Source organism: Mauremys mutica, chromosome 9 (assembly GCF_020497125.1).
Source record: "Mauremys mutica isolate MM-2020 ecotype Southern chromosome 9, ASM2049712v1, whole genome shotgun sequence".
Classification (NCBI taxonomy): domain Eukaryota; kingdom Metazoa; phylum Chordata; order Testudines; family Geoemydidae; genus Mauremys; species Mauremys mutica.
Genome location: NC_059080.1, coordinates 25,701,640 through 25,836,865, shown reverse-complemented (window position 1 = coordinate 25,836,865; position 135,226 = coordinate 25,701,640). Strand labels below are relative to the sequence as shown.

Here is a 135,226-nt window from a genome sequence, read left to right as displayed (position 1 = left end):
ATCAAAGGCCATGCTGGAAAGGGGCCATGACCGGGACACGCTGCAGTGCAGGGTTAAAGTGAAGGCGCTGTGGAGTGCCTATTGCAAAGCCTGCGAGGGAAGCCGCCGCTCCGGTGCTGCCCCCACGACCTGCCGTTTTTACAAAGAGCTGGATGCGATAATTGGGGGTGACCCCACTGCCAATCCGAGGACCACGATGGACACTTCAGAGCCGGGGGGGGGGAGGAGGAAACCGAGCGTGAGAGTACTGGGGTGGGGGGAGACACCCCGGAGTCCCTGGAGGCATGCAGAGCTCTTCTCAAGTCAGGAGGAAGGTAGCCAGTCGCAGCAGCCAGTACTTGGTGGAGGACAAACAGAGGAGCGGGTTCCCGGTAAGCGGCTTTTTATTTTCAGGATGGAAATTTTTCGGGAGACGAGGGAGGGTTCTGCATGCATGCATGAATGCCTAGGTGTGGAATAGCGCATTGATGTGGTCTATCACGTCGTGGTAATCGGCTTCGGTAATCTCGTCAAAAGTTTCAGTCAGAGCGTGGGCAATTTCACTTGCGCAAGTTTATTGGGAAAGCCACCATGGTCCTTGTCCCAGTCAGGCTAACGTGTCCGCGCCACTGTGCCGCGAGGGGTGGAGGGAACCATTGCTGCACACAGGCAAGCTGCATAGGGGCCAGGGCGGAATCCGCATTGCTGTAGAAGACCCTCTTGCTCTTCCCAGGTGACCCGCAGCAGCGAGATATCTTCCAGGATCAACTCCTGTGGAAAATGTTGGGAGAGTGTTCAGTGTAGGTGCCCCCTGCAGCTGTTTGCTTTCCCCAACGCACAGAAACCCCAGTACAGCCCTGAAGCAATCAGTCCCCCTTACTCACCATTTTGGGTCTCCTGTGGGTTATGTGCACTCTCTTTGGGATGGGAAAATTATGCTGTTGTGAAGAATGTTACTCCTTCACTGTGTGGGACTAACTGTCTGAGATATAAACAATGCTGCCTCTGTTAAGTGTTGCCTTTTTTGCCTTTCCACAAGCAACCTTGAGTTCTCGCCTGCCTGTGTTATCAACAGCTCAAAGACTCCAAAACCACCGGAAGAAGCCGCGAAAAAGCAAAGACGACCTGCTGCAAGCAGTTATGGATCACTCTGCCAGAGAGAATCAAAAAGTGCAGGACTGGAGGGAAAGGGAAAGCAGGATCTGCCAGAGAAACACAGCGGCCAGGAAGAAAAGCACAAAGCAGCTGATAAGCATCCTATCCAAGCATCCTATCCAAGACTCTATCCAGGCGCTCGTAGCCATGCAGACAGAGCACTACCATGCCGGCCCCTTCCCCCCCCCATCCCAAAGCTCTTTCCCTTATGCCCCAATGTCATCTCAAAACCCCCTTCCCCAGCATCCAGGTTCTTACCACCACCAGCTGCCTCCAACACCTGTACGTTCACCAACCAGCCCTGAGAGCTACGACCCTTACCCTCTGCACTCAACCCCCATCACCATGCAGTATAGGCATCCTGAAGTGCAGCAGTCATTGCACAGCACTCCAGACAGGACATATTCAAACCTGTGACTGCACAGTTCCTCACCCCACCCCCCTGCCCTTTTAGGTTCCCAAAATGTTGTGTGTCTGTCAATAAAGTTATTTTCTTGTCAATAAATGAATTCTTAGCTTTGAAAACAGTCTTTATTATTGCAGAAAGTCAAAGATACCTTAGCCCAGGAAAGAAACAGGCACTGCAAATCAGCTTAGGAAAAACAGATTCCTACTAACATTGTAACCACTGCACTTCACTCCCGTGCAAGGCACCAAACATTACTGTTGGTTTTCAGCCTCAAATTCCTCCCTCCAGGGATCCCTAATCCTTGAAGCCCTTTGCTGGGCCTCTCTAGTAGCCCTGCTCTCTGGCTGTGCAAATTCAGCCTCCAGGCGTTGAACCTCGGAGGTCCATGCCTGACTGAATCTTTCACCCTTCCCTTCACAAATATTATGGAGGGTACAGCACGCGGATATAACCACGGGGATGCTGCTTTCCCCCAAGTCTAGCTTCCCATACAGAGATCGCCAGTACCCCTTTAAACGGCCAAAAGCACACTCCACAGTCATTCGGCACCGGCTCAGCCTGTAGTTGAACCGGTCCTTGCTCCTGTCAAGCTTCCCTGTATACGGTTTCATGAGCCACGGCATTAACGGGTAAGCGGGGTCTCCAAGGATCACAATGGGCATTTCAACGTCCCCTACTGTGATCTTCCGGTCTGGGAAAAAAGTCCCTGCCTGCAGCTTCCTGAACAGGCCAGTGTTCCGAAAGATGCGTGCATCATGCACCTTTCCAGGCCAGCCTGTGTTAATGTCAATGAAACGCCCACGGTGATCCACAAGCGCCTGGAGAACCATAGAAAAATACCCCTTCCGATTAACGTACTCGGATGCTAGGTGGGGTGGTGCCAGAATAGGAATATGCGTCCCATCTATCGCCCCTCCACAGTTAGGGAAACCCATTTGTGCAAAGCCATCCACAATGTCCTGCACGTTCCCCAGAGTCACGGTTCTTCTTAGCAGGATGTGATTAATGGCCCTGCAAACTTGCATCAACACGATTCCAACGGTCGATTTTCCCACTCCAAACTGGTTCCCAACCGATCGGTAGCTGTCTGGAGTTGCCAGCTTCCAGATTGCAATAGCCACCCGCTTCTCCACTGTCAGGGCAGCTCTCAATCTCATGTCCTTGCGCCGCAGGGTGCGGGGCGAGCTCAGCACACAGTCCCATGAAAGTGGCTTTTCTCATCCGAAAGTTCTGCAGCCACTGCTCGTCATCACAGACTTCCATGACAATGTGATCCCACCACTCAGTGCTTGTTTCCCGAGCCCAAAAGCGGCGTTCCATGGTGCTGAGCATTTCCGTGAATGCCAGAAGCAATTTAGTGTCATACGCGTCAGGTGACTCGCTATCATCGTCAGACTCCTCATCACTTTGGATCTTAAGGAACAGCTCAACTGCCAAACGTGATGTGCTGGTGAGACTCATCAGCATACTCCTCAGCAGTTCGGGCTCCATTTCCCACAGAAATCACGCTGCACAGAAACCGTTGAGAGAGTCAAGATGGCGCCAAACGTGGACGGAAAAACAGGGATTGCTGGGATGTGAAGCGATGCATCACGAGATGTTGGGACAGGAAGCAGAATGACCCGCACCCTCCGCCCCCTTCCCACAACCCACGGCGCCAAAATGGTGCCAAAATGGGACAAGGAGCTCTGTGGGATAGCTGCCCATAATGCACCACTCCCAACACTGCTGCAAATGTGGCCACACTGCAGCACTGGTAGCTGTCAGTGTGGCCACACTCCAGCGCTTTCCCTACACAGCTGTACGAAGACAGCTTTAACTCCCAGCGCTGCACACCTGCAAGTGTAGCCAAGCCCTTCGTCTAAGGCTTCTTTGCTACTTTGCATGCTCCTGTGGTGCTTCTGCCTGCTATCACAAACACACAGATGCAATCAATTCAATCCCCTGTCCCGTACTTACCTTCAGCCCCTAGTGAAACTCCTCTGCCCACACAGTTAGTTCAGAGTCTTGAATGGCCTTAAAATTAAATGCAACCTGTCCTTTAGGCACCGGCAACTATTGTTTCAACTATCTCTAAACTAAAGGGTATTTAATTGTTCCCCCATTTAGCCTGAAAGGAAGGAAGCTGCCCACTATCTTCTACAAGCGTCTCCTTCCTTCCACAGAATAACAATGTGTTTTTAAAAATATAAGTAATTCCATCCTTGTTTGCACAATGTTCTTCCAGCTCGCAGTCCTTTCATAGTAATGCTGGTGTCAGAGTTCTGGGACGCAGATAGAGGGGTTAATGGAGTTTGACCCACAGGCACTGGTAACCCGCTCAAGATGGTGGTGAAACTTGGTCCATAGTTCCCTACTGAATCAGGCACAGAAGCAAAAATGTGCAAGTGCCCTAAACAGTCTCAATCCTGTAAACATGTTTCACTTTGCAAGTGTGAGTGGTTCCACTGAAGTCAACAAGACTACTCTTGTGCATAAACTTATGCATATGTGTAAGTATTTGGTGGATCAGTACCTAAGGTAAGTGAATCCACACAAGCCTACACACATCAAGTTGCAAGATTTGGACCTAAAAAGAGAAAGCCAAAAGGCAATGGATAGAGATACACCATATACACAGAGTGATCAGGGTGGTGGCAGACATCTCATGTTAGCTCAATATTGTTTTTTATTTGTCTTAATTTTCTAAACAATTGCCCTTGCTGATAGGAATACATTTTTTAAAAAATCACTTTTTGCCTAATTTCTAATTTTTCAAGTCAACACTTATTAATTGCCCTTGCCTGGTCCATATTTAACATTTTCCCAATTTCTCTTTTAGAATTTCATTCATCACTGTTGTCTGTTCCATTTTATGATACTTTTGCCTACTTTCTAGCAAATTTGCCAGAAACTGGGAATGGGCGACAGGGGATGGATCACTTATGATTATCTGTTCTGTTCATTTGGCATCTGGCATTGGCCACTGTCGGACTAGATGGACCTTTGGTCTGACCCAGTATGGCCATTCTTATGTCAATATATTTGCCTTTTGCATGTGTGGGAGAGAAGAATGAAGGAAAGCAGGCATTTATTTGTGGTTTTATTTATTTTGCAGACCTCTGCTCAGTTTTATTTTCTCCCATAACAGGCTGTACAAGCGTCTGTGCTTGGTAGGAATCCTGCCTCTCCTCTAGCTCCCCCAAACTCATGTCATCCAGCACTGCCAACTCTTGTGCTTTTATCACAAATCATGTGATTGTTGATATAGCTCCTGGAGGCATGTGGTTAGGTGAGGATCTCAGCTTTCCTTAGAGGAAAACGTTGAATCTGTGACACGAGAGCAGGCCAAAGGCTCAGCCACCATTAGGCAAATCAAATGAACCTTTCCTTTACTAATTTTAAGTACGACTTGGAGGGCCCCACTCCTTATTTTTATACACTTGGGGTCGCCAACACTAGCGACCAACCGCAGCAATACAAAAGTCACGAGTCAGGCGACCGGAAACCACGAGACCGGCTTTACAACCAGCCACCAGGCTCTTCCCAAAGCCGAGCACCCGGGGCTCCCCGCCTGCGCCCTCAGCCCGCCCTGGGGCACCCCCCGCGCCGAGCCCGGCGCGCCACCAGGGCTGGCCCCTCGCGTTCCGAGCGGCAGCGGGAGTGCCCGCGCTCGCGCTGCCCCTGCCTGACGCGCCCACAGAGCCCCGGCCTCGCGGCTGCTCGCACCCACCCCCAGCGCTCCCCCGAAAGGCAGGTTCTACTGCCCCACGACGCTCCACGGCGCATGCGCAACAGGAACGTGCCGGGGGCGGTTCTTCACAGGGCAGCCCCGGAAATAAGCAGGTCAGCTGACCGGAAGCTATGGAGCAAAGCAAAATGGCGTCTCCTAAGAGCGCGCCTAAGGATGCTCAGGTAGCGGGGGGCTCCTAGTGGGGGCGTCGCGGGCCGGGCTGGGTGGAGGGGCGGCTCCGGGGTGTGCTCGGCTGCTGCTCAGGCGAAGGAGCGCGGAGAAGCTGGGGGCGCCAGCCCCAAAGCGGTGTGTGCCCAGCCCCTGGCGCCCTCGGCAGCGGGGTGTTAGCGCCGGGTCTGATGGACTCACGCTGTGTTTCTCTTCCCGAACGCAGGTTATGGCCCAGATCCTGAAGGACATGGGGATCACGGAGTATGAACCCCGGGTGATCAATCAGATGTTGGAATTCGCGTACAGTAAGTTGTGAACGTGCTACCTACAGAGCACACTGCGCTGCCTTCCAGGTGTGACCTCCCCTAGCCGGTACTGGGCACCTCTCTCGCACAGGCTATTGCAGAAGCGGAGGAGCTTCGGAGAAAGTCAGTTAGGATGATCAAAGTCCTGGGAAAACTGGAGACCAATAAGAGGGACTGTTAGTATAGTAAACTTTGTTTCAGGGTTTAAACCAATTTCTGATTAGCAGAGATCAGGATGATCTTATGTCATTGTCTGAAGCATCTGGTTCTGGACACTTGTAGACAAAATACTGGGCTAGGTGGACTGCTGGTCTGATCCAGTGTGGCAGTTTCCGTGTTTCTAATTCTCCAATGTATGGAACAGAAAAAAAATTGGATGTTTAGAAGGTTTGTGGCGCAGTGTGTTGCTGCTGTAGAGTTTCACCTGTGGAATTTTTGGCTCCAATCTTAGCATGAGAACAAAAGTAAAAATGAGTCCATTGCCATTTAAAAAAATATATATATTAAAAACCCACCACATTATTTGGCACAATTTCAGATGTTGCTGATGAGATGCCCTGGACTGTGGCACAAGTGGGAGCGATATTGCATGCTAGGCTTCATGTACATAAACAAATGCCTGATAGAAAAACTTGTACTGTCTTGCACAAGCCATTGCTGTTAGCTTTTCAGTAAGCACAATTGTTTAAAAAAATGTTTTGAAGGAAAAGAGGAACTGTTGGAAATAAAACTAGATGGGTATTTAAGGATTTATTTTTGTCACACTTAATAAATGTATTGTTGATTGTGACGAGACAAATTGATCTTTTGTTTCATGGAATGTGTATCAGGAAATAATATTCTTGCATAGTTTCTGGAAAACGTGTAGAGTACATAAACTTTTACTAAATTTTTGTGAAAAGAGGTTGTTATTTTTTTAGACATGTTCAGGGGGAGATATTCTGTTTTGTTCTTCAAAGGGTATGTGACTACTATATTGGAAGATGCAAAAATTTACTCAAGTCATGCTAAGAAGTCCAGTGTTGATGCAGATGATGTGAGACTAGCAATCCAGTGTCGAACAGACCAGTCATTTACCTCTCCTCCCCCAAGAGATGTAAGTAAAGCTTATTCAGAGAATCATAATATAACAAAAGAATGTGTGTATTGATAACTATTTCCCCTTTCCTCCCCCTAGTTTTTGCTAGATATTGCAAGACAAAAGAATCAGACCCCACTGCCATTGATAAAGCCGTATTCTGGACCCAGACTGCCACCTGATAGATACTGTTTAACAGCTCCAAATTACAGACTTAAGTCCTTGCAAAAAAAGGTAAGAGTTTTATGAGCCAAATGGGATTTTTGTTTGATAATGACATTTTATTAAACATGATGCTCAAATTATTCAGTTTTTCTCAAGGTACAAACGTAGGTGCACATACTAGTAGAGATTTCTGGGTGCTAAAGTATATTGAAATTAATTCTGGCAATTGTCTAAAATTACCTACTGCGTACAGATATTCTTTCCACCAATTACCTTTTAATAGTGTGTGTAAAAGAGGCTGTGTTGTTTAATGGTTATCACAAAGGATTTCAGGTTAGGTGTATCCTGGTGGACCATTCAGTCAGCTCAGCTGGAATATTGGGTAAAAGGCAGAAAGTCATCTTTGTTCAGACACAGAATCTGAACAAAGCTTTTCTGGATAAACAAATTGCTAAAGTGAAGACTTATCCTTTGGTTAGATTCTTTTTGCATAGGCCAAAGCAATGGCTTACTGTACTGAAAAAGCAAATAAAAATAAATTGTATTGCTTCTTATTAATGTAGTAATAGTATTTGTTGGTCACATATGTGACGGGTTGGATCACAGAAACCCTCCTGGGAGCTGCCAACTGATGTGCCAAGACTACCTCTGCTCCTGTTTTCCCTGCCAGTTCAGGACTCCAGCACCCTGTCTTGCTGAGCCAGACACTCCCATCTGCTCCAACAAAGACCCAGAGTCTGAATTACTTGCCCCAAAACTACAGGTTTACCTGAAAGCAGCTCACAGAAGTGTGCTTGTCTTTGATACCCAGAAGCCCAACTCCCAATGGTGTCTAAACCCAAATAAATCCCCTGTGTAGAATCCAGTCACAAAATGGAGATTCGGAATCACATGGGCAAGTCACATGCCCATGCATGACTCAGGACTTGCAGGTAGCAGCCATTACCCACATGCTACCTTGAACGTCCTCAGGTAGACTTCTTATGTGGAGTCTTCCAAGCTCTTTTGTCTGTTAAGTGCTTCCAGATTGAGCACTTAACTTGCACATTCGTGTCCCAAGAAGTGACCAAATGTCCTACAAAGGCTACTTAAAAATCAAGTATACAGCCAATGTTCACAACATTTGTAACTTTGAATACAAAAATGATACATGCATGCAAATAGGATTAATACATTCAGTAGATCATAACCTTTGAGATCTGTTACATGGCATATGTACCATAAAACACATTCTAAGCATATTTCCATAAAGCCTTATAGGAGGTACCGTCACAATGTATACAGTGAATAGTACAATAATTTTCAGTATTACTCAAAACTAGCAATGCAGTTCGGTATAAATGATTGGTTAGTAGTTGTAACTACAATATTAAAATTGGTTAGTGCTACCACAGTATTAAAACACTGCTATAAGTGTAGCAACACTTCCCTTGTAAACACTACCCGAGTAACAAATTTCATCCTGAGACAAAACAAAGGTTTAGATGGCCTTAGTCTGTAAGTGGTGTGTTTAAAATTAAATATTTAATATCAGAGGGGTAGCCGTGTTAGTCTGGTTCTGTAGAAGCAGCAAAGAATCCTGTGGCACCTTATAGACTAACAGACGTTTTGCAGCATGAGCTTTCGTGGGTGAATACCCACTTCTTCGGATGCAAGTCTTTGCTGCTTCTAAATATTTAATGTAATTTATTTTACACTTGTATAACTCAAACAGCTTAAGTTTTTAAAAGATAGTTTTTGAAAAGGCTAGGATTCTGCACTTTTGTGCATTTCTACTGGGATGTAGCTCACAGTGTGAGGAGTTTGAGAACCTCTGTCCCAGTGGGTAAATTCTGTGACATAAGTGTTGCATTGCAATAGGCTGTGCATGATCACATGTTCATATTTTGTTACTCTTCCATGTTGCAGAGCGTTCATATGCTATCATAGACATAATCAATGATTCTTAACACTGAAATGGTGATTCTAGTCTGAATGCATATATTCTGTCTCTACAGGTCTCTTCCTCTGCGGGAAGAATAACAGTACCCCGACTAAGTGTTGGTGCTGTAAGTAGTAGACCTAGCACGCCTACGTTAGGTAAGAGAGAGAGCTCAGTTATGGTTTGCCATATTGACCTTGCTTAGAAAAAACTTTAAACCTATGGAGCAGTTCTGAATTTTGAAGAATATTCTTACGTGTTAAAAACCTTCTTGGAGTATGTTTTTAAGGAACAGTAGATAACATCCAACTCACCATTTCAATGAACTAATGGGTTTTTAGAAAAGTGTAATGGAAGTTAAATGAAAATAAGTTTCTCTGTAAATTACCAAAGCTAGACCATTTGTATTTAGTATCTAGGATGATACCATTCTTGTCTTTCTGACCTGTTCTATAAAATGGAAACTAGCACTTTTTCAGGAGAGAAAAATGAACTAGTTGAATGACTTTTTTTAAAATACAAACTGCATTCTGAGGAGGGCTTACACCCTGAACTACATAGATTGAAACAGATTTTTACTGACTGAGCTATTTTGAACCAGATATATACATGTAACTGTGCATGTCTACCTCTGTGAGTGCATGTGCTTGTGGCCACCTGAGAGTTTCACTGTTAGTGTTCATACTCAAATGTATGCATGCTGCTGCACACAGCTTACTCTGCATATCTGGCCATCATTAGGATCTAGATCAAACCTAGCTATGAAATATCAATGTATATTGATATACCTCTACCTTGATATAATGCTGTCCTTGGGAGCCAAAAAATCTTACCGCGTTATAGGTGAAACCGTGTTATATTGAACTTGCTTTGATCCACCGGAGTGCGCAGCCCTGCCCCCGAGAGCACTGCTTTACCACGTTATATCCAAATTCGTGTTAGATCGGGTGGCATTATATCGAGATAGCGGTGTATCTCTTTTCTATATGAAAGTTGCAAGTTCAGTTTTTGAAGACATTTTATGTAATATAAAGAGTTGTATATTTACCTGCACTGAGTCCTCAAATGAAATCATTGTGTATTTCAGGAACTCCTTCAGCACAAACAGTAGCTGTTTCAACAAAAGTTGGCACTCCGGTATCGCTGACAGGTCAAAGGTTTACTGTACAAATCCCATCCTCTCAGACAACCGTCAAATCAGGTATAACATAAGATGTCTTGAGACCTACACCACTTCTTATTCTTATTCTTCTTATAAGACCACATATATTGGTTATTTTGGTTTACTTTTATTGAGGAGCAAGAGATCTGCATGGTGGATCTAGAGGTTCTAACCCTATTAATGACCCTGTGGTTAATGTGATGCCACAGGATGGAATTTTTTTCTTCCATTTGCTCTTTTAAAAACCTGGGGGGGTGGGCGGGGGAGAGAGAGAGACACACCCACCCACCCACCCACTCAGAAGGCATTAAGCTTGCCTTTTCAACTTTATTTTGGTCCTCAATTCTTTGGTCTTAATATAACCAGTACAAATGTATCAAAGCCATTGTTAGTTTTACTTGGCTATTGAAATAATTCACTTTCTGCTACTAAACAATTACAAATTCTCTTAATTATCTCTTTATCAGTAAAATCGTCATAGATCCTACTTCAACAAACATAAACAGCAAAAACGCCCTCTAAGGACTAAACCTATTTAAAAACAAGCAACCAGAGTACTAATACTAACAAAACCTGAAGGAAACAATATAGCAAATTTTCATTTAAGCTTTGCAACAAATCCACAATTATGTGATGGAAACTCCATTGAACATTATTGAAAATAAACAGGAATATTAGCATGCAGCACAATTTTCTACTTTGGGATATTACATGTTTTATAATTGGAAACTATATTTTTATTAGCTTGAAACACTAAATGCTCTTTCTGTACAGGACCTGAAGTTGTATACTTGTGTGGTGACGCTGGCAGCTAATAAACTTTCTTTTCTTTTCCTTTTAAATGCAGCAACGCCTACTACACCTACAGTTCAGAATGTTCTGATTAATCCTTCATTAATTGGATCAAAAAACATTCTGATTACTACAAATATGATATCACAGAATGCAGCCACTGAAGCAAATCCATTGAAAAGGAAGCATGAAGATGATGACGATTATGATAATTTATAAAGAGATACAGTCCAATCTCCATACTTTTTCAGAGGTGTGATTCATATTGAGTCTGATGCCGAGTTGGAACTTGCCAAAATGTTGTTCACAAATTGTGACAGAAAATGTGTAAATATTCAGAGTTAATGGAATCAGGAGAAGAATGATATTGCTAGAACGATGCTGCAATAAAAGCTGTTTTTTAACCTTGTCTGTGATTCAAAATCTCTTTTGGTGCTTGCTCACTATGATGTTCATTATTATTCAGGGTTACTGTCTTGTACCATAGTTATGTACGTCGTTCCCTCTCCTCTTGACTGTCTCTCTTGTAATTCAAATAGAAATGCTTGAAGGTTTGACGATTGCAATTTCTGCCAGATGCTTTTCTTACTATACTGTTTTTTAAGAGAATTTTAAAAAAGGATTCAGAGGTAGGTGTAGAATTTGAAAGGACTCGTTTTTTTTAAACTAGGTTTGAAGTTGGTGTCAATTTTTAAATAACCAGGAAAAAGTCTTGGTTTAGTTCTTAAGAACATTCTTTTTCTGCTCCTGAACTGCTACTCCTAGTCTGTCTCTTCAGATGAAGTGTTTTCATGCCACCCCAAATCTGGAACACCATAATTTACCTTGTTGCATATTGTTTTTAATGTATCCTCCCATTCAACTGCAGCTGCCTATTAAGCTTGTCTGCAGTGATCCCTAGCTTGAGTTGCTACAAAGAGTTTAGAACAATCATGGGTGGGGGAGGAGGGAAGTACATAATGGCAGTGGCTTTGATTTTTAACTACCTACTTTGTGCTGTTCACAGGATCCTAATGTACATAGGGATGAGAGAGAGACTAACAAATTTAGCCTCTGTTAAAACAGATGAGCAAATAGTTTTATTAAGTATCAATCCGTATTAACTTTCTTTGAAAAATATTCACTGTAGCCATTGAAAAACTGTTGGATTGTACTATTTTATGCAAAGAGGAGGTAGTATTTCAGATAAATTAACCCCTTTTTCCTGGAATATGGTCCAACCTTTGTTACTGTGCAACTGCTTACTCTTAAGCTATGTGCAGGGGTGTAGCTGTATTGGGTCTCAGGATAACTGAGCTCTTTTGTCTCATCAGCAGAAGTTGGTCATGTACCTTGTTACTCTTAAGCTAAAGTTAGTAGAGTAGATTTGTTTAAAGACAGTGAATGTGCAACTTGTACTGTTTGAATACTACTGGAAGTGGTGAGAATTAATATAGCAATACTGTGGTAGGACATATGACAGTCATTGGACACAGCCCTCTAGCTAAAGGTGACTAAGCCCTGTTTTCAAACTGGCTAAGCATTTGGGCTTTTACAAAATAGATTTCTGGTAGCTTCATTATTAAAATGATCGTTGCTTGCAGAGTCGCATTTTCTTTCAAGCCATCTCTTGTGAGAGCTGAAATAGTTGACATCTTGTCAGCTGTCTGAAATGGGCCATCTTGATTATCACAAAAGTTTTTTTTTCCCCTCCTGCTGACAATAGTTCATCTTAATTAATTAGCCTCTTAGAGTTGGTGGCAACTTCCACCTTTTCATGTAGTGTGTGTGTGTGTGTAGATATATATCTATCTTCTTGCTGTATGATCTATTCTATGCATCTGATGAAGTGGGCTGTTGCCCATGAAAGCTTATGCTCAAATAAATTTGTTAGTCTCTAAGGTGCCACAAGTACTCCTGTTCTTTTTGCGGATACAGACTAACATAGCTGCTACTCTGAAACCTATATAAAGAAACTTATCCTGCATCTTCAGTTGTGTATTTTTTGGCTGATACTCAATGGGAGGGATGTTCTTTCTAGTATACTGTCTAGTTTGGTGCAAGGCACACCATATGAAGTGGAGAGTCTCAGCATTGGAGCAATTAGATGCACAAGATAGCTATTAACAGTGCTTATGCAAGAAGCCACTTTGACCACTTTCAGTAGCAGTAGCCAGTAGCATAGCTGCAGCATGCAGCACTGGGAAATGCTGGAAGATCATTCAAATTGCTTTAGTTAATGTTATATCAGATCCTGACCCTGTTGCAGCAATAACTACCTAGCATTCCACAAGTCGGTGCTGTAAGCTAATCACCCCTAGAAAGTAGCTTCTAGATTGCAGTTGTAGTAACTGTAGTCAGCTGAAAAGCCACATACCAACCTAAGGAGTGTTCCAAAGTGGAAGAAGAGTAGGGCTGAAGTGTCAAGGTTTTCCCCACTCAAGGAAGACCCTGAGCATTTCAAAATGTACAAAGATGTGACTGGCAATTTGCGCAGATACCGGGGGAAAGAATTCTGTTAGGCCTGGTCTACACTAGGAGTTTGTCAAATTTAGCAGCGTTAATTCGACTTAACCGTGCACCCGTCCACACCAGGAAGCTAATTAGTTCAACCTAGAGGGCTCTTTAGTTTGAATTCTGTACTCCTCCCCGACGAGGGGAGTAGCACTAAATTCAACATGGCTATGTCGAATTAGGCTATGTGTGGATGGAAATCGACCTTAGTAGCTCCGGGAGCTATCCCAGAGTGCACCACTCTGTTGACGCTCTGGACAGCAGTCTGAGTTTGGATGTTCTGACCAGCCACACAGGAAATGCCCAGGGAAAATTTGACACGCTCTGGTGCCTTGTGGATGTTCTGCAGGACCACAGGCAGGAGGACAGAGCCCCCCCTGCACTGTATCTGCAACCGCCCTCCCCCCGCCACAAAGTCCCAAACCCCTCTCACCCAAAGTAACAAGAAGGAGGGGCGACGGGCCGTGAAAACTGTCACTGCACCCCTGCAGAGTGCACAAATACAAGAAGGCTCTCATTCCCTAAATGTTGAGAAGTCCTTCCCTTCCTGGCTCACCGAAACCCCAATCCCAGTTTCATCCCCTAACTGTGTAGTTGATTATTAAAAGTAGTTTGCTGTTAATTACTATTTCCGTCAAGTTTTTCTACAGAAGACTGTCTGTGAAGGGGGGGGGGGGAGGGGGTTGTTAATTGCATAGGACAGTCACCTTTACCAGGGTACAGACATGGGGGCAGGATCAACAGCAGGTCACACACACAGTGCAGTCAGTAGGCACCCTGGTCGGTCTGGGAGGTGTTTTCCATGTTCTGTGTGGGTGGGGGGTACGTGACTTTGTGGCATGGGAGGGCGGTTACAGAACTTATGCAGCAGTCCTTGTCCTGGACCACAGAGCCATGCAGCAGGGGAATCTGTAACCGTCCTCCCCCGCCACAAGGTCACGTAGCCCCTGCACACAGAGTCCCAAAAAGGAGGGATGGCAGGCTCCGTTGAAACAACCAGTCCAGCACTGCAGACCGCTCTAGGAGCAGGAGCCTGTCATTCCTTGAGTGTAGAAGCGGTGTTAACATCGCTGCACACCCTACCCACCACAGTCTGCATCCCTGTTTCAACCCTTTAATGCAAATTAATTAATAAAACATTGTTAATTAATGTTCCATTAACTTTATTTTTAAACGCGTGTTGGAAGGGGGGAAACGTGGTGAACGGGGTATGTAACCACAGAAGAAAGTCAACAGTAACTGAAGCAGGGGCAGGTTCAGCTTCTCTGTAAAGAAACTGAACAGTCACAGGTTACCCTGCTCCCTGAGGAACCTAGCTTTCAAAGCCTCCCGGATGCACAGCGCTTCCCGCTGGGCTCTTCTAATTGCACGGCTGTCTGGCTGAGCGTAATCAGCAGCCAGGCGATTTGCCTCAACCTCCCATCTCACCATAAAGGTCTCCCCCTTGCTGTCACAGAGATTGTGGAGCACACAGCAAGCTGCAATAACAATGGGGATATTGGTTTCCCTGAGATCCGAGCGAGTCAGTAAGCTCCTCCATCTCCCCTTGAGATGTCCGAAAGCACGTTGAATGATGACAGTTACCCAAGACCACCCTCGACACATTTTTCCCCCCAGCATGCATTGTAGGGAAATCCCAGAATTCAAATGGGCAGCGGGGACTGTGGGATAGCTTCCCACAGTCACCGCTTCCAATGTCCACGCTTGCCCCGTTAGTGTGGACTCACAAAGTCGAATTAGTGTCCTTAGTGTGGACACACAAATTCGACTTTGTAAGGCCAATTCCACAAATTCGAATTAAGTTAAATCAAACTAATCTGGTAGTGTAGACATACCCTTAGTAACTCAGAGTCCTCTCCAACAGTTGGGGATTTTTTGCTACTGTCTGTCACTGATGGTCACATGCCACATAGGCAGTCCCCCCTCCATAAAAACAAAAAACCACCCAAGAACAACTTACAAGCTCAGGCTTGAAGCCCGTTAGTGTTTTGTTGGGGATTTTTTGCTCACTGCTGCCCTCGGAAAGCTGTTCCAGAACTTCACTTCTCCTGTTTGTTCAGAGAAGTGAAATTACCACAGCAGAACTGCTAAGTACCTGCAGAAGAGGGGTTTTAGCTCATGAAGTTAACAGCCATCCATTCTTTTACAACCTTATCCCTTTGAGGTATATTCTCCCTAAAGGATAACTGCTTATTTGAGTCACCGTCATCCTGTGGCAAAGGAGCCATCTGTACATTAGATTAGCTAGAGCATGCTGCACTGCTTCAGCCTCAGCGGGCCCTGTAGTTTAGTTCCTGGCATGGACAATGTAAGAACCCAGGGTGCTGTAGTAAAACAGGAACAAGTACAGCTGGCAGTACTTTTTCCTTGTAGGTCAAGAGGAATAGAGTTAGACAATGCCATTTGTGTTCCCTGTTCTTTCAAAGTGTAGCTATTGAACACAATACTATTAGCTATTGAGCCCTGTACTTGGTTGGAGCAGTTGCTGGAAGTTTTATTAACTACAATTGGGCATGTAGTCAGAGAAGAATTTTGATAGTTGCAGTTATCCCACTGACATGATCAAATTCCATTGCCTAGTCAGATCAGCCTGGGTTAGGAAGTTACTGGGGCTCTGTAGAACAGGTGCTGTTAGAATCGCTCAGGAGATAATGCACTGAGAGCTTATACATTTTCATACTTCTTTATTAAAGCTACAAAAATTAAAATAGGTTAAAATTACTAATATTCACAAAACACAAGGGCTAGTGAGTCATTTTATTAATGAGGCACCAGTGGCCTAGAGGGAGCACACCAACTGACAAGTTTGTTGTGCTAGCTAGTTTTAAGACTACAAACAGTGCCTCACTGAGATAAAAGCACCATGAGGGCTCACATGGAAACTTGGGCAGAAATTCCTTTTTCTGCATTTGAAGAAAGGGCCAGTGACCAGTGCAATTCAAAATGATCTTCTAAGAACACTGCAGGTAAAACTGTTCACAGTTCAGGATGCAACTGGAATGCATGGGCTAGATGAGTCTACTCTGCTCATTTAATATTCCAAAGAGAAAGTAGCACTTCCCTCCATTGTTCTGGTACAGCGAACATCTGCTCAGGCAGATCTAGACAAACAACCCAGGGAGAGCTGCTGTGCCTTGACACCCATATCACAGCCAGCACCTGAGACTTGTTTCTTCTGAAGTTTTATTTTGTAGCAATAGATCCTGTTAATCATGTAAGAGTTAGTGTCTGAGGTGGAAAAGGAAGTGCAACATGGTAACATTAAAAGTCACAGGTAGTCTCTTTTGCCCTCAGTTGTCCTCCTCTTTGATGGGGGTACAGCCAGAGAAGAAGCTGGTGCTACTACTCAACATTCGCTTCTTCTTCTTCACTAGTGGCAGTTGGTTCTCCTGGGACTCTACATCTCCATTGATTAAGAGTGCAGCTGTGTTGGCCTTCTTGACAAACACATCTTGCTCAGTGATCTCTTTCAGGACCTGGTAAGAAAATGAGGCTATTAGCTTGAGTTGCCAGAGCACTCAAAGAAACCAGGCAATCCTCCCCCTGAGACTTGAAGACATCCACAATTGCCAGCTGCCTTTCCCCAGTCACTAATGGTAATCCACAAAAGCTACTCTATTTTCTTTACTTTACATATCAAAACCCAAGAGAAAAGTTGGATGGGAGGGAGCCGAATCCAGTGTACCTAGTTGGCATAAGGACACTGGGAATCAATTAGGGTGAGGTTGAGCCAGGTAAAGGGCCAACATGTCAATGGCTTATTTGAGAGCAAAAAAGGTCTAATTCTCCCAGGTTGCTCAGAAGGTTAGGGATAAGCAAGAGGCAGAGGCAGTGAAATTGTCTCAGTGAATTTTCTCCTGATTTAGTGCCCACTGCTAGCCAGGAACAAGATACGGCAGCCAGTGGCTGGAAATCAATTCCACCCAGGCTCCCCCATTTCTGATTTGTACCTTCTTGGTTGGAGTGATACATATTGGTTCAAAGAAGGTCTCCCCAGCAGTCACTTCAGTAGGATCTTCCAGTTTGAAGGATCCTTCAGAATCTCTTGTTTGGTCCTCACTCATAGGACCATCCTGAGGGACAGACAAGCAAATTAGCCTAGTCCAATGCTGCCCCATCAATAAATCTTATTTAGGAAATAGACTTATGGATCCTAGTATTTTACTTCCCCTTGCTGTGAACAGCAACTCTAGAGAAAGTGGCATGGGCACTAGAAGGCACATGTTATAAAGGCAACTGGTTCTTCAAGGCGATAAGGGATCAAAAAAAATCAGCTAATTTTGCTTTCTAGGTTACCGGGGGGGGAGGTTTGGAGCAGAAGCCTCCCAGTACCAGACTGCTAGTTAAATGCAAAAGGCAGATAGGGCTACTGTTTGGAATCTCAAATGTCCAGGATGGTTTGTGAGGTCGCTAAAACCAGTAAGTTCCTCATTGGATGTTTTTAAAAAGCCGTGAATAAATGGAGTGGAGTAAGTTTTTTGTACAGTTTGGACCAGAGGCACAAGTTCATGTCTGCCACCAGGCAGAAGGGACTACTATTACCTATCCTCTGAGAAACATCTTCCAGGTTGCAGCAAGTTAACCCAAAAGACTGGAGACCAGTAGGAAGACTCCCACATTCATATACTTTAATCCTGCAGGATGGCAAAGCAGGTGGAGCTACTAACATGGCAAGATACACCAGGTGGATTATACTCAGTGACATTTACAATTGTTTCCAACATAGGGATAGACCTTACGTTGCCAAGTTGTGTGCGTAGGCACCACTAGCTTGTGGATGCCCTTTCTGAATTAGATTATATGGAAGTTATCGGGTAGATGTTGGGTGCATCCAGCACCAAGGTCCAAGTGCCAAATGCAGTAGTACTCACCAGCAGGCCAGAATCACGGTTTCTACATTTTGTTGCATCACAGTTACAGCCTGCGGTACAGCCTAGCTTCTGCCTCCTGCAGCCACACTGCCTGTTTCCACATCGGCCCCGGCAGGAACACTTAAGAGAAGAGAGCTCAAGGTAATAACAGTTCCACTGCTGCAGGGCTGTCTCTAGATAGCCACAGCAGTCAGAGGATCTTTACCAGTGCTAGTACTGGACACCAAATTGCATAAGTTACCATGACCCTCACCTCATGCCACTCTATCCCCAGAAAAGAGATGCAAGTGATCATGTGACCCACTGAGCCATCTCCTGGGGTAGATGTTCATTCTGAATAGGAGTGTTTCAGCCCCATCACAATAACTTTCATCACCTCACCAGGCCAAATTCAAGCTTGAGACCTCTCCATGTCCCCATTACACATGCCAGCCTCACTCACAGGTCTAAGTGCATGAAACTAGAGTTTCTCCCAGATAAAGCTAATGCACATCCCAGTTCAGAAGTAAAAGGGCTACATTGGTTTTGTGGCACAGTTTTATATTCCAAGTGTGAAGTATCATCAGCCACTCTCACCCCTGGAGGTTCTGAAAGTGCCAAGTTTTTAAATGAGGTTTGAGCACAGCAGTTCAGAATTACAAACTCCCTTTGATGCCAAGCAGCAGTTTCAATGCAGATGGCCCCCACCCTTCAGATCAGTTGAGGAGCCTGACACATCTGCAAGCTACATGCAGAGTATAGATTTTACACAAGTGTATCTGTCAAAAAAAAGAAGATTTGAGGGAGAAGGCAGTCAACCTTCATAGGGGATCAGAGCTCTGGCTTTGGGGAAATTGAAGCTTAGAATGGCCCACTAGTTCTTACTGACTTAAGTGTTCAGCACATGCAAGCTCGGTCCACACTGCTTCTCCCTCAAAAATCTTAGTGGAGAGCAAGAGCCTGAACAAGGTATCACTACGGGAACCAGAAAGGAAGGGGAAGTTCCCACAAAGTTTAACATCTCTCTACCTCCCAAATGCCATTCTTTAATTGTATGCATGTGCTTCATTTGGTACCCATCACTGCTTGTGGAGAAAGCTGCATGGTACCAGTGTCATCAATATTTTTGCCTCTATCATCTCCCACTCTACCTCACTCATCTTCTATTCTGCCCCCCTTTCCCAATCTACATGTAGTGCTTAGTGTTCCATACCCATCTTCTCCCCACAGCTTCTTTGGCATCACACCATAGCTGGGACTGTCTGCAGAGGGACTTTGCAATCCTAGCCAGCTTCTCTCTGGAACAGCCACATGCACAAGCATAGCAGTTTAGAGAGTTACAAACTCCTTTGATGCGCAGGATGTACAGCTGCCCTGGAGCACTTGCTATTTTTGCTGCTATCTAAAGTGTTCAAGTGGGTGGCAGACAAACCATCCATCCAAAGTACTACTGGCCACAACTAAATGCCCTCTGGTGCTGCTGGAATGAGTGGCTTTTGCTTCAGAATGCCAGTGCAAACCCCACAGTTCAGCTGCGTTTCATTCTGCATGTGCCAAGCAGCATCATGACACATGTAAGTGGTTCCCTCAGTCAAAGCTAGTAACCCAAGCCGGAGGCAGAGAAAGGTAACCGGATCATACATACCCCTGATAGGCTTTTCTTGGATCCTTTGGCTGCTTTTATCGGCACCCACTCTGCATCATCCATCTCCCCTCCAGACTCCTCAGATTCAGAGAACAGCTCTTGCACATCCATTTCTGGTGTCTGTGCACGGGGTTTTGCAGTTGTCTGACGGCGAATCTTTGGCTACAGATGAAAATTAGATGGTTTGAGACCTCAAATGTGTCAGAATTTGAACTACTCCAGAGTCCCAGCAACATATCACACCCAGCTTACTTGAACAGCTAAGAGAACTGCAGGACCAGGGAGGTGCCAAGTCATCAGGTTGGCAGGGATTCTTAACAGTTCAAAGCAGCAGCTGGTTTAGCTTGTTATTTTTAATGGTGCACTGCCCCATGCTACACAGCTATAAAAAAAGTGATCCTAAATCACCACATGATTCCTTCCAATAGCTAGTGGTTAGCATATTGGCAGGCCATAGACTATACTTGATTTCTGGTTTCTTGCTCCCTGGCTCAGCAAACACTGGCAGTGCTGCAGAGGAAACAGCCTGCTTATGAGGGTGGGGACAAGGTAAACTGTATCAACATACAAGGTGTGCCAGCTTCCTTTAGACAGAAGAGGAGCAACAGTGCCAACCGGTTACAAAAGGATTCTAGTTCTTTTCTAAAGAGGAGGATAGGGAGAATCCTTGGGGCCTGCCTAGGGCAGATGATGCATCTACCCCAGTCTTCAGAACAAAGCAGCTTAATAAAGCAACTCAGGTGTAAGAAGGAAGTTTGAAAGATTTGTTAGCCAGTATCTTTATCCATACAGAGCCTGATCATCCACAGAGAAGTGTGGCAATTAGCACATGGCAGTTGTTTACCTTGGGTGGAATATAATCAAAGGGAGAATCTGGGGACTGAGTCGGCATTTGCTGAATGTGTCGCAGCTTCTGTCCGCTGGCAATTTGGTGGAGTATTAACTTCTGTTAGAAAAGAAGATGAATTTCATTGCATCATAAGTAGTCAAACCTAACAAATCGTGCCACCAATAAGCTGCCAGATGGCTATGCACACACCTTTCCCTACCTGTTTGAGGGACTCATTCTCCTGGAGAAGCTCTTGGTTCTTCTCACAAAGTTCCCTCATTTTCTCAAGTTCTTCATCCTGTTCACAAGAAAGGATGAAATCTGTAGGGTTATTTAGGGTCTGAGAGGTAGAAACTGCTTCCAAACTTCTAGCAGATTGTTTAAGTCAGGAGGAGATCTTGCTCAATGCCTAGGAGTGCTCTGCGTCTCCACATCCACAGAGGTGGCCTCTTCACCATTCTCCAACAGGAGACTGGGCCTTCAGTTTTGAGGTCAGGAAGAATACAAGCCTCACTGTCAATTAACTTCCTCTATCCTACCAAACAGGCCAACAGTTCCCTCTTCTCATGTTACAGTCTCCCAACTTTTAACACCTTCCCTACCCTTCAGGGACAATCTCTGAGCTAGGCTAGGAAAGCTCTGCTTCAGTAGCTCGGCCAGCTCTCTTCTTCCCTAGCAATTTGCTATACTAAAAACTCTAGTAGCTTTGAGGGAGAGGATAGTGTATTCCACTGCTGTTTGCTACTGTAGGGCCCACCCTGGAGCTGGTGCTTTCAACATTCCCACTGTGGGATCCCCCCGAAAGGCCCTTCATCACTGAAGGCTGCACTCAGCACGGAGCTAACACTATTCCTTTGGTTGGCCTGAGCATGCAGAAAAGCAGCTGATGTTGGTCTTGTGGAAACTGAACTGGTCTTTGAGGCAAGTCTGTTGTCACTTTGTCTTTGGAAGGAGCGTTTATGAACAAAGACTAGAGGCCTAATATTCCAGCCATCTACAGCAACTACTCCAAGAAGTCTAATCTACAAATGGAGAGCAGCATGAATAATTTCCATTGTTACTCAGCCACTCTGAAGCCAATGGCAAGGAGCTGGCATTGCTACAGCAGGGGCAACGGGGTGACACCCACATATAAAATGCTCCTGCACCAGGGGACCCCTCCATGAAGAGGGAACCTGCCACAGCTGAGTCCACCTCCAGCCAACCTACCTGGAACTTGAGCCGCTCAAGTAGCTGTTGCTCATGCTCAGTTAGAGAGTCCTCCAGCTTCTTCTCTGCTGCTTCTTTCTGCTGCAGTTGGCTAAGCAGGTACAGAACCTACAGGCAAATTAACACAGCATAGATGAAAAGGATGCAGACAGTGACAAAAAAGACGGTTACTCACCGTAGTAACTGTTGTTCTTCGAGATGTGTTGCTCCTATCCATTCCAGTTAGGTGTGCGCGCCGCGCGTGCACGGCTCTTCGGAAGATTTTTACCCTAGCAACTCTGGCGGGCCGGCTGGGCGCCCCCTGGAGTGGCGCCGCTATAGCGCAGGATATATACCCCAGCCGGCCCGTCTGCTCCTCAGTTCCTTCTTGCCGGCTACTCCGACAGTGGGGAAGGAGGGCGGGTCTGGAATGGATAGGAGCAACACATCTCGAAGAACAACAGTTACTACGGTGAGTAACCGTCTTTTCTTCTTCGAGTGATTGCTCCTATGCATTCCAGTTAGGTGATTCCCAAGCCTTACGTAGGCGGTGGGGTCGGAGTTAGATGTTGCAGAACGCAACCGCTAAGCCAGAGGCTGCAACAGCTCTGGACTCCCCGGACCAATGAGGCAAAGGTGTGGACCGAGGACCAGATAGGTGTACAACACATCCCCCGAAAGGGAATGTGAGCCAGGAAGGCAGCTGAGAAGCGTGAGCCCTGGCGGAATGTGCAGCAAGGTGGCTCTATGGCACATGGGCCGAAACAGAAGAGGTGCAGATGCACAACGTCATTGAAGATGAAATCCTCTAGGAGGAGACAGGTATGCCCTTCGTCCGGTATGCCGGTACGATGAAGGTTTTGGGGGCGTTACGAGAGGGCTCAGTCCGCTAGATATAGATTGCGGACGCCCTGCAGATGTCGAAGGAGGGCAACCGTTGCTCTCCTTGCACAGAGAGTGGCTTCGGAAAGAAGACCGGAAGGAAGATATCCTGGTGGATATAAAAGGCCGACACCTCCTTAGGGAGGCAGGTCAGAGGTGGTAATAACTGCCCTTGTCCTTGAGGAACACAGTATACCTTGGGCCTATTGTGAGAGTCTGAAGCTCGGAGACTCGTGTGGCCGCAGGAAAGACTACAGGAAACTGCCTTGCAGGACAGTTATATCAATGAGCATGTTGACATTGGCTCGAATAGGGCAGTCATAAAACTGGGTAGAACCAGATTGAAGAGCCAGGTTTATGGCGGGGCTCCACTGGGGGGGGGGGGGGGGGGGGGGGTGTATAAACGCTCCAAGCCCTGAGGAACCAGATGGAATGGAGCGGGATCTCGGCGGGAGAAACATTGCGCGTTTCGGAGCAGCATGAGAAACGCTTCCACTCGGCCAGATACTTTAACCGAATGGACGATTTTCTACCACCCCGGAGAATCCCGTAGAACCGAGGCTGAACAACGTAACTCGGATCGGTTTAGCCACGCAGGAGTCCTGCTGTGAGGTGCAGGGATTACAAGACCGGGTGGTGAAGGTTGTCGTGATTCCGCGTCATGGGGTCTGTGCCAAGAGGGTTGCTACCGACAGGTGTAGCAACATGGTGTGCCAGTGCTGCCCAGGTTACACTGGAGCGAACCCGATCAGGGGCGCTCTGTCCCTGCGGAGTTTGAGCAGGACCTTGTGAACCAGCGGGGACAGTGGACAGCGTACGGCAGATGGCTGATCCATGGCCTCAGGAAAATCCTCCAAGACCGAGCCTGGGGAGAGGCCTTGGAACGAGGAGAATTTCTCTCTCTCTTTCCGTTCTCGCGAAAGCGAGGAAGGCTATGCGGGGAAAGACCCACTTCTGGAAAACGGAATAGATAAAGACGGGAGGAAACCACCACTTGTGAGACAGGAAGGATCTGCTGAGACGATCCGCCAGCTGAATCGCCTGGTACACAAGGCAGACTGCTCTCAGCTCTCGGACATTGATGTGTAAGGCCAGCTCTTGCGCTGACCGAAGGCCTTGAGTGCGAAACTACACCAGGTGCGCACCCAGCCGAGAGATGGGCTGTCTGTCATGAGGGACCCCGAGGGGTGAATGAAACAGCATCCCCGGATACACCGGGGAGGACGCCGACTCCCGGTCGAGGGAGCCTAGGCTGCTCGGGGGAAACGAGACGACCACGAGTATGCCATCTCTGCCCAGGTGGCACCCCCAGGTGAGCCACGATTGGAGTGAACAGAGGCAAAGCCTAGTATGTTTAGTTGCAAACGTGTAGACAGCCATGTGACTCAGGAAACCGAGGCAAGAGCGAGCCCAAGTTGGCGGGAAGGTCCGTAGACCTTGTACAATTGTTACCCTCGCCTGAAACCAAGGCTGAGGAAAGCAGGCTCTGGCGAGTCTGGAGTCCAGGACGGCCCCAATGAATTCCCTTCCCTATATGGGAATCAGAGTGGATTTTACTATTGATCATCAGGCCTAGACACAGGAATAGGTTCGTGTCGATGCCCACATGACTGGTACTTTGGGCCCGGGGGTTCTTCGAATGAGCCACTCGTCTAGACACGGAGAACGTGTATCAGACGGTGGCGAAGAAAGGCGGCGACTACAGCCATGCACCTTGAATACCCCTGGGCTGTATAGAGGCCAACCGCGAGGGCCCTATACTGGGAATAACGATGGTAGGCCCCAAACCGAGGGTACCTTCTGTGTGGAAGAGAAATGGCAACGTGAAAAACACGCGCCCTTCATATCGAGGGCGGCGTACCAGTCTCCGGGATCCCAGGATGGGATGATGGTCGCCCTGGGTACCATGCGGAACTCATCTGCATCGTGACTTGTTGAGTTCCTGCAGGCCTAGGATAGGTCTGAGACCTCCCTTTGCTTAGGGGAATAGGCTTTGCCCTTAGGTACCTCCTGTATAGCTCCGATGAGGAGGAGCGTCCGCACCTCTTGGCAGAGGAATCGCTCGTGAGAGGGGTCCTTAGGAGGGGCGAGGATGGGTAGGCTTTTGCTCCATTGGTGGTCAGAAGGACCCTAATTCTGGCTCCTTTGGGGTGCGGATTGATGGCCACGACCGTGTAAGCCACGCCCGCTGGCCATGTCCTGACCTTGTCAAGGCGCAGGGTAAGAGCGGAGGTTGGGGACGGAAACGTCGGCGCTGAATTACCGGCATGTGTATGCCGAGAGAGAGAGAGAGAGAGAGAGAGAGAGAGAGAGAGAGAGAGAGCGCGAGAGAGCGCGCGCGCGCAAAGTGACCCTGCTGCCCTTTAGGTTCTGCAGCCTAGGGCCAGTGTTGTCAGAGAACAGGCCTGTGCCACTGAAGGGCAAGATCTGTATAGCGTGCCGCAGCTGCGAGGGAAGGCTCGATAAATGGAGCCCTGAAACGCGCCGCGTGGCAACACCCGAGGCCAGAGTCATGGCAGCGGAGTCAGCTGCGTCCAACGAGGCCTGGAGGGAAGCTCTCTCCAGCTCCGTCCTTTGCTGCAGGAGGGCATCGAACTCTTGACGGGAGTTCCGAAGAACCGACTCTGTAAATTTGCCCACCGCCACCCACAGTAGCAGATAAGCAGGGCTTGCTGGTTCGCTACACGAAGTTGCAGAGCCCCCTCCGGGTACATCTTATGGCCCAGTAAGACCACACGCCCAGCCTCTTTGGATTTAAGGGCTGGTCGCATTTTGATTAGAGGAGGGCCGAAGGTGTATGTTCCTGCCCTCGCCTCATCTGGGGAGGAGGAAGAAGAAAGGCCCGGGACAAGCGGGTCCTGTGTGGGCTCGAGCTCCTGGACAACCTCCTGATCCGGTGGGATCTGGGAGCCCGGTGCCGAACCGGGACGACTAATTGTCACCTCTGGCACCCAGAGCTCGGAGGGAACGGAGCGAGATGGGATCACCGGTACGCCTCTGGCGTAGTAGTACACCCACGGCGTCCAGAATGCCCACTGATAGGTCTCCTGGAAGACTCTGGAGGGCACATCGGAAAACAGAGTGCTACGCATATGAAGTGTCCGCACGGGACGACACTGATACGTGGCTGGATGGCCCTGGAGGAGCTGAAAGCTCTTGGTAGAGTCTCCGTCTGTAACTGACGTCGCTCGATGCGGCACCGGGGATCGGTACCGGTAGACAGACCGTTACCGAGAACGGGACCTGCCACCGAAGCTGTGCCGGGCGGTCGACCGAGGGTGCGAGGCTCGATGATCAGGAGTGGCTACGAGCGTCCCGGTGCCTGGGGCTTGATCGGAGCTGAGTGTCCCGGACCGGCGAACGGGATGCTGACCGGTGCCGCGAGCACTACTAGTACCAACATGGAGAACGGTGCCGAGACCTAGATTGGTGACGGGACCGAGAACATCTGCGGGACCGCGACTCTGAATGGTGCCGCTGTGCGGTGCCGAGGTAGGGTGGTCTGATCAAGGCAGGCTTGCCCATCGACTATGTAACCCCCACCGGCAGTGCCGGGGGCTGAGGCAGCGTAGATGCTGTCGTTGCAATCAGCCCCCTCGCTGTGGACACTGTCTCCGGCGTGGAGGGAATAGTGAGCTCGACCATAGCTGGCACCCTGGATGCAGCTTCATAGCGAGCTCGACGACGGTCCGTACCGGGGAGCTTTCCGGCACCGGACTCGACGGCTCTTGCCTGGCCGGAGCTAACGGTGTGGATACTGTCGGTGCCGCAGCAGACATCGGTGCCGGGCGATCCGACAGAGCATAGCGCTCGGCTGCGGAGCAGGCGGCTCAGACGCAGCTTCATAGTGAGCTCGACCACGGTCCGTACCGGGGAGCTTTCCGGCACCGGACTCGACGGCTCTTGCCTGGCCAGAGCTAACGGTGTGGATACTGTCGGTGCCGCGGCAGACATCGGTGCCGGGCGATCCGGCTGAACATCGCGCTCGACTGCGGAGCAGGCGGCTCGGGCGCAGCTTCATAGTGAGCTCGACCACGGTCCATACCGGGGAGCTTTCCGGCACCTGACTCGACGGCTCTTGCCTGGCCGGAGCTAACGGTGTGGATACTGTCGGTGCCGCGGCAGACATCGGTGCCGGGCAATCCGGCTGAACATCGCGCTCGACTGCGGAGCAGGCGGCTCGGGCGCAGCTTCATAGTGAGCTCGACCACGGTCCATACCGGGGAGCTTTCCGGCACCTGACTCGACGGCTGTTGCCTGGCCGGAGTGAAAGGTGCGGATATTGTCGGTGCCGCGGCAGACATCGGTGCCGGGCAATCCGACTGAGCATAGCGCTCGGCTGCGGAGCAGGCGGGTCGGACGCAGCTTCCGGGCGAGCTCGACCACGGTGCGTACCGGGGAGCTTTCCAGCACTGGACTCGACGGCTCTTGCCTGGCCGGAGTAACTCTTCATCCTCCAGGAGAGAGGTCCATGCCGAGGGTACGTCGGAGTCAGTGACGGTGGTGCCAGGAGGCCTTGGCGGCACCGGCGGTCCGGTGCCGAGGGAGCGCGCCGTGAAAACTAACTAGCGCTCGGCGCCGAGAGCGGAGGAGCAAGAGCTGCCTCCCTCAGGAGCTGTTTAAAACGAAAGCCCCGCTCCCCTTTGTTCACGGATTAAGGGCCTCACAAATGCGGCACTTATCTGTGAGGTAAGATCCCTCGAGGCACTTAGGAGAAGATCTCTTGTCGGCAGCGGCTTGTGGCCGGCCGAGCATTAGAAAACCCTGTGGACCGGGCATTGGACCCGGCCCCGGGTGAGGGGAAGGGGATAAACCCCAACCCCTGTAAAATAAATACACTATACTATTCTACAAACAAACAGAGTTAACTACAACTATAAACAGAACGAGAGAAAACTACAAGTAGCTAGGGAAGTGGAGGTCAGCTGAGCTGTGCTCCACTGTTCCAATGGCCGTCATGGGCGGAAAGAAGGAACTGAGGAGCGGACGGGCCGGCTGGGGTATATATCCTGCGCTATAGCGGCGCCACTCCAGGGGGCGCCCAGCCGGCCCGCCGGAGTTGCTAGGGTAAAAATCTTCCAAAGAGCCGTGCACGCACGGCACGCACACCTAACTGGAATGCATAGGAGCAATCACTCGAAGAAGAACATGCTTTTAAGGGATAAACCCCTAAAGGCATGCCTGGCAGTCTTAACATTCTCAGTAGAGCTGGAGGTTTGGGGGCAGGTGAAGAGATGGTGTGGTGGGCAATCTCTAGTAGGCAGACAGGTTAGAGAGACAAGTAAGCTAGTTCTTTGCCATCCACAGCATGAGAGTAGTCTGGACCCACCTGAAAACAACACCTTGTGTTCAGATGCAGCAAGTTTGTGCCTTTGAATGGAACTGAATAAAATGGTTCTGTTTTTACTTCAGCAAGATCATTTAGCACCATTAAAACTTTAGAAATGGAAATCAGAAGACAGATGAGGGAGACTTCCTAGGGGGTAATTATATCAGGTCTCCAGCCAGAGGCCAATAAAGCTTCATGAAAATAGGTTTGGGTTTGTTTTGGGATTTTTGTTTTTTTTTTTTGTTTTTTTTCACGACAGGTTGCAAACTGATTTTAATTTAACCCTTTTTCTCTTAAGGAAAGAGGCACTTGGATCTAGGATCATGCCCTTAACTCTTCTTCATGGGCAGACCTTTAGGAACCTTTTTGCAGAGCAGCTCCAAGGCTTATGTTTAACCCCAAGGAAGCAATGCAGTGTTAATCATGGTACTCCTTCACCCCTGGGTTTTACCTTTTCCTGATGTTGCTGCTCCTGCATCACCAACTGACTTTGGAGCTCAGCCTCTATATCTGCTACCTGGTTTCGCTCTTCAAGCAACATTTTCTGTAAGTCTGCGCAGTTAGCTTTGCTCTGTTCCAGGCTGCTGTGAAGTTTGCTTTCCTCCACTTTGGAGGAAACCAGCTGAAAGACATCAGTAAGGAGACCATTGAGGAAAATGGGTGCCACTCTCCACAGCCTATGAGTGGGACTGGACATTAGCAACAAGGGTCCTCGAGTCAAATTTAAAGCTAGACACACCTGAAATCCATCATCAAGTACCCCTTCACACACACACTTTACTATGGAAACAGACAGAATAGGCAGCACTGACAAGTTACTAGAATGACTCCATCATTGTCTATTACCTTTGTTTCTGCATTTTGGCATGCCATGGTCTCCCTGGTCTTCAGATCTCTCTTGATCCCACTTACCTCATTTGTCTCCAGTCTTCTTGGACTTGACATCTACTTTTCCTGCCTTGGAGTTTTTAACTCTCTCCTTGATCCTCTACAAGTCTGGTTTCCTCCTCCTCCACTCCATTTATGCTTCCTTTATGAGTGGCCTCTTCTGTTACCCCTCAAAGTTACCCACCACATAGAAAGACAATGATTCCTTGCCTAACCTTTACAGATTGCTTTTCATTGCTGACTACTCCTTCAGGGACTCTTTCTGCTGTTTTCCCTTCCTCCCTTGCACTCAGAGTACCCCCAGAGATTTGTCCTCTGCCCTCTCTGCCCCTAGACAAACTCATCTGCTCACAAAGATCTGATTAGTGTCTCCAGGCCAGTGCCTCCAAGATTTACGTGTGTGTGTGCACGCGCGCACCTACCTTTCCTCCTGGGTGTTTCGATGCCAATTTAAAGCCATCTTGTCAGAGACTGAACAAGTTCTTCCCCACCTCCCAACCGTAGACATTGCTAATAAATTCCTCTTTCTCCACAACCCATCCTTCCAGTTTCTGGAAGTCCCAATCAGCCTTTGATCGTATCATACCTTTACTAATCCAACTTGCTCCTTTCTGGCTCTCTTTACACACTTCGTCCCTCACTCTTAACCTTCCAAAACTCTGCAGCAGAAAGTTACATGGCTCACTTGTAGCTATGACCATGGTCAGCTCTTCCCTGAACACCATCATGGGCTCCCCCATACCTCCTGTGTCAGATTCAAGTTCTTACTTTTCAAGGATGGCATCTCCCTGCCAAGCTATTTGTCAAGGATGCATCCTGTGTGTCTTCCTGCCCCTGCCCCCCACACTTGCCTCCATGCTACTCCCCAGGCCAGGAATCTTATTCTGACCCGATCCAGCATGCCTCGTCCCTCTCTTTCGGCTGCCCAAACAACCCACTTCAAGGAGACCAACTATTGTTAAAACAACCATCTATGTAACCTTCAAAATGAATGCACTATTCACCCAATCAGCTATTGATCTTTTTATGACCCTGGTCACAACCCCTTCCCCTGTCACGTATCACCACATTTGTTACTTCCTTCTATTCTTGTCTAACCTGAGATTATGAGCTCTTTGAGGCAAATATGTTTATGGTTATAGCTAATAAATACAGTGCAGCAATCCTAAGCAGATGGGTGTGCCACAATGCAGAAAGAATGTACCTCTCCAATCAGGTATTTCAGGGCACACTTTGCCTCTAGAATAGTTGCAATAGTTTCCCAGCGTTGCTTCACCCGGTCTCCATTGTCGGCATCCAATAGCTTCTGCTGCAGATCTGCTATCTGGGCACTCCTTTGGAAAAAAACAAACAAACACGTATTTGAGCTCAGGGAAAAGAATTTGGAGTAGTTCTTGGATAACACTAATGTCATATTCCCAAAACATTACACTACGGAAAGCAGCGTCAGTAAGTTGATTGTTTGCACGGTGGTGGGGTCTGCTGCAAAGCTGCACTGGTGGCTCAGCTGCAAATTCATTCTCCTGAATCTGTACCAAGCCACTGCTTCAGCATCATGCAAGTAGGTGCTGTGCTACCATCTTTCAGATAAGCAAAATGGACACACATCTCTCTTGCATAAATAGTGTTCATAGCCCCAGTATCTTGGAAATTCTCACTTGATAGCTATACTCTCTCTGAAACTACACAGAACAGGTCAGCTGTATTTGCTATTCTTCATTTCTCCCAGGTCTCACAGAATGGCTGCAATGGTGAAAGCGTAGGGTACCTTGGGATGATGGCGCTATAGAAATGAGAGCTAATTCTGCCTGTTAGAAGCTTCATGACATTCTCTTACCTGAGCTCCATCTCTGTTTCCAGGCTTTCTATCTGCTTTGTGATAGAATGGTCTATTTCTGAAGCCTGCACGTCTGCGATTGAGTATGTACGTCTCTGAAGAGAATGCAGCAAGACACAATATGAAATAATTTGAGGTTGGGGAGGCAGGAGGGGAGTGAGAACAACCTAGTGCTTGAGCAGGGGTGGGCAAACTACGGCCCACAGGCCACGTCCAGACCATCAGAACTTTTAATTCGGCCCTCAAGCTCCTGCCGGGGAGCAGGGGTCGGGGGCTTTCTGCACGGCTCCCAGAAATAGCAGCATGTCCCCCCTCTGGCTCCTCCGTGTAGGAGCGGCCAGGGGGCTCCAAGCGCCACCCCCCTGCAACTCCCATTGGCCGGGAACTGCAGCCAATGGGAGCTGCAGAGGCAGTGCCCGCGTAGGAGCAGGGGAGAGGGGGGGAATGCCACTGCTTCCAGGAGCTGAGGGAGAGGCACCAGACGTGCCTCCGTGTAGGAGACAGAGGGGGGACATGCTGCTGCTTCAGGTAAGCGCCGTGCAGAGCCTGCACCCCTGAGCCTCTTCCCCAACCCCCTGCCCCAGCCTTGATCCCCCTCCCGCCCTCTAAACCCCTTGGTCTCAGCACAGAGCACCCTCCTGCACCCCAAGCCTCTTTCCCCAGGCCCACCCCAGAGGTCGCACCCCCAGCTAGAACTCCCTCCCTGGCCAGCCCAGAGCCCCACGCCCCCATCCCCTGAACTCATTTCTGGCCCCATCCCAGAGCCCACCCCCCCAGCTGGAGCCTCACCCCCTCCCGCACCTCAACTCCCAATTTCATGAGCATTCATGGCCCACCATACAATTTCTATACCAAATGTGGTCCTCAGGCCAAAAAAAAGTTTCCCCACCCCTGTGCTTGAGTCTGAGTTTTAGTTTAGACATCTAAACACTGAAGAGAGGGATTGCATTACCAGGAAAGATGTTTACAAGTAGTTTGAAACCCCACCCTCCTTCCCAATTGAACAAGGGGTTGTACACGAAACCTTTGATGGGGCTGTGGCCCACTCTCATGACACTGATGCCAGACTAATTGCTTTAGGGACTAGAACCATGAGGAACCAGATCCCCGCTACCTCTTGTGCTACAACCACCTCTTCATTGCTATTCCTTTCATCAGCCAGGGGACTGTGGAAACATTAATCTACTCTTCATAGGACTTCACAGACTCAAAATGGAGAACAAGTGTAGCTGTAAGGGGACAGAGTGAGTTTAGCTCTCAGCTATGTCTCCCTGTGTGTCACTCACCCGAAGTTTTGGAGGTGGAGTCTCCCCAGCTTCCCTCTTTTCTCTAAGCTGAAGGAGTTCCTGGGCCAAGATTTTTCTATCCTCCAGAAGGTCAGAGAGGTGGCGCCGGGCCTCTTCGGTACTAACCAGAACCTCCACTTCATTTGCAAGCCAGCTCTGGAGAAAGACAGGATAGAGATGATAAACCAGGAGTGGGCAAACTACGGCCCGCATCTGACCCACCCGCTGTTTTAATCTGGCTCTTGAGCTCCCACTGGGGAGCGGGGTCAGGGGCCACTCTGTGCAGCTCCCGGAAGCAGCAGCATGTGCCCCCTCTGTGTCCTATGCATTGGGCAGCCAGGGGGCTCCACTCCACGCCCCAAGCGCTGCCACCGCAGCTCCCATTGGCCGGGAACCACGGCCACTGGGAGTGGCAGGGGTAACACCTGCGGACAGGGCAGTGCGCAGCAGAGCTGCCTGGCCACACCTCCATGTAGGAGCTGGAGCAGGGACATGCTGCTGCTTCCGAAAGCTGCTTGAGGTAAGTGCCATCCCCCCCCACCCCAACCCCCCGCCCTGATCCCCCTCCCTCCGAACCCCTCGGTCCCAGCCCGGAGCCCCCTCCTACACCCCCAAACCCTTCATCACTAGCCCCACCCCAGAGCCTGCACCCCAAGCTGGAGCCCTCACCCCACCCTGCACTCCCTCCGCCCCAGCACAGAGCCCCCTCCCACACCCTTAATTCCTTATTTCTTGCCCCTCCCTGGAGCCTATACCCCCAGCCAGAGCCCTCACCCACTCCTGCACCCCAACCCCAATTTCGTTAGCATTCATGGCCCGCCATACACTTTCTATACCCAGATGTGGTCCTTGAGCCAAAAAGTTTGCCCACCCCTGTAATAAACTCTGCTGGACATCGCAACAGTGGGACTTCAGTCACCCACTTCCTCCTCTGAACTCTCCTCCATATCTAGGGGCAAATAAACTATGTTGCCTCTATTTACTCCTATACAGGACAGGAAATTCCATGGCCTTTCCCTGTTTTCCACCCATCTAACCCAGCCTCCATCAGTGAGCTAGTCAGGCAACCTTTGTGCTAGCTCACTATTCAAAGGGGTGCATCAGGCAGTGCACCACCATGCTGACACCCACTTTTACTCGAGCAGCAGCTCCTTCCATTCCGCGGTTTTGGCTCTCTTTCCGTTTATCCACTACTTCACGCTGTTTCTGTAGAGCATCTTTCAAGCGCTTGTTAGCAGCTGCTGCCTGCAAAAAACCCCACCACACATACAATTATTTCCCCTCCCTGCATCTCTAGCACAGTGGAAACTGTTGGGCTGCTTAGCTTAATGTGATTCACAGCTCTGGGTACAGGACTCCATGCTGCTGAAAGCCAGTCAGGAAGCATCTGCACAATGACATGCTAACCGAAAACACTGCTGCTTTTAGCTTTAGCTGTAGAGTAGTATATCTACATTTATAAGAATCCATTCTTCCTTCACTGAACACTTGTAGAGCAGATACAGATGGCATGTCCCTGCACGCAGGGCAGTATTAAGCATGAAGGAAACAGCTGCCTGATCTGCTTTTGGAATTATTGATGTCAATAGCCTCTGGAGGAGCATACCCTTTAACTAGGGTCTTAGCCATATTACAAGCCTCTTGGTTCACCTTTAGAATGCACTTTTACTATTGAGTCTATATGCTGAGTACATTATTTCCTGTGATTCTGCAGCTACGTTGTCTCCAGAATACACCCACTGCAGTTGTGTACCAGAACCGAAGCTCTCATTTTAAAAGCATTTTTGTGTCAAAGCATTTCTGCTTCTGGACCTTATGGTTGAAGAAAACCTTCAAGAAGTGGACCCAGAGTAAACTGATGCAGTGCTGTCTTCTCATGTCTGCAAACAGCCTGACACAAGCTCTGCACAGTGTTAACTGCACCCACTCATGCCAATGCGAAGTCTGAAGCCTAATGTCAATACTTTAAACACTAGCGATCTCATTGGTGATCATTTTAGCAGATACAGCTACTGTGCTTATCCATCATTGTTGGAACAGATGGTAGAATCGAGGGCAGGCAGTGCAATCAAGAGTTACTGGGTTTGGGAAGGAGACAGTGAGAATTAAGAGGCAGAGTCCCAAAATTTTTCCAAGGGGGAGAGAAAAAAAGGCACAATGCACCCCCTCTGAACTGACATCCTCAATTCATCTCCAAACCCCCAAACTATTCCCCTGAATATCAAGAGTTTGATCTGTCCCCTGCCAAAACTCCAGTCATGTCTTCCAGACCTTGGGGGAGTGATCAGGAGTCCCGAGCAGATGTTCGCTTCTTACCTCTTCTGTTTTGCGCCTGAGGATATTGGCCTGATTTTTGAAGTCTCGTTCTAGCTTAAGCAGCTCATATTGCCTCTTGCGATCCTGAAGAGAAACAAAGTAGGCAGGTCAAAAAGTTGCAAGTCATATAAAGACTTATTTTACAGTGCACTTGTTTAGTCCAGGGGGAGCTGAAACAAACATCCTATGTGCTCTATGACAAACACTGATCACTGTAAGCTTGAGCTGACTTAAAATTCAAGTGGCCCCTGTTGCTCTAGAATATGGTCTCCTACATCCTCCGGTGCTAGAACTATTCTGCTCACAACACTTTGAGACAAGGACACACGAAGACTCAAGAGGCACAGAAGCCCCATTAGACCTGAATGCCACAACCTGATTTGATTACATTAACTACTGCAATAGTAACAGCTTTAACACCCTTGAAAGGGCAGATGCCTCCTACTTCTATTTTGTGGTAAAGATACCCCTAGGTACTAATGTGGTGTTATTTTTTACTTCTGATTTAGATCTGAGTGGTGATCACTCTGCTGGCAGATCAAGGAACCTCAGACATAAGCAAATCGTCAATCTGTCCTTGACACACACAACTGGTGAAAGGTGGCAGCCTGCCACTCAGGTACATATGGAACAAGAAGCTTTTTGACCTATTGGTTTGTTATTTTCAAGGCACTGTAGAGATGTTATGTTTTCAGATGTTTATTTGTAAGTGGAGCCAGCCCCTTAGGTAAGTTAACTCATGACCAGCAGTGACTGTCCAGGTGATTAATGGCTCACTTACCCGTTCTTTCAGCTGGATCACTTCCTTGTCCTTCTGCTGCTTCCACTGTCTAAATTTCTCAGCATCCTCTTTCATTTGGCGCATCAGCTGTACCCGCTGATTTTTCATTTCCTGCAGGAAAAAGTTAATCCAATACTTACACTTCGGATAGTTTTTTCAAGTACTCTTGACAAGAGGACATATTACAAAAACTTTGCCCACCCGCAGCACCAGCCTTGTGAGGATGTCAGTGCTTGAGACTAATGATTTCATCCTGGTAACCCCCATTTAAAGGCGTAGGGAACCAACTCAATTTTACAGACACGGAAACTAAGTTACAACAAAGTCAAGTGACATGCCCAAGGCTTGGACTGAATGAGTAGTATGGCCAGATTTAACTCCCAGGCCTATGCTTATACCATAAGAGCCTCCTATCCACGCCATCATTAGCAGCACTAGTCACAGAACTACAATTACATGAGTCTTGTAATACAAGGTGATGCCAACCCAATAAAATGGAAGCTTTCACTGTCTTCTGGCTGGAAGTTGCTCCATTAGATGGAGCTCAGAGGCTGCATATGGCAGTGTTAATTACCCGAATCTCCTGGTTCAGTTTGGAGACTGTGTGCTCTGTAGATTCTTTCAGCTTCAAGAGTTTTGACTGTTCGTTCAATTTCTTCTTTAGCTCATTCATTTGCCCTTCCAACTCCTGGAGTCTTTTCCTCCGTCGTTCACTCAGCCTGCAAAGAATCACCCTATAAATATATGCCTAGTAGTGCTGTTCTCCAGGAATAGACTCCCCTTCTCCTTACTGTGAAAACAGACCCAGAATTGCTGTCTCTCACTCACCCCAGGGTCTGACCATTTTATACAGCAGTTCCCTTCAGGTGAATGAGAGCCCACATAACTTCTCAATTAACCTCTTAACACTAAGTAGTATTCAGCAATGAGTATAAGTCATGCTATACCAGTGCAACAATAAATCCACTCACAATCTGGTTCTATGGCTGCAGCATTGCACCCAGTTCAAAAGTGAAGCTTGTAACTAGTTATATCCATAGCAGCATCTCTAGTCAGCCCTCCTCTCCCATCATGGAGCCCTGCAGCCCAGGACACGACCCCTCTCAGTGACCATTAATGCAGGAATTTCACTGACACTGGAATCATCACTGAGGGGCTGTGTCCGGCCATAGCCCAGGGCAGGCAACTTGTGCAGGAGAGGGGCTGACACACACAGCTCACTGGCTCATAGCCCAGAATGACAACAGTAGACAATTGGGTAAAGCAGCTCCCCAGAGGGACTTCAGCCTGCAGTTCCCACTGTATCCAGACCTTTGCCTCCAAGCCCGAAGCTAGAACCCAGATCAAAATAGTACTTCTGTTTATCTGAATGCCTGGTTATCCAAAAGTTTCAGCTGTTCCCCAAGCCATTTGCAAAAACAGGAGTATACTCTAATTCTATTCTTATCACTAGCCTCTTTAATCAGCAGACGGCAAAGCGCTTTAAAAGATAGATAAGTCTGACAAGTCCTTCCCAACAAATCAAATCAAGTATGCATTATTCTTATTTTACTGATGGGAAACAGACACTGAAAAGGGAGAGAACTACCCAAGATCAGAGTCTGTAGCAGGGCTAAGAAGGATTCTTTGACTCCCTGTTCTGGGCGTTCAGTCTCAAGGGCCTCCCCTTCCTCATCTCAACTCCTAGCAGGATGCACTAGGTCAGAATAGAGTCTCTACAAGAGAAACTGAAAATTTACTCATTCAGAGTTGAGGGTATTTCCCCCTCACACTTTATGCCAGTCTGTAGGGTAAAAACCTGATACAGCTGGCCCCTTTCTAGTGCCAAACATGAACCCTCCCACAGCCTCAAAACATACTCATTGTCTCAATTAAGTAGTTACGGTCATGGGCAGCAGGTTTGTAGAAATTTTGGTAGTGCCCAGAACCCGCCCCCGCCCAAACTCTGCCCCCCACCTGCCCAAGGCTCTGAGAGGGATTTTGGGTGGGGCAGGAGGTCTGGGGTGCAAGAGGGGCGCAAGAGGGGCGCAGGGTGCAGGTGGTGGGAGGGAGTTTGGGAAAGGGAGGGAGTGTGGAGGGAAGGGGTGCAGGCTCTGGGAGGGAGTTTGGGAAAGGGAGGGGGTGCAGGGGTGGGGCTGGGTTTGGGGTGTGGGAGGGGGCTCAGGGCTATGGCAGAGCATTGGGGTGTGGGGGTGAGGATGAGGGGTTCATGCTGCAGAAGGGGGCTCAGGGTTGGGGCAGATGGTTAGGGTGTGGGGGGGGGGATGAGATCTCTGGCTGGGGCTGGAGATGAGGGGTCTGGGGTGCTGGAGGGGCTCAGGGCTAGGGTTGAGGGTGTGGTGAGGGGGTGAAAGCTCTGGCTGGGGTGGGGCAGGGCTGGGGATGAGTTTGGGGTGCAGGTAGGCTGCTCCAGGACAGGGGCCAGAGAGGAGGACGACGACTCTCCCCAGCCCTTTCCCTGCCAGCAGCAGCGAGCTCTGGGGAAGGAGCCCCCCTTTCCCGTCCCCCCAGCAGCACACTCACCCCCACCACTGTCACTGCAGGTGCTCCTAGGGCCTCTCTCAGGTCCAGGAATCTCCCTCACCTCCCCCGTGGTGGGTGCCAGGGGATGCTGCGTGTGCCTCCTCCCCTGCTGTTGCCCCTGACTGTAGCCTCACTGGGGGAATGGGGCTGCCTCCTTGCCCAGCATGGGGCAGGAGTGGTGACTGTGGGTGAGGGGGGGAGGCGGCTGTGCTGGTGGGAAGGGTCTGAGGTGGAAGGGCAGGCTCAGAGTCAGTCTGCCCTGGCAGTCGATTTGGGGGGGGGGCACTAGGACCCTGCGGCAGCAGTTGCTGCAGGGAGGCAGCACTGAGCTACACAGAAGAGGCAGGGACGCTCTGCTCCCTCCGGGGCCTGGGGACGTGCACAGGGCCAGCAAGGGGGGACCGGGGCAGACACTCAGGAGGCGTGTGGGGGCTGGGCCGGGCCCCTGGGCTCTGAATATTGCTGGTGCCCAGGCACCATGTGGGTATAAAGCTTGCCGCCCATGGTTAAGGCTGGACAAAAGATTCCCCAGAGCCCTCATTATCTGGCAAGGGTGTGAATGCAATTCCCTAGGTTGGTTCACTATGTAGTGTGGTGATAAAAACTACACCCAGCACCTGAAGTGTGCTGAGGTAGCAGATTTATCACCTGGGACATTAGTCATGGAGCAGACAAGCCCATTCATTGCAACAGTTTGGAATTTAGGATTTGATGTTTTATTCCAGTAGTCAGTATGTGCAGCAATGGCCAACAGGGCTTTACTTGCCAGGCCAAGTGCCACTGATTAGAGAAATGAGCATCTACTGGAACCAATCTACTTGGCCTTTCTAGCCAGCCTTACTTTGCTTGGTTAACATCCTTCTTTGCAGTGTGAAGTGCAAGGATCAGCTCTTCCTTTTCTTTTTGCAGGTTGCTCACCTCCAACTCCAGGCCCTTGATATTAGTCTAGAAAGGAGACAGGAGCAGAGAGCTTCAGGTTACAAGTCTTGAAATCCCAACAGCTAGGGACAAGGCTAAGTAAGGCCTTGGGGAGCCATGTTTCCTTTCGATAGGTTGGACAACTGCACTGTTGTCAGAGGGCTCAGAAGATCTCTCCATGCAGCAGTTGTAGGAGCCAGATCACTATATACCTGCAGTTAGCCTTTTAGTCTAGCAGTCATGTTTTGATCAATAAGTCAGGTGGGTTAAAAAATGATGGAATCCAGCACTTATAGGAGAGAGGAAGCCAGTTCAATGGCAGCAGTGACTGAGTTCTGATGTGGCACTGCTTAGCCTCCATGGAAGTGCAATTCTGAGGAGTGAGTTGGAAGACTGGGATTACATGGAACAGTCAGTGGCCAGTCTCCTGATCAGAAGAAGCAAGGACTGTCTGCTCAGTAGAACCACGTGCAGACATTTAGGCACCATAGTTCTGCCACCTGTGGGCACCTACAGCTAGACGACTACCATTCCAGAAATAGCCTCTGTCACAGGACTCGGCCCTCTCATACCACACCTCAAGGCAATATGAAGTTCTTACTATGAGAGCCATCAAGGGAATGCTCGTGTCCTGATGAATCCCTTCCCCCACTAGCGTTCCAAACCCACACATATGGGGTGAAGAGGAGGACAACACTGGACAGATATTTCCATGGGCCTTCCTGGAAAGGAGCGTTTACCTGGTATTGGGACTGAATGGGCTCCAGCTGGCTGTCATTCTGGGTCATTTTCTTGGCCAAGGCCTCTTTTAGAGCCAGGGCTTTATTTAATTCTATCAGTGCTTTGGACATCTCTGCCTGGCGGAGAGCATGCTGAGCGGTGAAAGCATCTGGGGATCTCTTGATGTCCTGGCTGGTTTCTGCTTGCTGGAATATAGTCACAATTATTAGCCAAAAGAAGCCAATTCAAAGAAGCTCTTCAGTGCTTGCACTGGCAGTTTGAACATAGTTAGCAGAACATTTGAATACTACTGAAGTAAGCAACAGTATTTATATAAAATGTTTAGAATTTTTTTTTTTAACATAACTTTATAATTTTAAAGGAGAAAATAAAAAAAAATAGGAAAGCGTACAGCAAAGGAGGAAGGATGGATAGTAAGAAGTAACTAAGTGCCAAACACATGGGATTAGGGACCAGGAAAGATCTCATTCACTCAGTAATTGTGAATATTTATATAGTCAAAATCTGCAGTATATCAGACCCCCCACTACTTACAGCATCAGATTCTTGCTCAGAGTTTGCCATCTCAGCAACAACTTCCATGGATGCTGCCATACAGGCAGCACTTTCATCCTGTGTAGGGCAAACAGAGCACTTCAATGTACAGCAGTGAAAAGAAGTGCAGTTAACAAGGGCTCCTTGCTGTCCATTTAGAGCAGCAAAGGCTTCTCTAGACTCTGTGCTCTGATATGAAAAAACTCCTCTTTCTCGGAAGAGAAGGCCACAGGCATCCCATTTTAACAGCAGCAGTGAATGCTTCTTCTGAACTGAGTCTCAATTGACTAGGAAAAGTTACTCCCTATCAGACATTTCCTGAACTACACAGAATTGGCAGCCAGTTCCTTATGGGGTGGTTGTAGCTTTGAGAGACATCTAGGAAGGGGAATATGGAAGAGTCATATTAGACAAGGACATGGAAATTTTCAGACAATTCCAGCTCCCTCCAATAGGACCATTTAATAGAAATATAGAAGCTAAATCCCTGAACTTACAAGAGTTGTTTTTGCGCCCTGCGTTACCCAGTCTTTGGACTGTAAATTTGTGCAATAGTCTCACTTCACAGCATTCTTCTGAGGATCCTCATTTACTCTGGCGTGAGCAGCTATCTGAGCATAAAATGGTCATTTTGTGGCTTTGAAGTTTCAACAGTAAGTCTATATTAAAGTAACTTGCCAAAAGCCATTTCACAGCCACACACCTGTGCAGAGAGCTTATTTAGCAGGGCTCTAAAGAAACAGCTACCTAGCAGACTGGCACCATACCACTGGGTTCCTCTCAGTAGGAAGCTCATTTGGCACAGGGATCTTCCCATTTTCTAGGTCAGTTCTTACCTGCAACTGGACTATCACTTGCTGCAGATTACGAATCACTTCTATGTTCTCTTTGAGCTCCTGATCCTCCAGAGTCTCTACCAGCTTCTGCAGATCAAGTTTGCACCTGAAAAATTCAGACATGCAACTGAGTCCACGGGTTTTGCTTGGCAATTGCATGTCTGACCCTCAATAGATAGGGTATTGCCAACATACTGTTCACCCTCCCTGCATACAGATGGACTTTGGAATAACAAATGCAGAGCCAATCAACAAAATGAGCAGTGTTGCAGGGCACTTCTGCAGCACATGAAACTGGATGGGACTTACGCAGCATGCTGCCGGAGTTCCTCGAGTTTGGCATTCATCTTATCATTTTCTTGTTCTGTCTAAGAAAAGAAAAAAGTCAATTAGATACTGAATTATAGAAGGAGAAACAAGAAACATTGCTATAAAGAAGATAGCTAGCTGCTTCATCATTCTGCCGTTAAGGTGACTTGCATAGTGATTCGATTCGGGTTTCTGCACAATCAGGGGAAGGTTAGTTCCCTTTAAATGAAAGTTTGGACTTTTCTCCAAAGCCCACAAAAGAGCAGGTCTTAGGTGGTTTTGGCATCCAAGACACGTTTTGACTTATTTAACCCTGGAATCGCAAAGTTTGGCAGTACAACCGCTGCGGGCAAATAGCCTCCAAACGGTCAAGACATACAGAGCTACAGTGACTGATGGGAGAACGAACAGGAATATAACACTGAATACCAACTTTGAGTGATGCATTTTCAGAGCAAAATATTCCAATTCTAGTACATTTGAGTTAAAACCTGCAGGCTTCAGAACCAGATGCATTCTATAGCCTAACATCATATTGCTACTGGACATTTTAATATGTTCCCTTCAAATTCAGCTTTAGTCCTCCAGAGTTAGATGCTCCTGAATAGCATTAGAACACTTAGTGGTCCGCTTCCAACAGGTAGGAAACAGTAAATGTGTAGCTAAAAGCTCTTCACATAGAAGTTTAGCCTTACCAGAATGATTCTCTCCAACATCTGGGCTGTCTGACCAGCTGCCTCACTCAGACCTCGGCTCAACTTTTCATTTTCCTCCGTCAGGGACTGGTTCTTCTCCATGAGGGACTGCAGATTCTCTGATGGCTTCATACTAATTAAGACAAGTATTTATTATTTTAATGGCAATGAGGTGTTTACTGTTACAGACTGACAATATCCTGAATGAACTTTATTGAATTAAATTAAACCTTATTGAATTGGGGTTAATACCTGTGGGATACATTGTATAGGAAATGAAAGTGTTTATGTATTATGAGAGATTTTATGGAACTTCTTTAGCAGGAAGACAAAGATTACTGCAATCTTTGGAAAGTATGAAGATGTTCAAAGGTCTCTGTGGAACAATATGTTTGAAATGGATTTTCTTAGGAAGTACTTGAGGTGAAGGGAATGCAAGTTCTACCCCTCTAGATCCAACCTTTGAAGACACGCTTCGGGGGGGGGGGGGGGGGGGGGGGGGGGGGCCCCCAAGAGAAAAGAGAGAGAGACCCCCCCACTGTATTCTAAATTACCTGCTTCTGAAAACTCCAGCTCAGAAACTCCTGGATTATAAAGGGTGGCCTAAACATGTCATGAGGGTACTTGTTCTCAGTTAAAGCAGTTATGAACTGGCAACTATAAGGAAGCCCCAGAGGGGTGTTGAAAGACTCTTCTTGCCAAAATACATGTTGGGCCTAGTCTACACAACACAGTTAGGTTGAGGCAAAGCAGTTTATGTCAACCTAGTTGTGCATGTGCCTACACTTAAAATTGGTCTCCCACCATTGTAAGAACCCCCAATAGGCCAACATAGTAACACCAGCTCCCTGACCAGCATAAAGCGACAATCAATGTGCTTAGATCAACACAGTGCAAGTGTAGACGCTGCATTATTTATGTCAAACACTAAAATGTCCTCTAGCAGCTGTCCCACAATGCTCCACACTGACTTCTTTAGTCATCGTGAACCCACTACCAAGGAGTCAGAGATCTGGAAGTCCCCAATCCCCTTTAAAGCCCTGTAAATTTTTGAAATTCCTTTTCCTGACTGCCGGGCTTGGCGATCACACCTAGCAGCTCTCCATTGTTGAGAGCAACTCTCCAGTTGACCATGTCGGCTACGTGCTCCAGATGCACTCGTGCCTGGAGTAGACAGGAGATATTGGATATCCTAGGCCTGTGGGAAGAAGAGGCTGTGCAAGCACAGTTATGGACTCAGGGGATGCAGGAGAAGAGGTATGACAGGAACCAGCAGGAGTGATGTGTGAGAAGCCAAGGAGCAGTGGCAGGCATACCAGAAGGCCAATGATCAATCTGGTGCCAAGCCACAGACCTGCTGCTTTTCTGAAAAGCTGCATGCCATATTGATGGAGACCACCACCACTCCCCACAGTACCGGAGATACCTCTGAGGGGCCCACGTCACAGGTCCCTGTCATGAACAATGAGGAGGTGGTGGATGAAGAGGAGTATGGGGGACAGGCCACCAGGGAACCCAGCTGCGCAGCAAGCCAGGATCTGGGTTTTTTGTTTTGATTCCACCACAGTCCAACATAGGCTAGCCTGATACAGGGGAAGGAACCATTATTTTCCAATTACAAGGCTGACACCCTCAAAGTAGCAGGACACAGTCTTTTCATGAATTTATTCATAGTAGAATAGGTAGTGGTACAACCAAAAAAAGGAGGTAGAGTTGCTATCTGCTTTTCATTCCCCTCCAGGATTATGCGGGGGCATGCAGAGCAGTTTATGTATGTACATAGGGATGGCCCTTGAATCTTCCTGAACGATCCTGATGAAACTTTCATGGGAGTACTCTGCCAAAGATTTCTAGGGAGAGCTGCCTTATTTCTTCCTCCACAATAGGACACTTTCCCAGGCCACTCAACGATAACTTCAGACAACACTACTGCATAGTATGTCGGTCTTGGCGGCTTCAGGACAGGAGCAGCAGCTGTGTTCTCTGCCTTTGTTACCCTCAGCAGTGAGATGCTAGCTAAAGTCACCATCTGTGGAAAATGGTGCCAGTATTCAGTGCCATTGCCCTATGCTACTAGAATCATGCAACAGAGCAATTCCCTCCTCATTTCCACATCCTCCGGCAGGCCATACTGACCATGGCTGGTGATAGGACTGGAACCATTCACAAGCAATCCCAAGCAGAAGTGAGAATGTAGTGCTTATAACTTTAGGGGAGCAAGGAGAGCGAGATCAACATTTTAAGTTTTGCTTTCTGTAGCAAACATGCTGATAATGGTACCTCTGTTTGCATCTTCAGCTGCTGCCATTGTGGCCTTCAAAGTTTCCCACTCCACACCTGTGGAATGCCTGAGCCAGATAAGGAGGAAAAAGAACAGGACTCAGGCTGACATGTTCAATGAGATCCTGCAAACTTGTGCTGCATCAGACTGTGAGCACAAAGCCTGGAAGATGAATGTTGTGGACATTCTGGAGAAGGAAAGAGCGGAGAGGAGAAAGGCCCAGGAGTCCCAGCAGGAAGAGAGGGAGATGCATCAGGACATACTAGGGTTTCTCAGGCAGAACACAGGTGCTGCACACTGGTGAACATACATGTTCAACAATTCTGTGCTTCCCTCCCTCTGCAGCCCATTGAGAACTCAATATGCACCCCTTCAATATTCCACCTAGCATCAGTGGTTGCTGCACTACTTCTTCCATTCCACCCCAGGGAACATTAATGACAATCACAGCTTCACATTCACCAACTGTGACTTTCATGGGTCGGTGTACATATGTAGCCGAAATGGACATGAACAGCCTTTCCCCTTCAAAAGTTCTGTTCTCTTAATTTATTAAGTTTTTAATGTACTTGTTTTTGTTACACAACTCATACGATCATTCACAAACAAAATTAATAGGTGCATTGTCAAGGTTATATTCCTAGATGAACAGCAACCATCACATGATTTTTACCAGGGCACAAAAGAACAGGGACAGCCCATAAAACCATACCCTACTCTGGCTCTCTGTTAAAAACAGTCTTCAAAACCTCTGAGTCATATAGCGTTGCAGTGAGCTCTTCTAATAGCCCATATATCTGGTTGCTCAAATTCAGCAGACAGCTGCTCCACCTCTTCGCTCCACCATAGCAGAAACTTTTCCGACTTTGCTTCACATATTATGCAGGACACAGCAGGACACTATTGGGATATTTCTCACTGAGGTCCAATCTTATGAGTAAACAATGCCTGTGACCCTTCAAATGACCAAAAGCCCATTCAACTGCTATTCTGCACCTTCTGAGCTGGTAGATTATTCATTCCTTAGTGCTGTCGAGATGGCCGGTGTATGACTTCATGAGCAAGGAGAGAACATTGAATTCGTTCTCACTATGTTCCACAGCAATCTGTCCTCCAAGGAAATGTCATGTTCCCTCACATTCAGTTTTTCTTGTGGCTCTGCAAATACTCCAAGATCACATACCCTGTTCTCGCAACACTCATGACAATAGTGCTGAGCTGTGCAGGTTCCATGTTTCTGTCAGAGATGGCAGACAGCGAGGAGGGTCACAGGTTTTTGACAAAAGTCACAAAAAGTATGGGATGCAGATAGTTGCAAACTGGTATGTTGACCCCATGCTCCCTGTCACTCCTGTGTGACTTGTTTCGGACCCATCATGCATCTTCCCAAAAGACATTGCGTTGAACGGTGGCAAGTTATGCAACAGGATACCTACCCATGGAGCACTGCACTCTGCATCAGTACACTTACCAGGTGTGCTTACGCACACCATTGACACAAGCAGCCAAGTAACCATGCACACAAGCAATGTAGTAACTGCAGCAGCTGTGTGAGTCAACATAAGTTTGTAATGTAGGCATGACCTTAAGCTTACCAAAACCTCTATTAGCATATGTAGTAGGTTCTTTTGTTTTTAAAATAGGTTCTCTCCCTAATGCTTTTTATCTTAAGAATAAAGTAGGCTTGCTTAAAAAGAATCTTGTAGTCACATATCTGTGGCAATCATTCTGGTATCAGTCGCTCAAGAGAAAGCAAGTAGGTCTGTTTAAGCAGACTGTCTTTGCTGGGAAATGAAGGCAGGAAACTGTACAACCTGGAAATACCCTAGTCAGAAGGGTGAGAGAGAGACACATCTCCACCTGAGAGAGGCAACAGCTGGAAGCCTGGCACCCCTGCTGAGATGCAGGTGCAGTCACCCTGAACTGTGACAGAAAATTGAAGAGAGATAAAATTCCTGTACTGAGAAACTTACAGTCTAGGAAAACGGCAAAGTAATCTTTGCTTACTTGTAATTTACAGTTTGGGTGATGGATTGAGAAACTATACGGCAGAAGTGTACTCTAGGAAGGAGGAAGTATAAGGAATTTTATCCTATGTCTGAGAAATACATGGTCAGTAAAATGCTACCCTTCAATTTAAAAAGCAGGGTCAGATGCCTGCTCAGGGAAGTTTTATGGGTAACCCCAGCAGCTGCCTGTCAAACAAGGCCAACTACAGCTCAACTGCAACTTTACTAAAGTTTTGGAGTGAGATTTAAGTTCTCTGTACATTTCAGAGCCACCCGGGGCGGGGGGAGAGAGTGGGGCAATTTGCCGCTGGGGCCCCCCACGAGAATTTTTCAGGGCCCCTGGAGCAGGGTCCTTCACTTGCTCCAGGGGCCCCAGAAAAAACTCTTGTGGGGCCCAGGCCCCCGGAGCTTCTTCCGCTCCAGGTCTTCGGCGGTGGCGGGGTCCTTCCGCTCCGGGGCAGAAGGACCCCCTGCCGCCGAATTACCGCTGAAGCGGGACCTGCCGCCGAAGTCCCGGGTCTTCAGCGGTAATTCGGCGGCGGGGGGCCCCCACGGCAGGGTCTTCGGGGCACTTCGGCGGCGGGTCTCGGAGCGGAAGGACCCCCTGCCACCAAATTACTGCCGAAGTGGGGGCCCCCCCACTGCCGAAGACCCCAGGCCCCCTGAATCCTCTGGGCAGCCCTGGCACATTTCTCAACAGAACTATGACAAACACGGGCTGGATCAGATTAAGAGAAGGAAATAACTGGAAAAACCCAAATCCTGAATTTAAGACCTTCAAGCGCTATAAAAGTTAAATAGTTACAGTATCACATAGACAAGCAGATACTATTTAGGCAGCATCACTGTGGCGGACGTTAAATTGAAAAATGGCACTTTCAATGCACTCTCTAAAACAGACCCATACATGCATCATTTCCTCCCTTGATTTGCTAGTGTTTGCTTTTTAAGCTAGAGAGGAAGTAAAGTCAGTTGCTCATGTTTGTTAGCAGCCTCTGGGAAGGCAGATATTTACACTTCTAAAATGTTACCATTATTGATCAAGTTCCTCCCCCTGCCTCCTCTACTACAGCTAGACCAGGGGTCGGCAACCTTTCAGAAGTGGTGTGCCGAGTCTTCATTTATTCACTCTGATTTAAGGTTTTGCGTGCCAGTAATACATTTTAACATTTTTAGAAGGTCTCTTTCTAGAAGTCTATAATATATAAAAGACGGTTACTCACCTGTAGTAACTGTTGTTCTTCGAGATGTGTTGCTCCAATCCATTCCAGTTAGGTGTGCGCGCCTCGAAAAAAGTTCCGAGATGCTGTGCACGCGCGGCGCGCACACCTAACTGGAATGCATTGGAGCAATCACTCGAAGAAGAACTAAACTATTGTTGTATGTAAAGTAAATAAGGTTTTTAAAATGTTTAAGAAGCTTCATTTAAAATTAAATTAAAATGCAGAGCCCCCGGGACCGGTGGCCAGGACTCGGGCAGTGTGAGTACCACTGAAATTCAGCTCGCATGCCGCCTTTGGCATGTGTGCCATAGGTTGCCTACCCCTGAGCTAGACTGTTGCATTCTTACAGAGGGTATTGCTGCACATGGAAGTGAAACATTGGTGCAATGAATTTAATGAGCGTGACAAAGGAGAGAGAAAAGAGACTTGACAGATACTTGAGTGGCAAATTAGTTCCTATCTTTGCACCAAGTGCAGTCTAGAGCCTCAGTACAAGAGATCTAGTCTCAGCTGGGGAGGTGGAGGTGTGGGGAAATCAAGGCCTCTAGTTACATTAAGCATTAGTCTATAGTTCTTACTTGATAGACACTGGGAGCGTCCCTCCATGGGCCTGCAACAACAAGACCTGCAGCTGTTGTACCTAAAGGGAAACAGAAAAAGTTACCCAACCTTGAATCTACCTCCTCTATAGTAATCAGCCAAGAGCACACTGATCTCTAAGAAAGAGCTGGAGCTGCAGGAATTAACATGAATGACAATTCCTCTTCATCAGTGCTGAACCAATGCTCCAAATGTTATTTGATGGCAGTGTTGCCTTTCACATGATAGACAAGATAGAGTTTATGAGCACATCTTCACTGAGGAGCTCCTGGTACTCTCATAGGGACAACAGGGGGAAGCATTATTCCTTATGTTTTAGGCAAACTAGAAATTGATTAACTAGATTTGCCTGCAATTGATCGCATATGAACCCTTCTACATTTCCTATCCTAAACTTGGGCAGTATAGCTGTGTAGTGTTTGGCTAGATGCCATACTTCACTCCAGAGATGGCTGCACTTTGGTAGGAGTGACATTTCTTATGGTGTGTCCAGTGCACAATTCATGTGAAATGTAAATTGTAGTTGACACCAACACTTGGCCATGACCAAAGCATGACCCTGAAGGCCCAATCTAACAGTGGAGAAATTGCAGCACACTTATAGTGGAGAATCTCAAGCAGCATGTGGCATTAGAGAAGAGGCCACTCCATACAGACAAAAACGTTTAAGGATTTTCTTTAAGGTGACCCATAGCTAAGTGAGTTCAGTGTATTTCAGGGATTCTCAAACTGGGAGTCGGGACCCCTCAGGGGGTCGTGAGGTTCTTTGCCTCGAGCATTTATAGTGGTATTAAATATATTAAAAAAAAAGTTTTTTTAATTCGAGGGAGGGGGTGGGGGTCGCACTCAGAGGCTTGCTGTGTGAAAGAGGTCACCAGTCAAAAAGTTTGAGAGCCACTGGTGTATTTCTCTTTCGTGAATTTGGTGCAATGAGGATTTTCTCATTTTTGCTATGCACAACACATGTTTCCCAGCCTCCAGCTGAAGGAGGGAAGTGTCCAGTACCTGTTGCTTTAGATGATTTAGCTCAGCTGCCTGAGGATCAATGTTGATTATCGGTTTGTTTTTTATTTTTCTCGCCCTGTCAGCATAGCGCAAAGTATTTAAGGTTTCTTCTAGGTTGGAATCTGCTGGGCTCACACACGCAATCATGAGAGTGTGGCTGTTACCACCCAAGGAATCTGAATAGAAACAGAATGGGACAGAGCATTATTGAGACAGTGAAAATGGCAAAGTGGATTAGTGATGGAAAACCCAGAGCTGTAAGAGTGCACCATGTCCATAAAACACAACAGCCAACACAGACAAGAGGTTTTGACCAACGTGCTATTCATGTAATACCCAATAGCTGATTTCTCCCATTACAAGAAACACCGGTAAGAAAAGCAACTTTCCAGGTTACAACTAGTAAGAACCCCACAGAAATATTTCACCTCCACCTCCTTCTTACTCCCCCCCCCAAGAAGTTAAAGAACATTTTCCACATATGCTATTTTGCCTCCTGTTTCTACTCCAAATGCTGGTGGTTTGACATCACACACCCCTGATGGGATTCTCATGTGAAGCAGCTACACAATTCCCCATGTCAATGGTTCAAGTACTCTTACTTCTGCTGGCATCAGCTCCCCTGGAAGATGAAATTTCATGGATACTCTGGACAGCCAAACATCAGATCATACTTCATTCTCCTTCAATTTAAGGAAACATTTGATGATCTGAACAAATATACTCCCCCTGGCAATGAGCTGCCCAGCATGGCTTATTACTTTTGCACCCAGAGTATACGTTATCCAGCTTTGTGCCATAAGTCTCCTGAGAAGGGCACAAATGGCCCTGCTCAAGTTCAACTCACTCAACTGGGTTTCTTACTAAGAAGATTATGGCACCTTACAGTCCATGTTTTTAAAGATATAAAATACCATGAAAAATGGTTTTATGTAGCAAGTTCTGTACTGTGAAAAGGAAGACTGAAAAACTAATTTAGTAAATTGAGCTATTTCCTTTTTATTCCCAGACTAAAGTGTCATTAAGATGAAGACAAGATTTAAGATTCCAGATCAGGAATTTAGGGTAAATGACAACATTCTTGTAATGTGTTTATCACAAAAAGAAGCATTATCAACTCAGAAAATTCAGAGTTAAGTTTAACCTTAAGAAAGCCAAAAAACACATTAAGGTGTAAATGTACTGTTAAGGGACACAGCATCTTAGCTCTGCCCTGTAGTGACGTGGTGCAGTAACCATTCAGTTATGATTTGTTGATATTAGTGATTGTGCCTCCAGATTAATGCATTTTAAAAAGGCAGTTTAGAATTTCCCATGTTTTTTTCCTTATGGTGTCACTGCAGGATAGAGTTAGAGTTGTTTGTGCCCCTACCCCAAAGTAATTGCAGTCGAAGACAAGACAACAAAAACAGAGGGCTTAAGGATCATAGGTATGTGGAATAAAACACAAATAATACATTCATATCTGGGTCAGCAGGAACGTAACACTTGGCCTGAGGGTTACACAGCTCTTGATGTATTATTTTGTTACATATTTATTTTTAACTATAGAACAGAACTATACTAGGTATGGCTCTTACCTTGCAACAGCCGTGTTAACTTGGAGTCTCTGTAAGGGACAAAACCACCCTTCTTATTTTCATCGCCAAGAGCACTGATTACATTCCCCAGGCATAGGAGGCCTCTGTTAATGTTGATTCCTGCACACAAAAACAAAATCCAAAGTGAGTAGGAGCTAAACCAAATAGAGGAGGTTTGCTTTATTACTGTTTATGTCCTATACCTGCCAACAAAGGCCACAAAATGTAGAAAATGGAGAGGTTTAGTCCTCATAGAAAAGCTCCAGTTCCCAGAAGGAAATCCCTCCTTATGCCTTCTTCCCACAGGTTTGCAGAAGAGGTTTAATGAAGAAGGATATGATCATGACTACAGAACAGATGTGCTATGTGGAGCCTTATGAAGCACAGCAGGTTAATAACCTTTGGTGTTGTCCTAGTCAGAATGGCTGGGGAACTCTTCTTTAAAGACCTGCTCTTTGCTCCAACTGAATATGTCCAAATAGGGAAAGAACAGGGTTAATGTACATTAAGATAAGTTAGATGTATTCTAGTCAGCAAGGCCTAATGAAATTCATCCTAGGGTACTAGTTGACACTCTCTAAACCATTAGCAATTATCTTTGGGAATTCATGGAGGATGGGTAAGGTCCCAGAGGACTGAAGAAGGGCAAACATAGTATGAATCTTTAAAGTGGGGAACAAAGACGACCTAGGGAATTATAGAGCAGTCAGCCTAAATTGGATACTTGGGAAGATACTGGAACATATTATTAAACAATAAATTTGGAAGTATCTACATGGTAACAGGCTTACAAGGAATAGCCAGCATGGATTTGTCAAGAACAAATCAGGCCAAATCAACCTCATTTCCTTCTTTGACAGAGTAAATGGCCTAGGGGATTGTGGGGAATGGAAGCAGTAGATGTTTATTTTAATGAGGCTTTTTGACAGTCCCACAAGACACTCTCATAAGCAAACTGGGGAAATGTGGTCTAGATGAAATTACTATAAGATGGGTGCACAGGTGGTTGGAAGACCATACTCAAAGAGTTATCAAGGATTTGCTATCACAGTGGGAGGGAATATCTAGTGAGGTCCTGCAGGGGTCAGTCCTGGATCTGGTACTGTTCAGTATTCTCATTAACGACTTGGGTACTAGAGGGGAGATCATGCTTATTAAATCTGCAGATGACAGGTGGTAGGGATGCAAGCACTTTGGAAGACAGGATTAAAATTTAAAATGGCCATGACAAATTGGAGAATTGGTCTGAAATCAACAAGATGAAATTCAATAAAGACAAGTGCAAAGTACTGCACTTAGGAATGGGGTTAAAAATCCACAGCTACAAAAGGAGGAATAACTGGCTAGGCAGTAGCACTGCAGAGAAGCATCTTAAAGTTATAGGGGAAATCACAAATTGAATATGAATTAGCAACGTGATGCAGTTGCAAAAAAGATCAATATAATTCTGAAGTGTATTAATAGCTGTGTCATATTAAGACACGGGCAGTTGTTGTTCTGCTCTCCTCGGCACTGGTGAGGCTTCAACTGTGTTCAATTCTGGGTGCAAAACTTTATGAAAGATGTGGACAAACTGGAAAGAGTCAGGGGTGTGTGTGTGTGTGGGAAAATGATACAAGGTTTAGGAAATCTGACTGAGAATGGTTAAACTGGTTATGTTAATCTTGAAAAAGAAAACTTAAGAGGGACCTGATGGTAGTCTTCAGATACATTAAAGACTGTTATAAAGTGGATGGTGATCAATTGTTCTCCATGTCCACTAAGGTAGGACAAAAAATAATGGGCTTAAACTGCAGCAAGAGAGATTTAGGTCAGGTATTAGGAAACTAACTATAAGGCTAATTAAATTCCAGAATAGGTTTCCAAAGGAAGTTGTGGAATTCCCCTCACTGAAGGTTAAGAACAGTTTGGACAAATACCTGTCTCGGTTTAGTTGGTCCTGCCTCAGTACAGGGGGCTGGACTTGATGACTCACTGAAGTCTCTTTCAGCCCTATATTTCTGACTCAATGAACATCAGTCTCATCCTACTAGATTTAGATTTTTTTTTTTAAAACCAGAGCCAAGGATGAACAGTATCTGCCCTTCTCACCTCCTACTCCATTAGCAGAGTGCAGCAGATGGCTTATTTTGGTATAGTCAAAGGTTCATAAAGAGCGTAGCAGGCAGTGATGTTTTAGCATGTTGGATCTCTACCCTTATATCTTAGATCCATTCCACCCAGAAAAGTCAATGCTGACATCAGCTACAGTGTGATGGTGAGAGTGGAAGACAAGGCACATTTTCCTTCCCCATACTTTGCTAGTTGAACACGGGAATGTAGTAACTGACAATATGCCTCATCTAGTCCAGTACCCATCTCTGACCGTGATCAACACCAGCAGCCTAAGAAGAAACCCTACAGTGGGTAGTTATGGAATAACTTGCTCCAGAGAAAGTTTGATCGTAATTCCCACTAGAGGTTGTCTTATGCCCCAAAGTTGAGGATTTATATTTCTTCCATAGCTCTTGTTTATTTTTAGCTTTTACTATGCGTCTGATGAAGTGGGTATTCACCCACAAAAGCTTATGCTTCAATGCGTCTGTTAGTCTCTAAGGTACCACAAGGACTCCTCATTGGTTTTGCTGATACCGACTAACACGGCTACCCCTCTGAAACCTGACAAGATATTCTGTTATCCAAGTAAAATGTCTAATGCTTTTTGGAATCCTGCTAAGCTAATGACCTCAGCAATATCTTGTGGCAGTAATATCTTCTGCCTTGTGTGAAAAGCTATGTATCAGTTTTGAATTAGCTGCCTTTGGAGCTCATTGAATGTATTTATGATCAAAGGCAAATAGAATTTTCAAATCTACTTAGAGCCCTACTCCTCTTCAGTGGCTAGCATGAGTTACTCCAAGTTTCCCCTTCTTCTGCACCAACCCTAGGAATCTTGTTCTGATTTTAAAAGGTGACTACAGAGAAAGAACTGGATGAGTCCTCTAATGCAGCAGCTCTCAGACTATGGGGCAGGCCTCCCCAGCGAGGCTCAGGAATGTGTGGATTTTTTTTTTTAATTTAATTTTATTTTTTTTAAAAGAGCTCTGGCTGTCAGCCCCAGGTGACCAGGACTCAGGCAGAAGGGCCTGCATGCCTGGGATGCGGGGATAAAGGGGACAGCCGGAGCCTTGGCACTTGGGCTCTCCTTCCCCACACCACATCCAGTCCCTCACTGGGAGGCAGCAGGGCTCTCGCTATCAGCCATAGGGGGGCAGAAGCAAGGGTGGTCATGGGATGCTACGTCTGCTGTGAAAAGTTATATTGACAAATATCACTTTTTACATTGCCACCCTTATTTCTGTGCTGCTGCATGCTCTCCACTCTGCCTTCAGAGCTGAGTGGTGGTATATGTAGTTGGGGGGGGCGGTAAAAGCAGGCGCACAAAGAACTACAGACACAAGTTTGAGAACCACTGCTCTAGTGGATAAAAAGTTGTTTTTGTTTTTTTTTAATTTGTGTTTGTTTTTGCTGGATTCCTTGGAGATTTGCAATGGAAGATCAACCCTCAACTGAAGGTATATGAATCTTTCAGGGAGCTTTTCTTCAAAAGCATCTCATGCACTTGAGCTAAATAACTGAATAACACGGTGTTTGATAATCAGACCAAAAAGCTTTGCCCTCAATGGCATGTTTCAGTCACTTAGGACGCCATGCTCCAGCTAGTCCTTCAGCCCTCAAAGTCCAGAAGACAAAGCTGGATATATTCCTGACATAAAAGCTAAACAGAACATTTAACTAGAGACCTTTCAAGCTCTCCTTATACCTCAAAACCCAGCAAAAACAAGAATTTTTCCCCTTTGTGTGTCACCTTTAAGGTCAAGATTTCAGAGTGGTGTGCTATATTTTGTCCTTTCCAGGAATGCCAGATGTGAAGAGCACAAGCGTGCATTACTGAAGCTGTTTGAAATTATTGTGCTTCCTTACCTTCCTTTAGTCGGTCTCCCTCAGCCTTGGTTTTCTTTTGCCTTTCGGAGCCAGCAAGATCTACAAGGTGTAGCTTGCAGCGAAAGCTGTTGTTCCTACAGAAGACCGAAAAGTTACATTCCTGAGCTAACATGTAGTTAGAACGTGAGCAACAAGCAGGATGGAGGGGATTTCACATCAGAGCTGATGGAATGGGTTTAAGAATGCATTTCACATCAAAGTGCTGCCACTAGCTTTTGAAATTAGGAGAGTCCAGTGACTGTATATCTTCCATGCAGCTTTTTCTAGAGAGAGTCAACCATTACTGGTTAAAAAGGTTACCTTTTGATAGGCAAGTACAAAATCTCAGACTGACAAGAGACAGGGTTGAATCAGAACTGTTACTTAAGGAGTTATTGCTTTCTTACTTGTCACTTTTCTTTCTCTGTTCGATTGAAATGGTGAAGATTGCATGGGACCGCGAGGACTGAGAATTCATAGCTGTAGAGGCCACGGTTCTGGAATTGTTTCCCTGCTCCAGACAGAGGATGGTATCTCGGGCACACGCCACACCCCGTTCCGTTAATCCTACAATCTGTGCCAAGAATGAAGAATCTGGTTTCATTTTCTTCCCCCTGCCTCCCAATATTCAGCCTTCATTTACTACATCACAGACGTGTACTTTATGTCTCCGACCAAGTCCCTGCTTCTATGCCACTGTGACCATAACTAGCAAAGCAAAGGAGTAAGGAAAAAACACATTTGCACTCTAATGTAGTCTAACAGACTTTACCAGAAAGATTAATGCTCACCAAGAGGTCCAAACTTGTGCCAACTAAGAGCTGCATTAACAGCTTATGAGTAAGCACATCTAATTTCCAGCTATGAGTCCAGAATGCTGCCATTAACTGGAGTCATGCCTCATCTAAAATACAGAAGCAAATCCTCTGAGGGTGTCAGCATGCAAAGCTGCATATGACATCCATTGTTCCATTCCAGGCATCCATCTAGAACACAGATACTACATATGGTCAAGGTTTTTGGATGCATGAAACTCAGCAACCCACTCACCATTTGGAAATGGAGTTTCATGTTAATGAAGTATGATTGACAAGCCCTGGAGACAAAAGCTAAATTTATCCATAGATCAGATGCAGGATGAAACAGCAGCACAAGCTTTCCCTACACTGTACCCCAAACCCATCTATGGGCTTCAGGCCTACTCTGGGGGACTTAGAGACATAGGTTAGTTTCATATCTATGGCCAGTACCTGACATGGCCATTTTGCTGTAGCTTTCATCTTTTTGAGTTTGGGAGAAGGCATGCAGCAAGGAAGTTTGGCTACGGGAACTGCAGTAATGTGTTAGTTACTTACCATTAACTCAAACCCTGATTTTATTTAATCAGTTCACTAAGAGCTTTAACTAGCTGTGGTCTGAAATCTAGATCCTAATGAAGTTACCACAGAGTAGGTTTGAGAATCACCAGACATTTACGGTAATTTAGAAAAGAGTTGGAAGTCAGCATGCTTTTGTATCAGAGACTAGAGTGAAGCACAAGAGAGTCTGAGACAGCAAAATTATGAACTGCAAAAGCGTGTCTGGGTTTGATTGAAACACTGGACTCTGATCTCCGCCCCTCCTCCAACATGCCCTCTGTGGAAACAACGCACCTTTATGCCTTCTTTGGGGTCCTCCCGTATGCTGATTTGAGATCGTTCTCTAGATGGGGACAGCAGGTCTAGAATATCCTCATTGTAGATCTGAAGGTATTTGAACAGAAACTCAGAATAAGTGGTCCAGGCAGAAGTGGGCATGGAGCATAAGGGACAATACAGGGTTAGGCTGAACCAGACTAACTTTGCAAGACATTGCACACATCTTACTCACTAAGACATGCAGACTTAACTCGGCCCCAGTCCTGGGAGTTGGATTTGTGTTATCATTAAATTCTATTTCTACATATGTGCCCCTCTGTCCATCCCCATGGTCTCCTCAATGACAGAAGTTCCACAAGCCCGAGCAGCCCAATTCCCAAAAGAGAAGAGTGTGATGCTGGAGATGCTCCTTGCTCATCTGAGGCAAAATTCTCTAGGACAGCGGTTCTCAAACCAGGGGGTGGGACTCCCAAGGGATGCATGGGAATGTGTCAAGGGAGGAGAGAGCGGTGTGCTTTTTTGGGGGCAGGGAAGAGCTCTGGCTGTCAGCCCTGGGTGGCTGGGGCTCATGCAAAAGGGCTGTTCACACCTGGGAGGCAGGGATACAGGGGACAGCCAGAGCTGCACCACCCAGGCTCACCTTCCCTAGTCTCCCCCTCAATCCCTCACTAGGAGGTGGGCAGGCTCTGGCTGTCAGCCCTGCAGTGGCAGAAGCAAGGGTGGCAATGGGGCGCTAAGTCTACTGTGAAAAGTGATATTGACAAATCTCACTTTTTACATTGCCACCCTTATTTCTGTGGTGCTGCTGGCATGCACTACCTTCAGAGCTGGGTGCCCAGCCAGCAGCCGCTGCTGCTCTCCACTCTGCCTTCAGAGCTGTGTGGTGGTATATGTACTCCTTGCGTAAACGACTACAGACACAAAGAAGGGGGAGGGGGAGGGCAATTGATCAAATCAAGTTTGAGAACCACTGCTCTAGGAAGAAGTGCAGCAGTCCTATCCCCATTATAGATTGTGACAGAATATTCTAGGTGCCGTGTCCCAGGTAGCACGCATATAAGGTTAGACTTAGCAGCCAGATATGCACACTGATGAGGAAAGGATGCAGTCCCATTTGCTACATAAGCTTTCATTCATGGAAAGTTATAGGTCCCTTTCTAAAGTCCTTTAGATTCCCCTTTACACCAGCTCTCCTGGTTCAGCTGCCACAACCCTACTCACTGGAGTGTTACAAGAGAGAAAAAAAACCCACACCAGACTATTTAACAGCCACAAGAAAGAGGCTTTATGATTGGAGGGGGGGGGGGGGGAAGGGACTAAGAGCCTGCTGGAATCTGGTTCCAGTCCCAACCAAGCCTCCAACATAATGTGTGACCTGAGGCTTGGATTTTAATAAGCCTGGTTGCCTGAAGAATTTGCCCTATTTAAGCCTCACCTTATTACAAAGTTTGCTTTTAATTCCAGATATTTTGAAACTGTAAATAGCTTTTACCTCCAAATAAGAGACTTTCAGGGTGAATTCCCATTCCAGCCTCTGTTCTTTTTCCTGAAAGAGCAGTTTGATAACACGAGGAATGACCCCAACAGTAGGTTCATGCTCTTGATCAGCAGTGTAAGTCCCTCCCATAGAATATGTTTTTCCAGAGCCTGTCTGTCCATACGCCAAGACAGTAGCATTATACCCTGAAGAAGTAGAGAATGCCTGGCATCAGGAGGAGGATGGGATCTTTTAAGAAGAGACCGTATCAGATTGGAGTATCCTAGTATGCTTCAGTGTGAGGTGTCCTCAGAAGCTAGAATCTCCAATTCAGAGAAGCATTGCCACTCATCCTCTCAGTTTACACAAAGCATAAATGCACAAATCAAGAACAAAAAGCTGAACAGAACCAGATGCCTTATCTGGACTATGAAATATGAGGTGAGATTTATTAATTAAACCTAATTTTATGGCAACTAAATATGCCAGAAACCTTCCCCTCCCCACCAACATCTTAGGTAACCAATCTCAAAGTTGAAGTATATAACATTAAAGTGTCACACTGCAGATCAAACAATCAAATGGATCTTAACATAGAACATTACGTTCTATGGACTTTTAAGTCAGTCAGTCTATTTTTGCTTTCCTTGAAGCTCAGTGAGACTGCACAAGTCATCTTGGTGGCCAAGTGGAATATCACACTAGCAGTAAATAGGAAGGATTTAGCACTCACCACTGCAGCCTGGGATTGATTTCTAATCAGAGAAGCATTTTGGAAAGGTATGGTGGGCGTGGGGGGTGGGGGGGGGAGATCAGAGCGGATAACCAAGTGATCTTTCCTGGCTGCTTTTGCTGTTTCACTTGACTTTGTGATGCCACCCTAAACCCAAGAGATTTCACTTAGTTACTATGAACAACGCAATAGGCTCTCACCTTTGAAGATGCCCCGTATCAGAGGGGCAACAGATGTATTGAAGACTTCCTCCTGCTCAGCAGATGGGTCAAACACAAAATCATATGTGAAGGATTTGTCATTGCCTACAATCACCTGTGAGAAAGATGAGAAAGCAGGTAATGACACACACATTGCAGTTTATGGGTTCATTTACTTGATACTAAATTCAAGTAATTTACAATGGCGCAAGTCTACAGAAACACCACTGACTCAATAGAGTGATTCTAGTATAAGTGAAAAATGTTGACCCTTCATAGTCAAGACATCATTTACTTACCTGTTGCTCTTCAGGCACGAAGGATAGACACATCTGGCATCCCTCACTGATCTCTTTGGGGACCAAGGGGCGGCAGCGGAGTACCACACGCACAGGAATGACTTTCTCATCCTCTTTCACCATTTCAGATTACAATAGCTTCCCTAAAAAAACCAAAAAGACATAAAATTAAGTGCAAGTATCGTCAGCTGAATTTCCTTTATTAGGCTTGACAGCCGCTCTGGGCATTAAGACACATTCAGCTTCCACACAGTTTGCACTGGCACAAGTTGGACAGAGTCTAGGATTCCATTATATCACATTCACTGCACAAAGAAAGTTTACCCATATAAGTGAGAAACCCAAAGCTAGCAGTTTCTGCATAATTTAACATTTCACTTAAAACAATAAATAAATTAGATTTTAGGACACTTGGGGCTCACTTACACTAGAAGTACTACAGTTGCGTAGTACATCTAGTCAAGATACTCTATGCCAGGGGTTGGCAACCTTTCAGAAGTGGTGTGCCGAGTCTTCATTTATTCACTCTAATTTAAGGTTTCACGTGCCAGTAATACATTAACGTTTTTAAACGGTCTCTTTCTATAACTCTATAACATATAACTGAACTATTGTTGTATGTAAAGTAAATAAGGTTTATAAAATGTTTAAGAAGCTTCATTTAAAATTAAATTAAAATGCAGAGCCTCCTGGACTGGTGGCCAGGACCCAGGCAGTGTGAGTGCCACTGAAAATCAGCTTGTGTGTCACCTATGGCACACGTGCCATAGGTTGCCTACCCCTGCTCTATGCTGACAGGAGAGAGTTCTCCCATCAGCATAATAAAACCACCTCCATGAGAGGTGGTAGCTATGTTGGGGTGAGAAGCTCTCCCACTGACATTGTGCTGTCCACACTAGTGCTTAGATCAGCATAATGCTGACATAACCTGTAGTGTAGGCAAGCCCTCAGAATTCTACAGCAGGTTTTCTTTACGTGAGCTGAAGCAGCATCACCTACCTAAGCACATAAACATACCTCCAAGGCCTCTGCTGCTCAAAGCTTTTCCAAGGACCAGAGTAACTAATGACAACCTGACTGGTTTTAGGACTGCTACTTAGATTTCGGTGCTAGCCTTGAAACTAACCAGAATCAGGTAATTTCACTCTGACAAATGTATGGGAAAAGGATGAACAGCAACAGAAAGTGCTATACATTAGAAAGAAAGATCAAAAACACTAAGGCTAGGGAACATGTGGAGTAGTAAAGACCCCATTCTCTCTCCTCAGCAGCAGGTGGTGGCTACACTTCTGGTCAAGGATTGCTGTAGGTTTCGCTGCAATCTCTCATCAATATTCTGCTATTAGGTGTCTGAAGCAGATTGCTATTTAGTTGGAAAGGAGGTTTTTGTTTCTCAGAAAAAAATAGTACAGATGGTAAAAAAAAAAAATCAGTTTTAACAGGAGGAAAGAAGCATTTTTGTCACCTGAGGCTCTGGAGAGAGATGGCCAGCTTTTCACCTCCCTATTCCCAAAATGATGTACAACCTTCACTTCCTTGAGCCTCAGTTTCTGTGTCCAGTCACCATAGTAACCGAGCCCCTTCTGTAAGAGAGCATCATCATGCCATACCATCAACAGACACGGCTCTGCCCGCCCAGAGCTTCCCACGGGAGGAACCGTGACAAACCGACCACGAAGAAAGCTCAATAACGTTCATGAAACGCTCCTTGGAGAGAAGCCAACAGAGCCCAGGCTTGGGCTGACTCAGGCAGCACCAGCGCCTGGGGGGAGGCGGGCCCAGGGCTCCACTCGCCCCAGCCGTGTCGCGGGGAACAAGGGCGGGAGGAGGTGGCGAGCGGGCCGTGGTGCTGGCAGGGGCCTCGCGGCCCAGAGCCGGTTCCGCTCCTACCACGGGGGGCGGGGGGAGACGGGGGCTCAGCCCGGCCGGGGAGGCGGACGCTGCTCCGAGCTGTACCCCGGTTTCTCTAACCCCGGGGGGCTGAGGCGGGGCCCCGTGGGGAAGCCGGCGGGGGACACGGCCGAGCTCTGGACCTGCCCAGCTCCGCCCGCCCCGCGCTCAGAGGGTCGCGGGGACGCCACAGGGGCAGCCCAGGCCCCCGAGCCAACAACCGGGGGAGCTCGGATCCCGCCAGCCGCGGGCCTGAGCGGCTCCGGAGAACGGGCCGGGCCGCAGAGCCCCCGGGCCCCTCGGGGAAGCGATACCTGCCCTCGCAGAGGCCCCGTGACAACGAACAGGCGCCAGCAGCCCGGGGCCGCGGAAAAGAACCGTCGCCTGCCTGAACCTTCGGCCGCCACTTACCGGTACTTACCCTTCTCCTGCTCCCGGAGCTTTAACCGCCAACATTCAAACCTGCCCCGCCTGCCAATGGCAGGGCCGCGACGTGATACGTCACCACGTACGGGAAGAGACGTGCTCCCTACATGTAACCAGGGGCAGCACGTAGGGACGGCGTCATCGACTCGCGCTTGGTCACATGATCTAGGTCGGTCTCGGTCACGTGATCGTGCTGTGGGGGCGGTGCGAGGAAGCCGGACGGTGAGGGGGGTATCGGGGCGGGCTCCCTCTGGCGGAGCCACGGGCCTGGGCGCTGTAGGACGGGGCTTCTCCGCCACCGGTGCGGCGGGACGGGCCCCGTCCGCTGGGACCGCGGGGCAGCCAGTAGCCTGCTCTCGCCCCGCCGCAGCTGGGAGCGCCGAGGGGTGCGGGTGGCTCCGGGGTTCAGTGGTCCAGGCGCTCACGGAACGCCGCACTGTCTCCCTGCAGAGCCGCTCCCGCGATGGACAGCAGGATCCCCTATGACGATTACCCTGTCGTCTTCCTGCCGGCCTATGAGAACCCGCCGGCCTGGATCCCTCCCCACGAGGTCAGTGCTTGGCTTCCGGCGCTCTGAAAAGTGGGGTGCTGGGCCCTGGGGAAACTGGTTACAGCGATTTCTGCTGGGCTCGCTCGAGCTGGAATGATGGTTCCTCTGAGAGCTCGGTTCTGGGTGAGCTGCCTTGGCTTCACCTGGGGGCAGTCTTCAGAAATCTCTTTTAAACCTTTACAGCGGTAGGTGGTGCCAGTGATTCTCTTAAAATGAGCTAAGCATTTACAGTCCCTTTGTCAGGTTCGGTAGATTGAGATGAAAATTGGATGGAGAATAGCTATTATAATTGTCTGTAACCTTTTTTAAACATAAACATCAACTATTTTTGTTAAATATTAATTCATTTTACACCAACAGCTTGCTCTGCCCCACAGATGGCTAAGACCACCAGTGCTCTGCCCCAGGAGCATGTAATTCAAAGTCCTCATCCTACAACTGCAGATGGACTTCTGCATGGAACTCCATTAAAAACAATGGGGGTTCATATTAGTACAGAGATCCACCCATATTCATTGCAGGACAGGGACCTAAATAAGAGATAAACCTGCTATAAATCAGAAAGCTGAACTAGAACTTACAAGCCACAACTTGATGTTGCTAGAAACTTCTATGAAATAAAATAGTTAGTGAAAGCCATGTTTTAAATCTTGTTTTGCAGTGCTCACAGTACTGAGCCTAGTACAGGAGAACTCAAAGGTGAAATTCACTAATACCTCAAACTGCTTAATCTGATCTTTCCATCAAATATCAAGAAGCACAAAAAGTAAACAAGGTTATAAAATTTATTTTTGCTAGTTATCTCAGGCTTAATTAGTGACAGAAGAAATCTGTTTTAAAAGGATACATTTTACCCCTCCAAATAATCTTTTGAAACTTGCCCCTGTGTGTGTTCCTGGTGTCCTCTTCCCTTCTGTTTTAATACAGGGGTTGCAGTCCCCTTTATTACCATGGAGTTCCTATTTGTAGCAGCTGCTGGGGCTTTTTGGCATTGATTTGCTCAGATTTCCGACCAGCTCCAGCTATCACAGGAGCATCCCTTGAGTAAAAATGGCAGTCCTCTGCCTTGCTTGGGGCCACCACACCCAGTGTCCTTGACTAATGCACGGAACCTGTTCCACCCATAGCCATTTCTTTCAAACTTGACCAAAGCATTTCCTGACTGCTGGGCCAATTAAGAACCAAACATTTCAGAGTGCAGGAAGTGATGCTGTGCCAAGGTGTTCTAGAGGAAAAAGAAACCACGTGACCCTACTGTCCTTCCAGGTCCCCCATCTAGACTGCATTGATCTACAGCAATTGTGCCATATCCCGTGAAGTTTTGTTGTATGCATTAAAGGAGGTACTGAGGTTACAACTTTATTTGGCCCTGGCCCTCTGAGCTAGACAGTGGGGTCTTTGGGTTTCTTGGGTGGACCAGAAAGCCTAATTTTTGGGGTAGGGATGATGCCTTTTATAAGAAACTGGCTGAGAATTAATGTGGTCTGCTTAGGGCGCAGTCAAAGCCCTGAAGAATTAGGGTCTAACCCAGGGGTGGGCAAACTTTTTGGCCTGAGGGCCACATTGGGGAATAGAAATTGTATGGTGGGTGATGAATGCTCACAAAATTGGGGTTGGGGTCGGGGGGGGAGTGAGGGCTCTGGGAGAGGGATGACGAGTTTAGGGTGCAGAAGGGTACTCTGGGCTGGGATCGAGGGGTTTGGAGAGCAGGAGGAGGATCAGGGCTAGGGCGGTGGCTTGGGGAGAGGCTCAGGGGTGCAGGCTCTGAATGGCACTTACCTCAAGCGGCTCCTGGAAGCAGTGGCATGTCCCTTGTCCAGTTCCTGCGCAGAGGCATGGCCAGGCAGCTCTGCAGGCACTGCCCTTGCAGCTCCCATTGGAGCATGTAGGAGCCACAGCAGGACCAAGCTGCAGCTTCCAGGAGCTGTGTGGTGCAGCCCCAACCCTGCGCCCCATCTAGAGTGCCGGAGTGGGGCTGAGCCACGTGCTGCGGCCCTAACCCTGCGCCTCAGCCAGAGTAGGGCCAAGCCGCATGGTCTGGCCCCGAACCCAGCGTCTTGGGCAGAGTGGGGGCCCGCTTAAAATGGCCCACAGTTTGCCCACCCCTGGTCTAACCACCTGATTCAACACATCCTTTAATATTGAATTATAGTGGTTTAACACGTGATGCTGAGTTCTGGCTAGTACTGCCCTCCCCTCACAGCCTGCATCCGACAGCAGAGATCCTTGCTTGTCCCCAATGGAATAAGGCTGTCACACTAGTTGTAGTGTGGTAGTGCACACAAGCTCTATCAGGGTCAGGTCTCCATTGTGTTGGGTGCTGTACAAAAACCATAGGACAAGACAGACCTTTCCAGGAAAGGGTACTTAACAACACAAGTCGGGGTAACAAGCAAATGGTGGTGTGTGTTTTTTGGGGAGGAAGGGAAGGGTGATGGTAATAGGGATGAGATCATGCTGTAATGTAGCCTTGCTGAGTGTCAGCTGGTTTTGTGATGGATCTCCTATAGCTGTACATAAGCACTTGATATCAATGACGTGAGGAATCCCTGCTGGCCACCAGCCTCACCACTTTTACTTGGCAGCATACCATAGGTGTCAAAAGTGCATCTTGAGCAGTGATAGCATGGAATTCCTGTCTGGGGTGCAGAAAACTCCTTGAGGGGATTATGTTCCCTGCTGATTTCAGGTCTCTTACAGCGGTTGTTGCATTTTGCAGAGAATTTGCCATCCTGACTACAATAATGAGTTGACCCAGTACCTGCCTCGCACTATTGTGCTGAAGAAGCCTCCTGGGGCTCAGGTGAGAACTCTGAGGGCATGGCCCTAGCCATTTCTACAGGCCCAGGTAGGGTTGACTGCTGGTTGGGGCCTGACATCAATGTGTGCAGTCTGGGGCTTTAGTATGTTTTTGTTTTGCTGTGGCAAGTTTGCTTCACTCCAAGGCACAATATGCCCCATGGTGTGACTATCCCATGGCCTCAGGGGATGGGAGATATGGGTCATACACAAATACTGTCTTCATCTACCGCTTCCAAGGGAAGCTGTTAGCAGTGAAGGATCAGTTCAGGCTCACCTCTCCAGCCCCCTGTCATGCAACAGTCTCATTCCACTGAGAGGTGAAAAATCCTGCTTGGAGACCAGTCCACAGAGAGAGATGTTGGTGGGAGGAGGTAATCCCACTCTGAGAAGGATATCATCCTTCTGCACATGCTAAGGAAGACATTTTGGAGGCAGTGGTGGCGAGTTGTATGGGCCTGTGGTGCCTGTGCTCCAGGAATATTCAGAGCACGGGCTCAGCTCCACCAACGTTCAGAGGCTGGTCTCTCCCCTGGTCTTGCCTGCCATCCCTACACACCTCCCCCAGAGCATCTCCTAGCCCCACCAGCTGCCCTGAGCGATTTTAAAAGGGCCTCAGGAGCCGCTGCCACCACCACCACCAGCAGCACAGCAAGGCTGAAGCGGCTTCCTGCCTGCCCTCACTCCGTGCAGCACACCACTCCTGGAAGCGGCTGGCACATCCCTGCAGCCCCAGGGAGTGCAGGGGTGTGTCTGCGTGCTGCCCCCGCCTCAACTCTGCCATTGGAACTGTGGGGGTGGTGCCTGCAGGCAGCAGCATGGGGAGACCCCTTCCCAAGAGTCACAGTGCATCCCTCATCCCCCTCCCAACCCACTGCCCGAGCTGAGAGCCTGCATCCAACCTCCCTCCCAGAACCATAGGCAGTTGCAGGGGGAGACTTGGACCCATTTTGGGCATCATCAAAAATTATACAAACCTGCCGGGAATGGGGCTCCTGTTACCAGGGTGACTCCCTCTCCTACTTTTGTAAAAGCAACAAAGAATCCTGTGGCACCTTATAGACTAACAGACGTTTTGCAGCATGAGCTTTCGTGGGTGAATACCCACTTCTTCAGATGCAAGACTGACTAACACGGCTACCCCTCTGATACTCTCCTACTTTTATCACTTGTTAAAATGTTTCCTAGATAATAAACTGAAATTGGGGGCCAGGGCATGAGAGTTCTGCTGGCATATTCTTGGGGGATGGCTGACACTTATCCCCCCAGGCAGTGGATGTCTTGTAGTTGAAGCACAGGGTTGGGACTGAGAAAAGCTTGGGGTTAAATTCCCAACTGGGCCACTAACCTCTACTGCCACTCCCCAGCTGTAAAATGGGGATGATGCTTCACAGGGTGGGTGCAAGGATTGCCATAGAGGTGCCAGTAGAGATGCCAGGGTGTTGTCTGAAGCCATGGGTAACAGCTGCAGGTTCTGAAGGCCTTTCCCTGCTGCCACTGGAGCAGAAGTCCCTGTAGCTGGCAGTTGTTCACATTCCACTTAACTACTAATCCTATTTTCTTCTCACAGCTGGGCTTCAACATTCGAGGAGGAAAGGCCTCCCAGCTGGGGATCTTCATCTCCAAGGTACATCAGTCCCTTTGCCATTCTCTCTGCCATTTTGTCTAGTGCTTTTTGGACAAGCTAAACCAGCATAGTTTACCTATTTGGGGCTGATTTAGACACTGCCTGGAGCTCTAGAACCCATTGCTGTGAAATACCAACTGCCAAAGGATCAGCAATTGGGGACAACCTGGACTATACCACATCTGATTCCAACCCCTTATCCCTCTAGCTCTAATAAATCTCAGTTCTGACCCAAACCCCACACCCTGCTGTTTTGAGTGGAGCAGAGGTGGACACCACAAAGGGGAAATACAGAGGCTGAGTGGTACTACAGAGCTCTGGGGGTCTAACTTGACCTGTTTGGGGAGGGAACTGTGGACTGGTGGCTCTGCATAGTCTGATATGTTGGTTTGACTGACTTGGCATCTCTTCTCTTCCATTTCCAGGTGATTCCTGACTCAGATGCACACAGAGCAGGGCTGCAGGAGGGAGACCAGGTCCTGGCAGTTAATGATGTCGATTTCCAGGACATTGAGCACAGCAAGGTGAGAGCTCCCCCTGCTGCTGCTAGGGGATCATATAGTGTTTGTATCCATTTGAAATACATAGAGAGAAGGGGGTTTAAGGGAAGTGAGGCAGGAGGTATATGCAGTGAGAACTGATCCTGCCCCATCACAGCATCACCCCAGCCTGCACTAACCTGTAGCGTGGCATTTACTTTATAGCTTTGTCCATTAGCTAGAGCAAGTCTAGGAGGCATGCTCCTAGACCTCTATTCTAGGACCCCTGCTCCTAGACCTCTATTCTAGGACCCCCTAGACCTGTGGGCAGCTCCCATCTTCCCCCTGCCCCTATAAAATAAGAGAATGATCCTTGTCTACTGTGAGATTCTTCAGTAAGAGCTCACTCGTGATTTAAAGAAGTGAGCAACCCTAAAATGAGAAAAGCACAGAATTGGTCATCACAAGCCTGCTATAGGATGAGTAGAGGAGAAGCCCACTATCCCTTCCTTAATGTGTTATGGTTCAGGCCTGACCCCCTAGAAGTTGATTGGATGCTAAAGCATTACACTTAGAGCAGCAGCAGTAATCAGTGCAAGTTGTGTACTGGGGGTTGGAACCTCCAGCTGGGTTGGAGGGGTGCATTGGGGCAGGCCCCTTAGAACTAATTTCTGCCAGACCCCTCTGTTCACGTACTGACTCCCTTGCTGCTGCTTCCAGGCTGTCGAGATCCTCAAGACTGCCCGGGAGATCATCATGCGAGTGCGTTACTTCCCCTACAGTAAGTTCCTGTTAATTCTCTCTCCCATGACTCAGCTGCTTCTGAAATCCTGATTGTGAAGCCTGATGCCCTGCATCCTAGCAAGGGACTGTGCTAACTCCAGCGGAACAAATACTAAAAATTTAGAGTCAAACATAGGATTAGAGTAGCAGGCTGCTGATCAAAAACAATTGTTGCTTTGATCTCTCAAGATTTTACACTAGTCAAATACAACAGTAAATGAGTGACATCAAGTACCTGCATATAAACTGGTCACGTCCTAGCAAGACAAGGTTTAAACAAACAACTGACCAGCTTAAACAGGTTCTTGGAACAACAAGTTCTAGAGCACACAAGCAGCAATTTTAGTCTAAACTCAGGAATTGGTTCAGTAGATATAATTTGAATAACTAACAGTGGATGCAATTGTTAAACTTTCTCAGGGGAGGAAAGATGCCAAATAGTGGTGGCTCTTTAGAATGGAGAGTCTTTTTAAAAAGGAGACTGAGCAACATGAGCAAGTTTTTAAAGCCTTAGGAGTCCACATGCTAAGCAACCAAGGTACAAAGATGCAAGAAAACCCAGGTGGTAAAATGACATGTTCAAGGTTCTTTGAGCCAAACAAGTATCTTTCAAAAAGTGGAAACCCAACCCTAATGAGGCCAGTAGAGAGAAGCAAACTATGGTAGTCGAATTGGATGGAAATTAGACAGAGCAAATAGCCAGGGCCACAACCAGAAAGATATCCTTTAAATGGGAGATGTAGGATACGAGTGTGTTAAACCCCACAAGTCTATCAGGAAATCAAAAGGGGTAGCTAAAGAGGATGAGGATACTGCAGTGAAGCTAAGTGATTTCTTTACATCAGTCTTCATGATGGAAGGTGGTGTGAGATAGTGCCTCACCTTAGTTAAGATCGGGTGTCTGGACTGGAGTGTCAAAGGAAGTGCTAGAACAAGCTGACAAATCAAAGGGCACCAAATCCCTAGATTTAGCTCTACTTTCAAGAGTGTTGCAGGAATTTAGGAATGAAGTGGCTAAGCTGCCAACAAACATGCCATTAAAATCAATTGCTAGAGAGCAGTCCAGTGAGTGTTGTATTCAGGCTGATCCTGGACCTTAGACCTGTCACCCTTAGTAGTAAGGAAATTGATGCTACTACAGTAACTGGACATAGTTCCATATAGAGCAATGCCTGCACTCAAATAGCAGCACCCGAGCCCATTCTCTGTTTGTCCTACTCTATCAGCCTCACTAATGCCTGCTTTTCCATTCCAGATTACCAGAGGCAGAAGGAAAGAACTGTTCACTGTCCCTGATAAGGTCCCCCTAGTAATGGCTGCTCTACCCTGTAGTTCATTGGGTCACAGCAAGATGACTCTGCTCTCCTCAGCATTGGGGAGATTTGACACTAAACTAGATTTTCCTTCAAGTTTCAGCTTTGGGCAGAGGTGTGACTATCCTGCTGGCTCTGTGGGTCTCAGCTCCCACAAGATCCCAGCTCTGCTCTCTGTACTGATGGACCCAACCGCTTCCTGCTGTTTACACCATGGAGTCAAGGATGTGGCAGGACAGGGAGCTGGGCTCTAAGCTCCAGTTTCTGGCTCAGGCACTGCGCTGTAGAGGTTGATAGAGAAGTGGGGTATGGAGGATGCTGGGGAATGAAGGGTGGCTTCTGTAGCCAGACTTGTATCCATGGAGTGAGTATCTGGTCCAGTAGGTGATTGCTTCTTTTAAAGGAGATTCTTATGGGGTGCTGCTCTTGCCCATCTCAATGAGGTGTGAGGCCAAAGAGGGTGGGTCTGTATACATGCACCATGTCTGAATTAGAGCATAAGATGATGGGGCTGTGGTGCTGATTCTAAGCCAAGCACAGAGCAGGCTTTTTCTTTCCAACATGGTCTTGAATGTCTTTTGCCCTATCCGTCATGCACTGCAAAATTGTACGACACTAATGAAGCAGCTACTGCTTGCTGTGTTGGTGGGAGAAAGTAGCTGGTAGAACCTGGCATGGGCACAGCCAAGCTGCTGTCTGCCATTGCCAAGATAGGTGCCTCTGCACAATTCATCATCCACTGGAGTTTCCTTTAGAAGTAGGCCCTGTACTTTGTTCACAGCACAGTAGCACTTGGGCTCTGGGGAGGCAAGAGGAATAAGTGCTCTGTGGTAAGAGAACCGGGGGCAGGGCAGCAATTACTGCATAGGCGATGGACTCTGCCTTGTTCTCATTGTCCAGTGGCCACTTGCTGCAGCCTGACCCTGCCATCTTCCCAAATTCTAGAAGATGAACAAATTGTTCAGCCCATTTTATGGACATAGCTAGAAATCATCCTCCTCCTCCACCCCTCCCCCCCAGCTGCTCCTTTCTAGGGCAATGGATTGGTTGGGATCCAGGGAAGAGAGGATGTAACATCAGTGAACTTTAGTATTGTGTGTCTATCCAGCCATTTTCCTAGATTTTAAGATTAGAGCATATGTGTGTATCCCATCATGACTTCACGGGTGGGGGGGAGGGGAGAGCTTGAGTAATTCTTGGGACTTGTTTCCAAATCATGCTTGCTGTGGTCTAGCACCAAACACACAATTGTTTTGCTAGGTTCCTTGTGTGGCACTGCTGCTTTCATCGTTAAACATTTCCTGCTGATGATGTGGTGGATATTATCTACTGAGGACACATTCATCATTCTGCACTATCACACCATTTGTCCCTTTACTATTCTCTCCTGTTAAGATTCCCAGCCAGCTGTAAAGGGGAGGTACCTGCACTCATCCATCCCTCACATTCCATCTATGTAAGCAAGTCACACAACCTACTACTGAATTAACTGGATGTTGGCTGTTTATGAAGCGAAATAGAACCCACCATGCCCTATGTGGGGAAGCTTATTGCAGTTCCTCTTAGCAGCTGACTTCTTGGTAGGAAGCACAGCAGTGAGGTGGTCTCATTATCCTCAAAGTTTCTTTGCTCTTGCCAAACAGGATCTGGGGCTAGGTCTGCCTTCCTGGGCTGGGATTTGTTCTATCGCTTTGTAGGCACCTAAAAGTCTTAATAAAAATAAAGTTAGTTTTGAAGTCTGGCTCCTGTACTATGTTTTAATTCCCTCCCAGGAAATGAATGTGGTCTGATGAATTGTACCCGCCCATCCCACACATGGAGGAAGTACAGCGAGCACAGCTCAATTGACATCAGCATTGGAGGCTAAAGTTATATGCAAGACTCTGTCCTTAACTTCTACAACTGCAGGCACTGAAAGGGACCCTTGGCACATATAGGGACACTTTTTAACAGTTGCCCACCATTGTGATTACTGGTTCAGTTCCAGAGGTGGGAACCGCAGTGCAAGCCAAGCCAAACACTGAGTCAATTTGACTTTCTCTGACAAGGAGTCTGGGATGTGCCACTTAATCCCCCCCTGTGGCAGCTGGTGTTCTCACTTCTGCTGGAAGTTCTAGTAAACACTGCTGTTCGCAACACTGGGACTGTCTCTTCAAAAGGGTCAGACTGCAGGAAAAAAAGCAACTCTAGGCCCAGCTTTTGCACCTACAGGCCAGGGTTAGCCAGTCTTCTCCCCACCCCCAGTGCTTTGGACTCTAAGGAGGTGAAAACTGAGGACAGAACTAACAATTACTTGTTCTCAGTAACAATCTTCTATCAAAACCTAACATGAGCTGGCAGCCTCACTGCTACAGGCCAGCTGCTGCCAATAGGAATAATGCCCTGGGGACAAGGAACCCAAGGCATCTCCACAGCAGAGACAGGTGAAAGTAGTGCAGAGGGCCCAGGCCCTTCCCTCATACTGACCTGCCTTTATAGCACACCCATGGACACAGTTCCACTGGCCTGGAGAAGGAACACAAGTCTGTTATCATTACAAGCCAATCTCACACCCCACAAATCCAACAACTGCCTTCAAGATTAGTTTCTCTAGCTTCATCCGTGTCACCTGCTTGAGCAGGCAAACATCCTGGGGGAAAGTTCAATGAGCAGTTCCACACCCAGCCTCGCAGAGCCAACACCTACCATGTGTTGCAGAATGGAGAGTGCAGTGAGCAAACAGGCCTGGCAGGACACAGCAGTGCTCAGCACAAACAAGTGTATTTGCATAGGGTCTTTTAACAGGAGACTCCAATAAGGTTCACTGAGGGGCCTATGGCCAGAGGCCCACGGGCTGTCCCTAACTTATCTGCACACAGATGACTACAAACCCACAGAGACAAACCCTAAAAATTCTCACTGAACATTCAAGCTGCTCATCTTATTTCCTCAAGTGCAGCACTAGCTCCATCCATTTTACACCTCAGCTCCCGGACTCAGTCAACCTTACCATGCTCTAGATGTCCCTAAACCTCTGACTGCTAGAAGGTGGGACTAGATAACGGGATGGATCACTCAATAAATTGCCTTGTTCTGTTCACTCCCTCTGAAGCATCTGGAACCTGCCACTATCAAAAGACAGGATACTGGGCTATATGGATTCTGGTCTGACCAGTATGGCCATTCTTATGTTCTTACTAGAACTGTAAATTAATCTCAGTTAATGCATGCAATTAACTCAAAAATTAACACTTTTTAGTGAGCGTTAATCACATATCTCTGCAGATGGGACTCGGTGGTGGCCAGGTAGGCAAGGGGGGGGCCACTGCTCAAGGCACCATGCTCAGGGGGTGCTGCTGCATGCCTCTGCCACCCTTCTCCACTGTGGCTCCTACCTCTCTGCCCCTGGCCAAGCGGCTCCCGACTGGGAGCCAGCCTCCTGTGCAGAGTGGGGTGTGGAGGCTGATGCTGGGGTATTCCCCTCCCCTTGCCCATGTAGCCGGTCACCACTGAGCTGAATCCAGGGAACAAGGGAACTTTGCTGCTGCTGGTGGCTCAGAAGTGAGTGCTGCTGACTGCAAAGTGCTATGCTGAAAGAGACAGTGTTCTTCCAATACACACCAAACCAAAACTATTGGCAAAAATATGTAAATAAATGGTATTCTATTGTTTACCAGGGTGATTAAAACTGCAATTAATCATGACTTTTTTTAATCTCATGATTGTGATTTTTTTTTAAATCATTTGGCAGCCCAGTTCTTACCACTCCAAGTCCATTTCCTGTCACCTTGATAACAAAGCCAATCTGCTCCCCTGAGACTTATTTGCATCTGTCCCTTTCCAGCTACCTATCACATCACCCCATTCAATACAAGCCTGCTTTGCTGGGGTCAAGTTCAGCCCTGGGGAAATAGGATGACATCCCAAGTTATGGCAATAATAAACTTGGGTCAGTCTTCAAGGCCTTCTGGGGCATGCTCCTCCCTCCTGCACTGGAGTTGAATTCCTCAGCTCTGTCAGGGAGCATCACATGAACTCTGAACAGGCAGACAGGATTCTCCTCTCTCCCCAGAAGTGCCCCAGGAGGTAAGGATGTCCATCCACCCCAAACTCACCCCTGTTGCCCATTTCTGTAGGAGGGTACGTAGTCTAATGCTATCCAGTTCTTAATGGCTCTCAGAATACACAGGCAAAAACTCTCAGACTGGGGCAGCATTAGCACTTCGGGGAGCAACTCCCACCAAGAGGCAGCACAGCACAGTTGGCCAGATACATTATGGATATCTTTACCTTCATATGAAGCAACAGGTCTTGGTCACAGTACAGAAACAGGAGTACTTGTGGCACCTTAGAGACTAACAAATTTATTTGAGCATAAGCTTTCGTGGGCTACAGCCCACTTCATCGGATGCATAGAATGGAACATAGAGTAAGGAAATATATATGGATACAGAACACGAAAAGGTGGAAGTAGCCATACCGACTCTAAGAGGCAGTGTGGCTACTTCCACCTTTTCGTGTTCTGTATCCATATATATCTCCTTACTCTATGTTCCATTCTATGCATCCGATGAAGTGGGCTGTAGCCCACGAAAGCTTATACTCAAATAAATTTGTTAGTCTGTATCTGCAAAAAGAACAGGAGTACTTGTGGCACCTTGGAGACTAACACAGCTGCTACTCTGAAACCTGTCATAGGGTATGGCTACACTTACGGTTTGCAGCGCTGGTAGTTTGCAGCGCTGGTCATCCAGCTGTGCAGGGCCAGCGCTGCAGTGTGGCCACACTGACAGCTACCAGCGCTGCAGTGTGGCCACATTGGCAGCATTTCCAGCGCTGTACTGAGAGGTGCATTGTGGGCAGCTATCCCACAGAGCACCTCATCCCGTTTTGGCGCCGTTTTGGCGCTCAGTATTGTGGGAAGGGGAAGGAAGTGTGTGGGTCATTCCGCTTCCTGTTCCAACGCCCCGTGGTGCATCGCTTCACTTCCCAGCAATCTCAGTTTCGCCGTCCACGTTTCTTGCCATTGTGAGTTCAGCACGCTGTGAAATGGAGCCTGAGCTGCTGAGGAATTTGCTGCTGACTGTCGCCAGCACATCACGTTTGGCAGTTGAGCTACTCCTTCAGCTCCAAAGTGACAGTGAGGATTCCGATGATGATATGGATTTTCCTAAAGCGGGTGACATGAAATTGCTTGTGGCGGTAACGGAAATGCTCAGCACCGTGGAACGCCGCTTTTGGGCTCGTGAGACAAGCAGTGAGTGGTGGGATCACATTGTCATGGAAGTCTGGGATGACGAGCAGTGGCTGCAGAACTTTCGTATGAGAAAAGCCACTTTCATGGGACTGTGTGCTGAGCTCGCCCCCACCCTGCGGCGCAAGGACACAAGATTGAGAGCTGCCCTGACGGTGGAAAAGCGGGTGGCTATTGCAATGTGGAAGCTGGCAACTCCAGACAGCTACCGGTCGGTCGGGAACCAGTTTGGGGTGGGAAAGTCGACCGTTGGAATCGTGTTGATGCAAGTTTGCAGGGCCATTAATCGCATCCTGCTGAGGAGAACCGTGACTGTGGGGAACGTGCAGGACATTGTGGATGGCTTTTCAGAAATGGGTTTCCCTAACTGTGGAGGAGCAATAGATGGGACGCATATTCCTATTCTGGCACCACCCCACCTAGCCTACGAGTACATTAATCGCAAGGGGTATTTCTCTATGGTTCTCCAGGCGCTTGTGGATCACCGTGGGCGTTTCATTGATATTTACACAGGCTGGCCTGGAAAAGTGCATGATGCACGCATCTTTCGGAACAGTGGCCTGTTCAGGAAGATGCAGGAAGGTACATTTTTCCCAGACCGAAAGATCACAGTAAGGGACGTTGAAATGCCCATTGTGATCCTTGGGGACCCCGCTTACCCATTAATGCCTTGGCTCATGAAACCATATACAGGGAAGCTGAACAGGAGCCAGGACCGTTTCAACTACAGGCTGAGCCGATGCCGAATGACTGTGGAGTGTGCTTTTGGCCGTTTAAAAGCTCGCTGGAGATGTCTCTATGGGAAGCTAGATTTGGGGGAAAGCAGCATCCCCGCGGTTCTATCCGCGTGCTGTACCCTCCATAATATTTGTGAAGGGAAGGGTGAAGCATTCAGCCAGGCATGGACCAACGAGGTGCAAGTCCTGGAGGCTGAATTTGCACAGCCAGACAGCAGGGCTACTAGAGACGCCCACCACAGGGCAACAAGGATTAGGGATGCCTTGAGGGAGAAATTTGAGGCTGAAAGCCAACAGTAATGTTTTTTTGCCTTGACCAGGAGTGACGTGCACTGGTTACAGTGCTTTTCAGTGCCTGTGTTTTCCTTGATGTTTGTTACCTGTGTTTTCATTGGGGTTTGTTATCTTTCAGTTTATGCAATAATAAAAACTGATTCATAATCAAAGAAATCATTTATTTAAAAAAAATGAAGTACACGGGCAGGGGGGTTGGTTGTTGAACTGTACATTCATAGTTTCTCATATGTACTGCCAGGAGTGCTGTGCACTTCAGGATTGTACTGTTGCATGGTGATGGGGGTTGAGTGCAGAGGGTAAGGGTCGTAGTTCTCTGGGCTCATAGGTGACCGTACAGGTGTCGGGGGCAGCTGGTGATGGTGTAGGTAAGAACCTGGATGCTGGGGAACGGGACTTGGAGCTGACATTGGTGCATAGGGGAAAGAGGTTTGGGAGGGTGGGGGTTTGGCACGGTAGTGCTCTGCCTGCATTGCTACCATTGACTGCATACAGTCTGTTTGGCGCGCAATGAGGTTTATAAGCTGCCTCGTGGTTTTCTTCAGCGTCAACGCCTTTCTCCTGCTTTCTGTTTGCCTCCAGTGATGCATCTTTTCTCTCCATTCCTGCGCATTTTTATTCTCTGTTGCACACTGGTTCATAACTGCCTTCACCAGTTCTTCTTTGCTCTTGTTCGGTTTCCTCCTCAGGTTTTGCAGCTTTCTTTCAGTCACTGATAAGACTGGCCCAGGACTACTCAAGGTCACTGTAAAAAAACAGCAAATGATACATTTAAGAGAGCTTCCATTGTGTATAATCTGAAGTTATTTTAAAGTCTCACAAGCATTCCTCACACATTTCAGCAACTACTCGAGAATTCACAGCCTCCCAGAAATGGTAATGGAAATTAACCCTGGGCTTTCCTTCCGCGGTCTGCTCGAGCAGGGGGGGTGCTTTCTTAAACGCAGCACCTCCATCTCCCTCAGGAATTAACCCTGGGCTTTCCTTCCGCGGTCTGCTCGAGCAGGGGGGGTGCTTTCTTAAACGCAGCACCTCCATCTCCCTCAGGAATTAACCCTGGGCTTTCCTTCCGCGGTCTGCTCGAGCAGGGGGGGTGCTTTCTTAAACGCAGCACCTCCATCTCCCTCAGGAATTAACCCTGGGCTTTCCTTCCGCGGTCTGCTCGAGCAGGGGGGGTGCTTTCTTAAACGCAGCACCTCCATCTCCCTCAGGAATTAACCCTGGGCTTTCCTTCCGCGGTCTGCTCGAGCAGGGGGGGTGCTTTCTTAAACGCAGCACCTCCATCTCCCTCAGGAATTAACCCTGGGCTTTCCTTCCGCGGTCTGCTCGAGCAGGGTGCTTCTTGCTTCATGGCTAGACTGCCTGTTTCGGGGCTTTGTTAACCCTGGGGTTCCTGGGGTTCCTGCCTGCCGCGCTATGCAGTTGGGGAAACCAGCACTGAAACACTCCCTCCATTTCCCACAGGACTTAATACTGGAAGATATCTCCCTTCTGCGGGTTACCAAAGAAGCAAGGGAGGGTTTCCTACAACAATGCGGATTCCGCCCGGGTCCTTATGCAGCGTGCCTCTGTGCAAGCATGGTTCCCCCACCCGTCCTGGAACAGTGGCGCGGACGCGTTAGCCTGAATGGGACAGGGACCACAATGGCTCTCCCTTTAAACTTGGTCACGCGAATTGCCTATGCTCTTGCAGAAACTTTTGAAGAGATTACAGAGGCAGATTACTGCGACGTGATAGACCACATCAATGGGATATTCCATGTCTAGGCATGCAGGCATGCAGCCATACCATCCCCCCGAATCTCCCCAAACCTTTGCATTGCAATAAAAGCTGCTTACCTGGGACCTGCTCCTGTGATTCTTCTGCACCAAGTTCCAGGGGCTGCGACTGGCTAGCTTCCTCCTGGCTTGAGAAGAGCTCCTGACTGCATGCCTCCTCCGGGCTGGCTTCCCCCACCACAGTAGCCTCACTGTCTGCCTCCCCCTCCCCCTCCCCCTCCTCTACCGGCTCTGAACTGTCCATCGTGGTCCTTGGATTTACAGAGGGGTCACCCCCATAAATCGCATCCAGCTCCTTGTAAAAGCGGCAGGTCGTGGGGGCACTGCCGGATCTGCGGTTTCCCTCGCGTGCTTTGCAATAGGCACTCCGCAGCTCCTTTACTTTTACCCTGCACTGCACCGCGTCACGCTCATGGCCCCTTTCCATCATGGCTCTCGATACCTGGGCAAAGGTATCATAATTCTTACGGCTAGAGCGCAGCTGTGCCTGCACAGATTCCTCCCCCCAAACACTGATGAGGTCCATCAGCTCGCCATTGCTCCATGCTGGGGCTCGTTTGCCACGTGGAGGCATGGTCACCTGTAAAGATTCACTGATTGCATTCCATACCTGGCTGAGCAAACAGGAAGGGGATTTTTAAAATTCCCGGGGCATTTAAAGGGCGGGTCACCTGAGGCCAGGGAAGTAGAGTCTGACCTGATGAGCAGAGTGGCTGAACAGGCATTCTGGGATACATCCTTATACCCTGGAGGCCAATCACAGCGCTGGTGTGTGGCCACACTTGATGACCAGCGCTGCAGCACCAGCGCTGGAATCCTTATTCCCCATGCCGAGAGGGGTGTTCGGCCAGCGCTGCAGCCAGGGAGTTGCAGCGCTGGAAGTGCCTTGCAGGTGTGGCCACTTACTAATTGCAGCGCTGGTGGAGGCTTTCCAGCGCTGCAAATCGCCAGTGTAGCCATACCCATAGTACAGAAAGGATCATTAAGCAGAAGAAATTCATACCATCCTATCAGATGTCACTGATAATTTTCCCCCAAGATTTACCCTGTTCACTGCGATAGCTGTCTCAGCACAATGGGCCCCAGGTGCTGCAAGCTCCCCACGCAGCCACTGTCCTCTGTTCCCATCCTGATGGGAACGGACACCCTTCTATGCTTGAGACCTAAACATGGTCTCTTGGCTCATGACGGGAAGAACTACAAGCCCTGGGCATAAAAATACATTTCCCCCCTTTAATGTAAAACTGTCAGGAAGAGTCCAAACACAGTCCAGTGCAGTGTTGCTCCTGGATGAGAACCAAGCAGCATCAGTTCTCAGAGCCACTGTGGTCTCCCCTCTCGTCCTTCACCTCTGACAGGCTGCTCTCATCAATGTTCTCCAGAGAGGCAGCATGCTGGAGTGCCAGGTCTGACAGCATCATGGTGGGGAGCTCGTTCTGCTCAGGATACAGCCAGGGCTTCACGCTGACATTGTGCTGCTGTTTCCAGGAGGAGTATTTCAAGCAGGCCTTTTGCATCTTCTTCAGCATCTGAAGAAAGCAGAAAAGGGGACCAAGAAAATGGAAGCAGCCTGAATCTGACCACTACCAGACCCCCTGCATTTTCTTATGTACTTAATGCTTGGGAAAGGGTGGGTGCTGTGCAGTTACCTGAGCCAGGTAGAGGGGGCAGACCTGAGCGCATGGAGAGACTAATACTGTACAGTTCCATACAGGACCATTTTCCATTTGTTTGGATAAGCAATCAGTATCTTCAATAGATCTAAGGATCTCATTGTGCTTCAGCTGCTTCTCCTCTAGGAGGCAGACAACTATTAGCCCCATTTTACAGATAGAGAAATGGAGGCTGAGCCAAAAAGTCACTGACACCTTGGTCAAGTCCAAGGACAGAGCTGTGGACAGAACCCAGGATGCTGACCCATGCTGCAATCTTGTGTCTCAACTACACCTCATGCCAAATAGATTCCCCCACAGTTATGCCCTGCAATCCTGTGCCTTCCCCACTACTCCAAGAGCTCAGAGGATGCTGAACCTCAGAATGCAGAATCCGGTGGTCACAAGCTGGGGACCCCAAGACAAAGCATTGTGCACAGGTTTTTCACCTCTCTGATGGATCAGAGGTCGGTCATTGTCAGATGTTGGACTAACCGGTCCAGCACATTCTAGTATCAAATCCAAAGATACCTAGGATGCCCCCATTCTCATTACTGCTCAGGTCTGTACCAGGAAGTTGGAGGGGCTGGAAAGTCTAAGCACATGTTAGATCTCCACTAACTGCCAGCCCTTTCCTCTAACCATGAATGATGGTTGATCCTTATTACCCACTACTCAGGAGCTCCTTCACTCACCCTTGGTGCCAGGTACTGGGAAGCTTTATTCACAACCCACTTTGGCAGTTTCCCTAATGCATAAGAAAGAAAGGTGGAGAAATAGAATAATTAGTGAGCCATGGCAGAAAAATGCTGCATTTGTGCCAGGGTGCAACTGCACGCAATGCTCCAGCCCCTCACCAGGGTACAATTGTGAAGCTGCAAGATCATCTCCATGGCAAGTTGCAAAGTGATCCTAGATGGATGCCTAGGAGGGAAATGTGTGGAAAGAAAGCAATACAATTGATGCCCTGTATAAGGGAGTAGAATTTCTGTTCACCTAGACCTGAAGTTGCCTCATCCCCTTGCACACCCACAAGGGATACAGAACCATACTCACCTTTGGGGTCCACCTGAGCCAGGTAAGTCAAGGTGCAGCTGTTTGGTCCAGTCGACTGCACCAAGTATCCCGCCAAGATAGAAACAGCCCTTACCAGGTCCTTTCGAGGAGGATATTGCTGTATGGTGAAATCAGACACTCAAACTCTGTCACCTTCCCTGGACTCTCGCTCAGACTTGGTGTTATACACACAGGGCAATGGGACTAATCTAGAGGCTCAGACACGGTGCTTGGTCTGTAAAGAGTTAGCTGTGCAATACATATCCCACAATAATAAAAGGTCCCTGCACACCCAAAGGGACACAGGGACTGGCTACATACACTCTAAGGGTACGTCTACACTACCCGCCGGATCGGTGGGTAGCGATCGCTCTATCGGGGATTGATTTATCATGTCTACACTACACGTGATGTAAACGTGATAAATCAATCCCCAGTCGCTCTCCTGTCAACTGCTTAACTCCAGCAGTACGAGAGGCAGAAGCAAAGCTGACAGGGGAGCCGCAGCCATTGATCCAGCGCTGCGAGGATGCGAAGTAAGTAATTTTAATTCGATCTAAGATGCATCGACTTCAGCTATGCTATTCTTGTAGCTGAAGTTGCGTATCTTAGATCAATTTCCCCCTCATGTGTAGACCAGGCCTAAGGCATCAGTAAGGGGTGGTAGATAAACAAGTGTAGCTCAGGTTAATAAGAGCCAGAGTCACATTCTGCTCAGAGCATCCTTAACTTGTAATCCGGACAAATGCCACCCAGCTCATGACTGTAGCTGTGGGGTGGAGTCATTCATCAAGGAGGCATCTGAGCAGGCACTATTGAGAGTCCCGTGGGAGCATGGGGCCATGTAATTAAACTCTTCCCTCCCCCGACTCACCGGGTGTTTGACAGAGAAGTTGATGATCATGTAAGATTTATCCACAACCTGCCAGGATCGCAGTGTCACCACGTCTCTGTTCTTTAAGGGCTTTGGACACTTCCCTAGCCAAGAAGGAAGCAAAGTCACTTCAACTCACCAGTGATAAGAGCTGCAGGAAGTGCAGTCACACTATGGGGGGGGGTGTTCTACCTTGCCTGCACTCGGCCCTCAGGTGAGGTTAGTGATCTCTCTGTATCCTGCCACCAATGCCTCCCCTCATCTCTTAAGAGCCCAGCTGATCTTTCTGTTAGCGGCCTCAACAGATATGCCAAGGATGAAATGAACCCAGGGGACTGAACTCCCCTCTCCTGTTAGAAAGTCCAGTGGGCTGAGGCATGGGAAGCTTGCCCTATTGCTGACTAGATGGTATCTATTCAGGGCATACAGAATGGGTTCAGTCTTTGCTCCTTCCTACTCAAGGAAACTGGATGGTCCCTGCACTTCTTTAACTCAGGATTTCAATTCTCTGGGGTTGATCGCACATCCTGCCGCACTCAGCCAAGCAGAGCAGCCCCCAAGCCATCACTCACAGGAGTAGTAGCCCACATCAGCATTGGTGGCAAGCCGGGCAATGTCATGTGTGTCAATGACGTTCATGTCCCACTTCCTGCGATACTCAATGTCATGCAGCACATCATATACCGTCTCCGCTGGCACATCTTGGATGTCAATGCAGCACTGCAGGCAGGAGCAGGACCACAACCACAGTCAGATCACTGGCTGGCCTCACCCCCATACTACTGATTGGAGTAGCTGACTTGATCCATGTCTAGGGAAGAGCTCCTCATCCTCAGCTGGGCTCCCACTTGTGGGGAAGTGTGTCAGCCAGGCTAACACTACCCCTTTACAAAGCACTGGAACCCTCCACTCAAAACACTTTACAAGTTTCCCCTCACAGTGGGTTGATATGATGAACAGAGAGGGAAGCAACTCACCTAAGATCAAAAACAGGGATAAGGACAAAGAATCCATTCGAAAGTAACAATACTTATTGCCCTTGAAACATTCAGCAGAGACAAATGCAAACAGATGAGTGTTAAAAGCCCTATCCCATAACTAGACAAATCTCAGTCCACACAACAACCAGAATCATGAACAAGCAGCACATGGCACAGGCTTCCATAACTAAGGTACCACCACACATGCTGGTGCAGAAGAATGGAGAAGGGAAGTATGTAAGCAGAGCAAGTCAGAGCTAGACACTATGTTCCAATCTCCAGATAGAAGCAACCAGGCAGACAGTGGAAGTATCCAATCTTACACAGATGACTCCAGTGTGGACATGCACAGTAGGCCCCCTCAATGGCTTGTGGCTGACCGGAATTCAGGGGGCAAATAACAGGTCTGGGAGATTCCAGAAAGAATAGCTTTCCCGTTACTGGTTCAGAGAAGCTGCACCTCTCGTTCCAATCTCATCACCCTGTACCAGACTTCAGCCACTTACAGTGGTGTTTGTCAATACAAGTCAATGATTTACAGAGAAAGCATAACTCAGGCTGCACTCTCAAGGCTGGTGCAACTCCACAACCACGCACTACGTTGTTCTATACCACATGGGCAAAGAAGACTCCTGTGGGGAAGGCTATCACCAGGGCAGATGACTTGATATGAAGAATAATTAATGCATCTCACTGGCCACTTTCTTGGGAAGTTCACATCAGATTCCTGGGACCCAGATACTGGAGTGACAAGTGCCTCTGGGTCACAGATGTGTCACATGGCAAAGACAAGGGCCGTGTGAATTGCATACCAGGGAACAGGGACACCAAAAGCCATACAAGATGGTGACAATTAGCACAAATGGGCTCCACTACGTATTTTAGAGTTAGAGTTAATCAGTTACTCTATTCCTGGCACAGGCACCGGCCAAGCACCTTCTGGGGCAGGAGCCCAGCAACTCCTCCGGTGCCCAGTTTGTGTCTCCACGTGACACGATCCCCGACTCCCCCCCAGACGACATTAGACCTCAGTTTGAGATCGGGAGCCAGGACTACAAATAGTCCAACCCAGGGTGAGTGGAGCCTGCGGTGCCAGATCTGCGCGGGAGGCCATCCCACAGCGAGCCCGGCTCCCAGGGCAGACCCAGCAGCGCAAAGCGGCCGCCAGGCTCCTGCAAGTGCCCTCTCCCAGCCCCCCACTCCGTGCCCTGCCACCGCCCGGCTCACCTTGACCGTGTGCACGGCGGGGCCGGCGGGCGGGGGCGGCTGCACCCACACCCCGACGCCCTCCCGGCTGTATCTGCTCTGCCAACCGCGCTCCGCCTCGCACTGAGCCTGGAAGGCCCGGAAGGCGTCGGCGTCGGGCACCTGCACAGGCTCCATAGGCGCTGGGGAGCCGGCGAGGTCAGCAGCGGAAGGCACCGGACGGGTGAACACAGGTGCCGGCAAAGGCCCCACCCGCTCGCGGCCCCATACGCAGTTGGCGTAATAGCTCCCGCCCCGCCCCTACTCATTGGCTTCGCTTCGTTGAATCAGCCGCCAATCAGCCAACGATTCCGGCCAGGTGCGCCCCGCCTTCCCCGCCCTACCCGCTGATTGGCCGCGATGTCCGCGGCTTCTTTTCCTCTTTGGACTGCCCCGCCCCCCCCGCGGAACACACCTGCCGCCTCGTGACTGGTGAAATTTAAAAAAATCAACGGCGGGTTCGGAATTAGATACAGTATGAAACAGGCCGCGCCCCACGTGGCCTGGAGCTGGGGAGGGAGGGCTCGCACTCGGGCTCGGATTGGCTGTTGGGATGGAGTGTCTGGTGGGGATTGGCTCCAGGGGGAACAGCCGGGGAGCGGGGGACCCCTGCGAGGAGCAGGCCTGTGGCGCCGCGTGGCCTGTCCGTCCGCCCCCTGCCCCGCCCCTTCTCCGAGGCCCCCTCCCTCTGTCACTCACTGTTCACCTCACTCGCTGGCTCGTTCTCACCGGGCTGGGGCAGGGGGTTGTGGCGCGGCACGGGACCGGGGGGGACTCCAGCTGGGGGTGAGGGAGCTCTGGGCTGGGGGGGCTCAGCTGGCGGCTTGGGATGCGGGTTCCAGGAAGCGCTGGCCTCAGATGGCTCCAGGGAAGTGGCAACATGTGGCCCCAGCTCCTAGGCAGAGGGACGGCCAGGAGGATCCCCGTGCTGCCCTGCAGTTCCCAGCCAATGGAAGCTGTGGAGCCAGCACTCGGATTGGGGGCAGCATGTGGAGCCCATGGGACATGTTGCCACTTTTCAAGAGCCAGGCAGGGAGCTTGCCTGCCAGCCCTGCTGCACTGCCAACCAGACTTTTAATGATCAGAGGGGTAGCCGTGTTAGTCTGGTTCTGTAGAAGCAGCAAAGAATCCTGTGGCACCTTATAGACTAACAGACGTTTTGCAGCATGAGCTTTCATGGGTGAATACCCACTTCTTCGGATGCAAGAGGCTATTGTTCTATAAGGTGCCACAGGATTCTTTGCTGCTTCTACAGACTTTTAATGGTCAGAGTGTTGCTGACCAGAGCCACCAGGGTCCCTTTTCGACCAGGTGTTCCAGTCGAAAACCAAACACCTGGCAACCCTAACCACAACCAGGGTGTGCGGAGCTGGCCCACAAGGCTGCGATCTCTGACGTCCATTAGCTGCAGACACTCTAGTGATGGAGGAGTAGGTGGCCTGATTGGAGCAAGGCGATGAAATAGCCTTAGCTGTCTGTGTTGTAACTCTTCATGTAGGGAGTGGGCACTCAGTGCTAGGGAAGGGTGCCCTTGGCAGAGCTGAAAAAAATAAAGAATAATAGCACTAGAAAGGCATCACTACATGCAGGATTGAAATGTAGCCGGACCACCTCTGGGGCTAAGCCCAGCGTCTAGGCATTGGCACACAACCAGTCTGGCCCCTACTTCCCAATGCCAGTGAGACTCATTCGATTCAATGCCCTGGAGTTACCCACCACTGGGGAAGAGAGGAGGTGCCCAGTTTAAGTTTAAAAACCTTTTTGACACAAGAAGCTGTACTGATGTCATCAAAGTTAAGACATAGACAACAGGCTAAATCTTGCCCTAAATTACACTCCAATCTAACCTCACTGGAATCAAAGGGCTTGCAGAGCAAGTAAGTCAGAACAAGATGTTCTTTGTTCATCTCAGGTTACAGCTGCACTAGAAGCTTGTCTGCTGATCAACACTGGCGCTTAGGCCGCTCAGAGGTGTGTGGATTATTCACATCCCTGATGAGCCATGTAAATTATACCAAAGTAAATTCTAGTGTAGACAAGGTCTAGTACAGGGCTCTATGCGGGTACTTGCTATTTTACCCCATGAGTCCATGTGGGTTTATTGTCCAGTTCTGACTCAGTCACAGGCTGCTTTCTCACCCACCCGTTTCACTTCTCAGGTTAAGCACACTTTTTCTTCTTCCCCTTTAAAGAGGAGAATTACTTATGCTTTGAGAAAATTTCTTACTCATACTATGTTTCAGTTCTTGTTCTCTCCTCTGTGCATGAGCAAGGAGACCCGTTCATAAGAACTAATGGTTTGCAATTACAAAAACAAAACAAAGAACATACCCAAAACACTAAAAGAACATTCTTAAGATTGTAAAGTCAAGTACTCTGTAGTCAGAAAAGACTAGAATTAAGATTGCTTGTGCAACCCACCAGCCCTCCCTTTGTGCCACCTTAATTCAGTCCCCTTGTACGTATGCATTATGTTACGTGATCACATACTATATTTTCAACAGGAACCTGCCTCATTCAGTGCTATTGCACAGAGCTCACTTATTGATTCAGTATTTTGTTTTCTCCGCATTGTTCAATACATGACTCCAGGCCTTATTTACTGCCAACTATTCAAATCTGCTCACAAGACTGATTTTTAAAATTTCCTCTGGAGCTTTTTTTATGCACTTCCCTCTATAGTATCTAAGTGCTTCACAACTATTAATACATTCATTTTCACAAACCTCACAAGTGCATATTATCCCAGTTTTTCAAATGGGGAAGTGAAGCACAAAGAGATTAAGATCAAAGGTGCTCACTTATTTTGGGTGCCCAATTTGAGATTCCTAGGAGCTGATTTTTCAAAGTACTGTACTTAGCATTATATAGCATTTTATATGTTCAAAGCACAGCTCCCATTGACTTCAGTTGGAGTTGTGAGTGCTGAGCTCTTTTGCAAATCAGGTATCAAGTCAGACACTAGAAAATTAAGAACACACAATTAGCGACCACTTGTGAAAAGTTTGGTTTAAGTGGCTTGCCAGCATCAGCATCACATAAGAACTCTGCAGCAGTGGCAGGGATAGAACCCATTTCCCAGAGGCAGCATTCAACTGATTTAACCATGACACTGTTCTTCCCTTGCCTCATTCCCTGCACACCTGTGACTATGTGGGTGCGGTTGCTGTACCAGAGACCCTAATTCTGCAAGCGCGTGTGGGTACACATGCCCCCTTGGACTTCCCCTCACCTCCCTTCCCCTCAGTTTGCATTGGGCTGATGGGGCTCCTCCTCCTGCCTGCCCACCAGCCCTCCCTTTCATGGCTTGCAACCCCCTCCCCCCCCCCGTCCCCTGCATCTCACAAGGCCCCAATCTCACTTGCAGTTTATTGCTCCCCTCCATTTATCCTGTTCCCTTCCCCTTGCAGTTCACTGCAGCCCCCCATCTTGTGTGGTCCCCCTCTCATTGCAGTTCATTCCCCTTTCCATTTGTTATGGGCTTCCCCCTTGTTTGTTACTTGCCTCCCCTGCCTTGCCCAGGACCCCCATCTGTTTGCCTGCCTGCCTTCCCTAGGTTGCCCAAGCCCCAACCTTTGCTTTTTGTTCTGTGCCCAGGCCCTTTCCTACACTCTTTGTTTCTTGCCTCCCACGGCCTCTTGGTCCCGCTTGCCTCTATTGCCCACTGTCCTGCCAGCTCTATACCAGTGCTATTGAACCATTCCTCCATCTGCCCTGCAAGAGGATGACTGGGTTGGTCTTTCAGGAGCTGGATTTGCAGGTAGGCCTGTCGACATATGCCAACAATGTATTTCTTGTGGTTAAGGACCCAGGAGTCCTAGCATGGGTGGAGGCATGCCAAGCGTTTATTTGGCAGCCTCCTTTGCCTGGGTCAACGGAGTCGAGCGCTAGTCTAGATAGTCAGGGACAGGTAGCCTCCCTCCCACCCATACTGTGCCAGCTGTAGGGTCTACTGCTCTATCTTGGTTTATTGCCATTGGTCCCTCGCTGCTGGAGAATTGGATTGACCTAGAGACCAGAATGTGACACGGGTTGTGGAGATGGACAGAGCTGCTCCAGTGCCTTTCCCTTCAGGTGCTGGAGCTGATGTTGTTGATCAACCAGCTAGTCCAGTCCATGCTGTGGCACCAGCTCAACACCCTGAGCCAACCTCCAGGGACCCTGGCCGGCCTCCAGCAAAAGATTCTGGAGTTTTTCTGGCCAGGGTTGCATTGGCTCTCTGCAGGTGTCCTAAGCCTCCATCTGGGGGAGGGCAGACAGGGCCTGGTATGCAACTGTAGCCAGGTCCACCCCTTCCACCTGCAGAGATTGTGGTAATGCAGGTAGGCTGGCATAGAGTGTGCTGATGTATGCTTCCTCCTTCACCTGCAATACAACCAGCAGCTCTTTTTTCTCCAGCGAGACCTCTCTGAGCTGCCAGTCTTTTATCAGGACCTAGAAGCTAGTTTCAGCAACCAGGGCCATAGTGGCCGTCAAGTGGGAAGATCTCCTCATAGAACCCCTGCTACACAACCCCCATTTCTTCATGGAAATGGTAGAGTCCCCCTTGGCACCAGCCAGGACCAAACCTCTGGTGCACCACCAGAATTGGAGCCCTCCTGGCCAAAAAATGGAGGGATGAGGTGGACCCTATGGTGCTCAGCCAGCGCATGGGCTGCCCACCTGCATTTCCTCCCTCGGGTGCTCCAGGAGGTGAAGCCATCCTTGCCTCCTGTTTCTCTCACTTTTCTCAGGCAATTCCTCTCTGCTCCCCCCTGGCCCTCCAGAACTCAATGGACCTCTGTCCCACGAGCCTCTGTACACCCCAATCCCCTAAGTTGGCTGAACAAGGGCCAGATGGTCCATCGCCACACTGGGCCCAGAAAATGTCTGTATGTGCTCATGCTTCACACCATCCACTTCCTTGCCCTCATGTCCCACCCCAACCCTAAGTGATGGGGCCTACTGCCACCTGAGAAGGGCGAGAAACCCTGGTTGGCCAGACTGTACCTCACTCTGGGTTCATGGACTGCCAGGGATAGCAGTTGACAGCTCCTCCAAGGATCCATCAGCATGGGTAGGTGCCTGACAGCTCACAATCTCACGACACCTGTCCTTTCTGTAGTGAGGACACCCTGGACACACATCTACCTAGTGTATGTCAGATTGCAACCCCTCTTCCGGCTCCTCCAGAACCTCTGTAAGAGGTTTTGCTTGCACTTCTCTATGCACCTCCTCTTCGCTGCACACCTCATCCAGGCAACAAAGCTGCAAGATGTCCTCATCAGTTTCCTCCTGGTGCTGGCGAAGATGGCCATCCATCACTCTAAGAGGAAGCTGGATGGAACAGGTTGCTCGGTGAGGCCTGTTTCCGAGCCCTTGTGAAGTCATATCTCCAGGCAGAGTTCCACTGACTTTCTAGGCACCTTTGAGGAGCAGTGGATGCTGTCGGGTGTTCTCTGCTTCGTGTCCCCTAGTTGGTTCTGATTTTTGGCCTTTGAACTTCACTTCCATCCCTGTTTTTTCAGTTGTTGTGCCCAGTATTTAATTGTGGTCTGGGTTCCATGGCCACTCTCACTCAGCTGACGGCTGGGTTAAGCCTGCTGTCTCTCTCCAACCACAGTAAGTACACACTTTCCAACTTCTGCAACAAATAAATGAGTCCTACAGACAAGTCTCCTTCACTACACAATCCTAATTTGCCCCAGAGCAGGAACAGCCTGTGCACTGAATGAGGCAGGGGTCCTGTGGAAAGCATAATATATGATCATGTACAGTAATTAGATTGTATCATGATGCACAGATAGAAGGGGGCTGAATTAAGGTTACACAAGCATTTCCTAACTTTTGAGTGCTGGACTTTGCAAGCTTACTAATGCTCTTAATACTTTTGTGGGTAACTTCTTGGACTTTAAAAAAGCAAACTGAAAAAGAAAAAATTATCATGTGGCATCATATTAACACCCACATGGGTCATCAGCAGATTTGGAACCTTTAGATCCACCACACAGACCTGTGACATTTGAGCTGACAAAAGAACTGATAGCAGTAGTAGGCTGTCATCCTTTATGTGGACTAGCGCTAGAAGGGAATGGGACGTTGTGTCAGTGGGTTTAACAGATATTTGCTGATAAGAGGGATGGTAAGACCTGAGAATGTTGGGTTCTATTTCAGGCTTTGGAAGGGTGTGTTCTAGTGGGCACAGACTTCTGCCCAGTCCTGTCTCATCTCTGTCTCTGCTCCTCGGACATCTCATTCCAGCCCCTGTTCTTGCCCAGCAAGTGCTCCAAACTCCTCATCCCACTCTTCTTGCTCAGCTAGTCCTAGTCACCCCCAGCTCTGGCTCTTGTTCCCTCTATATTTGAATCAGTTCATTTCCTCCTCTCTGCCACCTGAACCCAGCAGAGGGGGTTAATATGAGAGAGAGAGAGAGAGAGAGGGAGAGAGACTCCCTGCTCACAGTAAGTGTGCCTGGACCTAGCCAGGTCTGCATCAATCGAGAACTGCAATTATAGGGAAAATCTCACTGAACCTCAGGTTGGAGCATGCCTAGTGCAGTTGGAGTCTTACCTGCTAAAAATCTAAGTCTGTACCAAGCATGTGCAAACTGCAATTTTTCAAAGGCTTATAATTTGATCAAATTTGGATGGATTTTCATGGTGACACCAAAAGGCACATTAGTGACACATGGGCCACGCTTTGACAAATTTTCAGTCCCTACTACACAGCATGGGAGCACTAGAGCTTTGTAAAGCAGGAATCACCAAAATGTTTTTAAAAGGGCAAAACATTTTTCCTTACCCTAATTCTTGGAAACAGCTGAACTATTTTGTCTGAAATTTCCAAAATAAATTGAAAAATAATTCTGCCTGACAGACGCTCGACATGGAAAATTTCAGCCCCAATGATTATAGTTTGGCAAAGTTATAAGCAACTTAAAACAGGGTCTTACAATGGGAAGTGTCAGGCAACCTTATTAAAAGGTGGTACTACCTGCCCTATCTATAATGCTAAGCCCACCTACTCATCTCACACAGGCCCCTGAAGTGCCATCAACATCCTTATCCAGGAAGTGGATTTACAAACCTAGCGCTGTATCCTGGTTGTACATAATGCGGACTATTCCATGCCCAACAGAAAAACCCCATTTCTCATGTTCATGACATGAATGTAATGACAGGCAACTCTAGAGCTGGCAATTCACTGGTAGGACCCGACCTATGGCTGAAAAGGATGTCTGCCATGCAAAGTCTGGTTTTTGCTGTTCAGAGGGATGCTTTCCTCACTGGTGGGGTGATACTGAAATTCCTTCTTCAGTGCTCCCCATCACTCACTCAGCTTCAAGTCTTGGAAAAACAGAGTAAAGCATCTCCGAATATGTTAAATTTGTTCAACTGTAACTTCCCAAGGGGAGCAACATCCCTCAGCCAGGAGTGGAAAAATCAATGAAAGAATCATGTATTAAACTATACAGCCTTGCAGCAATCCCAATTTCCTACTGCACAAATCCCTTTATGTGAGTTTCACTCACTGCAAGCACGCACTAGACCCCATAGGGAGCTAGCGGTTTACATGGGCCCTCATAAGCACTTTTAAAAGTTCCTCTTGTTTGTGTTTTCACTCTTCATTGACTTATCTGACTTCACAGCATGATGGAAGACAGGTGATAGGCCTTAGCTAGACTAGATGAGCAGGCTTCTTAGTGCCAGCAGCAGCATCTGTTACTTATTGCTTGTTGGCAGCACCCCCTACTCTGATTATCAGGGGTCACTTCGAAATGAGCAAACAACATTTCTGCACCTCCTTCCTTCGTCCTTTGGCAACTGGCAAATACAAATTCTCTTCCCAAAACAGTGGTACATACTAGTTACAGCAGGAGACAATGGGTATTGGGGCTAGGAGTCAGGACTCCGGGATGCTACTCCCAAGCCTATAACCAACTCACCATCATCTGAGGGCACTGTAGTTTTCTCTCAGAGCCTTGGCTTCCCCCATCTGGAAAGTACAATACTTTCTGTTCACAATTGGTTTGTAAAGTGCTTTAAAACTGTGTAACTGCTAGGCATTCTTTCATAGTTCTCATCAAAGTGGATGAAACTAGGTCATTTACTTTTTGTATGCATGTGTCTCAGAATGAGCAGAGTTATAGGACTCAAGTACATTACTGACTGTACAACTTCCAGGTAGAAACAGTGACTAAAAAACCCCAAAGGCTAAAGTGGTAGGTTCTTTTTAAGATGCATAAAGAATCCAGAAGACATTTCCCAGACAACCCTTAAGCTTCACAGAGCATCTATAGCTGAAGAATGCATTAGATGGGACAGCCTGTTACCTGTTTCTTCCACAGATAAATTGGTGTTGGCCTTTGATGGGCAGGGGCTCTGAGTAAAGTAAATGGTGGCAGCAGCAGTCCTCTCCCCAAAACAAACAGAGAAAAGGTGTTGGTGAAATAACTTTATTTAGTGTGATACACGGCTGTGGTCAGACAGTCGCTATTCATATTAATAGTCACACTTACTTGGCTAACAGCTAGGAGACAGCAGGGCCAGAGACACACACTCACTATTATGCACATTCATAGGGACGGCAGTGGAAAGTGAACTATTTTATTTCACTAGATTTTCCCTCCCGATTACTTATTCTCCCCCTCCTACCCCCTTCCCCCCAAAAAAGGAAAGTCCAGTGACTCGAGAGAACAATACAACACAGTGGCAGGGTATCTCTGCCTGTAAGAAGGGGAGAGCGGAACTTGTTCTACTGCAGACACAGACACACTGACAGAACATCAGCAATTCCCACACAACAGGAAGTATATACATAGTATGGGACAGGGCTTCACCCTGGGGGTGGGTTCTAAAGGACTCAGACTAGGCCATTGAGGGCTTCAGGTAGGAAAAAGGGAACACTCCAGAATAGGAAGGAGAAACAAAGAACAAAACATCCCAGCTTCTCCCTGCAGGTCAACTCACATGGAGAGGAAGGGACAATGCTGACCACATACCAAATGTATCTATCTTAACAACCAGCAGCAGGGTGCTCCTTGGCCATTAAGTAAACACAACCAGAAGAGCCAGCCCTGGCATCATGAGTTGGGTGCTCCCAAAAGGGAAATCCCAGCTATCAGGGTTCAAGTTAGTTCATTCAGGTAAGAGTGACAGTTCATTCCTCTCCCTGGATAGGGCCACAGGGTTCACACAAAGAGCACACAGCTGAAGTGGTGACCAACAAGGCATTATACCAGGGGAAATGCAATTTATGCTGCTGCACCCCACCCAAGCCCCTGTTCTACTGCACTGTCTCTACCCTCCCTTTAGGATGTACCCTGATACCACTACATGGACCAGGTGGTCAAATGGATGATCTAACAGGACTTCTCCATCTCTTCCTTGTATATTCCTCTCAGCCAATGGACAAGCCTGATCACAGCAGGGCTGTGGGTGGGCACAGAGGCAAAAATAACTTTAAAAAAAAATCCCCTTTAAAATGATCATAAGAGTCACTAGGAGATGTTCCCTCAACCCAAGCTAATGGAACAGAAGCAGCCACAAAAAGCAACATTTCCCTTTATTTAATCCCATCTTCCCCTCCTTTGAAGGTGGGAACAAACCCATCCTACTGCTTGTCCCAATGCTGGGAACATTATGACCTAGCATCTTCCCTGCATACAGGGTTGGGGAGGTTCTCCAGGAAAGGCAGCTGCAAGGTTGAGGGTAACCATGTTCTATTTCATAGGCAACACACTAGACTAGAACTGCTGTTACCCAGATTCAATCTAGTGGAATACAAGATGCTCAGCTGCCCTTCCACCACATTGGTTGGAGCTGCTGGCACTGGATTGAGCCACTTCTGCAGTGCAAGCCCCATTTCTGCATAACCAGTAACTGTGTAGCTTGTATCCTATGTCTGGCTAGCAGACAGTAGGCTGTGCATGTTCCACAAGAAAAAGGAGAATGTCTGCAGGTGAAGATAACCAGAATGGGACCTGGGATGCCCAGTCCTAATACTGCCATCCTAGGGATAAACTCTAGAATCCATTTGCAGCCTGCAGATAGAGCCCAGGTCATCCACAGATGCAGTCAGACAGGCTCTCCCACAGAGATTGAATGCTGCAGCAAGTCTGTCTAACCTCCTCCCCTGCAGCTAACAGCATTCCCCAGGGTAAAGAATCCAACTGAAACCAGTGATCCTGGGGAATTCTACCCACCACAGGACAAAGGGAGCAAACAAGATCAGTGGCTTGTGCAAGAGCAGATTGGGAGTAGATTGTCCAGTGCTCAGCTCTCACTCACACTGATGCAGGAAGTGAGATGGGCAGGGAAGCTCCTTCTCCCAAAACTCAAAAGACCCAGGAATTGGCTAAGACCAACCACAGGAGGGAGGGACTGGGAAGCCTGTACTGTGTACTCTCTGCAGGAAGCAGGACATGGAGAACAAATCACCTCCAACTTTCAAAACAGGCAAGGCCAAATCAAATTGTGACTAGTTTTAAAGGAGACGCCTCTGAAGGGGAAAAAATTACTGGAGTGGAAGGAAAACTGGTTAAGATGCAAGGCAATTAGGGAGGTGGAAAACCAACCCCCAGCTTTATTTTTGTTTTTCCTAACGTGGCAGCTTTTTTGTTGCATTCACAGAAAAATACACCTGTGCAGATAGGCCCAAGATGTGGGATGGAGTAAAGGGCACCGTGGTGCCAAAGTGCACTACTAAAAGAGGACGACATGACATTCATTCTGCACTCAGGGCTCATACCATGCAATAGGAGGGGCAGCCAGGGCTGTTCCCCACCAGCTAACAGGGAGCTCGCTGACTTAGTAGATTGATTAGTTGTTTCTTCAGTTCACAGAAAGTAGGTTTGCCTAGCCAATGAGAAGTGATGCTCTTCAGTGAGACTGGCCAATCAGGGGAAGTGTTGCTATACAACGGGCACTTTAGCAGGAACAGCCGCTCTCCGTTACTGGCTGCTCAGGAGGTTTCTCTAGCTTGATGTCAATCACTGTAGAAGACAAGTTAAGGAAGCCACCTGGCCAAGGTCATGGGCACAGCATCACAATACAACTCAAGCCCAGTAGAGCAGATAGGACAAAGCATAGACCTTACCTAACCCAGGAGTAAAGTTGGGGGTTTCCACAGTTAAGAACTGGGTAAGAAGTGCAGCCACCTAGGTGGCTTGGTACATAGTTCCTGGCATTGATGCCTATGAGGTTTGCTTTTTGAAGCAGACATCTCCAGAACCAACAGCTGTCTGAAGGCATTGGTAGAGAGCTGCTGCCTTTGTGAAGGTTGAGGCTAGGAAGAAGTACTGAAGTGACAGCTATAGATTTGACATCTGACAACCAAGGCTGCTGCAATAACAGTTGAATCAGCATGCACTGCCCAGTACAGCACCTACTCTCCTTGATAGAAGCCAGCACTTTGACTACAGCATGTTAGCAACTACCTATAGCTTTAAACTAGTGTGACCTGGGATTTGGGGCATTTTTTACTATAAATCTGAACTGGTCTTTCTCCATAAATAGCCCATGGCAACCCCCTAGTCCCATGAAGCATGCTTCTCAAGAACAACTGACCATCTCCACCCCATGCTATAATACCAGGTGTGTGCACATATGGGGTTACCTGTTGCTGTTAGAGCATTAGCTGGATACATGGGCAAGTAATGAATTTCTATGGACTGTTGCTTGGCAGAGGCCATGTTCCTGCCCTTCAGTCTGAGACAGTCATTTAGGAGCTGAGTTTGATGGTTCTAGCTAAGCCCCACTTGGCAGTTCTCTCTTCTGTAATTCTGAATAGCCTCTCAGTCAACCTTCCGGAGAAGGGAAGATGCGTTAGCAGAACATGTACTGTACACTGAAAAGCAGACATGATGCACGACAACAGTGTGGGGGACTGGCTTCACCCAGCACTCTGAAGGGAACAGGCCAGTCAGAAGGATCTCTGTATCGCCCAAGGTCATCTTGCATGCAGAATACAGAATCAGCAAAGATTAGATCATACTGAATCATTACAAATCAAAACACATTTCACACCAAGCCTAAACAGCAAAAGCTCAATACTGGCCCCAGTGGTACAAGTGGCCAAGACATTTGGACGCAGAGCCTCAGTTTACACATGCAAGTGAGCATTACAATATAAAGGCTACTTATGCTTTGCAGCGATGTAACTGAATCGAGGTCCATGACTGCCCTCAATCTGTCAAGGACAGCAAGCCAGACCTGGCAACAAGGAAAACTGGCTAACTCTTGAAATAAGAAAGCTACTGCATAGCAGACAAGGATACTGTCTTCTTTGCTCTTCTCAGGCGTGTTGTCCATCCCAGGTAAGGCAGCAGCCACACGGCGAAAAAGCTGAAAGGCAGAAACCAAAGCAACAGGTGAATGCAGAACTTGTCAAAGAAAGTGAATGATTAAAAACTCAATTTTCTCTCTACAGCTGCTGTTGGAAAACCAAGGTTTTGCCAAGAGTTATACACACATTGTAGCCAGCACTGCAGTAATTAACACAGTCCTCACAAGAATATCTAAGGACTTTATTCAACTCCAGTCCAAATATTTTATCAAGTTTAGTAAGTTACTGAATATCTACAAAGCACACCTCTGGTGCAGGATTTTGCTTCAGCTTTTTTATTTCTTTAAATGTACCAGAACATTGCTCCACACACGTCACAAAATACCAGGATGTTAAGAGCAGGCTGGCTAATGATTCCATCCTGCACTCAACAGGGAAGCAAGTGAGAGGCAGCAATTTACCATTCCAACCCCACTGCTTCTGTGCATAGCTGTTACTGATTTTGTTACTGGATAGTGCTATCCACCTCTAAACTGATCTAGTTTGTTCCAGAACGAGCTCAGGATTCTAGGGACATGGTGTTTAAAAGTCTACCTTTTAAGTTAAAAGAAACCCAAGCTCTGAGGCAGTGAGCCAGGAGTGCAGGGGCTGACTTGAGAGTGCTGCACATAGAAAAGAGCCAGTCCTTAAAGGCTATCTATCCATGTTCTTCCTTCCCCACCTCAGACAATCATGAATAGTGCCTCAGGTGCAGGATGGTAATTGTGGCCACGACACACAAAGCTGGACTTACTTTGCAGCACTAGAGAAATTCATGCATTACAAATTTCTGCTAGGCAAATAAAGCAATGCTATCACGCAGATTAGGCCTAGAATTTTACACTAGTGCAGAGTGATCTAGTTAAAGAGTAAAATGAAGTTACTGTTTGAGAAGTCCCCAAACCCAAGTGTGAGGTTCTCTGCCAAACCTGCTGCCCTGCAGCATGTTGTGACTAGTGCAAATCAGAGATGAAGAATTTCCTGACAGCAATGATGTTGGGTGTACTTAAAAGTAAATATGGAACAAGGTTTAATTCTGTCCCAGCAGAAACCACCACCACCTGGGGAAGGAAATTCCACAGGACACTAATTTAGCTGTGATTTGAAGGGAAAACAGGTGGATGTGTTTCCAAAGCTCTGACATGCTTTAGCATATCAGTATATGCAACAAGTATTGTTGGTGTCACGGGTCTGGGAACAGAATACGTCAGCTGCTGACAGGATCCCTTAGCATTCTACCTGAATGAGCCACCCTTGGCTTGGCAGGAGAGGGAGCCTCCTCTATTTAACGAACACACTGACTGCCTAAAGGGAAGAATTTCAGAGGCTGGGAATATAAAGGCAGAGGGTAAAGTGGGAAGTGAAGATTTGATGCAGCACAAAACCCATAAAGCAGCTCATCTCCCTGATCACAGTGAAGTGGAAAGTGCAGAATTTGCATCCTGAGGGCACAGTGCTGCTCTACCTGTTTCACATTGTATCCAGTCTTCGCACTTGTCTCAATAAACATCACATTCAGCTCTTTGGCTCTCTGCTCACCTTCCTCCGTGGTGATTTGCCTGGACAGACAGATGCAAACAGGAAAGAAAGAGCAAGAGAAGGAGGAATAGACAGGAGAGAGAAGGCATGAGTTAGAGACTTCTGTGACTGAAACACTCTTCAGTGAAGGATTTTAATAGAGCATTGTCCGGGAAGGGAGACCCCCTCCCTCCCTTTACCTCCTCCTTATGCTCCAGCTAAGACGGGACCAATCCAAATGAGCAGCTGAGGGAATATGTAGATTATAATAACCAATAAGGATGAGTCTGCACTGGGTGAGTTTCATGTAACAACACACTTAAGTCTCATTCATAGCCTCCTTGTGGGGGAAGGAAGGACCCTCTTCCACTGTACCTAATGCAACAGAATCAGTGTGCAGCCATGCAAAAAGCAAGTCCCCCAAGTCAACAGAAGGAAACTCCGTAAGGTGATAGGAAGGTCTCAGAAAGGCTCCAGCAGGAGGCGAAATTCAACAGCAAGTACTGAGCTGCTGCTTGGAAGCTAAGCACCTGCAAGAGCATCCCTGACCAATGCCCTGTACATACCTGTTTCATATTATATCCTGCTTTAGCACTGGTTTCAATATACATCACATTCAGTTCTTGGGCCTTTCTCTCGCCCTCCTCTATAGAAACCTGTCTACAGCAATGAGAACAAATCACAGAAAATAAACCAAAACAAAGGAAAACTAGCAGAAATGGTAGTAGAAATTAAAATAAACCACAAAGGAACTGGCCAGCAACTGAAATAACATTAGCTTGGAAAGAAAACATACAGGCTACACAAAATAAAATGACAAATTAAATAAATGGCTCAACTCTTCAAACATGTTTGACACTACAGCTTATAGAACAGTACCTGGTTCTTCTCAAGCGCTAAGTTTCCTGAAGATTTTATCAAGACACAGAAGTCATGGCCAGGCTCAGATTGACACTAGGACTTTGTTTAGTTTAGGATTAGAGGTGTAGTATGTTAACTAACCAACATCTGAACACCTAAAACTCTTGGCATGACAAGGCAGGTTCTTGCTTTGACCAGAGTTTTAGGTGTTAGATCACATTAGCTAGCTCAATTTATCACCACCACCTTTAATTCCTAGTCTAGACAAAGCATCTGGTACCACCTAGATTACCTCACTGGGTGGGAATTTCTAATGCTACATGCACTCCAACTACAGGTATACTGCAAGCATAGCAAAGTCTCTGGCTTTTTTGTTAGGGCTAGTACAAATGATGACCTGGCATACACAGGGTGCCCTACACTTCTGTCCCATCAGTCATCCTGTGACTGATGAGGTTCCTATTGTATCTTCCAGTGCTGGAAAAAGAAGAGTGGCAGATTCCACAAGCTTGCTAAAAATTAGAAAGCCCAAAATCTGAGAGCCAGATGACTAATATTATTCTGGGCACCCAGGAAAGTAATAATTGCTCAGGCTATACTGTTACTGTGGATAGAGCATGGTTCTAATGTTTGATCTAGTCCAGGGGTGGGCAACCTGCGGCACGCGAGCGGATTTTCAGTGGCACTCACACTGCCCGGGTCCTGGCCACCGGTCCGGGGGGCTCTGCATTTTAATTTAATTTTAAATGAAGCTTCTTAAACATTTTAAAAACCTTATTTACTTTACATACAACAATAGTTCAGTTATATATTATAGAGTTATAGAAAGAGACCTTCTAAAAACGTTAAAATGTATTACTGGCACACAAAACCTTAAATCAGAGTGAATAAATGAAGACTCGGCACACCACTTCTGAAAGGTTGCCGACCCCTGATCTAGTCACTTTCCCTGGCTGATCCAAAGTGAGGCAGCTTGAAATCCTTGTCAGCCAGATTTCTCAGTCTAGACCACTTGATGTGTGTTATTTACAAAGTAGTTTATGTTGTTCCTGGGTGGGAAGAGTTTTCAATATTGCTGGAACGTACGGTAAGGCATCATTTATGGTGGCGTCCACTGAAGCTGGGACTCTCTAAAGTAACCTTAGTAGAAAGGAGCTTTGAAAACACAAGTGAACTATAGTAGAGCTACATGGGAATGAAGAAAACGTGACAGAGCGTCTGTCGGTAACCCAACTACTAGGTGGCATAGTGAGTAGGAGCCAAGCCTCTGTTAGTAACTCGCTGCTAGATGGTTTAACAGAACTGCATATGTTCTTCCCAGTGGTTCTGGAAACCTGAACACAGCAGCAAGGCATGTTCTCCCTAGTGAAGGGGAAGTGGTATGGGTAGACAAGGGCCAAAGAGAAAATGAGACTCATGGCAGCAATATGCACTTGCAAGGTTGAGTATCATGTCACATGAGCACTGTATAACTCCAACACAACGGGGGAAGCAGAGAATGCATGCAGTAAACTCTAAAATGATTTTTATATTTCATGGAAATGGTAAAATAAAAAGCAGATTTAAAAATTCTAAAGTATTAAAAATAATACCCCTTTAACAGAGGTGTACAGTCAGACATCTTGTTAAGCCTCATCACATCAAAGCAGAGGAAATTAAATAGCCAACTGAGGGTGTTTGGCTGAATGTTTACAATTTTTCTAGCATGGCTACCGCACCATGAAAGAATTATGTTTGACAAAGCATTTCTGTTTAAATTCCTCTTACGGCTTGAAACTCACCCAGCAGACAGAAGTATCTTGTGGGCAGCCTAGGGTGAACTGTTTTAGTTTGGTAAGACTGCATTTGGCTGTGAAAGTTCCAGGTGTTTTCCCCAGTTCAGCAACTTAGATTTTTACTGTACACTAATAACTCAAATAGGTTAACTTGAAGCAAATTTTCCATGGAACTCAGAACTCAGTAAAGTTAGTGCTTTTGACATAGTTGAAGATAACAGTTTTGAAATTTATAGTTAAAAAAAAATACTGCACAGTCTAATTTTTCCCTCACTAACAATGTGCTGAGGTGCCTAGCACGAGATATACATGAGCAAACATGCTTAAGAGGTTATACACCATGAAATAAAGGCACAGCAGCTATTTGTATCTACAGTATTTCTATTGTGTCCATCATAATGATACTTGTGACATTTGAATCTTAGTGCACTTTGTACAGTTGAGAGTGACCAGACTCATTTTGGTTAATTGAGAGTTTGTTTCATTTGCCGGTTCCAAACACTGCAGTGCTGTGCTACTGCAGGGAATTCTGTTTTGTAGGAAGCCTCTCTGTCGATCTCAGATTTTGTAAAATCTGTTTTCCACACAGCTACATCTGATGCCAAATTAGACTTGACAGGGCCTCTTACATGTGCCATGCACAAAGACCCATTTAATGTTGCTGTGGGAACCAGAATTTCCTGACTTTTGTGAAGTTACTTTTTCAGTCTTATCTCCCTATTAGCAGCGTGTTTTGTACCAAATGGTGTGGAGCAGGTGCTTGTTTTTGGTAGCCTGAGAAGCTTTTTCAGTTGACTTTGTTCTAACCAGGATTTGTACAGTTTATAACAAGACAAAGCACCTTGGGCATTCTGTTACAGATGTTATGGAACAAACAGGAAGGACAGTGGGAATCTCACTCATCACAGGCTACTTAAGCCCCAAAGGGCCATTGTAGTCTGGGCTTAAGAACTGTTAGTGGTCCCCTTAAAAAGTATACCAGCCACTTGCTGTCAAACTGGCACAGTCACCAATTCTCCTCCATTACCTCTTGTCTGCCAGGTCAGTTTTATTCCCCACCAACATGATGATGACATCACTTCCTCTCTCTGTTCGCACATCATCAATCCACTTGGAGGTTTGCTGGAACGAGTTCAGATCTGTGTGAAGAGGGGAGGATTGAACACATTAACTAGAAGCTCTTTCAAACAAGGGGATAATGAAACACTTCTAAAACCACCTGTGTCTTCACCCCTATGCTTTGCCAATTCCCCCAGCACTGCACAGATGACATCCTTAGATTGCTTCTTGTCCACCCAGAAGGTAAGAGACAGTTATGTTTCTAATGTTATCGTTCTGTAATAACTCATGACTGTATACTCACTAGCCCCTCGCTCAAGCGAAGCATTTCAAACACAATGAGACATCAAAGCACCACTCACTTGTAATGTCATAGACTACCACAGCAATGGTGGAGTCGCGGATGTAGCTGGGAATGAGGCTGCGGAACCGCTCCTGGCCTGCTGTGTCCCAAAGCTGTAGCCGAACCTGCTGGTACCAGGCCAGGGAGAGCAGAAAGAGCAGAGAGAGAAAGAAGAAAGGAGGAAACTGTCCTTTAGAGAAAAGGCTATTTGCCAGAACTAACTGTTTACAGGTCTCAGTCTGGGAACTGGACATTTGCCTTGCTGACCAGCCCCCTGAACACACACAGAGCAGTGAACCCAGCAGTTCTGTCTATTTCAGGCTGTAAGAATTACCCCTTCTGTGTGTCTAGGAGTCCCATGAAGTTCACACCATCCCGCTCCCCATACCAATGAGCTCTACCTTGAGGCTATTGCCATTCCAACCAAAAAGGACACCCACTGATACCCATCAACACTATTTAACATTGTGAAAGGTGGCCAATAAGTAACCTACCATGTTGGCCATTCCCTCCAAGGGAGGAGTATGCTGCCTCCCTAACACACCTAGGGTATATCTTCACTACCCACCGGATAGCGATTGATCCAGCGGGGATCGATTTATCGCGTCTAGTCTAGATGCGATAAATCTACCCCTGAGCACTCTCCCGTCGACTCCTGTACTCCAGCACCGCAAGAGGCGCAAGCAGAGTCAACGGGGGAGCGGCAGCAGTCAACTCACCACGGTGAAGACACCACGGTAAATTGATCTAAGTAAGTCGACTTCAGCTACGTTATTCACATAACTGAAGTTGCGTAACTTAAATCGATCCCCCCACCAGTGCAGACCAGGGCCTAGTCTAGGGAGCTAGAATCTCAGACCTGAGTAATTCTCAGATTTATACTCAATGCAAAGACAAGGGACAACTTCTTCAGGAGACAACGTAGTGAAATAGCATCTACATTCTCCTCAGCATCAAGCATCCAAAAAGGTAAAGGGGATTTTTGTGTAAGCTTAGGTCAAGAGGTTTCAGGAAGAAAAAAAGCACACGCAGCAAGTCCCAGCCCCCAAATGGTATTCGATGCTCCCTTGCAGGAAAACATGAAAAGCAGAAACATGCACCAGTTACTTGGTAAGAAGAGGGCAGTTTGGTCTCTAGCACAGCAGCCGTATTAGCTCAGTCAGAATATCCAAAGCACAAAAGGGGCTAAAGGAGACACCACAATTTAAAAATGTTATTTCTCCTTCCCCCACTCCACCTTCACATCCATGGGTTCTTGGGAGGTCAGAAAGAAGTAATGGTGATTATGCTTGATAGAAGGTGTGGCCTACCTACATGAAGCGTCAGGGCTCAAAAAAGGCCCCTAGATACCACAACGGTGAGTGAACAAATGCTTACTAAAATATATCAAGTAGTTTCACCTCAGATTTCCCCTCCCCAAGATGCTGCCAACTGTAATCCCGTTGTCAGACTGTTCAGCAGAGCACTGCTGATGGGGCAAGAAAAGCCTGCTACTGACATTCCCAGTGATCAAACATGTTTAGTGTGAGCTAGAGGAAGCCCCAGAAAGAACCCAGTAGGAGTATCTTAGCAGGCTAGATGTGCTCACAAATGCTAATTGCTCAGCAGTTTGGAACAGTGGCCCTTTTATGCCTGAAAGAGGATGTTAGTTGAGTGAGCTTGCAGGTGCCAAACACTAGCTATAAGATAAAGGTGGCAGTTTTTACTAAGGAAAGAGAAGGGCAGACTGCCAAATTCTGTTTAGGAAGAGACTTGTTCTTGGAGATGCTTTGGCAGACCACCTCTCCAAGCCCCCATGGTACCAGCACTAGAATCCACTCCATTGCCCTGTGGCTTCAGGAGCGTTGGAGTCTAACGGTTTGTGTTTGAACAAGCATAAAAATTCATCAACACTAAGCCATGGTCTGACACATACAAAGGTTTTTGAGACTGTTTCAGAAGCAACACAACCCTGAAGTGGTAGGGAGAAGAGACCCCAAACAATTTAGCTGCAATACCCTATGAGTCCTCAGTGGCTCCCAGAAGTCAAAACTGATGCTCAACCAGTCTCTGGGGAGTAGTACCACCACAAAACCCTGAACAGTGCTGTACAAGGGCTGTGCTGCAGAGAGAGAAACCCCTTCCCTACTCTGGAAGGAGGAGAGGTCCTCATCCAGACATTTCTCTCACCAAGTTTAGCCTCTGGTATGCACAAGTTGCCTGGTCTCCTTACAGTACAAGGAAACAGACTTCAGAAGGAGCACCACACTGTTACAGAGGAAATGGACCAGCTTGATTGCACAAAAGCCCCAAACCCAGTAGTGCCTCACTTACACGGCTGCCACTCACGTTCCTACGTATCTAGAAGGTGTTACTGAGAGGTTCCAAGCACTCTTTCTGGATTTATTCCTCACCACTCCCCGAAGGCCAGCTGAGCTCCTGCTCTGCCAGCTTCTCAGCAGGCACCCAAGTATGTTGTACGGCGTGCCACAGCTTTGCTGACCTGCTAGACTGTTTTGACCAGTGGCTCTCAAACTACTGTACTGGTGACCCCTTTCACATCGCAAGCCTCTGAGTGCGACCCCCCCTTATAAATTAAAAACACTTTTTTTTAAAATATATTTAACATTATAAATGCTGGAGCAAAGTGGGGTTTGGGGTGGAGGTTGCCAGCTCGCGACCCCCCCTGTAATAACCTTGCGACCTCCTGCGGGGTCCCGATCCCCAGTCAGAGAACCCCTGGTTTTGACTTATTGGAGCCTGTTTTAGTTTGGAGAAGCTGAAGTTGCTGTGGGGACAGACAGCATAAATGCACGGGTTTTTTTGTTGTGTGGGGGGAGAATAAGGGAAACAATTGCAACATCCTTCCTATCCCCAATTCTCACCATTTCATTTGTGGCCCAGGCTGCGTAAGCACAATCTTTCACTCCAAGTCCAAACAGAACTGCAAGCTTCCCATAGCCTGCTGCAGAACAGGCTGAATAGCATGTTATACCCCCTGTCCTCACAATATCCATCCCAGGACAGATTCATCACAGACTGGCAGAGTGCGCATCCTGTCTCTCAAACTCCAACCTCAGCTAGAGCTGTTCCCAGTGTATAGCCGAGCATGTCCCTGTCTATGTCCAGAAGGCAGACTTGTCCTCGTTTTCCCCTCAAATTCCTGCATGGTGCCCTCTGGCACATTACATTTGTATGTTCTGCCACCCCAGAGGCCTTTCCCTGAAGGAAGTCTCAGACAATCATTCCCAAAGTGGAGTAAGCTTGGAAATTACAGAGACCTCAACTGCTGGTACCCACTACAAATCATTGGGAGAAATTCAAACAGAAAAGTGATCTTACTTGTTAAACATTTATGTACTCAGCACAGTGCAAGACAAAAGTAAATCCTTAGAAGTTAGAATATTGTATCCTAAACTCTAGATTAAAGGGAATCTAGGAAGGAAAAACTGCTGAGGCAGTGTTTTTTATTTTACTTAGATCTAGTCTATACCATATGGCTATACTGGTATAACCACCCTCCATGTGGACACTTCTTCGGATATAAATCACTTTTTGATTTCCCAAGTGATAAACTAAACCAAGAAAAGGAACTCTTAATAATGGAATAAGTGTCTACCCCAGGGGTTATACCAGTACAACTATCAATTTAAATTCACCCCTTAGCTTACACCTCCCATATAGACAAGACCATTTTAATTTAGAGAAACTTTGAATGATGGGTGTTTTCCCTTCAAAGTTGTTTATTCTTTAGAAATGCCAGGAATATTAAGTTTTGCCTTTCCCTTTTTGTTAGAGGGCTCTTTGGACAAGCCAGACGTGCATTGTGCAGTTTTTTAAGTTGGTGTTATGCAGTTTCAGACAGTTTGAAAATTAAAAAAAGTTACTCCCCGCAACTCAGGTTTCCCTTCTTTGGTATCTTTGTCAAATTCCTTCTAGTACTCTATTTGTCCAGAGAAAACCTACAGTTCTAGTGTTAAAACAAGTAGATAAAAGCTTCAGAAAAACCCTTTAAGGCCTTTTTTAATAACAGAGGGATATAAAAAGGCATTAATCCAATTCACACACATACTCACCCTTTGTAGGTCATCTTTAAGGTTTGAGATTTGAGTAAATAGAAATCAGTGATCTCCCAATTCCCAAAGCAGCCTTGATGGAATTACTTTTGGAAGTGGGAAAGAAGAGACTTCGACTACCTCCCCCAGTGGCAGCAGATCCATCCACAAAACACCTGCAGGCCTCTCACTGCGAGCCTAGCCTAGCCCCAACCCCATATGGAAATGAGCCCCTTCCAAAAACAGAGCTGTCTCCTCCACGTGGAGGGCACCTGTTAACAGCAAGGCCCCTGCAGGAGCTCAGGCTCAATACCTACTTGTAATGTCAAAGACAACGACAGCTGCAGCAGAGTCACGGATGTAGCTGGGAATGAGGCTGCGGAACCTCTCCTGGCCGGCTGTGTCCCACAGCTGCAGCCTGATCTGGGAAACGGAAAAATGTGGGGGGGAGAGGAAGGGGAAGAGCAGGAAAAATGGAAACAAAATAAAACCAAAACCCAAGTGAAATAAAAAGAAAACTATTTTGCCAGGCAAAAAAATAATGCAAACAAACATTCAAAGGAAAGTTAAAATGGAACAAAAATGCAGTGCAGAAGAATGAAGAGTGATGAAGGTACCTCTCCATCCCTTCCATGCAATGGCCGCAACTAACATGGCAGAACCATCACTCAGCCTCCACCTCCACATCAACCTGCTGACCTGTGAGACGCACCCTATTTCAGTGGAAAACCAAAACATCCCTCATAAAATCACTTCTAACAGCAACCACCAGAGATGAATCATGAATGTGTACCTATATCACTGCATCCTGCCAGTCAGACAGGACAGGGCAATCCACAATGCTTGCTGCCTACACATAGCTGTATGCAGTCTCACCTAATACATAAGGACTAAATCATCCTGGAGCCTGTCATAGATTAGCTCATTATGGAGCCAAGAGGGACTTTGTTTAATCTCATTCAAAGGTCTAAAGCAGTGCTTCTCAAAGTCTGGCCGCTGCTTGTTCAGGGAAAGCCCCTGGCGGTCTGGGCCAGTTTGTTTACCTGCCGCTTCCACAGGTTTGGCCGATCGGGGTCTGCGGGAAGCAGCACGGGCCGAGGGATGTGCTCGCCGCCCTTCCCACAGCCCCCATTGGCCTGGAGCAGCAAACCGCGGCCACTGGGAGCCGCAATCGGCCGAACATGCGGACGTGGCAGGTAATCAAACCGGCCCGGACCGCCAGGGGCTTTCCCTGAACAAGCAGCGGACCGGATTTGAGAAGCACTGGTCTAAAGCACAAAAGTAGAATAATCCCACCTTCAACTGGGGTGTCTGATAACACTATAGCAGGAGAGCAAACACCTTCTAAACTGGCCTACTGTCACTCATGCTCAGAACAGATGATCCCACAGTGGAAAAAGGGAATATGTACAACAGATGACACTGGAAGCCATTACATGAGAGCCTAAAAAGCAGGACCACCTGCAACCCCTCTGTGCTCACTCAGTAAATTATCTTGGGATGGTGTGAAATCTAACAGTTGACTTTGCTGACATAGAACTGGGCTCATCCTTACCTCTTGATGAAGGTTGTGCCATGTGGGACCAGTTTTCACAAGCCCCCCCCCAAAAAATAATCTAGAAAAACCTCCCAATCACGCTGACTTGGGAGCTGCACCCAGACACTGATGGCTAAGAGCAAGCGGAGCTTCAGTTCCAGGCCAAATCTCTCCACACCTCAGCAGCCTATTCCTCTCTTCCATTCCAGGAACACACAAGTTAAAGATTCATAGTATGAAGAAGAATGAAGCTGCAAAGCTTTGAACTTGTACTTGAGAATTCAGCCTGTTAGTAAGCAATACTGGGAGGTGAAGGACAAAGTTCCATCCATCCTCCCAGGCTGAGGTTGTAGCTGTGACATGGAGCTCTGTCTGACAGTTATGGGTACTCATTAAGGTAAATGAGGTTCCTCAACACTCCATTTAATTTGGTGTGTCTCATCCACCCTACAAGCAAAGAGTTGTAAGCAGCATGTTTGTGTTCTATCTCCCACAGTCAAAGCCCGTGAGTGTTTCTCTTGGCAATTTACTTAGGGCTGATTTTGAGAATGAAAAGTACATGCACTAGGGGCTATAGACAATCGTTTCTTCTGTTCGCTGGTACAGGCAACAGGATGGATTTACAGTTGGAGCATCTGGAACAAGAATAGCTCTGCGGGGAGGATACAACCAACACACCAAACCAAGTATGCACCAAAGTGTTAATCAGGCCAGTGTGCAAGCAAGACCCTGTCATGCTTCCATCCAAGCATGGCAGCCAGAGCCTTGTCTCAGACTTGGCTGGTGCTAGATTTCACAAGGCCCTGTGAGAAGAGACATGCAGACAACCTGAGAACAGGTATTTTTGCTCCTGTTTAATCTCCCATTTTGCCGTCCTTGCCCGCTTTTAACAGGCTTTATGGCCTCTGGTGGTCCCCCTACATGACCAGAAAGCTAACAGTGGAAATAATGTGACAGGAAGGCAGTTAGGAAATTCATTCTCTGCCACAGTGGACCAGAGAGAGGGATGTTGCTCTGGTATGAAGATCAGGTGCAGAGGCAGCATGCCCAGTGTCACCTAACCAGAAGGGTTAGCATCACATCACTCAGGACCAGTGACTGTCTCCAAAGGAAGGCCAGTTTCACCTGCTCAGCCAGTGATGACTATTCATTGAGATTCAACAGGTAAATATACCAAAAGGAATGGGGGAGGAATCTAGGGGGCCTCTCTATGCACAGGGCACCTCATGTAGCCTACACACTTGACTGTATTGTTTCAATGAACATTTTCCTTCCATCACTGACTTTATTCAGAGATATGTTTGTTATCTGAATGTTGTAGGTTAGAATTATGTTACTGACTTATCTAGCCACCTGCCGTGAGAGAAGTGACCTTCTTCTCCTCAGAAATCTTCAGTGACTTCAGAGAGCAGAATCACCCCAGGTCTACTTCGATCCATTGATACGGACAGTCCCAAAGGCAGCACTGCAGCCACTTATGAGAATGAGTATGTTATGCCTGTGATATACCAGCAACAAGTACAACACAAAAACAGCCCTCTTCTCCAAGCACATGGAGTTGTGAACTTGACCCAAGTTTGCATAGTGCTTTTTTGACCTTCCTCTGAAGCACCAAGTAGTATCACAAGTACCAGAAACAGGACCAATGGCTTGAGCCAGTACAACAGGAAACAGGATTCCATGCAGACAGATTACTAGCCTGACCAGGTCTGGCAACTCCTGTTAAACACTGTCCCTGGGAAAGCTGCTGTGGGATTTGGAGGAATGGCCATTGCATGAAGAACCAGGCAGAAACATTGTGTACGTGGGCAACTGCTGTTCTTGTGGCTACATTTGCCAGGTTAATTACAGAGTCCTCACTTACCGTGCGGTCTTCTAGATACATTGTTTTTGACAGGAAATCAATTCCAATGGTTGCCTGAAAAGAAGAAAAAAGTCTTAACCTGCAATTTATCCTCTTATACTGGTTTGTAAAGCATTATATTTATTAGTCTCAAAAAATCTTCCAATTAAGGTTGTTCATGTGCATTTATTGCCTCAATCTGTCCATGAGAGAGCATCTTACGAAGTGTGACAGATACGGCAATTTTCTGCAATATCTTTGCAAGATCTTATTGAATTAAGTTTAAGTAGCTTTGGAATCCATTGTATTATACATGCAAACCTTATCTCTTATTGTGGGACTGCATAACTTCTTTAGGGAGGAGATGTGACCAATGTAAACCCTATGAAGCATTCTGAGCATATAAGGACTATTTTAAACAAAGTACCAGACAAGAAGGAACTTTTGGGACAAAATTAAGTGGGTTTCCTAGGAAATGCTTGGGAGGAGGTGAATGCAAATTCCCTCCTCCTGATCCAACCTATTGAAGCTATGCCCTGAGGAGAAACCCATTCTCTGCAGATTACCTATTCCTGGAATCTGAAGATCAAAGCCTAAACTACAAATTCATGAGAGTGCTTGTTCTGAGCTAACAGGTGTTACAAACCACAGAAAAAACCCTTGGTGGGATTTGAAGAACTGATCACCTGCCAGAACCCTTGTGGGAGTTGAATTATCTCTGGTAAAGCTTATTGGTGTGTATAGGTTCTTTTATTGTTTAATATATTTTCTCTGTAATGCTTTCACCTTAAGAATAAGTGTGCTTGCTTAAAAAGGGCTGTGTGAGAACTCATAACTGTGGGCAATTATGCTGTTTATAGCCTTTGACTTGCTGGGAAACTCAGTGTAGGCAGGGAACTGTGTAGCCTCTGTAAGGAGGGAGAGTTACACAGGTTCCACATCTTATCTATCTCCATGTGGCACTGAGATATCAGCACCCACCTATGTGAAACGTCATGTGTCTAGCTTCACATAACACAAGAACCAAGGGTCACCAAATGAAATTAAATAGACAGCAGGTTTAAAAACAAACCTAAGGAAGTACTTCTTCACACAATGCACAGTCAACCTAAGGATCTCATTGCCAAAGGATGTTGTGAAGACCAAAAGTATAACCAGGTTCAAAGTAGCATTAGTAAGTTCATGGAGGATAGGTCCATCAACGTCTATTAGCCAAGATAAGCCTGGGATTGCATCCCTGACTATGTAGCTTTTATCACAGTTCTTGGAAGGTCAGTTCTTCACAAACAATGAAGGAATTTGATGTATTTTGATAAAAGAAAGCATTTACTGGGCTCCCACTCACCTGATAAGTATTGTCAAAACTGTCATACATAAACCTGGTGATCAGAGATGTCTTCCCAACTGCAGGAGGAGAGAAAAAATTACTTTCAATGGCAGAAAAGGAGTAAGGCTGCTTCCTGCAAAGCACTATTAATTCAAATGATAAAACTTCCAAACTCAATGTTCGTTGCTCTTCTCACTACAACCTTCTTTGGCCTGTAAGGAACTGTCTATACTACAAAATATCTAGACAAAGAACCCAGTCACAACATGATTAAAATATACTGTAGAATAGACCTAACCAAGTCACATGATATTTTCAAGTTGTACTAGTTAATTACTAAGTATACTGTAACCTGGTCCTCAACTTAGTTCTAGCTAAAGTGTAGATGGAATCTAAAAATTATTAAATTTTGCTCTCCCAAAACAGTGCCAAATCTGTGTAAATTATTTGTATTGTAACACCTAAAAGCCCCAGTCACAGACCAGGACACCACTGTATTAGGCTCTGCCCAAACAGAACAATGAGCTAGATTGTAAACTGGGGCGGGGACTAACTAAGGGTACGTCTTCACTACCTGCCAGATCAGCGGGTAGCAATCGATTTCTCGGAGTTCGATATATCGCGTCTCATCTAGACGCGATATATCGAACCCCAAACGCGCTCCCGTCGACTCCGGAACTCCACCGGAGCGAGTGGCGGTAGCGGAGTCGACGGGGGAGCCGCGGACGTCGATCCCGCGCCGTGAGGACGGGTAAGTAATTCGAGCTAAGGTACTTCGACTTCAGCTACGCTATTCACGTAGCTGAAGTTGCGTACCTTAGATCGACCCCCCCCCCCCAGCCCCAGTGTAGACCAGGCCTAAGAGACAAATGGATACAGACAGAGGTGGAGGTGGAGTACAAAGAAACAGTGTGACAGTATGACAGCATGATAGGCAGTGACCCCAGCACACTAGCAGACTAACCATTTTTTGTAGGCATCACACAAAAGGAATTTTTTAAGGAGGGATTTGAAAGTAGATAAAGAGGTAGCTTTGTCGATATTTATGGGAGCTCCTCACAAGTACGAGAGGTAGCACATGAGAAAGCATGAAGCTGCTTGTTTGAAAATTTAACAAGTGGGTAATGGAGGTTGGTATCATGGGCTGATTAGAGGCAGGAGCTGACATCTCAATAGTGAATGAGAGATAATAGGGAGGGTAGGGACAGTCTGTGAAGGGCCTTGAAAATGAAGACAAATAGCTCACGTGTGATACAACAGAAAAGTGGGAGCCAGTAAAGAGATCCAAAGAGAGGGATGATATGGTCAAAACAATGGGCTAGTAAAGTGAACTTTGCAGTCATATTTTGAATGGCTATGAGTGGGGCAAGTTTGTGTGGTGTAGATCTAACAGGGAACTGCTGAAAGTCACGGAAGAATCAAAAATAATAAATGTTGTGAAATCTCAATGGCTTCAGTGAGCAGAATGGTAGGATAATAGAAGACAAACAAGCTAAGCTCCACCAGGAAGGTCATCTTTACGGTATCCAGTGGCATAATTGATCTAAGAAGATGGAGGAATAATACCGAGCAACCTAAGAGCTCTTATTGGGATTTACCATCAATGGGAAACGTATACCCTTGATAGAAAGAGGTGAGGTAAATTCTGAGCTCAGCTAAGGACTTCTGTGGTCTGTTGAACCAGGGAGTGAAGTAAATGCTTGCACTTGTCAAGGCCAGCAAAAAAGATATTGCAGTAATCAAGATGAGAGCCTTGATGAGAGTTTTAGCTGTGTGGATGGATAGGAGAGGCTGTATCTCAGAGATGCTAAGCAAAAACAATCAGCAGAAGCTACAGGTCCAAGTTGAAGATGATGCACAGGTAATGGGCCTGTGAGATACACAGAACAGTGGTGTTGTTCATAGTGATTGAAAAATCAGGTATTGGGGAGGGAAGATCAAGAGTTCTGTTTTAGCTATGTTAAGCTTGAGCTTATGACTAGACAGCTACAATGAGAAGTCAGAGAGAGAGGCTGAGATTTTAGTTTGGAGACAGGTCTGGAGAAGACGACAATCTCCACGTTGTAAGCATAGAGATGGCAGCTGAATTTGTGTCTGCAGATCAGACAATCTAGAGATGGAATAAGAGGACCAAGAACAGAATCCAGTGGAACCCCCACAACTAGCTGAAAGGGGGATAAGCAGAACCCTTTGAAGAACATGCTGAGGGAGCAATGAGAGGTAGGAGGAGAACCAGGAGAAGACAGTCACTGAAGTTAAGGGAGGACAACATTTCAAGAACAGCATGGTCTGTGATGTCAAAGGTGGCTGACAGGTCAAGGAGGATGAGGCTGGAGTAGTGGTTCAGAACTCTGGCTAGGAATAAATCATTAAAGACTTTCACAAGAGTGGTTTCAGCAGAGTGCAAGGGGAAGAAAGTCAGACTGGAAAGCAACTCTAGACAGCAAATGACTGCTCTGTTTACAAAGAGCTTAGAGACTTCAGAAGGGGTGGTAGCTGCAAAGGCAATTGGGGTCAAGATTTTTTTTTAAGATGGGAGGAACTAGATAAAGTATTCCTCTGTTGTGAGGGGAAGAGCCAGAAGTCTGAGAGAGGTTAAGTGGAACTGCATGGGAGGGGATGAGAGTGGCTATATAAGTTACACTACTATACTACTTATGCTATTTTTTGGCTATTTAATACCAATATGCAACTTATATCCCATTTACATCATTATGGAGTTTGACCTAGAGATGTCTATGGGAACTGCATCTGCTTATACCAGGTATGAAACCAGGCTCTAGGTTTCTTCATTTGTATCTACCTTTCTCAGTTGCACCAATGCTTCTGAGCACCCTCTCTTTCCCTTCATGGGAAGAGGGCATAATTTTTTGACAGGAGTTATCAAGTGGTTTCATAACAGGGTCCACATTTTAATATGGATCCCTTCCTATCCATTCACAATTGCTTAACTTATCTGTGGAAACTACAGCCATTGCCAACATAGATAGTAACATTAGGAAAACAATGTATTTTTAGCTTTCCTTAAGCACTGTTTAGAAGCTGAATGGAGAAGGAGCCAGCACTAATCAGCTCTCCATGGACAACCAAGCACTCCGCAGACCACCACTGGGGAATTTGCCTTATGGGATCATTCGATTTTCTCATGTTCTCCTTTACCGCCCCACCCTCCCACACTGCAGTGACCCTCCCTCTACTGCTTTCCCAAGCTGGACCATGCTCCCTCATAGAGCTTCTTAACACTGCACTTTCAGCCCTAGTTTATGCTAAAAAAACAGCTGCTTAAATACATTTGGGGATAATCATATTTTGTAATTGTGTTCTACAATGCTGGACAGAAGTCACTATAAGTGCTTTAACCATATTTTGGTGTAGATAGCTACCAAACCCTGGTTAGTTGCAGTTTATTAACACTTATGAAATGCTAATTTCTGTCCACACAGATCCAAAACGACAATATTATAGCATTTGGATCATAATTACACTTGACAGAATTCAATTTTTAAAAATAATATGACTGACAATATCCATGTTTATTTAAAAAAATTCTATTTTTATCAATATCAATATCACCATTGTGGGAAATTAGGGCAGCAGGGCCACAATCTTTAAATATTTATCCTTGAGTTGCAACCCTTCTGTAAAGTAGGGAAGTACTATTATTCTCATTTCACATGAGGACGAGGCAGAGACACTAAATGTCTTCCCAAAGGTCATGCAGGAAGCCTGTGAATCGTGGTCTCCTGAGCATCAGGCTAGTGCCCTAACCACCAGACCATCCTTCTTCAAAAATGTGAGCTTTCAGCAGAGCAACAGAAAAAGTCCTTTCTGACTGTTTGCACCTGGGCATGGTGCTCCCCCAACCGGTCTAGTGGAAATGCATCAAGATAATGCAATTCTCCCACAAGTGCGGAGAGTGGATTCCTGAAATCTCTTTACTCTACTCAAAAACACCCTCCATATGCAGCTCCCAGAAATCTGGAATTACTCTAAACCCAGTAGCTTTCAGCCTGTGGAGAGACTGATTTCCCACTAAGAACCTCAATGGTAATCTCAGCACTCTATACGTGCACATGTGACTGCAACCGTGCACATGTTATGAACATTAGCCAGCCAAGACATAAAAGTCTGCTTGCTTACCCTGTGATAAAAAAGTGAGCATTTTTTAAACTCACCTGCTCAAAAGTGAGTGAGCAGAATTTTGCAAAGCTGGATAATGCCAACAGCACAAACAGTGGGCTATATCTTCACTGAAGAACTGAACTGGTGGGACTGAACCACCATTAATATAAAAAGTTCAGTGTGCCTACACTGTCCACACTGAATCAGATTTTGAACCAATTCAGTTTTGTCCACACTAGGCCATTTCTAAAGCCATTTCAGTTGCACTACTCTCTGGGTGTCCACTACCAGTTCCTAACTCAGCTAACAGAAACTGTGGATTTGGGGATATTGCAACCAGTGCACTGCAGAAGAGTAAGAGAACTATTTGCAACATTAATTCTATAACTCCAAATACCTTCATCCACATTGGCACCAAAATGGCAGAGACTGAACTGTGTTTGGACCAAGTGATTTGGGGAGGCGTGATCTGGCTGGGGCACTTGTGCCTGGTCACCAAGCGTGTTACAAGTGTGCTGACAAGAGCATGTCATTGTCAGAACAGCAGATTTCAGTGATGCAGATAAGGTCTTATTCCTAAGGCTAAGGACTGGAGAGCTGACAGCCTGGCTAGACACCCCACACAGCAGCCCAGGGCTGCAGTGATGGGGACACAGCCAGCCGTTACCAGGAACAGTGAGAAGGTCTCATATCTGTGTCTGGCTTTGTGCAAAGAGCACCAGGACGACGACAGCAGCGCCCTTCCCGCCCTCTCGGAGGCTAGAAATCACGGAAGGGATGATTGCAGCTCCTGTGGAAACCCACGAGGCCACACCCCAGGCCACTGATGCAGCCACTGAGTCGGTTTCTTCCACTTGGCCACACCACACCCCCACTATGCCCCGCCTCAGGCCTGGACCCCCACCCCCAGCTCCAGGTGTCCCCCCCAGTAACAGAGACACACACCCCCATGCCCCAGGCTCGGACCCCACCCTGCCCCAAGTCCCCCCGCCCCGAGTTTACCCCCGCCCAGGCTCGGACCCCACCCTGCCCCAAGTCCCCCCCGCCCCCAGGTTTACCCCGGCCCAGGCTCGGACCCCACCCTGCCCTCAAGCCCCCCCGCCCCGGGTTTACCCCCGCCCAGGCTCGGACCCCACCCTGCCCTCAAGCCCCCCCCGCCGCCCAGCCATGGCCCCGCCCCGCTCACCGCTCTGCTCGCCCAGGAACACCAGCTTGAACTTGCGCAGCGGGTTCCCGAACTCGCCGCCGCTGCCGGGCGCGGACATGGCGGAGCGGGGAGGCCGAGCCGGAGCCGGGACTGGGGAAAGGAGACGCTGCCCAACTCCCACCGCTCCGGGATCCACCCACCGCCACCGCCACCGCTTCGGGCGTCACTTCCGCAGACGCAAGAGAGAAAACGTCATCCCCCTGCGCCGTGGGCTCATCCAGGCACGCGCGTGAGTGACGTAGTCACGTACCAGCTTGCCAGTTCCTGTATTCTGACGTCACCGAGTGCCGATGTGACGTCACTTGGCACGCTGGTGCTGATGTCAAGGGTGGGAGTTTCTCACTCCAACACAGTAAATGCCTGAGATGCGTTAATCAAACACCCTTCCCCCAGAGTGTTAGCTACCCCCACCCAGCCCTGGATGGATAAGCAGGATCTCCATGCACCTATAACAGGACCCTCCACTAGATGTATAACGGGGGTCCTCCATGCACCTATAATAGGGACCTCCCACCAGACAGATAACACAATGTACTTGTAAAAGGAACCCCTTCACCAGATGAGTAATGGGGCTCCCCCATTGCACCTGTAACAGGACCCCCCCCACACACACACCAGATTTCTACCTAAAATCCTCCCATGCACCTATACCAGGGGCTGTGCACCAGCTGGATACCACGGTTCCCCCTAATCCACCTATAATGGGCCCACCCATCAGATGGATTACAGGGATCTACCCTTCTCTGCCCAAATGTACTATAGACTATAAGCCTCCATTTGCAAGAACACCACCATGTTTTTAGCCTTCATGGGACTTGAATACTTAGGTCACATAGTAAGAATTCCCTGCACACACTAGTACAGTACCTTTAACATTACTACCCCGGTTGTAAATTATGGGTCTGAATTTTCCTAGTGCAAACATAACCATGATTGTAGGGGAAAATCTGAAATATAGGAAATGACGTCCTGTCTAAACATGGCTTTTGTTGCACTTATGTAGCAGCACCAATGTAACTAAACCAATGCAACATCCCTGTGTACATGTGCAACACTGAATGAGCTTCTCCAGTGTAAACCTACCTGCATAGAAGCAAGCCCGCTTTTGCATCAATGCAATACATAAGGAATTTACTCTAGTGTAACTACATTGATATGGTTACACTGGTGCAAATTTCCCTAATCTAGACAAATCATGACTACCACTGAGGCAATGATATCTGCCTTGAGTCTGCAGACAGACTCTGAGGTCTGAGGTGTGAAATGCCCCATTCATCTTAATGTGGTATTAACTCTGAAGTCTAAATATAACAGTTTACATCACTGTTGTTCATATTGGCAGAAATATCCAGCTCCCAAACTGCAATGCCTTTCTAGCTGCCGGAATTTATTTTCATCATAGCTTCTATGATTAAGTTATGCATTGTCAATCCAAACGGAACATGTGGGGCCAGGGTAAAAATACACTGAGTTTAATAACACAATAAAAAAGAGTGGATACTATTGACTGTATTATTCTTTTACATATTTAATTTTAAACATCTTTTTTAATATTTAAATTTAGCTGCCACAGAGTTTCCAGTCTCTGTGCCCTTCAGAAAATCCAAGGAACCTTGTTGCAGAATTTAGATCTTGCTTGCACAGAGCACTAGATACTGACTGTAATGCTGTTATGGTCAACTGTTTTCACAATCACAGTTAAACATGGATGACAAATATGATCCTGCTGGTTCCATCCTCTTCTGCAATTGGTGCCAAATGGTCTGGCTGAAGTGCAGTCAGCACATAATTACCTCAAATCTCACTCTTATCATGTTTTAGGTCCTGTGAGATCCAGTTTTGCATCTCATCAGCCATCAGCGACTTCAGCTTCTTGAGCAGATGCAGTAAATACAATCTCCTTATGTTGGTTTGCATAAGCAAAATGATGCAGGCTGGGCGTTTGGGATGAGAAGAGAAAGATCCCAACCCAATTGACATCACCTGATTCCAGAGCAGGCAAACTAACGTCACTGGACTGTGGCAGATTTGAAAGGGTTTTGTGTGTAAATCATAGACTCATAGACCTTAAGGCCAGAAGGAACACTCATGATCATCTAGTCTGACCTCTTCCACATCACAGGTCACAGAACCTCACCCACTTATTCTTGCAATAGACCCACAACCTCTGGCTGAGTTACTGAGAATCCACTGTTTATTCTAGTTCAAACTAGCAAGTGACCCATTCCCCATGCTGTAGAGGAAGGCAAAAAATCCTCCCTAGGATCTCTGCCAATCTGACCTGGGGAAAAATCCCTTCCTGACCTCAAACATGGCGATCAGTCAGACTCTGAGCATGTGAGTGAGACCCACCATCCAGACACCTGGGAAAGAATTCTCTGTAGTAACTCTACATCTAGGGTCCCATCTCTCGCCATTGGAGATATTTGCTAATAGCAGTCGCAGATGGGTGGCATATGCCATTTTAAGCAACCTCATCACACCATCCCCTCCATAAACTTATCAAGCTCAGTCTTGAAACAAATTTGGTTTTTTGCCCCACTGCTCCCCTTGAAAGGCTATTCCAGATCTGAACTGGTTACAAGAATAGTATATACAGCATATGCTGAACATTCTCATTTAATAACATATTTATAAAAAAACAATTTGTTTGGACTTGACCCTTCTCTTGGGGGGGGGTGTCCACCTAGCTGATGCTGTTGTGAAAGAGACACAGGGACTTGTGCACTAACTTTGCCTCTAGCTTGTAAGCTCTTCCATGACTTGTGAGGAAGTGATCAGAGTAAAACCAAAGCCAAAATAAATGGATTCCAGCACATTTCAGTTTATACAGTTTTATTTATAAAGAAATTGCAGAATGTTGCAGCATTCCAGTGAGTGGCATAAACAGAATGTAACACATTTCCTTGACAGCATTCACATAGTTACAGTTGCTAACAAATGATGATTGTATCACACCACACATATAAGATTGGTACATCAGGGACTGCTCTAAAAAATCTATGTGCACTGGAGTGGTCACTACCGCATGTTTTGGCTGGGCTGGGCAGGGCAGCAGATTAGCTTTCGTCTTTGTCAGCTTCCTCCTTCTCATCTTCGTCATCTTTCTCCCCCTGGAGTTTTTGGCGAGCAAATTCCTCAATCACAATGTCCTCCTCACTGGGGAGAAGAAGACAGCATGATAAAGTCTCAAAATTGGGACTTTGGTGACTACACACATCATCTGCCTTGGGGGGGGGGGGGGAGGAGAGGAGGGAGGGTCACAGTGTGAAAGTCCCAAAAGGGTGATGTCCCTGCTCAAATCATCAGGACCATGGAGACAATGTCCACTTTCTGTTGACACCCAGCCTCACAGGACTCCTCAATGCACATGTTCTGCTGAGGAACAGTGCTTTGCCTTCTGTGCATATTTCAGCTCTGGTCCCAGGAGGCTTGGAGCGCTAACTGGTAAGGACAGTGCGGTGGGGGACATTTACTGAAGGAAATCCACAAGATGTGCTGATAAATAGTAAATAGCTACTCAAGTGGCTGAGACTTTTACCAGCAGCAGCAGCAATGCAATTCTGCCCAGGACATTCAGCTAGGTGTGTATATGGAAGGGGAGAACCTGCGTCTAAAGAGATATCTGAAGACAAAGTTTTACACAGTGACAAAACAAACAAACAGGATGGAGACAGAGAGACATAAAGAGGATTAATTACCTCCTTGCAAGAGGGAAATGCAAAATGACACCATGAATCAGAGAAAGAGGCACAAAAGGAACAGAAGGAAAAAGGAGAAAATTGAGCAAAACAGGTTCCAAAATGTCAAGAATACAAAGTGATTCGACAAACTGCATGAAGTGCAAGTGGGTAGGAAAGGAACCGATCAGGGGGTTCCGTACTCCTGAGAGAAATTTGAAATATCCTGACTAGGCCCACAGAGGGGCTATAAAGGGCACATTCTTTGCTCTGAGAACATGTGAGTAGCTTATCTAGGCTCCTGGACTCTGCCTGTTCCCAAAGTACAGTTCTGATTTTCATGCATTTCTCCAGTGTCCCACAGCAGCAGCGTGCAGGATATAACTAGACACAAAAATGGGTCTCTCATGGTCTTGCAACTACAGATCAAATTCATACCTGGTGGACTTTGGAGTGGGGGATGGATTTGGGATTGTGAGATTTCCTAGAGGGCAAACTTGTAAGCGTGGCAACTCCATCCTTGTGTTTTGGTCAGTATAAATTGCTGCCAGCTGGGGAAGTGGGTTTTCACCATTTGAGTCCTTTGGACAGAGTGTTCCGGAGCTAAACAGAATTACCAGGGCAACACAGGACTTTATTTTATGAGGCTGGCTCTCAATATATAATTTATTGGCACATAGCAGGATTTGGTTCTAACAATCCTGGTGGATTTATGTCCTGTTGGGACAGTTCTTGGATGCTTTAGTCATTTCCTACACCAGTTAAGGTAGCTACAGGATTTATTGCTGTTAAGATTTCAGCCAGTGCCCTCTCTCTAGGGATATTCTGGATTTTGTTTTGGTTACAGTTTCCTGTAGTCCAGGGCCTGGAGTGCAGCCTCCAGCCGCCACTAAGATTAAATCAGCTGGAGCCAGCTGAGATTACCAAGGAAGCAACAGTACTGGGAAAGCTGCAGTCAGTGTTCTGAGCTGTGCTCATAGGAGCGAGGGACAGAAATCTCCATCAGTGGGCCATCTATCATAGCAACAGAGCAGTGCATGTATCTATGGAGCCAAGTCGGCGACAGCAACTCCCTCCAGAAAATAATGAAGTAACATTGAAATAGGCAATACAGTTTGGATCAGAAACAACAGGGGAGCCAGTGTGATTTTAGCAAGGAGAAGAAAAGCCAGGAAATCATAAAATAAACAAAATTAAGCTGCAAACAGGCCTCTCTCCCAGCTCTGGTTTCTCCTCCTGCTATGACAATGCTCATTTTAGCGGTGACATCACATTGTAATGTCATAGTGTCTGTTGTGATGTAGAGAGCACAAGTTTGTGGGGCCTGAGCCTGAGCTCTATGATGGATCTTTTGGTCCAAGACACTCACAGGAGACTCCATAACTGCATATTGAAATGGGAGCAGGTTATTTAGTATTGCATCTACCTCCAATGAGTTTATGTAACAGATTTCTTACAGAAAGTGTTGGTGTAGAGGCCGAGAAACCTTTTCCTTACCTTGGCTTGTCTATAGTCCATTTATAAACACATCGTGGGGAGGCAGAGAAAGATTGAGAGACACACGCAGAGGTTAGTCTGAAACAGGCATTTCAAAAGGACATGTTCTTACTACTGGGATATTTCTATTGGAAAGACACATTCTGTGGCAAATAACTGAAAGGGGTTGTGTGTTTTATCTGCAGACTTACTGTGAAAGGTCAGTAATAGACATGAGGCTGAGACACTATGCAACCTTGCGAATATTTCTCAGTCTAGATCTCAAGACAAAGTCAAATCTTCCACTACACTACACACATTGTGGAGTTTTGTGTTTGTTATAAAAGTGACTCCAAGCAATTCTGCTAAATAAGCATTAAGCACAGTTCACAGCTCTCCCGTTACATGTGTTGTGTTTAGTGCCTTAGACACACAATTGCAAAATAGGACCTTTGCTCCAGCAGACCATTAGCCTCAAGTCTTGGGTGGGCATTGGATCACCATCCTTAAAAAATTGTCCTCCACTACAAACCCATGGCATCATGAAGTTGTGATGTCTGTGCCATCACAGTGCAACATATTGGTGTAGTTGCGTGTTCTGCAAGACAAGTTTGCAGGAAATGAGATGGTCCTGTCAAGCTCTGGAGAAGTGGCAAACTTACAGGAGACCTCCCCTGGCATGCCATAAACAGATCATGGCTAAAATGTAAGTGGGAACAGCTCTGACTGACTCCAAATCCATTGGAAACAATGGACTCTGGAAAGCACAGCCCATGCCTTTTTCATATTGTTGATGGTATCATTGGCACACTGTGCAGGACATCATGGGAACTGACCCAGTGATGGGTCAGTTTCGGAAAGTGTGGAAGCTTGGTTTGGAAAGGGAATAATACAAGCCTCTCTCTTTCAGGGTGTGATAGAGTCTCCAGGCCTGGCCATGCTGGAAGGAACAGAGCCACAGAGAAAAGGGCAAATTAACTGATCCCACCCTGGAAAGGCTCTGAGGTTTGTTTCCATCTGGGTTGGGTCTTCTCTGAGCTGAACTGCTTCACCTGGCCTTAGGGATAACCGATATCACTAGTGTTTCTGACACCTTCATGAATATGAATGCGTTTCCTTTCTCCCTGCAGCTTCTCTAGTGAAAATTGTATTCCAGAGTGATCACTTACCATCAGTGGGCTTTGGGTGCATCAGAATAAGAGGCAGCTCAACACCAACATCGCTGGAAGGAAAAGCACACATCTCTTAAAGGGGAAAATTACACAGAGACAGTTGTGAGGGAAGAGCACAGAATATGTTAAATCCTCCTGAACTGATGGCCTTTTCAATGGGCATGAGTACAGGTCTGGCTGTCTCTCCTCAGGCTTGCTTATAGCACCCTGGCAATCATTGAAACATCCCACAATACTTTGCAACAATCAGATAATCAAAATCGTAATTAAAACTGATATGTGTTAAAATGTAACCTTAACTTTTGTGGGACAAGGACAGGGTGGGGAGCAGCTGTGTGTTCTGCATTAGAAACACCATCCAACTCCCTGAATGGTCCTGCAAAATACAGCTCAGAGAGTGGATTGGAGAGAGGTCAGGCTGCAAATCATGTATCAGGTCAGAAAAGGCCTTGGATTTTCTACTTGATCCACTCTGTCCTCAACTCTGAGTGAAGTTCTCTTAGCACAAGTCATCTGCTGGGTAATTGCACTAATAGCTGAGCAGGGAATATGAGAGCCCAGAGAAGAGGAGCCACCCACTAGCAGGACACAGGAAGGTGTCACACAGGTGGTGTGGGGTTTGACAATCACATCTTCACGCAAGGTGTCTGAAAGTGTGTGTGCATGTGTGTGTGTGTTTGGAGGTGTGAAGCTGTGGGGGCGGCTTGATATTAATTCCTGTACAGTGAAAGGAGGATTCATGGTCTCTGGGCCCCGTGCACCATCTGATTGCAAAGCTCCACAAGCAGGGACACCATTCCTGATAGACACCTGTCAATTGACTCATTCTTTACCTTGAAGTGAGATCTCCCAGGATGCTGTGGGGATGAAAGAAAGAACACAGAATTCAGCTAAAGAACAGTACAACAAATACAAACGTAATGAATGAGTGGAAAATGTCCCCTTCTGGACAATGAGGCTTTTCATTTCGTGTCACGGTTACTTTGGGCAGGTAAATGACACCCTTCACAGGTCCCTGCTGTCATGGCACCCAGGTATCCTGTGGTGATGTGTCAAGAGTCCCATACTCTCCATAATCATAAATAAAAATACTGAATAGTACTGGACCTAGGACTGACTCCTGTGGCACCCCATTACATACACTCTCCCAGTTTGACAATGAATCATTGATAACTTCTTTCTTTGAATATGGTCTTTAACCAGTTATGCACTCACCTTATAGGAATTTTATCTCCACCACATTTCCCTAGTTTGCTTATGAGAATGTGGGGCATTAGAGAATGTTGGTAATAAAGTGAGGTGCAGGGGTATAAATGGGGATGTGCCCTGGGAGCAAAGGGGTGGGAATCATTGAGAATCCAAGGCTCGCCTCTGGAATGGATGCCATGTGGATGACCCAATGCCTGGATGACTTAAGTCAGTGGTTCTCAAACTGTGGGTCAGTTTGCCGGGGCTGGCATTAGACTTGCTGGGGCCCAGGCTGAAGCCTGAGCCAGAAGCCCGAGCCTGTGTGGCAGGGCTCAGGTTACAGGCCCCTCACCCGGGCATAGGCGCTGACTCCGTGGGTGCTCCAATAATTAGTGGGTGCTCAGCACCCATCAGCAGCCAACTCCTCCCTTTCCCTCCCCAGCGCCTCCTGTCCACTGGCGGCCCTTCTGATCAACTCCTCCTCCTCTCTCCCAGCGCCTCCTGCCCACCACGATCAGCTGTTTCACGGCGGGCAGAAGGTGCTGGGGGGAAGGGAGCAGTTGGCTGCCGATGTGGCTCAGGCAGGCTCAGGCTTCAGCCCCCGCTCCTTGGGTTGTATAGTAATTTTTGTTGTCAGAAGGGGGTCACGGTGCAATGTAGTTTGAGTACCCTTGGCTTAAGTGTTTGTAGCGTACAGAGAGGGCCCCAAAGGCAAACTAAGAAATCCAGTTATTAGCTATTTCCCTGGTCAGTACATGTCAGTATTATGATGATTAGCTGTAGTAGTATTGTGGTAGTGCCTAGGAGCCCCAGGCATGGACTAGGACACTGTTATGCTAGGTGTTGTTCAAACACACAACTCTTACACCAAAGAGTTACACTCTATGTACCAGAGAGATGCTCACCCTCCTCTGGATACCACCAGGTTGACCTTCACTTTGTAGGATACCAGGATCCCCAATACCTCCTTGTCCATCCCAGGTCTCAGCCTACAAGAAAAAGCATAGAAAAGAGGTCAGAAGATGACCTGGGATGAGATATGCCATGTGATCAGAGGGGGCTGAATTTGTTGCCTGATGATCAGGATGACAGCTACTGAGACAGGTTTAAGCCACCACAACAATGCCATACAAATCTTATAATCTGTGACTGCTATAGGGCTCCATCTTGTGCAGAGGGAAATACTGTAGCTGTTTAACTGCACAGCCACATGGCACAAAGGAAGGGAAGACTAATGTAGCTGAAAGCATGAAAGAATTTCTGGGGGTAGATGGTAATTACCTCAGCTGGAATTTTATCAGGACGCTAGGGCTGATGCACCTGCTCTTGGAAAAAGTGGGATGGGATCTTTTAAAGATCATGGTCGGGCCCATGGGTTTACCTCTCACCTGCACGATGGATCAGTGGGTGTGGCATCCTCATCACAAACTCAACAAATTCTTCAGCATGATTAACAGTCTCTGCTCAAGAAGGTCTTAGAAACAGAGCTGCAGGGACTGAGGCAGGACAAGATCAAGCAGTGTGTAGGGGCCCAGGACTGGACTAGCAGGAGTGGAGGCTGCAGCTCAAGGTTTGGGTACCTAGGTATTGGCAAGCAGCACTGGATGGTACAAAGTGCAAGTGGTGTATGGGAAGTGGTTGTCTGGTAGAGACTGATAAGAGAAGCAAAGAGATCAGCTGGAGAACATGGTTGGCAGGGTGAAGGCCTTTCTCTTACATGGTGGTGGAGGCCAAGTTGGTGTCCTCGTGTTTGAGTTTGCCATCAAGTGCCAGGCCACGCTTCTCACGGTTGGACGATAGGCTGGGAGTCACTGTGTAGCTTTTGGAGAATGTGGAATTGGCAGCCACAGTCTCACTGAAAGGGATGCAGAGAGAAAAGCTCAGAACAGCACGCGCACGCACACGCGCACACACACACACACACACACACACACACACACACACACACACACACACACACACACACACACACACACACACACACACACACACACACACACACACACACACACACACACACACACACGCCTGCTGTCTGTATCCCCCAGCTTCTCTGTCTCCTTTTCTCTCTTCCACTCTCCTTTCTATCCCTCCTCCCCTTTTCTTTATCCCTCTTCTTTTACACAGGAACTGCCAGATTGGATCTGACCTGTGACCCATCTTGTCCACGCACTATCCTGTCTCTGACAGTGGCCAGCACTAGATGCTCCAGAGAAAGTTGCTGTGTGGGCAGTTGTATGACAATCTGTCCCCAGGGAAGTTTCCTCCTAGTCCCCAGTAGTTAGACAGTGGTTTATGCCCTGATGCATGGGGGTTTATATCCCTTCCAAAGCTCTGCTGCTTTTTTCCTATTTACTATTAGAACTCTGGATATTCTTGCTCCGCATTGAAATGTCATCTTTCCTGCCTCCTCTCTTTCCCATCTTTCTCTTCCCACTCCTTGACTATCTCTCTCTCTCCATCACTCTATTGGCCAGCCAAGCCCCGTGGTATATGAGCTGCTACCTCCTCTAACTTACATTATCTCTTCTGTGCACACGTTCTTCATATATTTGTCCAGCGAATAGAGAACCACATCCGTGATCTGCTCGACTGATCAGAGAGAAAGGGAACACAATTCTATCGTGGCAATGACATGCATATCACATAGGATGTTGCACACACTGTCCTTGGCTCTGTACAGAGGCATGCGCAGGAATTTAAATTTGACCACATTCGGAGGGGCACATTAAACACACACAAATGAAAGGTTCGCGTGACACCCCCTGCTCCAGATTTATCAGGACATCCTGGCGGGGACTCCCAGCAGCAAGATGGCAGCAGCTCCCCAGGCAGCTGCACTCTCGGTGTCCCTGCTGCCCCTGGGGAGGGAGGAAGCAGCAGGGCGGATGGCTGCCAGCTGAACTCCTCCTCCCCCTCCCCTTGCACTGCTGCTTCTTCCTCGCTGCTGGACTCCCAGCACTGCTGCCTGCTTTGCAGGCACCCACTGAGGTGAGTCAGGGCTGGAGGCAGAGACAACACCTGGGACTCCAGCAGCAGGGAAGGAGAAGCAGCAGGCTGCACCTGCAGGGATCAGGGAAGGAGGTGCTCAGCAGGCAGCCAGCCACCCTGCTGCTTCTTCCCTCCCTGGGCTGTAGGGACACGCTGAGATTGGAGGGGGGGTATGCTCCTGCTTGCCCCCCCCCCCCCCCGTTGTGCATGCCCCTGTGACACTGCAGCTCTATAGCATCTCAGGAGGTAGTCCCTTAAACCAGTGGAATATCAGGGGACTTCCCAAGGATTTTCCTAGTCATTCCACCACTGAATTTATAGGTTTGATAAAGTTGGAGCATGACACATGTAGTGCAGGCTTCTGGCCTCTCGGTTGTTTTACATCTCATCCCTCCCCTAACTGTCTGAGATCTATGATGCTATAAAACTATTGTGTCTCTAAACCGCAGCCCTAAACCATACAGATAACCTGGTTCTTCCCTCCCATGCATTGGTTTAAAGGAGGTATAACCCCACTGAAGTCAGTGGAACTACACAGGTGTAGAACTGGTGCCAGCGAGAGGAGAAGCAGGCACAGGGATTTACTCTCTGGGCCTGGGAGAGTGGGGAAGAGAAGAGGTGAGGCATTCTGCCTTGTGCCCAACAAGCACAGTTCACCTACTGGGCCCATGTGCACACTTATTTATAAAACTTGACTCTCACAGAGGTGTTTTAAAGGTCTGCCCCAGGGTGTGGGGCATGAGCAAAGTGTAGGGCAGAGGGCAAAAGGAAGAATGTGGGGCACAGGAGGTAAGAATGAAGCTGAGGCCTGGGGATGTGCACCATGCTCTCTCTCACCTGATATTTTAATTTTCTTCACAATCTTGTTGGTGGTGTTGTTGATATTAATATTGACAGTGATTGGGTCTCCGTGGTAATAGATCTGCAATCAGAACGGATCTGGTTACACTGCACGCTAACAGGAGTTAAGGAAGTAACCAGATACTATGGTGAAGGGCACCAAAGGACCTAAATAGATAAGTAGAAGTTGAGGCACCATGGAAAGAGAGACCTGTAATAGCTAGGATGCAGGGACCCAAGGGAATGCATATGCAATGTGCACCAGGACCTCTCCTCTCCAAGAAGTGGACAGCCCAGATCTGAGGGAGTCCTTTGTCTTCTTGGGTCTGTGGAGAGGGTCTGTTTCCAAGTACTAGAAATACAGACATAGAATAGAAAGTTCCAGCCCAACTAAACTCTTGCGGATTCACCCCAGGGTAAAACGTCTTAAAAAGTACAGGCTGGGATGAAGCCCTCAGATTTGGTCACAGATGAATGCTGGATGCTGGAAGACTGAGAGGCACAATAGGTCAGTAGGCTGGAGTGAGTGCGAGATCCTCTTTTGGAGCCTCAGTTTCACAGCTGAGCTTTTCTGCTGTAATCAGTCTCCAGCAGCATGGGAAAGACCAGCATATACCAGTCTGTGTGGGACAGGCCCTACTTGCAAGAAGAGTACAGGGGAGAGACTCCATGCAGGGATACAGACCTCCTTATCCAAGGAGGCCTCGAGGTGTAGGGGCTTGTCAGACATCATGAATTGCCTGGTGGTCTCTGACTTTGGTGCTGGGCCCGTATTTACTGGGGCAAACTGGACCTTTCGGATCACCAGTCGCACTGAATTCCTGCAGGGATGAGAAATGGCCAGGCCTGTAAGCACAGAGACATTGTGTCTGTCCCAGGGGGTTCCACCCATAATTTACCCTTCTCCCCCTAGCTAGGTCTAAAAGAATGGAGGAAAATGTCTGTTTGCTTAAACAGGTGGACACTTTTATTCCCCCGCCCCAGGGTGCATGGGCAAACCAAAGTCTGCTCTTAAGAACCATCAGAAAAGGAAACAGAGAATGGCACCCTTAAATCAAAAAGCATGAGGCAGGGATAATGGAGGCTAAAGCCTGCGGCCTCCATTGGAAGTCTAAACCCAGGGCTGCCCTCCTGCAGGGATTTGGCCTGAGGGGAGAAACTTGGTTCTTTTGCTTTAGGGTGATGGGGGAAGAAGGGATGCACTGGAATTACCTCTTGTGAATTTTCTCCTCCAGATTTTCAGCACAAAATCCTTTGACCTCAAAGTCCACACCACAAGCCTGAGGGAAACACAGATGGTTACAAGGTTATTGTGCTAGGCCTCGGGGTGGAACAGAGCCCCTTAACTTCCATCAGGGATAATAAGTGCTGATAGTCACATTTATTCACCTCCCTTCCTCATCACATCAGTGTGTATCCTCGACCTCTCTGAAGACCCTGTCTCTGCATAAAGCGGCTGGGCTACCTCCCTCTCAGAGCTGCCCCCCAGCTGGCTGTTCCATTCTGCTTGACACCACAATGGAAGCAGCTGTGATTTTTGGAGCCCTAGTGTTAGGGGAGGTTGTTGGAGACAGATTCTTAATTCATCCGTCCACCCCTGTGTCTTTCTTTCAAGCCAATGATAGGTATGAAACGCAGAACCCAAGCTCACCTTTCCAAGGTCATCCGGTCCTGGCTGGAGAGTGACTGAACAGGGCAAGTTGGTCGCCATCTGGGGGAGAGAGGAAATTTTTACCAAGAACACCAAACCCAACCCAGCGGAACAGCACAATCAGAGCTCAGGTTCCCCCTCACTCACTGTAATGTCTGACTCCAGGCCAGTGATCCCTGGCACCGAGGGGTGTCAGGATAGGAAAAGCCCTAGCTGGAGTCCCCTGGGGCTTGGGGTTTATGGTGGGACAAGATGTGTCCCTGGCAGATATTTTGGTAGTAGCTCAGAGTTCTGCAGGTGAGTTTCCTCTTCTATCATAGCTATAGGCTCAGATAAGGAGTGTGCCTGAGGATTAGCACCCTAAGGCATAAATGGAGCAAGGAACTTCACGCACACACACACACATGCATGTTCACACACACACACACCTCCCCCAAGATAGCACCTCATTCAGGACCCCATAGTCTCTTCATAATTTCTTAAGCCACTGTCTATGACATGGTCTTTATGTCTGTCCATAGGAAGCTTCTGTTCAAGTTGATGCTCGTGCTTGTTCCGCCCCAACCTCTTACCCAAGGGACAAAATCCCAAGACTGCTCCCCCAGCAATATGGGAGCACCTTTGAGCTGATGTAGCTGAGAAGGATTCTACCATGAGTTAGCTCCTTGACTTAGTTGCCACTGATCCTGGATCATTTGTTGGGGAGCATGAGAAGTGGCCACTCCTCCACAGCTCCAGAGAGACTGTGCACAGCAAGAGATACTGGAGTGTGTGACTGGAAAGAGCCATGTGTGTTGAGAAGTTCCTACCTCAAAAGTGAAGGGGTAAGCATGCTCGCCCAGCTTCTTCAGCAGCTTTTCCTGCAAAGGAGTGAGGGAAGTTGGTGTCTGTTCTGGCACAGGAGGATAAATCTGAGTGGTCAGGACATAGAGGTCCTTCCTGAAGGTCAAGCCAATGACATCCAGGTCGTCTCGGCCATAGCGGAATGCACAAGTCAGGGTCACATACACTGGGGCCAGTGCAGGATAGATGGAAATTGAAAGAGAGAAAAGAAGATGAGCAAAAGGAAGGAATGGAAATGAGGAAAGGGCAGGTGGAGGAGCAGGATTGAGACAAGAGAAGAGACCATGTTAATGACTCTTCAAAATTAAAAGCAGTTTTTTGTGCAGGCAAAAATCTGACCCAATTATCTAGGGCTGGGTTGCTAAAGCCCAGTGCAAAGATAGGAAGATCCATGAAATCCTTCTTCAAGTCTCTGGTAGCTTCAGAATCAGTCCCCAAGACAGAAGAGAAGAGCAGAAAACAGAGACAGTCTTTCATCTCTGGCTCAGGAATGGTTGCTTTGAATAGGGAGACTGGTGATCACTAGGCACTTTAACCTAACTGCAGTCACAAGGCATATCATAGCCTCAACATTTGCATCTTATTGCTGCAGAGAGTTACCTTTTCTATCCTTCAGATACTCTGGATCAATCACAACAACACCATCTGCAAATAAGCACAAGAGGTGCAGGTGAGCTCAGCCTTCGCAAAAGGTGGGGTTGCAAATGGTGGGAATGTCCTTTTAAAAACACACTTTATCCATAAAATTTAGTCAACAAAAGTAGCTCCTTTCTCCATCTGCAGAGACATTAGCTCATCCCATAGGGAAATTGCATGTTGAAGAGCTGCTACCGCTTCCTAAAATACTTCCAAAACCATTTCCATGTAGTGATCAGTTTTCTCCATATACAGTCCTGCCTGACCCGCTAGGTACATACTCAGACAAGCTGCTCATGCTGTCATGGGCACATTTATATTTTCAGTGTGCTAGCTTGAGCAGAGCTAGTGTGTGTCTGCCTGCCTGCTCCTACAGTCTAGATTTTCTGCTTCTCCCACCTTTGTCTTATGTTACAGATATTTACAGGAAACCAGAATTTTTGCTTCTCACAAGTCTCCCTTGCCCCTGTTGCTTATTCCCACTGAAAATCACTGACCACTGGAACATACGGAGTTAAGCCATTTTACACCAGCTGAGGATCTGGCCCCACGAAACTTCTGTTTGTAATGTGACAACCAGCTACACAGCAATCAGCTGCAGTGTCACATGCAGAGGATACTGGCTTGCAGAATGGGATGGGGAAGATAACGTCACTCACCTACAGGTTCCACACAATCTACATGGTCCACGAAATCCCTCTTTCCCAAGTAGATGGATAACTGGAGGCAGCATGAGGGGGGAGAAAAGAAAAAAGAACAACAAAGAAACAGGTGGTTGTTCTTCATTTGATCAATGTAAGTTTCAAGTTTGTAGCTGTGGCTGGGATCAGGGAATGGAGATCTCTCGATATTGAGTATTCAAGTTATCAGAACAGCCATAATTACTCAGGGACTTCATTATATTTAAAAAAAAATCTTCCTGAAAAGCACCATGATAGAACCATGCCAGGTGTATCAGAAAGAGCAGGAGAGAGACTGAAGGAGGAGGGATTCCCCACAATGCACCCCTGGTGGGTTGGGAATCCCCCTGGTATGGAGTCTCTGCACACGTTCCTGCAGGTCTCTCTTAGTAGTGCCTGGATAAATCAGATACAATTTAATTCAACAAGTAAAGTGTCCTGGGATACAAATGTGCACGTGTCTGTGTTCTGCAGCCCCCCAGCGTGCCCAAGCTCAGCGTGTATTTACCTTCCCATTGGGGCTGGTCTTCTTAAAAACCCTGCAGAGGAAACAAACACAAAGGGGTTGGGAAGGTCTGGGAAAAGATGTCAAGTCCCTGCAGGCTGGTCTCTGCCAAAGTGCTGTGTTCAGAGAAAGGGAGGAGAAAGGGAATCAGTTCACCTGGTAGTTAGGAGGAACTTGGGGAGTGAGGCTGAGTCTGTAGCCAGACCTCTTGGCTACGGAGAAGTGGGCATGTGAATTCAGGATCTTTGGGGATTCAGTCCCTTGCATGGTCAGACCCCAAACTAAGCCCCTGCCTGTTTCTGCCTGGTGAAGAGTTAAATGGCTGGGAAGAAGGGAGATATCATATGCCCTGAGCTCTCTGTGCTGTAGATTTCTCTGCCCACTATCATGAGGAGAATATTCCCGGTGGGGAGGAGTGGAGGACAGACTGTTGCCACAGACCATATTTTAGAGGCTGGGGAGGAAAGCAGGGAACTGCCATGTGAGAGTGTTAGTTAGTGAACAGCTCCTGGGGTTAGGGATGTTGTGTGTATATATCCTTTCACTGTAGAATATGGTCAGCCAGACAGGCGCTGATCCTGCTTCTGTCTCAGGTTCCTCAGGTGGTGCTGCTGCATTCCCTCAATTCTCTCTAGCTGCTGGCACTGGGGAGTGGATTTCTCCACAGGACGGGGAGCCAAACACTCAGGCCTGGTTTGCACTTAAAACATAGGTCAACAGGTGCTCAGGGATGGGGAAAATCCACCCAGGTGAGCTATGCTGATCTAACCCACGGTGTAAATGCAGCTGTGGAGGTGGAGTTCCTACAATGGCAGAAAAACCCCTACTGTTGCTGTAGGATGCGTATACACTACAGGTTTTGCCAGTCTATCTATCTCCAATCCATCCTGCTCCTTGTGTCCTGACTGCCGCCCCCCCAGAGACCCCTCCAACCACCACCCTAGGACCCCACCCCTCACCAACCCCCACTGCTCCCTATCCCCGGACTGTCCCGACCCCTATCCATCCCCCGGCCAAGTCCTGCCAGACCCCTGGAACGCCCACGATCCAACCCCCTGTTCCCCATCCCCTGACCACCCCCCTGAACCTCTGCCCCCGCTGTCCCCTGACTGTCCCCGGGACTCCCTGCCCCTTATCCATGCTGCTTACCCCCGCCTCCCCCCTCTCCTGGAGCCTCAGCGAGACGGGTCCAGGAGCGGCCCTGGACAGCACTGCAGCGGTGTAGCTCCGGCAGAACCTGAGCTCCCGCCGCTCAGCTGCAGCTTGCACCCCCACCCCCTTACCACACAGCTCCGAGTGGCAGGAGCTCAGGTCCCGCCGGAGCCATGCTGCTTTATCTCTGTCCAGGGCCACTCCTGGATGTGGCGCGCTGAGGTGCCGGTGGATGGGGGAAAGCAAAGTCGAAGGCAGAGGCAGGGGAGAGCCTCAGAGATTCTCGTGGGGGGCCCTGTGGGGCCTGGGGCAAATTGCCACACTTGCCCCACTTCTGGGCAGCCCTGCGGCCCTGGGCCAGGACACTGGACTTAATGGATCACTGGACTGGTTTGATTTTGGCAGGAGCTGGGACACTTGACTGGGTTAGAAGTTCCTCTGGTCCTATGTCCATCTGGCTCCTGGCCCAGACTCTGGAGGATTAAAGTCGCCTTGGACATCCTTGCCAGCTGGAGGCTGATGCTAAGGAGCTGATAGTGACTTCAATGTCAATTCCCATTACCATAATCCCACGTTCCCTTTGCATCAAGTCTAACATTAAGTACCCAGCTTCCCTCAGACGCAGGCCGTGCTCTGGGCTGGATACAGAGTGGGAGAGCTTGCATAATGCCAGCAGATGGCATTGCATATGCATGACAGAGAGATGGATGGGCCACCAAAGCCAGGCAAAGTCCCTGTCACCCACTGCTAAACACACGTGCATGAGACTCCTGTCCTGCCCATCCCTGGAGGATGGCATGTGACGTCCCAGTCCCCATGGAGAGAGAGCAAAGGGCGACATGGGCTGGTTGCAGGACTGTCCCAGGAGGGGGCCAAGGCCTTCAAAACAGTGGGCATTTACCCCATTCCATCTGATCTCTGCAGAGCATGGGCTGCCTCCATTAGGGCTGGGGCGAGCTAACCCAGTGTGTTTGGGGTCCCCTCTTTCCCGTGAAGGGTGCTGCATGCTGGCACTCTGCAGTGCCCCAGTCCAATACATAGTGGGAGAAGGAAGAGGAAGACATACTTGGAGCCCTCTGACATTTTCAATCAGTCGCTGCACAGCAGGGGTTCTGCACAAGGAAGCAAAAGAAAACAGTCAGCAGCAGGGGCTTCAGAGTCCTTTAAAGTTGCGGGGGGCATAGATTTGCGTTCCTCCCACCTGACCCTCCTCTTCCCCTCTCAGGCGCCCCACTCCCACCAGCAGCCTGACTCCCCTGGCCCATGAGCCCCTACACCAGTGACTCTCAAACTTTTGTACTGGTGACCCCTTTCACACAGCAAGCCTCTGCGTGCACGCCCCCCCCAGATTAAAAACACTTGTTTATATATTTAACACCATTATAAATGCTGGAGGCAAAGCAAGGTTTGGGATGGAGGATGACAGCTTGTGACCCCCCCATTAATAACCTCGTGACCACCCAGTTTGAGAACCCCTGTCCTACACCCACCCCTTCCAAATCTGAGTGGCATTGTGCATTGCGACCTGGCACGTGGGGTCACAGTGCCACTCAGGTTTGGCCCAGCCAAAAAGTGGCCAGGCCAGGGCCTGGGCGGCCCCCTGGTTCCACAGCCTATGGTCAGCAGGGTGAGATATCTAGGAGCCCTAGTTCTCACAATGACAGGTCCAACATTTGATGGGACACTATGATATTAGGATAGGCCAGGGCCTTCCTTCAGCCTGGGGTCTCAGGCTATGGTCTCACTGGTTCTTTCATATGTCTCAGGACAGCAGAGGAGCAGGCTATGAGGGAGTTAGAGCATTATGTTTCCCAGCCAAGGTTTGCTCCTGATTCCCTAAGGACTTGGTGGACGTGGCTAGGTGCATGCACCACTGATGCAAGTTTAACTGAGGTTCGAGGATACCCCCATAACCCAGATGGGAACAGACCTAGCATCCAACTCTTCCTCTGTTACACTGGAAGGGAGCAAAAAATAAATAAATAAATGAGGGTCAGAAAAGGTGAGAGCAATGAGTAGGGCAGGACAGATGTTAGAAGGTGACAGAAGAACCACTTCAGACCATCCTGATGGCAAGTGACTGTTGAGTGAGCGTCTGCGGGGCTGGGAAAGAAGGATGAATGAATGAAGTTACTAGAGGAGCTATCATTTTACGCAAGTGCTTATCTGCAAGAAATATGCTGTAATGATTTATTAGGAGGAAGCTTCTGGTTGCTACACTGCCAGCCCTCTATAAAGTGAGCTAGGAAACCAAGCTTAGCGCAGTCAAGACCAATGCATATTCAAGCCACTAATTACATACAACCTCCCACGAAGGGGCCTTTGAACAAGGACAAAGAGCTGGCTTTCCCCATAAGAGAAGTCCCTTCCTGAGCTCCTGTCCTCTTCTGACAAGATAGAAGTAACTCCCATTGGAGTCAATGGGAGCTGTGGGGGCTCAGCAGCTCTGAAAATTAGATCCTGCGTGTCTTAAACTGAGTGCCCAAAAGCTGAAGCAGCCAGAAACAGAGCCACTTCTGAAATTGTTATCCTTACATTCTGCACCGCAGTTTCCTCAGCAGCTTGTCTCTTGTAAAATGAGGATAATAAGCTGATCACACTTTGTAAAGTGCTTTGAGATCAGTGGATGGAAAGTGCTAGTTAAGAACTAAGTATAGTTAATTATTATTACTCTGAGAAGGCACAAAAATATGGCAGGTAAGATCCATCTCATGCTGCTGCTATGGGAAATTATTTCTCCCATCTCTACCCCCACATCAGTTTAATGGGAATGCACAATTGCCACTATCATTGCTAATTCATCCTTAGCACTATACACATACCCAGGAAGACACAGTCCCTGCCCCCAAACCCTCACAGTCTGCTCAGTGGGCTTTCCTATAATTCAGCCTGTGGGAAATGAAAATACCATTCTGCTTTGAACATTACATTTCCATATTTAAACACTTCTGCCTCCACATCTGTCTCTCACCATTCATGTGTCCATCATCTCTCTCTTCACACTTTACATAGCTACTATGGGGACTGCTTTTGCTCTTACTGAAATCCTTAAAAACTTCCATGGTTTTAATGGTGCAGGGCCATGGTCCCAAAGTCTGTTCCAGGGCAGTGTGAAACCCAGGTCAATTCCCAGGACCATAAATATCCAGTTCCGGTTCCTTCCCTCGGCCCCAGTGAATGGTTTGAGAGCATAGACTGACTTAGTGATCATTAATCATCAGAGACAATTTCAAGTAAACCCTGCACTGTAGTGTTGTGCCAACATGGAGTGGATTCTGGCTTTGCCCTGCACTCAGGGGCATGCGCAAGATCTTATCATCTGAATGAGTTTTACTTGATCAGTCTTTGCAGCCAGAATTATACTTGTAAACATCTCAGTTGTAATCAGCTGATTTGTGGGGAGCTTAGCAGGGATGAGCTCAGTATTAAACTTGGATAGCCCTGCTTAAGCCAGGTGGGATAGGAACCCAGGCAGAACTGCTAAATTGGGCGGAATGTGGGCAGAGATTTTTTTAGTGTAATTGAAATGAAACCCAGGTGAAAAAAGAAATCAGAACTCTAGGGGAAAGAGGAATGAGCCCCCTTCTGCCCCATTGGGAGACAGGTAATTAATCTTAACAACAGACTGTGCCTTTAATGCCCTGTGGGAAAGCTCTGGGATTCTGAAACCCTGGGCATCTGCCCTAGCTAGACCTCAGGAGCAGAGGCAGGCAGATTGCCCTGAGTCCAGAGAAAGAGGGAGCAGAGGAGGATATTATGGGCCTCATCCATTTCCAGATGGAGACAAGGCTGAGCTGTGGCAGGATGTTGGTGGCTGGATGTGGTGGGAATTAAAGAAGAAAGTGGATGGAGGAAGCCAGAGAAGAAAGGAGCTGAGTCCCCTCCTATTTCTCCTGAGGAAGGGAGTACTAGGGATTTGGAGACATATTATGGCTTGGTTAGGATGGGGCATCTCCTGTTCTGATATATCAACACTTCTGTTCTCTAGTTTCCAGCTCAACCACATGCAGGCTCCTGGATTCCCTGCATG

At 47.6% G+C, this 135,226-nt stretch overlaps 6 protein-coding genes and 1 long non-coding RNA gene across 16 annotated transcripts; 3 read left to right on the top strand and 4 right to left on the bottom strand.

Annotated features, from left to right (window-relative positions):
* Positions 1 to 5,319: 5,319 nt before the first annotated feature.
* On the top strand, positions 5,320 to 11,252 carry TAF9B (TATA-box binding protein associated factor 9b). Of its 2 annotated transcripts, none has more exons than XM_045029207.1 (7): positions 5,320 to 5,437; positions 5,650 to 5,731; positions 6,691 to 6,827; positions 6,909 to 7,043; positions 8,972 to 9,053; positions 9,983 to 10,096; positions 10,905 to 11,252. In XM_045029207.1, the coding sequence occupies exons 1-7, from the start codon at positions 5,387 to 5,389 to the stop codon at positions 11,066 to 11,068; spliced, it is 765 nt and encodes a 254-aa protein (XP_044885142.1). In that variant the 5' UTR covers positions 5,320 to 5,386; the 3' UTR covers positions 11,069 to 11,252. The 2 variants fall into 2 exon arrangements, with proteins under 2 accessions (XP_044885142.1, XP_044885143.1); XM_045029208.1 differs by lacking the exon at positions 5,320 to 5,437 and adding an exon at positions 5,513 to 5,561.
* A 4,757-nt stretch (positions 11,253 to 16,009) lies between these two features.
* Positions 16,010 to 61,486, bottom strand: KIF4A (kinesin family member 4A). Of its 2 annotated transcripts, none has more exons than XM_045029441.1 (32): positions 61,048 to 61,486; positions 60,202 to 60,319; positions 58,737 to 58,879; positions 58,438 to 58,552; positions 57,520 to 57,710; positions 56,043 to 56,132; positions 54,798 to 54,964; positions 54,391 to 54,485; positions 50,428 to 50,547; positions 48,848 to 49,023; positions 47,821 to 47,882; positions 41,730 to 41,862; positions 41,035 to 41,093; positions 40,726 to 40,831; positions 39,890 to 39,967; positions 39,355 to 39,540; positions 38,538 to 38,641; positions 35,748 to 35,892; positions 35,174 to 35,284; positions 34,393 to 34,476; positions 33,208 to 33,321; positions 32,077 to 32,232; positions 30,791 to 30,885; positions 30,158 to 30,287; positions 28,517 to 28,687; positions 21,876 to 21,983; positions 20,887 to 20,964; positions 20,682 to 20,783; positions 19,838 to 19,999; positions 18,214 to 18,333; positions 17,293 to 17,415; positions 16,010 to 16,818 (listed from the first exon to the last, which is right to left on the bottom strand). In XM_045029441.1, the coding sequence occupies exons 3-32, from the start codon at positions 58,857 to 58,859 to the stop codon at positions 16,633 to 16,635; spliced, it is 3,690 nt and encodes a 1,229-aa protein (XP_044885376.1). In that variant the 5' UTR covers positions 58,860 to 58,879; positions 60,202 to 60,319; positions 61,048 to 61,486; the 3' UTR covers positions 16,010 to 16,632. The 2 variants fall into 2 exon arrangements, with proteins under 2 accessions (XP_044885376.1, XP_044885377.1); XM_045029442.1 differs by lacking the exon at positions 61,048 to 61,486 and adding an exon at positions 60,941 to 61,031.
* PDZD11 (PDZ domain containing 11) lies at positions 61,171 to 70,344 on the top strand. Of its 2 annotated transcripts, none has more exons than XM_045029446.1 (7): positions 61,171 to 61,221; positions 61,503 to 61,602; positions 64,322 to 64,405; positions 65,972 to 66,028; positions 66,454 to 66,552; positions 67,228 to 67,288; positions 68,546 to 70,344. In XM_045029446.1, the coding sequence occupies exons 2-7, from the start codon at positions 61,516 to 61,518 to the stop codon at positions 68,584 to 68,586; spliced, it is 429 nt and encodes a 142-aa protein (XP_044885381.1). In that variant the 5' UTR covers positions 61,171 to 61,221; positions 61,503 to 61,515; the 3' UTR covers positions 68,587 to 70,344. The 2 variants fall into 2 exon arrangements, with proteins under 2 accessions (XP_044885381.1, XP_044885380.1); XM_045029445.1 differs by having other exon boundaries at positions 61,201 to 61,274.
* Positions 70,176 to 82,729, bottom strand: LOC123377054 (START domain-containing protein 10-like). Of its 2 annotated transcripts, XM_045029444.1 has the most exons (8): positions 82,436 to 82,729; positions 80,801 to 80,948; positions 80,229 to 80,332; positions 79,355 to 79,472; positions 78,994 to 79,046; positions 77,996 to 78,175; positions 71,070 to 71,108; positions 70,176 to 70,312 (listed from the first exon to the last, which is right to left on the bottom strand). In XM_045029444.1, the coding sequence occupies exons 1-7, from the start codon at positions 82,589 to 82,591 to the stop codon at positions 71,076 to 71,078; spliced, it is 792 nt and encodes a 263-aa protein (XP_044885379.1). In that variant the 5' UTR covers positions 82,592 to 82,729; the 3' UTR covers positions 70,176 to 70,312; positions 71,070 to 71,075. The 2 variants fall into 2 exon arrangements, with proteins under 2 accessions (XP_044885379.1, XP_044885378.1); XM_045029443.1 differs by lacking the exons at positions 70,176 to 70,312; positions 71,070 to 71,108 and having other exon boundaries at positions 77,664 to 78,175; positions 82,436 to 82,728.
* A 1,086-nt stretch (positions 82,730 to 83,815) lies between these two features.
* RAB41 (RAB41, member RAS oncogene family) lies at positions 83,816 to 114,543 on the bottom strand. Of its 5 annotated transcripts, none has more exons than XM_045030389.1 (10): positions 114,362 to 114,543; positions 109,072 to 109,130; positions 107,748 to 107,801; positions 104,664 to 104,769; positions 99,938 to 100,049; positions 96,841 to 96,934; positions 94,710 to 94,776; positions 90,765 to 93,425; positions 90,378 to 90,427; positions 83,816 to 83,993 (listed from the first exon to the last, which is right to left on the bottom strand). In XM_045030389.1, the coding sequence occupies exons 1-8, from the start codon at positions 114,438 to 114,440 to the stop codon at positions 93,361 to 93,363; spliced, it is 636 nt and encodes a 211-aa protein (XP_044886324.1). In that variant the 5' UTR covers positions 114,441 to 114,543; the 3' UTR covers positions 83,816 to 83,993; positions 90,378 to 90,427; positions 90,765 to 93,360. The 5 variants fall into 5 exon arrangements, with proteins under 5 accessions (XP_044886324.1, XP_044886323.1, XP_044886322.1 ...); XM_045030388.1 differs by lacking the exon at positions 104,664 to 104,769 and adding an exon at positions 100,332 to 100,437; XM_045030387.1 differs by lacking the exon at positions 96,841 to 96,934 and adding an exon at positions 96,222 to 96,315 and having other exon boundaries at positions 83,828 to 83,993.
* A 2,722-nt stretch (positions 114,544 to 117,265) lies between these two features.
* ARR3 (arrestin 3) lies at positions 117,266 to 132,311 on the bottom strand. Its single transcript, XM_045029116.1, has 16 exons — positions 132,263 to 132,311; positions 130,048 to 130,078; positions 129,519 to 129,579; positions 128,824 to 128,868; positions 128,190 to 128,389; positions 127,381 to 127,440; positions 126,942 to 127,009; positions 126,415 to 126,550; positions 125,727 to 125,811; positions 124,418 to 124,490; positions 123,616 to 123,753; positions 122,804 to 122,887; positions 121,544 to 121,567; positions 120,708 to 120,760; positions 119,560 to 119,569; positions 117,266 to 117,541 (listed from the first exon to the last, which is right to left on the bottom strand). Exons 1-16 carry the CDS (start codon positions 132,277 to 132,279, stop codon positions 117,442 to 117,444), a joined length of 1,185 nt encoding a protein of 394 aa, XP_044885051.1. The 5' UTR covers positions 132,280 to 132,311; the 3' UTR covers positions 117,266 to 117,441.
* LOC123376871 lies at positions 119,371 to 120,987 on the top strand. 2 transcript variants are annotated; one of them, XR_006581975.1, is made up of 3 exons: positions 119,371 to 119,631; positions 120,449 to 120,543; positions 120,669 to 120,986. It is a non-coding gene; the product is annotated as an uncharacterized LOC123376871 (long non-coding RNA). The 2 variants fall into 2 exon arrangements; XR_006581976.1 differs by lacking the exon at positions 119,371 to 119,631 and adding an exon at positions 120,110 to 120,244 and having other exon boundaries at positions 120,669 to 120,987.
* Positions 132,312 to 135,226: the final 2,915 nt, after the last annotated feature.

Bases quoted from the DNA above. Each gene is read 5' to 3' on its own strand.
- TAF9B (XM_045029207.1), top strand. From the start codon at position 5,387: ATGGAGCAAAGCAAAATGGCGTCTCCTAAGAGCGCGCCTAAGGATGCT. The intron at 5,732-6,690 runs GTAAGTTGTGAA...TGTTCTTCAAAG, and splicing joins GATGTTGGAATTCGCGTACA to GGTATGTGACTACTATATTG. The intron at 9,054-9,982 runs GTAAGAGAGAGA...TGTGTATTTCAG, and splicing joins ACCTAGCACGCCTACGTTAG to GAACTCCTTCAGCACAAACA.
- KIF4A (XM_045029441.1), bottom strand. From the start codon at position 58,859: ATGGTGAAAGAGGATGAGAAAGTCATTCCTGTGCGTGTGGTACTCCGC. The intron at 20,965-21,875 runs GTAGGTTGGCTG...TCTTGTGAACAG, and splicing joins TTGAGCGGCTCAAGTTCCAG to GATGAAGAACTTGAGAAAAT. The intron at 20,000-20,681 runs GTAAACAACTGC...TTTCATCTGTAG, and splicing joins TTGATTATATTCCACCCAAG to CCAAAGATTCGCCGTCAGAC.
- PDZD11 (XM_045029446.1), top strand. From the start codon at position 61,516: ATGGACAGCAGGATCCCCTATGACGATTACCCTGTCGTCTTCCTGCCG. The intron at 66,029-66,453 runs GTACATCAGTCC...TTCCATTTCCAG, and splicing joins TGGGGATCTTCATCTCCAAG to GTGATTCCTGACTCAGATGC. The intron at 67,289-68,545 runs GTAAGTTCCTGT...TTTCCATTCCAG, and splicing joins AGTGCGTTACTTCCCCTACA to ATTACCAGAGGCAGAAGGAA.
- LOC123377054 (XM_045029443.1), bottom strand. From the start codon at position 82,591: ATGGAGCCTGTGCAGGTGCCCGACGCCGACGCCTTCCGGGCCTTCCAG. The intron at 79,047-79,354 runs GTGAGTATGGTT...CTTATGCATTAG, and splicing joins GGCTCAGGTGGACCCCAAAG to GGAAACTGCCAAAGTGGGTT. The intron at 78,176-78,993 runs GTGAGTGAAGGA...TGCTTTCTTCAG, and splicing joins CCCAGTACCTGGCACCAAGG to ATGCTGAAGAAGATGCAAAA.
- RAB41 (XM_045030389.1), bottom strand. From the start codon at position 114,440: ATGTCCGCGCCCGGCAGCGGCGGCGAGTTCGGGAACCCGCTGCGCAAG. The intron at 96,935-99,937 runs GTAATGGAGGAG...TCATTGCTGTAG, and splicing joins ACTGACCTGGCAGACAAGAG to ACAGGTTTCTATAGAGGAGG. The intron at 94,777-96,840 runs GTATGTACAGGG...TCTGCCTTTCAG, and splicing joins CAGGATATAATATGAAACAG to CTTTTTCGCCGTGTGGCTGC.
- ARR3 (XM_045029116.1), bottom strand. The intron at 128,390-128,823 runs GTAACTCTCTGC...CACTGGCCCCAG, and splicing joins GTATCTGAAGGATAGAAAAG to TGTATGTGACCCTGACTTGT. The intron at 127,010-127,380 runs GTGAGCTTGGGT...TGTTTCCCTCAG, and splicing joins GACCGGATGACCTTGGAAAG to GCTTGTGGTGTGGACTTTGA.